Below are 108,693 nucleotides of genomic sequence, written 5' to 3' on the forward strand. Positions count from 1 at the left end.
GACCATTCCTGGTCTATATGTTTCAGATGGTACATTTAGTGAGCCATCAGGGAAGTCAATGTTCATGATTTCTTATGCAACAATGCAGATGTTTACACCGTGATTTAATCACGCAGTTACTCATCTGTGTTGTGCCACTTTGAAAACTTGCTGAGCAAAGGCTAGGCACATCTTCTCAGAAGGGGATGGGAAAGAAACATTAACAGGATCACTCCAGGGTATTCACGTACCGCATCTTGTGGTCAATTATACAGCAAAATAGGTGGCAGGAAGGAGAGTTGGTTGCCTACTTACTCTCTTGGTCAGCAATGATGCACGATGCAGTGAGAAAATAATAAATAGCTTCTAAAATAAGCATATTCTGCTAGATACAGTATAACAGATTTGCAGCTGCAATAAAATGTATTCAAATGATTAAATACAATGACAATAGAACTGTTGCGGATCTTTTTGAATTATTTGACTCATTTACAAATTGTCACAAAGGCACAGAAAACACATTTTATTTATTTTTTTACTTTTGTGATTTTGCCAAAACAAGGATCCAAAAAAGCATTCATATTACACTAATAAATAAAGTTATATTTGAATTCCTGAGGAAAAACTTAACATGAGAAAGCTCATCTGTTAGATATAAGTGACAAAGTTATAAAACCAATAATACTGGATAATCAAAAGAGACTGTCACAGAACAAACACAATACAGTAACTGTCAGATGTTCAGAACATTCCTTTTATACATAAATGTAAACAAGTACATACAAAATAGATAACTTTTTCATAAAGTCTGATGAATACCATATGTTTTTTATTTTAGAAAAGATTGTGTGTGCTCTATAAGGTTTACAATAACATTTACTAATTTTATCTCCACATTGCATAGATACTCCAAGTTTATCAAAATAACAGAACTTGATACATTATACCGTCAAATATAAGTGTCACAATAAACATGTATGCAATTAAGCTAAATAGTGACCAGTTCCCCAAATCATATTTGGGCATATTTTATGATGATTGTATAACAGAAATATCTTCCAGTATTCAACCTCTTTACATTCTAATTTGACACAGAATGTTATTCTGGATAATGGTCTTTTCCTCTGTAGCTCTTCTCCAACATACTTCCTGCTGCCCCCTCCCCCGCCCAATATTCCCATTCCCATTGTATGCCGTGAGCTGTTTTCTGCAACCATTCCCTTGCATTCCTTTACAAAATGCAAGTCAGTTTAATCTTCAAATTTCTAATGAAAAATGTCGTTATTAATCTCTTTAACAGAGTACAGGAGAGCAAATGGCACTGTGTAATGTGGTACTGAGCCATACAAGACAGAAAGGTAGCAGGTTTAATCCTTGGTCTATGCTGAGTTAGCTGATCTCAGCTACGGCAGCAGTGGGAGTACTGCAACTGGCCATAACATCCGTCAGGTAGGGCAGCCAGGGATTCTGCTCCTGATCACTATCCAGTGATCGTGTGGGAAACGGCATGTGTTAGGATGCCAGAATCGGGCTTGGCTGTGACACCACCCTCCTCATGGTAGAACATCCTTTTAGTATTTACTGTTTAGGCTCCCACTTAAAATGGTCAGTTGGCTAAAGTACTGTAACATTGTCAGCACCTGTACAACAATATTCCAACATAAGTCGGTATCATCATAAGAAGGGAGAAATGGGTAGAAAAACTGGGGGGAGAGCAAAATGACATAGTCTACAGGAAACTAAACGGCAAAAGGATCCGGACTGAATGTAATCAAGCAGACTAATCAGGTAAGAAGAATTTCAAATCTAGTCAATGTGAATGTCCTAGGAAGAAGTTTAGACACAAATAACACAACTAAATGTTATGTTTGAGCATTTATGAAATGAACAATATTTACAACAAAACTCTTACTGAATGTTATTTCACTAATATTGTAACTGTTAACTTAACTACCGTTGTCAGTATTTTTTTTGTCTTGAATCAAAACTAAACATTGACTAGTATTTTGTGTTAGACTGGCTTGTGAATAGTTACTATCTGTATGTGATTTTAACTTTGAAAAATAGAAGAAGTTTATCTAACCCCCAAAAATCACAGCTGTTATTGGGTCCCCAGGAAATGTGTCAAAGTGAAAACAGCAGCAATAGAATATAGTTTTTTTTTAAATGGATGATTTCACATTTGGGTAGATCTTGAATGAAACTGAATAAAGATCTTAAATTAAGGTGATGTCCAATCATTGAATAGTAGCATGTGGGGTTTATCAATTATTAACTGCTGAGCTTGACTGAGTAGACTTTGATAATGCATGATAACGTGTTATTATTATGTATTCAACCACAACATAAAAGTTTTATGCACAGCTGAATATTTGGCCAAAAAGGAAGAAAAACATTATACAGGAAACTTTCGTTTAACCGGAGGTTAAATGTCCGGAAAGCTATATCTACCGGCAAAATTCAGGAGCCGTTTCCTATAAGTTTTTTTTACTTCTCGTTGCTTTTTTTTCCCAGTCAGGCTCTGCAAGGTCTAGCTGAAGCTGTTGCTTAGCTACAGAGACGCTTTTAAGCTGCAGCCGACTGTTTAGAAGCTGTTGCTAAGCAACAGGGTTTGTTGATTCACACGGAGCTCAAAAGCTCCGTATGTTTTAACATTAGCGCTGGTTTCTACAGCAGTTTTGATGGTACGGCACCAGCTCGGTCCCGTCAGTGCCAGATACCAGAAAGTTTCCTGTATATTAGCATTCCTATACGTGGGATGTGTCTAAATTTGTGTTCCAACTACCTATACATAAAGAGCCCAACCTGTGTACGGACATATTCTTGTGCTTTATTTCCATACGTTGAGCCATTCCAACTAGTATTACAAGTGTCTTAACAAACTGAAACTAAGATAAGATTAATGGAGCAAAACTCTAGTCTCATACTTCAATCATCTAATTAATATTCAATTAACAAAGAGTATGCACACATCCATTATTTTTTATGTCCAAATTAATTTTAGAAATAAGTAAAGACCACAAATATTAGAATGCAAGATAAAATTGATAATAATTTTGTTTTTTATCAATATAAATGAAAATTCATTAAGTGTAGCTAAGAAACTTATCAATTACTTTGCTGGACTCACTCAGTTATTGTACATCTGTGGAAACGTTTACCTTTTATAAATAATTACAACATCAGTAGGTCTCTTCTGTTACCAAATTTCTCAGACAGTAACCAATAATAGTACCTTGTCAATAATTTTACATTCAGGCTGTTACAGCACATTTTTCACTGGATCATAGTCATTTCACATTGATTAACAGAGAAACATTCTGTGTCAATATTATTTTGTAAAAAGGCTGAAGAAATGGCACTTAGTAAGACTATAATAACATCTTAAAGATGTATGAATACTGTGGATAGAAAAAAAAAATCAAAAAATCTTATGAGATGGAGAACACGCAAAGGACACAGATTATAAAATCAGTGACAGTATTAAAGAGGCAGACTAACATAATAGCTTCTCAAGAAGAAGCTTGATTTTTTTTTAATTAATATAAATGTATCGACTCACACAGGACCTGCCTGTGGTTTAAAAGTATTCCATAAACTAGTTTAACTGAAAAGAAGAAAATACTGTTCATGCATCAGTTCCACACACCAAAAGCATACCATGATGCTTAATCCACTCATCAACTCACTCTTCTCACATTTTGTATTGAAAAATACTTTGTATATATACAAGGACAGAAAGCAGCATCAGTGTTATGTAATTTGCTCCAGACCTTTCAATATAGATTATTATAAAATTAACAGAATGTTTATAAGATAATTGTACATTGTATTGTATTACAGTTACTAATGGCACTATATATAAAAACATAATATACTGATTTACATATTATTGCACTTAGCCGTTTTCCAAAACTTCTTTCAGCTTTCTGTATATATTTGCAATCCCATCTATATATTCTAGATGTATCCAGAGTTTGTTGTCTACTTATTATCTAGTTCTACTCTCTGCTATAAAATTAGTGCTGATGCTAAATAGCGCACATTAAAAAAAACATTTAGCAGCAGGAGCCCAACAATCATCCCTAGAGGGCACAATATGGCACTAAGACAAGGTAAGTGCTTTTTGTTTTCAACCATCAATTTTGATTAATTTTGTAGATTGTACTGTTTCAAATGATGGAACAAAAAAAAAAGAAAAAAAAACAATTTACATAAAATGTTACATACCCTCTCTAAACATATACAGGCTGATAGCTTTCACTATGGTCAACAGAATCTCTCTGGCCCAAATCTGGCTGATTTTGATTGGGCTCGCTATTGTCCAAGGGTTTTGGGTACCGAAAGGGATAACCGTTGTCATCAAAGAATCTTCGGAAGGTGAACTCGTAAAACGCATGTTCTGGATGCTTGTTACCACTGACATGACTAGTCAATGTGTCAGATGTTTTGGTGCTGTCACCGCTGTCATTCCATGAGTTCTCTTCTTCTATTGGGTCAAAGTTGGAGGTGTCCATGGGATGGCTAATCTTCGGGACATAGGGTGCTGGCTGTCTGCGGATGTCTTCAGAAAAATCAATGGAAGTAAAGAATGGATGAGCCTTGATTTCATCTGCTCCATTTCCACCCACTCTGTCGTTGGCTCCACAACAGAGCTTTGTGATGAGATCTGTTGCCTCAGAACTAAGTTTTACTTGTGGTGGAATGTAGAGTGTGCTCTCCCAATTTATTACCTGAGGAACAAAAATTTAAAAGCATAGGATTATCTCAGCACCATATGTTAGATTAACTTACACCAAGTGTGAGCCGAGAAGCAATTGTTTATTTTTCAGTCAAACTATCTTTTCACTGTGTATTCCAAGCCTCCCACCACAGCCCCATACACAGACTCTTTGACAGCAATCAGAAATATCCCAACAATAATATCCCATCCCATGTGAGACTGGCTAACTCAGCACAGATGACAGTTTGAACCAGGCATCTTCCTGGTCTGTATGGCACATACTGAATTTACCTTTGGTGGGATACTTCTCTCGCTCTCCTGAGTTCCCACCCTTCAAACAGCCTATACAAGGGGTTCAATAAAACCACCTGAAACCACTCTCTATAATATTGGACCTGCACTGCAGTCACATTTTATAATTTCCCAGATCTACAATGTACGTCCAGCATTTTATCCAACTCTGATCGTCTCCTCACTAACAATCTGGACCTGACTCTTCACTTTGCTACTCCCCCTGCCTGTTCTTACTAATTTCCCTCATAGAAGGTTAATGCACTTCATGCTGTTATACAAATCTAAACCCAGTCTGTGCTGAGTAGCCAGTATTATCTGAAGTGATCGTGAGGGAACTATAATTGATTTCAGCACCCTCAGGTTAGGAAGGATTTGCTCTAGATTGCTACCCAGTGAACCCTTCTGTGGATATCATGCGAAGACTAGATCAGTTTGGGATGTGATGTCTCCCTTCCCAAGTTGAAATGACCACCGATACACGTTATCAGGCTCACACATGAAGAATGACTATGTTGGTGAAGTGAGGAACCATACTCTGACATGGCATGCCACGTTCAAGGCTGAATGGATAAAGGAAGAAAAGTGGCAAGATAAAGTTTTTGTAGCAGATTTAAACTGTTTTGACATTTCAAAAAGATCACCTTGTATAACAAGCCAGGAATTATTCAGGCCATAAACCCATCTATAAGCCTAAAAATTCAAAATGATTGTTGAAAACAGCATTTGACTCTCAGAGGTTGATAAGTTCTCTCAAGAGAGCCAAATGCCTATGGATTCTAGAGTTCTTAACATGCTAAAGGAAAAAAATGTACCACTCCATTTACCTTAATGTGACTAACAACACATTACCTCAGGTACATATCTTAATCTGCACTACAGTATAGTACACCATTTGGGTTATGGGGTACTGCACTGAGTACATACCTTAATACAGGTTCTGATGTACTGCACTAAGAACAGTCCTTAAAGAGGGTAATGATGTACCGCTCCAGGCACCTACCTTAATTTGAGTTTCTGCAGGTGTTGGAGCAAGAAATGGAGGCTGCCCCACTAACATCTCAAAGAGTATAACTCCCACACTCCACCAGTCACAAAGTTGGGTGTATCCTGAAAGAGAGACACCATTAGTAAGTAAAAACATGTGGGTGACTAACTGAGACTGCAATAGAGCAGTTAACTTCTATTTATATCAAAAACTATGCTAAACCTAACACAGACCAGTTGGGCTGAATGGCCTATTTCTGTGCTGTAAATTCTATGTAAAAAGTTCAGTAGAATTGGTCTGTAATCAAAATCTGTGTATAGATGACAATTATGATGTATATTCATTTATTTTGTTATCTTCCCCCTCCTGCACTTGTTATACACCATTTCTCTACACAACAAGAGACAGAAAAATGAAGTATGGCCCCTTTAGCATATTATAGCTCAATAATCACACTTCCAAAAATGTGGAAACAGATTGCCTGCTTAGTCAGGGAATAGAGTATGACATAGGAAAAACATTTGTTTTTAATTTCAAATAAATTTATTTACTATCTTAAGTCTAACTACTGTACCAAGCATTTGACTTAGTTGATTTATTAAATGTGGCAAATTACTTAAATGAAGGTTAGGATACTTAAAACAAAAGCTTCAAATGAACTGATTCTTAAAATGTCTTCACTAAAGTGATTTATTTTGTCCCACCCACTCCTCTCCATTTTTCATTCGTTACCTTGTTCTCCTTCTCACTAGGACCACTAAGTGGCACACCTTGTGACAGTGACTCGCTCCATCTCAGAAAGCTGGAGGAACTCCCTAGATAGCTCTTTGGGTAAGCATATTGTATAGTATGAGTTTTGAGCAGGCCGCACCTACAGTATTGTGTGCTGTTCTGGAAACTTTACAGGAAGAATTTAACTGAGCTGGAAAAGGTTACTACAAAAGCTACCAGGAAGATTAGGAAACTAGAGAATAAAACATATAAAGAAAGACTCACAGAGCTGGTGCTCTTCTTGCTGCAGATAAGACTCAGGGAAATAATGCAGGGATTCAAATTAATACAGATGTAGAGGATCAGTCAGGGATATTTGATCTGGTACAGAATAGTGGAACAAGGAGGTACGAGTATAAACTGAAAAGGAGTCATAGAGTCATACGGCACAGAAGGAGGCCATTCGGCCCATCGAGTCCGTGCCAGTAAATTCAGGCAGAACGTAAGAAAGTGGGACTTGAATCCACAACCTTCTGACTCAGAGGCGAGGGTGCTACCAGTTGGTGCTAACAACTTTTCTAGAGAAAAGATCTGATAAAAAAGATCTGCGAAGCGTCTGGCAGAAAATTCTTAGAAGCTCCAAAAAGGGTAGGTGACCTTTTCTTCCAGGACCTTGAAGCCTTCTGGCTAGTACTTTTGTACAGGGCAGCCAGATGGCTCCAAAGCTGGTGGCAATTACTGCTGATGCAGGCCTCTCAGGTGTTACTTCAGGTGTGCTCAGACGAATGGCGTGGAAGGAGGAAAATCAGCCTCCATGGGGACGCTTTGAGATTTTCCATGTTCTAGGAACTGAGCTATACGGTCCAGGAAGGTTGCAGGTTCAGTTCTCAGTCTGTATTGGATTAGCTGATCTCAGCTCAGGCGGAGGTAGAGCCACTGCAAGTGGCCTCAGTGCACCTGTATTAGGGAGTGAAGGTTGACCAAGGTTCTTGCTCCTGATCATTATCCAGTGATCTTTGCTGACAATGCGCATGTGTGAACATCACACGAAGAGAGGATCAGCTTGGCTGTTGGGCCTGTCCCGCAAACTGTTTGAGATTTACTATCTAGGCATACATGTGAACAAAAGCCACTTGGGTGAGGTATCAAAGAGCAGTTAGTGCCCTTGGAACTACACCCAGCAAGATTCAGCACCTTCAGAAGAGGAAGGAAAAATAGTCAGTTATGATGGGTCATCAATTTAAAATTGCCACTACGAGTATGAGGAAGGAGGATAGGAGAAATTTGTTTACACAGAGGGTTGTTGGTGCATGGAATGCTTTGCAACGGGTAGTGGTTGAAACACCTTTTGAGAGAAATTGGATAATTATTTGAAGCAATGGATTCTATAGGGCTATGGGAGAGAGTGGGGCAGTGGGATTAGTTTTAAATTCCTCTAACAGCTGGCACAGGTACAATGGGCTGAACATCTATTATATATTAAATTCATTGGCCCAGAAATTCGGGTCTCCACGGGTGAGTACGCATGGGGTACTCACCCATAAGCCCAATGGAAGTGCCGGTTTCGTGCATGCACTGCGCATGCGCGGGAAACCGGCACTTCCATTCCCCTGAAAGAAGGGGTTGAGAGGTGGAACGTGTGCGCAGGAGAGGCAGCGCATGCGCATCAAACTTACGTTTTTTTTGCAGGTTTTCCCGGGAGGGTAAGTCTCCAGGAGTTAGACATATAAAAAGCAGTCGCAAGGCCTGCTTTTTACAAGGTAAGTGGTGAATTAATTAAAATTAAAACATTTTTTCCACAGGTTTATTATTTTTAAATACTTTAAAGAAAGGTAAGTTTATTTTTAGCCCTGTTAGAAATTGTAATTAATTTTTTTTTAAATTTAAATTATTGTTTAAAATAGTTATTTCATGTAATTTATAGTTTATTTTAAAAATGTGATTTAAAAAAAAATGTATTGGGGCTTTCCTGTCAAACTTATGAATGAAGCATTCCCTGCTACCATTGGCTCTCCATGGCCCTCGTGATCCCAGGGGACGCATCGAACTAACTGCGCCCCTGGGATACGCAAGCACTGCGCGCCGGCAGTTGGAGGAGGCCCAGGATCGGAATCCCACGGGGGCCCACAGCTCAATGGCCGGCATGGTAGGTAAGTGCAGGTCGGGGGCTTGCACCCGCGGGAAGCCCCCGACCCGAATTTCTGGGCCATTATGTGAGGCACACATTTCATTGAAAACTCATTCTAATTAACAGCATTACCCCCTTACTCCCGTAGGTGGTGCTGTGATAGGCATTTTCAATGTTAACTGTTTTAAGGAGGGTCTTAAAGTCGAAGAGCGAGGTGGAAGAGTATAAGGAAGAAGTTCCAGAGTTTGGGGCCTTACTTGCTGAAGGCACGGGTGCCAATTATGGGGAAAGGGGGACGGGGAGAAAATGCACAAGAGGCTAGAGTTGGAGGAATTGAGAGTTATGGGGAGGGGGACTGGAGGAGGATATAGAAATAGGAAAGGTCAAGACCATGAAGGGATTTAAACATGAGGACGAGAATTTTAAATTTAAGGCACTGGCAGACTGGAAGCCAATGTAGGTCAGCGAGGACAGGAGTGATGGGTGAGTGGGACTTAGTGCTGGATAGGATACAGACAGCAGAATTTTGGATGAGCTAAAGTTTATGGAGTATGGTAGGCTAGCCAGAAAAGCACTGCTATTGTCAAGTCACGAGGTGACAAAGGCATGGGTGAAGGAGGAAGAGAGGCGGGCAGATGTAACTGATGATGCAATTTTCTTCAAGATACTTCCTTCTACGTCCACCCAAAAATTGGGCGCGGTGTGTAATACGCAGCCAATCCACTACCACATATTTTCTGCCACCACTGAAAGTTCCAATCAGCCTTTATATAAATGCAAGTTCTTTATTTCTTTCTGCTTTGAATGCTATGGAAGTAAAAGTGTCACTAGCCATAGTTGTTCCTCGAACTCCTTAGTGTAGGTAAATTTGTTCCACGTACCTGATCAGATGCTTTCACCTATGCTGAAGAGTGTGGGTATGTATTACATTAAGGGATGAAATGAGAAATAATAAAGGGATGAAAGAGATAGAAAAGATGGGCAAGATAGATAAAAACGGTCAATGAGAACCAGCTTGGATGTATGACTTAAAAAAAATACCCAAACATTTACAAAGTAACTGTGTGTGCTTATTTCATACAACATACTAATATTTTACAGGGTTTTTTTTTGCTTTATTTTCCTTGAACAGTTAATGTTTTGGAAGCAGAGGGGACAGAGAATATTCGATGATACAAAGAAGAACCAATGAAAAGATCAGACTACAGTTGGGTACATTCAAGGTAATGCAGGGACTGTCAGCATTACACCGCATTTTGGGGAATAATCAAGTAGGACGCCATTCCGAAAAGTGCCGGACAAAAGAAATGAGTGCTGATTAGGCTTTTCATATACCTTACAATAAGACATTGAGTCAAAAAGCCATAAAGACCAGCAAGGTCTTAGATTTGATACCTAGTCTGTACTGTTTTGACTGCATTGACCGCAGCCGTGGAATGGCAGAGATTTAAAAATATATATTTTGTTTTTGAGACTTGGGCCATATTTTATTGCCCATTCCTAGTTGAGTGCATCCAAATGAGTGGTAAGTGTTATGTTGCACTCTTGACTTAAGACTTATGGATAGGCTTTGAGAGGTCAGAAAGTGAGCCACTCGTGGCAGATTACCCGTGCTCTTGTAGCCACAGTGTTGATATCACTGGTCCAGTTCAGTTTCTGGTCAATGGCGATCCCTAAGATGCTGCTGGTGGGGGACTTAGTGAAGATCGGGGGAAATGGCTGGACTTTCTTTTTTTTTAACTGGTCATTACCCAGCAGTTATGCGGAGCAAAAGTTACCTGTCACCTGTCAACCCAAGCCTAGATGTTTTCTAGGTCCTGTGATATACTGGCATGGAATGCTTCATTATTTTAGCACTTGTGAATGTTGCTGAACACTGTAGTATCGTCAGAGAACAGTACCACTCCTGACCTACTGATGGAGGGAAGGTCATTGATGAAGCAGCTGAACATGATTGGGCCAATGTACTGCCCTGAAGAACCCCTGCAGCGATGGCCCAGGGCTGCAATGATTGGCCTCCAACAACCACGACCATCTTTATTTGTGAACCATTGGTAGGTTTTCTCCTTGGCCCAAATGACCTCGGTTTTGCTAGGTACCATGTTCGGTTGAATGCTGTCTTGATGTATGGGCATTACAATTGGTCTCAGCACCCTGGGTTGTGGGGGTGGGGGGAAATCAGCCAGGCTTACCATTCTTGATGAATATCCATGTGTGGTCATTGGATGAGGACAGGATTGGGCTTGGATGAGGGAACAACTGATACCATGGGATTGTACCTCCTCCTTCAGGAGAGGAGGAGAGGCACAAGAAACGATTAGAAGAAAAAAGTTGAAATAATTTATAAATTTGAAAAAGGAGTTCCCGTTCCCAGCCCTGCCCTCTTATATCAATGATCTTGTAGGGGCAGTTGGGGGCTCTGCCTCACAAAGTAACCCAGAAATTAAACCCTGTAGCTGGGTCCTGGGAAATCTGAGTCCTAGTGAGGTTTGCAGCCAATCTGATGGGCACCTGCCAGAATTGGGGTGGAGTCTGCCAGAATAGACGAGGAATTTTGACCCCGATAATTTGCTGCTATGTATTTCTTTCAAAAATATACTGAAACCAAACAAGTCCTACGGCACTAACCTTTTCGTACTAGAACCTCAGGAGCTATGTAGTTTGGAGTTCCAACCAACGAGTGAGCTAGGCATCTCTGGTGCTGTCGGGCAGCCCTCTGTTCAAGGGTTTTTAACCTGTCACCGCACTTACAGTCAGACAAGTCTTCCCAGAGATCACTTGGCTCCATGCTGTCCTGTCTGGCATGGCTCCCTTTAATTGGGAAATAAAACAGCTGAAACCAAAACTCTTTTGACTACGATTACTTTTCACAGGAAACTATGTTGGTTGTAGTTTTTTTATTAAAAGAAGAAAGACTTGCATTTATATAGCGCTATCTCGATCACCGGATGTCTCAAAGCACTTTACAGCCAATTAAGTACTTTTGAAGTGGAGTCACTGTTGTAATGTGGTAGCCAATTTATGCACAGCAAGCTCCCACAAACAGCAATGTGATAATGACCAGATAATCTGTTTTTGGACACTGGGAATAACTTCCCTGCTCTTCTTCGAAATAGTGCCATGGGGTCTTTTACATCCACCTGCGAGAGCAGACGGGGCTTCGGTTTAACGTCTCATCCGAAAGACGGCACCTCCAACAGTGCAGCACTCCCTCAGCACTGCACTGGAGTGTCAGCCTAGTTTTATGTGTTCAAATCCCTGGAGTGGGACTTGAACCCACAACCTTCTGACTCAGAGGCGAGAGTGCTACCACTGAGCCACGGCTGACTTGCATTTAAATGTTTAACTCCTGCAACCAAACGATGAGAATTGAAATCTCTAGTCAGAATGCAGTTATGAACCTTACTGAACTGGATTAATCAAATTAATTATTTACACTGGCATGTTAGTTGTAGGGCTTCTGTTTGTACTGTATGACATGTTCATAAAGGAGAGGGGTGACAGTGCTGGCTGCTGTAATATTCTTCCACTGTGCGACTGATCACTGCGAGCTGGCCAGCTCAGGAATGGGTCAGATGCAATGCAGAATTTCTGTGCACTGCTCTGAGGATAACGTACTTCAAATCAACTGCTACAAAAGAGTTAAAGAAAAGTAGCAAATGCAGGAAATCTAAAGCAAAAACAGCAAGTGCTGAAAATGCATATTTTGGGTTCTGATGAAGAATCATCGATACACTAACTTAGCTTTGTCTTTCAGACAATTAACCTGTGCATTACTACCATATTCTGCTTTTACTATAAAATGCCCCCATGCTACCAATAAGATTTTTCTCTCAGCCAATTTTCTGTTTCTTGTTCCATTTCCTTCTGTGCGGTTATGGTCATACGGGCACCAGATGCCCTTTGGTATCTAGAATCATAGAATGTTATAGGAAATCTGGTTTGGTGTTTTCCTTCACATGCGCCACCTAGTCTAATTCCACTCTCCTGCACACTCCTCATACCCTTTAATATTTCTCTTCAACTATCCATGATTAAGAAGTTTGCAGATGATACAAAAATTGGCTGTGTGGTTGATAGTGAGGAAGAAAGCTGTAAGCTGCAGGAAGATATCAATGGACTGGTCTGGTGGGCAGAAAAGTGGCAAATGGAATTCAATCTGGGGAAGTGTGAGGTAATGCATTTGGGATGGCTAACAAGGCAAGGGAATACACAATAAATGGTAGAATACTGAGAAGTGTAGAAGTACAAAGGGACCTTGGAGTGCATGTCCACAGATCCCTGAAGGTAGGTAAGGTGGTTAAGAAGGCATACAAGATACTTTCCTTTATTAGCCGAGACATAGAATATAAGAGCAGGGGGGTTATGCTTGAACTGTATAAAACACTAGTTAGGCCAAAGCTAGAGTACTGCGTATAGTTCTGGTCACCACATTACAGGAAAGATGGGATTGTACTGGGGAGGGTACAGAGGAGATTTACGAGGATGTTGCCAGGACTGGAGAGTTTTAGCTATGAGGAAAGATTGGATAGGCTGGAGTTGTTTTCTTTGGAACAGAGGAGGCTGAGGGGAGACTTGATGGAGGTGTATAAAATTATGAGGGGCCTAGATAGAGTGGATAGGAAGGAGCTATTTCCCCTAGCAGAGAGGTCAATAACCTGGAGGCATAGATTTAAAGTAATTGGTAGGAAGATTAGAGGGAAGTTGAGGAGAACTTTTTTCACCCTGAGGGTAGTGGGGGTCTGGAATGCACTGCCTGAAAGGCTGGTAGAGGCAGAAACACTCATCACATTTAAAAAGTACTTGGATATGCATTTGAAGTGCCGTAATCTACAAGGCTACGGACCAAGAGCTAGAAAGTGGGATTAGGCTGGATCGCTCTTTTTTGGATGGCACAGACATGATGGGTCAAATGGCCTCCTTCTGTGCCATAAATTTTGATGATTCTATGATCTAATTCCCCTTTAACAGAATTTATGTACTCTGCTTCCACAATGGTTTGAGGCAGAAAATTCCACATTCTAACCAAGGGATGGGGGAGAAGGAAGAGAGGGAGGGAGAGAATGGGAATGAGAGAGAAAGAGGGAGAGAGCATTTTACTAACCCCCTTTTAATTCCTTCTGTGATTATCTTAATTTTATACCCTTTTATTACAGTCTCACCAACCTGATCACATCCTCACCCGAAATCAATATACAGGAAACTTTGTGATATCCGGCACCGACGGGACCGAGGTGTTGCCGTCCCATCAAAACTGCCGGACACACCAGCGCTAATGTTGAAACATACGGAGCTCCGTATCTGGCAACAAACCCTGTTGCTTCTAAACAGTCGGCCGTACCTTGCAAGCGTCTCTGTAGCTTAGCAACAGCTTCAGCAAGACCTTGCAGAGCCTGACTGGTGAAAAAAAAGCAACGAAAAGAAAAAAAACCTAACGAAACGGCTCCTGATTTTTGCCGGTGGATCGAGCATTCCGGACAGTTAACCTCCGGATAAACCAAAATTTCCTGTATACACACTTCCACCAGGAGTCGTTTCATAGCAATCGGGGCAGAAATTCTCGCAGGTTTTTCTGTCATTAATAAAGGGTCTTGAGGCCAACAGTATTGCCCCTACTGTTACCTAGTTTGAATCTTAAGGTGAATTTACCTTTGGGAGCGCAACTGATTTCCACCAAAAATTGATGCAATCAATTTTTATGGTTCTTGTATTGTTATCAGAAAAATATGGGTGCTCCTGGTGCCTGCTGAGTGCTCTGAGTTAGTTCAGTGCATCCCTCACAGCACAAAGTAGAAATAAATCTTACTGGTAGCATGAGGGTATCTTTATAGTAAAAACAGAATATGTTACAAATGTACAGGTTAATCAGCATCTGAAAGACATAACTTAGTGTATCAATGTCTCTTTATCAGAACCCAAAATGTGCATTTCCAGCACTAGTAGTACGATGTGATCCCACTGGTACACTGAACCAGCTCACATCAATTTTCAGACCCACTACGATATCCTCAGGCCCACCGAATCTTAATTTGTTTTTTTACATTTGTGGGGACAATTCAAAAAACAAGAACAATCTTTTATATGGTTTATATCGTCATTTGTCTTCATCCTCTTGTAGGCCCACTGAAGTCCGCTTGGAATTGGTGTTTACGGGAGAGCAGAAGCAAAAGACAACATAAACGGAGAACCGTGGAAGCCATTTTGGTATCTGTCTCCCACAACCAATATATAAGGAAAAGAACACCCTTAACCTCAACAAGCTAACCCCACAGGTGGCAAATATGGCTGCTCTGCACTTCACTGTTTGAATGGAACAATTCTCAGCACTAAATGCTCTTAGTTGAAGGAAAAGCTATCATGGATAATTTTCCTTTGTCCTCCCCAAATCCTGAAGTAGCAGATTCTCTCAAACAATCACAGTGCATCCTTGACAACAGACATAGTGAAGTTACTTCATATCTCCCTCCTTCTGTGTAACTGAGACCTTTGGACTACTCCATAATCCCTGTCAACATTGCTCTAGGGTCAGCCTACAGGAATCTAAATTATGCAGGTCAAGCTGGATAATATTTTTTTCCCATCTCCTCATACAGTTGGGATGGGAGATCTTTTTTCTACAAACTTACAAGCAGAGCAAGTAAATTGATGCCCAGGAACTCAAACTGATATTCTGCTGGCAATTCAAGTACAGTATTGTTCTATTATGAGCTTAAAAAAAAACATATAAAAAGCTCTGTAATATTATTAGTACAGGCAAAATGTGTAATGCACTAAAGGAAAATGTTAGAAATTATATAACCAGGACTTACCTTTCTGATAGTATTTGGAATCATGAGTCCACCTAAACCCAGTACAAAGACCAAAGTCTGTGAGTTTAATGTGTCCATCAAGATCAATAAGGATGTTGTCAGGTTTAATATCCCTGTGAATAAATCCCATTTTGTGGACACTCTCAATGGCTAAAGTCAATTCTGCAATGTAGAACCTTGCCAGTGACTCTGGGAAAACTCCCATTCGTATCAAAAGACTCATCATATCTCCACCAGGGATGTAATCCATCACAAAGTATAAGCTGTCTTTGTCTTGGAAGGAATAGTAGAGCTTGACTACCCATTCATTGTCAGCTTCAGCCAGAATATCTCTCTCTGCTTTCACATGGGCCACTTGATTACGACTCAGCACATCCTTTTTCCGTAGGGTTTTCATTGCATATAGAGCATTGGTGTCCACTTTTTGAGCCAGGCAGACCTCCCCAAAAGCACCGACTCCCAGCGTCTTAATTTTTACAAACAGCGTCTTGTCCATTTTAGCTCTTTTCAGTCTGTTGTAATTAGACTCTTTCTGATTAAGCATTTTCCTCATCTGTTCCTGTTCTGCCTCGGATAGTCCTGCCTTTGGAAATCATATATTATAAATTAATTGAAAATAGGTGAACTATACCAGAAAAAACTTTAAACTATACAAAAGAACTGAAAGACTATTTGGTATTTCCTCTACTGAAAACGCTCATTGGGCGAATGTGCCAACCAGTAATACCGAGCCAACAGACCAAGAAAGTTCCAGCTTCAATTCCTGGTCTGTGATCTCAGATGGAGTAGCAGTAGAGGGACTACAATTGGTCTGTGTCCCATCTAAGGAGGAAAAAATATCAGCCAAGGTCAAAGCTCTCGATCGATAGCCAATGACTTCTGTTGGAAGAGAAGTACGTGGAGTTCTCCATTTTTGAGAAACAATTATTTGCTATCACCTTTCAGGGAAAAAAAAGAAAATTAAAATTAAATACACTTGTTTTGATTTTCAACCTCTACTTTCTCCTCTCACTGACTCCTGCTGGAGTATAGTCAGTCCTACTGGCAGTCCTCAGGTCCTTCCCCTGGCTAATGAGTTTTGGCAGGCTTTTTGACCAGGGAGGGCATCCCAGCTCACTCTGATTCTCTCCTCACCCAAGGGTATATTTTCATATCAGCAAAGTGGATATTATGATTGGAAAATGAGGTGAAGATTTGTCACGCCAGATCTCTGCCCATTTTGTACATTACATGCATTTCCGGGAGGAGAGCGGGCAACAGGGATTATCAGGTGCAAGAAGCTCCTGCCTGAAACAATTCAAAGTTCAGATAACATTATTTTGATATCCATTCATTTTCCCGACATTTATGTGTGTGCATTATACAGCGTGATCTACTCATATGAAATGGGCCCTCAGGGTTGCTAAGGACTGAGGTGTTTACCAAAGTTCTTTGAAGGAACTTTGACAAAAACCGTAGAAGATTTTTTTGAACAATTTCCAGGCCATTTTGGTACCATTTTTCTGCACCTTATGGGCAGGATTTTCATTGGGCCATGGAGGCGGGATTGGAGGCGTGTGGGGGGTTAAAATCCCAAAATCGGGGGGCACGAACCCATCCCGCCCCCAACCCGCCTCCATGCCAGTTTCAAAGGAGGCGGGTACCCGACCCGCGCTGGGACCGCCTCCCCGAGGCGGGAAGGGGATTAGTGCCAATTAACTGCCTGTTAACAGGTAGTTAACAGGCAGTTTTTAGCCTAATCCCTATTTTCATTGTTGAAGTGTGGGATTCCCGACGGCTCCAAACCACGCCAAGTTAGCGAGGCGGGCCGTCGGGATGAAGGGCTTGGAGGGGTCGAGATATCCGGTGTTCAGGTGAGTGCATGAGTGCAGAGGTAAGTGTGTTTGGTGTGTTTAAAGTGTTTAAAGAAGTTTTACTTACATTTACATAACTTTACAGCCTTCCTTCCCTCAGGTCTCGGGAGTCCCTCATCTCACCGGCACAGAAAGCAGAATGGCCGCGATCTGTCAAAAGTTCCAGCATTCAGCTTTCTGTTCCGGGGAGATCTCTAAATCGTCCTGACAGGAAGGAATTAACTTGGAGTACAGATTGTCAGTGTTTGACAGCTTCAAACAGCTGTGAAACGCTGATATTTTATCTGTCAAAAGGTCTTGACAGATTAAATATCAATCTGTGACGTCACCTGTTGCCGGGTGGCCCTTAATTGGCCTGCTGAGCCCGCTGGGCGGGCTCAACAAGGTCAATCAAGTCAAAATCGCGTGGGTTGGCTAGAACTCAATGGAGGCGGGACTACAACCCCGAAAGTTGTAGTCCCGCCTCCTACCCGACTCCTCAATGAAAATCCAGCCCTATCTGTTTGGAACTTTTGTAGAAGTGTCACAAAGGTTTTCCCTATAATATTTCCCTTACACCTCTGCTTTTTGAAGGAAGACTAATAGAGATGTCAGGTAAGACAGTTACACCAGAGGTGCTCTGCACCCACCAGTACCTCACACTATGGGCTGGATTTTTCCAACCTCGGCAGGTCCGTGGCGGGCGACGTCAGTGGCATGTGGGGACCTTGCATCTGTCTCGATCCCAGCCTCCAACAAGATATTCCGATGATGGGCCTTGTTAAGCCCGCCCTGCGAGGTTCCTGGCCAATTGATGACATGTCATCAGCCAGTTTCCTTAAAGGGACCATGTCCAAATTGATTTTGACAGTTCTACTGTCAGTGTTCTGCCGCACTGAGGTGATGCAAACACTGAGAAACACTGCACAAAGTGCACGGCTGCACCCAGGCTCTCCCATGACTCCCTCCATCTGCTTAGGGAGGGAGTTACAGCACGCAGGGAGGTTCTCTTCCCTTCCAATGGGGGGAAGACACCTCCCCAGGACACCAACGCAGCCTGGTTGCACATTGCACAGGAGGGCACAAGCAGGGATGTCGTCAGGAGGACCAGGCTGTAGTGGCGTAAACCTTTCAATGATCTCAGTAGATCACGAAACGTTACTGCCACGCCACACTCAACCTCATCCTGCTGTGCCACTCATCACATCCCCATCACTCTGCCTTCCCTACCCTACTCCTGTACATCTTTACTCACACCAACTTACCTTGCACTTCCACCCATCCCTCTCTATCTACATTATCACTTCCCCATCTCACTAGCCACCCCTCCACTCACCCTCATCCTACTGCAAGCATACCAACTAACATCACACAAGGGTAGGCACTTGGGTGGTTTAGCCAATGTTCATGTGAAGTTTCTGGTAATGTGCTGTCAAACATTGAAATCTTTATTTTCAACACTTTGCGTTCTTGGACAGATTTGTGTGCACCTTTGAAAGTGTCTTAGTGAGTTGCAGTGAATGGTGAGACATAACGTCCTCCCCCCCAATGGTTATGAGTGTGAAAGGAATGACTTGGACATTGTAGGGATGCTGGTGTGGGGTGGTGCCAGCCTGGTGCATCACGTGGCAGCCAGGGTGTACAGTGTTAAGTGAAGCTAATCTGGACATGGTGAGTCCATCGATGGGGTCCCAGGCCGCAATGTGCATGGGTGGTGATGCCTTGTGTCCAGTGCAGCATCAGTTGATTGCAGAGAAGTTTGGTGTGGATGTTGGTGCTGTTGGTGTGCCCGGTGATGCTGGTGTTGGGGCTGATCGTTTTGGGATTCTGAGGACCAAGGTGAGATTTTTTCAAGGACACCAATGCTGATGGAATAGATGGCAGGTGAGGTTGAGATGACAGAAGTAATCTGTCAATGTTGAGATAGGTTGTTCCAAGGAGGTGACAGTGAGATTACTCCAAACACTTCAAACGTGCATAAAGCTCAAAAGTGGATTCTAAGTACTGAAGGATGAAACTTCTGAGATTGGAAACTGACCAGCTGTAAAATGGTAGGTTTTAAACCACTTTTGCAGCTGTCACCTATTGAAAGAAATGGAGAGTTGTTCAGGTCCCAACATACTTACCTGGCGTGATCCCCAAGCAACGGGAACCTCGTGGAAAACTTGGCAAAATGCTTTGGAACTGGGAAAATGGGGATTTAATTACTTTAAACATCCTCCTAACAAGCACAATTGAATGACCCACCACTTAGTGCCGTGTCTGCAAAGCGCAGGCAGAAACGGCACCTGGGAAACTGACAAGGTGGCGGGTTCAGAGCGGGATACCGGCCCGCTGTCAATCTTTTTGATTTTGTCAGCGGACCTGCCTCCAAACCCGACCTCTGAGCGCCGGCAAAATTCAGCCCTATGATTATATACATACCTCCATTTGTTAGAGGCACAATGGAGGCTTCGATTTAATAATGGATGCCGTGACAGTTGTAACAAATACTCAAACTCCACCAGAGTTATGGCACTGCCAACATCCAATGTCACAACCACCCTTACCTTTTATGCTTTCAGGCTGTCACTGGGGACATCAGCAACATCAGGCTGTCCATGTGTAAAGCAAGTAGCCAATGTTCCCCAGGGACAACAGCAAGAGAGGGTTGTACAATTTTATAGAGTGACAAATATTCCTGAAGGTCCAGAGGGTTATAAAGCATCCCTTTGATAATTCCTTGGGAGAAGCACTGACTGCCCTTAGGGTCTGTGGCATGTGGGACTCCACTGCAGAGTTGCCACACACTCCATAGTGGACTCCAGTGTTGCAAAACTGTGCAGTAAGGCAATTCACATGCAAGCGCGTACCCAAGTCACCATCTGCAGCATGTGACTTGGCATGGTCCCCAATGAATGCACCAGCACTTGATGCTCAGAAAGAGTTCTTTTAAAATCAGGTCCATGAGATGCAGATGCAAACTGGCCCACTGAACACCACCAGTTTCTCCTGCTCACTCATACTGTGTGTGTTATCTAGAGCATTCTCCTCTGGCTCACTGTCTAAATCTCCAATGTGGATACATCTAAGCTGGTGCTTGCGAAGGATGGCGTGAGTGACATTGTGCGCCTTGGGACGTTTTACTATGTTAAAGGCGATATATAAATGCAATTTGTTGTGGCTGTGTGTTATGGAGCTCTATTGAGGCCTGGCTGTACTTGCTCTGACACACCTAAAGGAAGGGATGTTACAATAAGCTGCCTTTACATACAGCTTTTAGTAGAAAAAGTGATTTGATAATGGCCTTCATTGTATGTTTTGTTGCCAGAGAATGAGATGAGATGAAAAAGCAGCAGGAAGTTATGACAGACCCTGAGTTAGCACAAGTCCTCCTACTTCCCTTTCTCCTGCACTGTCTATGCCTTGCGTTGCCAGGATTTCTAGGTGTGCAGGGTTAGAGGTCAAAAACTAGGGGTCTTCCTCTTGTGTAAGTTCTCTCTCTGTTGAAATGGCTGTAAGCCATGATTTTAACAGGGGTGGGGTGTGTGGATATAGCAGGCTTGAATCCTGCTTAAACCCGGCGGAAATGGGATTCATGGTTGGAGGAGGGAAGCCTGGGGCACTCCTGCTCCTCCTGGCCCACTAGGAAACCTAAAAAAAAACTCACCTTTCCCGCCATCTTCTGGGCCTGCTGCTCCTTTGCGCTCATGTGAGGTCAGCACCGGGCGCCAAACGCGGCTGTCCAGAGTTAAAATATAGTCGGATCTGAATGACATCATCAGACCCTGACTTCTGAATTTCAATGAGGTCCTCACCTACCTGGTGTATGGGCCTCGATGGCTAGACAGAACATGCCTGTTAAAATGGTACACGGCTAGTAAGGATCGGGTGAGTAGGTCACTGGAAGGATTTTAACTCCCTGCACGCCCCATTCTCGTCAGGCGTGAGGGGTTAAAATTGGGGCTCTAGTGTCAGCATGCAGCTATGATCAATGTCCCCCCTAATTTTTTTGGGTGTACGGCCCCTTTAAGGGGCGGCGCGGCTCATTCACAGTTTGCCGTGAAATTTAACATTAGAAAAGCTGGTCCCGGGCTGCATGGGACCGGCTGAGAGCTGCGCAGCCTAGAAGTAACACTGGTGATGATATGTATATGCAACAGTTAGCTACATCAGATGGATTCGTCTGGGCTAAATATACATAAGGCTGCGACTGAATAAACAGTTGTAGGTGAAGGCTGAGGATGCCAAGTACACCCACTGCATCATAGGCATTCATGATGGTACTTTAGGTCACGGTGGGTTCTCCTAATCTGTGACTTGGTAAAGTCTTAAACTTTCAGCACTGCATCCAGATGCGCTGTGTGGAAGTGGCTTTCATACCAGTGGCCACCTGCTCCCATCCCTCTGAGCTGTTGAAGGAAATAAGGCACAGCAGGGGGCACTGTAGGACTCACTGCTAAAGACTGTCCTCCTGCTCTACCTCACTTCTTCCAGTAGAATTTCTAAGCCCCATCAAAAAATCAGGGCACTCACTTATACTCTTTCATGGCATATTTTGATTACAAGCTTACTCTCTTCCAAATTTCAAAAATCATGATGCCTGTCCCTTTAAGATGCTGCGGGATTTAAATTGATGCCCTCATAGTTGAATAGCACGCTACTACTCATTGTCTAAGTAGACTTACACTGCTTGTGTAGGAAGAATGGCAAACTGAGTCAGGTACTGGAGGGCCCTGTGAAAACATACCCCCCAGCATAAGCCGCTGCCTTCGGGAGAAGAAAGGAAAATCCCAATCAAGACAGTTATGAGTAATCTCCTGTTTGTCCAATCGCCAGTTACAGAATGGCAATGGGAAAGTCCTGGGAACAAGCCTCCTGCCTGATATTGCACGAGGAGAATTACAGATACATGGGATAGATCTTAAAAGGAGGGAAGAAAAATATAGCTGACATCTTAAAAGGAGAATAGTTTCAGTACAGGCAAAAGTGTTTTCTATTACATTTATAGGAGGGTGGACTTCAGCCCCAAACTGTCCCACTCTTCTTTGGGTACCCTTCCTGCAGCTGCCACCTCCACCTCCAACGCTTCAGCAAAGGGACCAGCATTGCCCAAATCTCTCCTCTGTGCCACTGTGAACAATTAGTCCACTTTTCAGTCCCCACTGCCAATTCCCCTTTTATGACAAGCTGCAGCCCTTGAAGAACTCTGCTGCCTTGACAGATTTTATGCTTTCCTTCCACGTGCACTACAGGGCAAGCTCTCTGAACGAGCTTTTCATTTGCCAATAGTTTAATCAAATTAGGGAAGAAGAGACTCTTGTCGCAAAATTCAACATGGTTCACCTGCTTAGCTGCAGCTGCAGGTGAGATAATGCCATGGGCCAGCTCACCACTGTTTCTGCCACATTTGCAAAATTAGGCTTTCATGCAAATGATTGACATTGTCTCATAAGCTACACATCAACTGGTGCCAAGAGAATGATCAGCTGTCAGACCTCCATCAGTGTTTTGAAGCGGCCAAAAGTAGCTGTGCAAGCGCAGCCTAGGGACAAATTTCTTGCTGAATTTTCCTGTGAGCATATTATAGGCCTCAATTAATTACCTTAATCCAAAATGATACATCTGAGATAGGAACTGAGTGGAGTGGGGACTCGAAAGTGCTTCCAATCACTCCATGGTGTAGCATGCTACCTTTGAAACTATACTCTTGAAATCTGTACTTCAAAGAACAGACTTAGTTTGAGTAAAGTACATGCATTAAATAGTTGAATAGTTCAGACCAGTCATAATTTCACATAATGTTAAAAATCAATACCTTTGACATCTCTTGCTCCAACTGCAATCTTCTGTTTAATTTTTGCTGGTATGTTTTCATGATGTTTTCCACATGTTGTTCCATGAAGAACTTAAAAGCAAAAGGGGAGTAACTTTTAATTCTCGATTCCCTCTTCTCTTCATCTTTGCTATTTTTGCGAACTGGTACAGGCGATGTTTGAATGCGTTTTTTGTCCCTTCCCATCTTCTCTGATTTGTTAGGCTTGCTATTTTTATCACTTTTCTCATTGTTGCTATCCTCAGTTTTATTGCATGTCAAACTGTGAACACCACGAATACCTTGCTCCACACCCATGCATAAACAGTTAGTATCAAATTGCTCTGCACTGTTCTGAAGTAACAAATGTTTCGGATATGGTGGTGGAGGACATCTACGCTCTTTCATAGTGTAATCATCAGGCTCAAGGACATAAGCTGCAGCTCCACCTACTGCCAATGGTTTTTGGTCCATTATGTCATTGTTATCCGCACCCTGAGTCTGTAACCATGCTGGATGTGAAGGTGCCACTGCTGTCTGAGGCTCGGGCCTTGGAACTCTAATGCTCTTCACTGGTTGGAGAATAGGGGCTGAAGTTACTGCTGTAATAGTGTTGGTGGTGTTTAGGGAGGATTCCGTTTTGCTAGTCTGAACTTGTCTCACTGATGGTGATGTCTGCAGTTGATTGTTGAATGAATTGGTTCGGTTTGGAATTTGGGCATCAGGCCTAAGATGGCCAGCTGGTCTTGGCAATGTTTCTAGTCCAGTGCTCTGCAAGGAATCCCTCCTTGATGGAGAAGGTACTTGCCAATGTTGCACCTGGGAAGGGTTAATATCAAAAATGTCCATGTTCAGGCTATTTCTTGAGGGTGTCATCATGTTTGGGGTAAGTTCTGAAAAGTCATTTCCAAATGGTGGAGCTAGGCTTGACAACATTTGTATTTGAGGAGATGTGGGACTCTGTTGTCTATGATGTGACTGTGGCAAGTATAGAACTGTTGAAGGCTGTTGGAAGGTGTGGCCAGGAATGCCTTGAGTAACAGGGCTTTTATTCTGAAGGTTTCCATAATTTCCCTCTTGTTGCATCTTGTTTTGGAAAGATGAGCTTCTTTGGACAGCATAACCTAAGGAGACGCTGTTTTCTCCTTGAGCCATTAAATGCTGCCTCATATAATGTGGATTGTTTGGCCCTTGAGGGCCTTGCAATGTGATTGGTTGGCTGCTGTGATTTGAGAGAGTGTAATTAATCATTTGAAGAGGTTGGCCTGTCTCTCCTTTGGCTGAATATGTTTTTTGTTGATGTTTAATATCACAGGTTGTGGATGGGAATATAGCATTAGATGGAGGATTCTGTCCACCAATTGCAGAGTGAGGTCCTATGGGGGAACACCTCTGCCCTGGAGTGCTGACAGTCATAGCTTGTCCAGTAGCAACTAAAAAGTTCATATTGGGTGTATTTGCATATTGCCGTGATATTTCACTATGTATATTTCCACTCTCGGCTCCAGAATCTGCTACTTCATACATTGGATTGCCCATCTGGTGATAGGTGGACAAAGAGTCATTTGATCCTTCGAAACTTGGCCTACGATCAAGAGGATGTGGTCCAATACCTTTTCCTTAAAATAAACAAATGGGATGACATTATTATCACAATCCATTTCTTGCAGTAATTAAAAAAATTACAGCTGTTATCAAAGGCAGGAAAATGGCTAAATAAAAAATCAAGTTGCTAGTATGTACGACCCTAAGATGCTTAATGCCTTAAAAGTAATAGGGGTAAAAATTGGGTAGCGCCCCCTTTTAGAGCGCTAACGGGAGGCGCAAATCAACCGAAATTAGCCCCCATAGACTCCTCTGATGGTTCAGTGAGTTTCTTCAGTGAGTAGCTGAGTGATGCATAGCAGGAAGGTCCCAGATTTAATTCCCAGTGTTATCCCAGCGGGAGCAGCAGTAGGGTTGCTATAATTGGCTTAGGCACTCTCAGGATAGGGAATTAAAAAATTGGGCAGGAGTTCCAATTCTGATTGCTATTCAGTGACCCCTGCTAGAACTGTGTGTGTGCATATATAGATATGTATGTATGTTAACCCGAGCCATTCTCATATATATCCTATAACTGTAAAACAGCAAAGTGAGAGGCCTAAGAGCAAGTCAGCCAAGGAAAGGTGTAGAAAGTAGGAAAGAATCTATACGAGGCAAAGTTAAATATAAAATTTATAATCCAGTAAAATAAATTGTATTTTTTCCCGTAAAACACTCTTGTGAGAAAATTGTACATTTTAGTAGCAAACCCTGGCTTAGTATCAATCTTGTCAGGGCGCCATATGACATGGTGCCATGCAGCAACATTTTACAGCTCTTCAGCATCTGGGCGCAGGAGCTTGGCAGGGCGGAAATGTTTATCAGAAATTCAGGACAAGGTGCTCACGATTTTCATTCCATTAAAATTGATTAATGGAAAATTGTGAGCAGCTTGGAAGACTGACAAGCTTGTTCCTGAATTTTTGACAAGTTCTTAATCCCAGGCACTGAAGTCGAAAATCTGCCCACAAATTCCAAAATGGACAAACACAAACAGAAAACCTTGGAAGCAAAAAATCCCACGGGTATAACATACTTTATGAATATTCATCCAAAACCCCATAACTGCTAGAATGTGGCTCTCAAGATTATTTATTTAATTTTTTAGTTCCCTCTTGCCAATTTTCTTGCGTCCCCTCCTCTCCTTTAAGGTATTGACTCCTTGTTGGGTTACAGGTCCACGGAGCCAACTTCCTTCTGGCACTTTGTCCAAGTGGCCATTATTCATCTTTGTGTCTTGACAAAAGAATTGGCAGGTTATTCAGCTGTGTGGGGCATCTTAATCAAGCCTGATCTGGTCCTCACCCAAAGTCTACACAGGCACGTCCACCAGGGTTGCTGGATATCGATGAGGATTGGCAACCTAAGTCATATTTCCTCGCCGTAGCCCAAGGGCACTGAAGCCTACTCTAACATCGCTACAACCACCCCAGTGGCAGTTAGCTAACTCAGCATAAACTGAGAATCAAACCTGGGGCTTTCCTGTCACAATTTATTATGCGATACCTCAAGTGCTCTCAGCTTGTTACAGAAGATAACAGATGGCTGAGAATCCAAGTAATGATACAAAATGCAGCCACATCCCAAAGGCTATTTCTACCTCTATGTATCGTAAACTACTGAAAGTGTAGCTACATTTTACTATCTGCGTGTGACAAATCACTCACAAAAATGTCAAAATGCTGTCAATACATATCGCAGATAAGTTTTGATTGCACTCCAGTGGGGGGACTTTTAAATCCCATCTTGCCTGCCATAGCAACACTGCACATTAGAAGCACGCTGGTGTTCCTTGCATCCAACTTTGCTACAGTGGCCCAGCATACCTGTGCTTGCTGTTTGGTAGAGCAATTACTTCTGGTAGAAAATCCCAATAAGTGGTGATAATTAACGGGCCACCAGCAGATTGGCTCCCTGGATTTCCCGTCCATATTTGCCCCAGATCCACCCACTGGTGGATATGGAGTAGAAAGTCTTGCCTAATGTAACCCCCAGAACTCATCAATTAAAAAAATTGAATGCAACTTTTTACAAATCAGTGTTAAGTTTATTTGTTTGAATTGATGCTGTGGGTTTACCTGGTGATGTTTGCTTAATAACCCTTACGATCTGTTCAGTTCTCGGGTCCAGATAGCCCATCTTGCTTATGTAGTCCAGAGCTGCTTCTATGCTTCTGCTACCAGTCTGCTTGAGAGCTCGGATTGCCATTTCCTAAAAACAAAAACAATTTAAAATGTAGAAATAAAATAATAACTTTCAGATTGAGGTGACAAATAGTAGCTGTGTTCAGGAATCATTTACATAACAAAGTGGCTAGGCAAGTAACACTTTCAGCTGCTGCAGGACCTCTACTTTCTCCTCTCACTGACTCCAGGTTTTAGTTCCTGGTTTGGTAAACTCTCCTACAAGACACAACAACAACAACTTGTATTTATATAGTGCCTTTAACATAGTAAAACGTCCCAAGGCGCTTCACAGGAGTATTATAAGACAAAAATAAATTTGACACTGAGCCACATAAGGAGAAATTAGGGCAGGTGACCAAAAGCTTGGTCAAAGAGTTAGGTTTTAAGGAGCGTCTTAAAGGAGGAAAGAGAGTCTGGGAGGTTTAGGCAGGGAATTCCAGAGCTTAGGGCCGAGGCAACAGAAGGCACGGCCACCAATGGTTGAGCAATTATAATCAGGGATCCTCAAGAGGGCAGAATTAGAGGAGCACAGATATCTTAGGGGATTGTGGGGCTGAAGGAGATTACAGAGATGGGGGGGGGGGGGGGGGGGCAGGGGGGGGGGGCCACGGAGGGATTTGAAAACAAGGATAAGAATTTTGAAATCGAGGCGTTGCTTAACCGGGAGCCAATGTAAGTCAGCGAGCACAGGGGTGAATGATGTGAAGGAAATGTAGTTCCTTCTCCTACAGTAGAGCGCCTCTGTGATCTCCCGGATGCAGTGAAGGACAGTGAACTGCGAAATGTTAGCTATGTCTCCTGTTGCAGACTGGAAGGATCCACTGACGAAGAAATTGAGGGCAACAATGACCTTGACTGCCACTGAGAGAGCCGAGGTCACCCTGATTTGAGCTCCAGGTCTGGTTGCAGGAGATGGAAGAGTTCTGTGACCAGCTTCTTGTGGAAGCGGAATCTTCTAATACACTGCTCCTCGCTTAATTGGAGGTAGGAGAAGTGCTGTCGGAATACCCTCGGATGGTAAGGCCTCCTGTTGAGAGCCCTCCTCTTCCCTCTGCCCACATGTTCCACTCTTTCTCGTTGCCTCCGCTCCCTCCGCTGTAGATCCTGGAGGGCCAGGTCAACTGCCAGTACAGTCCCCATTAATGTAAGCCAAGTGTAGCGGTTTGATTTTTTTAAGAATAAATGTACCTACAACAGGACAGTGAAAGGATGCATTTTTGCTCCTCTTGCAGCTAAAAATGTGGCGACTGTTATTTTTAACCACTCATATTAAGTTTTATGTTCACATAATGTGATTCTGAAGCATAACCCCTGCCTGTGGAATTATACTGCACCACGAGTCACCACCTTCAGGAAAGGAAGGGAAACAAGTACATTTTGATTGAATGATCACATCATCAATGCAACTCACACTCCTGTTAGAATTTTCCCCAAAATGCTGCACATCAGCAGACTTGTGACACAGATATGTAGAACACTCCGTAACATTGCAAATAGTGACATTTGCATCAGAAAACTGTCTCTCAGAGTCACAGGCCTAGAAATTCAGTGGGTTGCGCCAGCCGCTAACGCCATAAAAGGGCTATATTTCTGGCGCTAGACACTTAGCGCCTGAACGCAGTCCGATCTGCGCCGACGCCCAAATTCAGTTGACATTTAGCGCTGGCGCAAAGTGTTTGCGCCCGCTCAGGTGCGCGCGCAGCTTATGACGTCATATCGTTGCGCAACGCTGTTTGTGCGCCCCAAACCGGAAATTCAGTGGCGCCCGCCCAATGTGGGCGTGGCGCTGCTAAGAACTGTGAGGTGGAACGCAAAAGAGGCCCTGTGGGCCTCGGGGAGCGCAAATTAAAGGGCACTTACACTGACCTATAAAGCCCAGCCATTTTGCTGCAATGACTTTACTGCTTTGGATTTCTGGTCAGAGACCAAGGGACAGAGGTTACTGATACAACATAGGAGAGGTATTTTTGGCATTGACATTTGATTCATTGTGATTTATCTGTTCTCAACTTTATTATGGGGGCTGTATGGGGGGCCAACCCTCAGTTGCAGCATTATGTGCGAAGGGCTCGCAGACGCTGTGAGAGAGGGCCAGCCATGCCTAGACGCAGAGGGGCCATCAGGCGTCGGCAACGTAGGCCTTACCCACTCAGGCAATACCGGCAGCAGGTGTCCTATCTCACCATGACTGCGGCGCATTGTGTGAAGAGGCTGCGCTTCAGAAGGGAGGTGGTTGCAGAGATCTGCCAGCTGCTTCACACAGATCTGCATCCACAGCTGATGTGCAGGACGTCTCTCTCGGTGGAAGTGAAGGTCACGGTGGCTCTGAACTTTTATGCAAGCGGCTCCTTCCAAGCCGCTGCTGCGGACATAGCGAACATCTCCCAGTTCGCCGCGCATCGCTGCATCCGGCAGGTCACCGATGCACTTTACGCGAGGAGACACCAATTCATCACCTTCCCCATGACCCAACAGAGGCAGGAGCAGCGTGCAGTCGGATTTGGCAGGATCGCGGGCTTCCCCATGGTGCAGGGCGCCATTGACTGCACGCATGTGGCTATGCGGGCACCTATCCACAATGCCGAGGATTACCGCAACCGGAAGGGCTACCATTCCCTAAATGTACAGCTGGTGTGTGACCACAGGCAGCGCATCCTAGCTGTCAATGCCCGCTTCCCAGGAAGCAGCCACGATGCATTTATCCTGCGCCAGACTACTGTGGCTGACATGTTCGAGGCACAGCCTCCACCAAGGGGATGGCTTATCGGGGACAAGGGCTACCCTTTGTGTACATGGCTCATGACCCCGCTCCGCGCGCCCAGGACCCCAGCGGAGGAGGCATACAACGAAAGCCATCAAGCCACAAGGAACATCATCGAGCAAACGATAGGCGTCCTCAAGCAACGGTTCCGCTGCCTGGATCGTTCCGGAGGATCTCTTCAGTATTCGCCGGATAGAGTCTCCCAGTTCGTCGTCGTGTGCTGCATGCTGCACAACCTGGCTATCCGCAGGACTCAGGCACTGCCACCTGGCATTGCACCACCACCTCAGGAGGACGAGCAGGAGGAGGAGGAGGACCAGCCCAGGAGGGAGCGACAAGGGCCAAGGGCCGTCTGCCGGGGGCTTACTGATCGACACTTCTAGGCCCCCTGTCAGGGAATGGCCTGTGGCAATGAACGCACCTGAGGCAGCCGCTCCGCAAGCCCTCAGCCGGTTAACGCAACAACCACTTCAAACATGACACCTGGACATGCTGAATAAATCAAAAGCTTTATTTCACAAACTCAGGGCCCTTCCCACATGAAACAGAAAAACAGACAAGACCCCCAAAAAACAGTCAAAAACATCTGTCACTCCCAAAACCTGGGGAGGACTAACAAAACTTGCCCATCCAAAAGGCCTTCAACAGCGGCCTTACAAAAATAAGCCCCCCCCAACAACAGAGACACCCCCATGAGAACAAAAAATGCCTTGATCCTCGGCCTTAACAAAATAATGCCCCCCACAACACAAGCCCCCCAATATAAAAGAAACCGCTCTCACCACACTCTAATGGGTGTGCCGAGAGGGCGAGTCCTTAGACAGGCTTCTCCGGCCCCTGGCCGACCTGCTGCTCCGCCTCAACCTGGGCCCTGCGGGTGTGGCGAGACTGGGGGAAGGCTCATGAGGGCCACAAAGCGTGTCGGCAGATGCCCTTGGGGGTCGGCCTAGACGAGGCCTGGCCCGGGAGGGGCCGCCTGCTGACTGCTGCAGCTGTGGCTGGGCAGCATCAGTCTTAGCAGCAGCTCGTCGCACCTTGGCTGGGGGAGTGGCAGTGTCGGCAGCACCATTGGGGGCAAGCTGGCTGATGGCAGGTGCGCGCTGCTCGCCAGAGACACTGGCACTCGGCCGGGCTGGCAGTGTAGCAAGCGCAGCAATCTGGGGGAGGCCAGACCGCTGTGCTGCAGCAGGGCGGCGGGTGCCATGGCGATGCCTCCGTGCCACAGCGAGTGTGGCAGAAGTGAGTGCCCGAACTGCCCTGGTATGTGCCCGCATCAGCTCTGCCAGTGTGTGGACGGCACCACTCATCTCGTGAGTCGCGTCCTGCGCTGCCGCCAGTTGCTGCACACCCGCGTCCTGCGCTGCCGCCAGTTGCTGCACACCCGCGTCCTGCGCTGCCGCGAGTTGCTGCACACCCCTGTCGTGTGCTGCGGCCAGTTGCTGGACACCCCTGTCGTGCGCTGCCGTGAGTTGTTCGAACCCCCTGGCCTGTGATTCCCCGAAAGCCACCACACTCTGAGCCAGGGACTCAATGGCGTGAGGCATCTGTTCGACCACCCCCATGAACTCTTGGTGGCGCCGCTCAGACGCCGCCGACATCTCATCGAGGACGCGCACCTCCTGGGCGAGGACCGTGTCCGGACTGGAGGGCGGACTCTCCCTCCGGGGAGAAGGCCGCCGAGCTGGCCGACCCTTCCCGCGTGCGTCGACCCCACTTGGGCCAGGTTGTGCCCTCCCCTCCAACACCTCCCCCCTCTGGGCAGAAGGCCGGCGTGCTGCCGGAGCCTTCCCGCGTGCGTCCATCCTACTGGGACCAGCTTCGGCCCTCCCCTCCAACACCTCCCCCCTCTGGGGAGAAGGCTGGCGTGCTGCCGGACACTTCCCGCGTGCATCCACCCTACTGGGACCAGCTTCGGCCCTCCCCTCCAACACCTCCCCCTGGCTCTCCTGCAGGCCAGACGTCTCCCCTCCATTGCCATCCCCTGGCGCGGAGGAGGGTTCCCCCGATGTGCCGCCTTCCTCCTGGTCCTCAACGTCCTCCTCCTCCAAGGGCCTGGCTCTCTGCGCTTCAGGGACCACCTCCTCCTCACCAGCTGAAAGCAGGAAGGCACAAGAGTAGCTTTAGAGTGAGGACAGGCCGTCAGCGAGGGAGGCCTGAGTGGTGCATTATGCGCATTTGTCGGTCAGTGGGAAAGGATGTAGATCTGAAGCGCGAGGGCAACGAGAGAGGTGCAACCGGTCATGTCCTTACCAGTGGGTACCAGTACAGGGTCCGCCTTGCCGATCGCGACAGGGCCAGTCACCCGGCCACGCATGAGTCGTGCCACGCTCTCCTCCAGATCAGTGAGCGCCTGGTACTTGGGACGGCCTCCACCAGTGACAGCCTGGCTCCTTACATTGCTCGCCAGCTTGGCCTGCAAGAGAAAGGACGGCCTCTAAGTACAGTGTGGTGCCCTGTCGCTGTGTGCACTGCCTCCCATGGTCGAATAGCTTGGCCAGTGTGGTGCCCTGTTGCTGGGTGCACTGCCTCCCATGGTGGAATAGCTTGGCCAGTGTGGTGCCCTGTTGCTGGGTGCACTGCCTCCCATGGTGGAATAGCTTGGCCAGTGTGGTGCCCTGTTGCTGGGTGCACTGCCTCCCATGGTCGAATAGCTTGGCCAGTGTGTTAAGTGCAGAAAGTGCTATTGATGAACATGCAAGTGCCATTGCTGCGGGAGGAGGGCTGCCCATTAGGCCTTTGAGGTCCCTTTGCCCATAATGTGAGGTGCACATGCAAGGATGAGGGGGACACTGGAAAGGGTACTCACCTTGACCATCCGAGTGAGGTCGTTGAACTTCTTGCGGCATTGGTCCGCACTCCTGGGGACATCACAGGTGGATGACACCCTGCGGGCGATTTTGCCCCAGGCTCTCCTGTACTGGCTCCTGGGAGCCTTCCTGCCACTGTCCGGGCACAGGATCTCTCTTCTCTTCTCCACACCATGAATGAGCACACTCAGAGCCTGCTCTGAGAAGCGCTGCGCTCGCTCACGGGCCCTCTCCATTGCTCCAGGCGCTATTTTGGCACACCAGTAGTGCTGAGGCCTAGCTGCAGGGCTCCAGTATGCAGGGCGTGGCAGCAGTCAAAGTTGACCCTTCCCCCTTTAAGAGCTGGCCGGCGTCAGGGTGTCTGCTGTCAATCAAAACATGACCACACCTGCGCTGCGCCCGGCTTCGGCGTTATTAGGCCGCATCGCCGGCTTAGCGCCGGAACACAGCATTTCAACGCCAGTTTCAGCGCTCGGCCAAACTTAGGGCCAACTCTACTGAATTTCGGCGATGTGGCCTACACTTTCTGGCGGGCGCTAACTTTAGCGAGCGCCCGACTTTAGCGCCCCAAAAGTGTCCAGACTGAATTTCTAGGCCACAATGTTTAAACTTGTTTTTTTTCAACTTTCATCCTTGTTTCTCACCAGCTCTTCTAAAGAGCACAGAATTGTTGAGATTACAGCTCAGAAGGAGGCTGTTCAGCCTGCTGCGTCTGTAAGCGATTAGCTCTTAAGTGAAGCTATCCAGTCTAATTCCATTTTCCTGCCCTTTCCCTGAGATGCTGACTTTTGCTAGCGTACATTTCCAAGAAGCAGAAGTTAGTGTTATGGACTGGACATAATTAAATAGGCCCTGAAAATCCACAGATCCTTCCAGTGTGCTCCTGCTATGTGTCCGGCAAAAGAGCCATAAATTAGGCCCGGGTGGATAGGCTGGGTCCCAGCCTTCCTTGGCTATTTCCAGTGGGCCTTGTTTATGATGGAGCCTCCAGGCACACAAACAAGAACACCAGTGTAAGAGAGCATGGCCAGGGTGTAGACTCCCAGGCCGGGAGTTTCCTCATCCCCAAAGAATGCAGAAAAATCCTGGGGCAAGAGGCCACAGAGGGGGCCTTTTGATAAAGTGCTTCAATATATCATCATCAGTGATCGAATGAGAGAATAGGATGAGAAGAAAGAATAGGTGAAGATTACAACAAACCCTTGGTTGGGTCAGTCTTACTACTTCACCAAGTAGAACTGGCCCCAGCTCAGGGTTTGTTGTATCCTTTCAGCTGAAAACAGTCAGAAAATCTAGCCTTACATCTTTGGTGACTAGTCATAAAGCAACAGAAGGCCGCAAGTACACACTGCAAGCTTGGCGGTATAGTATTCCTGAATTAAGTCAATTCCCACTTGAGAATGAATATTTTGCAATGATAATATATTATGTATATATCTTTTATTTGATAGCTAACAAACTATTCGGAAACTGCTAGTCACAACAATCTGTCACAGAGATAAATGAAGATGTCACTTCACTTTCACCTTTAAGTATAGGATTAGCACTTTCTCATGTTTCTGTTGTGTGATTATAGTTGGTGATTTATTGAGTAAGCTACAGGACAAAAGGTTGCAAGTTCACTGGGAATTGTGGAATTTTATTTGCAAATTCCTGTACCTTGCACTCAGTGTCAAAGAGGTTAATCAGAAAATAATATAAAATGAATATGTGGCATTCATTAGCCCCAATAAACCCACAAGGGCTAATTTACATATTCTGACAATATTTAATCCATTGATTCTTTTTTCGTTGCCAATTTTCTCCCCTGCCCTTCTCGAAGCTGTGACTCTTTGCTGAAGTACAGTTCCCTGAGCACTAGGAGCTCGCCAATACCTCACCCAAATCGTTATTATTGATGCGTGAGTATTCAACCATGGGGGCATCAGAGCTGAGCCTGATCCTCTCCACACACATACACTTCCAACAATGATAAGAGATTAGCAGTTGGCGCACTGGCAGGCATTTTTCCTTCCCTCCCTAACCCAGGAGCCCGGAAGGTAATTATTGCGGGCCTATTGCATGCTCTTTGGATCAGTTAACTCACACAGGAGTTGAGCCTGGCTCCTTCCTGGTCTGTATGGCTCACCTGCTCACTGCATAAACTCACTAAGCCAATGGGGAACATATTGATTTCTGTATCTGCTTGATTAATGATATGGATCTGAGATGCAAGTAACATCAATACCAGCATGGACTTGAAAGTATGCAAGATTAAGAATGTGATCATGAATAATATTCTTTCATGGGAGATGCATTTTATCTCTGTCACTAATTAGGTCAGTTCTGAAGCCGATAGATATCAACTGAGGGCTTCACTTTGATTTTTAGGATTAATTGAGTGATCATTTCTGTTTGGCATGCGTGTATAATGCAATAGGACTCTGGTACAGGTTAAGGAGAAAGTTGCTGGATGGTGTGTTTAACCAAAAATGCAAAAGATTTTTATTGCTAATTGCTCAACAGAGCTTATTGCTATTAAGTAACTTTCTAGTAAGGTTTAATATGGTATATTTGAAAGGGTTTTATCTTCCAGTAACAATAGAACATTGGACTCCCTTTTTAAAACAATGAGTTCTGATGAAAACTTAGAACCAAAACACTAACCTATCTTTTCTGTTTCAAACAGTGCATTTCCAGCATTTTCTGTGTTTTTTCCAGATTTCATCATTTGCAGTTTTTTTTACATCCTCCATTCAAATTCCAACTTTTACAGTCATTTGAACTCTGGTCTAGAAATTTGATCGCGCCCACGAATGGGCGCACAGAGGACAGGGCGCGCACCTGTTCACAGGGGCACAGGGAGAATGGGCGCACAGAGGACAGGGAGCGCGCCTGTTCACAGGGGCACAGGGAGAATGGGCGCACAGAGGACAGGGCGCGCGCCTGTTCACAGGGGCACAGGGAGAATGGGCGCACAGAGGACAGGGCGCGCGCCTGTTCACAGGGGCACAGGGACAATGGGCGCACAGAGGACAGGGCGCGCGCCTGTTCACATGGGCACAGGGAGAATGGGCGCACAGAGGACAGGGCGCGCGCCTGTTCACAGGGGCACAGGGAGAATGGGCGCACAGAGGACAGGGCGCGCGCCTGTTCACAGGGGCACAGGGAGAATGGGCGCACAGAGGACAGGGCGCGCGCCTGTTCACAGGGGCACAGGGAGAATGGGCGCACAGAGGACAGGGCGCGCGCCTGTTCACAGGGGCACAGGGAGAATGGGCGCACAGAGGACAGGGCGCGCGCCTGTTCGCATGGGCACAGGGAGAATGGGCGCACAGAGGACAGGGCGCGCGCCTGTTCGCAGGGGCACAGGGAGAATGGGCGCACAGAGGACAGGGCGCGCGCCTGTTCGCAGGGGCACAGGGAGAATGGGCGCACAGAGGACAGGGCGCGCGCCTGTTCGCATGGGCACAGGGAGAATGGGCGCACAGAGGACAGGGCGCGCGCCTGTTCGCGCGGGCACAGGGAGAATGGGCGCACAGAGGACAGGGCGCGCGCCTGTTCGCGCGGGCACAGGGAGAATGGGCGCACAGAGGACAGGGCGCGCGCCTGTTCACGCGGGCACAGGGAGAATGGGCGCACAGAGGACAGGGCGCGCGCCTGTTCACGCGGGCACAGGGAGAATGGGCGCACAGAGGACAGGGCGCGCGCCTGTTCACGCGGGCACAGGGAGAATGGGCGCACAGAGGACAGGGCGCGCGCCTGTTCACGCGGGCACAGGGAGAATGGGCGCACAGAGGACAGGGCGCGCGCCTGTTCACGCGGGCACAGGGAGAATGGGCGCACAGAGGACAGGGCGCGCGCCTGTTCACACGGGCACAGGGAGAATGGGCGCACAGAGGACAGGGCGCGCGCCTGTTCACACGGGCACAGGGAGAATGGGCGCACAGAGGACAGGGCGCGCGCCTGTTCACACGGGCACAGGGAGAATGGGCGCACAGAGGACAGGGCGCGCGCCTGTTCACACGGGCACAGGGAGAATGGGCGCACAGAGGACAGGGCGCGCGCCTGTTCGCATGGGCACAGGGAGAATGGGCGCACAGAGGACAGGGCGCGCGCCTGTTCACAGGGGCACAGGGAGAATGGGCGCACAGAGGACAGGGCGCGCGCCTGTTCACATGGGCACAGGGAGAATGGGCGCACAGAGGACAGGGCGCGCGCCTGTTCGCACGGGCACAGGGAGAATGGGCGCACAGGGGACAGGGCGCGCGCCTGTTCGCACGGGCACAGGGAGATTGGGCGCACAGGGGACAGGGCGCGCGCCTGTTCACACGGGCACAGGGAGATTGGGCGCACAGGGGACAGGGCGCGCGCCTGTTCACACGGGCACAGGGAGATTGGGCGCACAGGGGACAGGGCGCGCGCCTGTTCACACGGGCACAGGGAGAATGGGCGCACAGAGGACAGGGCGCGCGCCTGTTCACACGGGCACAGGGAGAATGGGCGCACAGAGGACAGGGCGCGCGCCTGTTCACACGGGCACAGGGAGAATGGGCGCACAGAGGACAGGGCGCGCGCCTGTTCGCATGGGCACAGGGAGAATGGGCGCACAGAGGACAGGGCGCGCGCCTGTTCACAGGGGCACAGGGAGAATGGGCGCACAGAGGACAGGGCGCGCGCCTGTTCACATGGGCACAGGGAGAATGGGCGCACAGAGGACAGGGCGCGCGCCTGTTCGCACGGGCACAGGGAGAATGGGCGCACAGGGGACAGGGCGCGCGCCTGTTCGCACGGGCACAGGGAGATTGGGCGCACAGGGGACAGGGCGCGCGCCTGTTCACACGGGCACAGGGAGATTGGGCGCACAGGGGACAGGGCGCGCGCCTGTTCACACGGGCACAGGGAGATTGGGCGCACAGGGGACAGGGCGCGCGCCTGTGCACACGGGCACAGGGAGAATGGGCGCACAGGGGACAGGGCGCGCGCCTGTGCACACGAGCACAGGGAGAATGGGCGCACAGGGGACAGGGCGCGCGCCTATTCACGCGGGCACAGGGAGAATGGGCGCACAGAGGACAGGGCGCGCGCCTGTTCACGCGGGCACAGGGAGAATGGGCGCACAGAGGACAGGGCGCGCGCCTGTTCACACGGGCACAGGGAGAATGGGCGCACAGAGGACAGGGCGCGCGCCTGTTCACACGGGCACAGGGAGATTGGGCGCACAGAGGACAGGGCGCGCGCCTGTTCACAGGGGCACAGGGAGATTGGGCGCACAGAGGACAGGGCGCGCGCCTGTTCACAGGGGCACAGGGAGATTGGGCGCACAGAGGACAGGGCGCGCGCCTGTTCACAGGGGCACAGGGAGATTGGGCGCACAGAGGACAGGGCGCGTGCCTGTTCACAGGGGCACAGGGAGATTGGGCGCACAGAGGACAGGGAGCGCGCCTGTTCACAGGGGCACAGGGAGATTGGGCGCACAGAGGACAGGGCGCGCGCCTGTTCACAGGGAGAATGGGCGCAGAGGACAGGGCGCGCGCCTGTTCACATGGGCACAGGGAGAATGTAAGATTGGTGCTGGAAGCTCATTATCATGGGTCAAGCACGCGGTCTGCTTATTGGCTGCACGACTATTTGGGGAGGGGGGCAGGAAATCGGACATCTTTGACGACACTTAAGGCAGCCTACACCTCTTAATGGGGAGGCGCACTCTGGCTTGCAGATAGCAGGGAATGCTTGTAGGGAGAGAAATTGCTAAAAGACCTGCAGATCAGGCCCCCAGGTTCTCCGATGCTGCTTTGGAGGTCTTGGTCCAGGAGGAGGCTAGATTGAGAAAGCCCTCCAGGCAACACCTCCACCCCCCAGTAGGAAGAGGTTGCAGAGGAAGTTAATGCCAGGAGCTTAGCTCCCAAGACATGGATGAAATGCCCCAAAAAATGTAATGACCTCAGCAGAGTTGTCAAGGTAAGAACAGTATATTCAAGACTGAGATCGATAGATTTTTGGACACTAAAGGAAGATGCAGCATCACTCGATCTGACCCTAGCAAGCACCAGCTCAGAGACTGACACCACACGTACTTTTGGGTAAGCTAGAGGAGGGGTCTTCACACGGTGAATCACCAGGCACAAGTATGCGGGCGCTAGGGCAGAGGTATAGGACGCTACAGGTGCCAGCTCGCCATAGGGCGAGATCACATACTAGTTCTGCTGCATGAGACTCAGATACTGACTTCAGGTGCCCAGACTATCAAAGAAGGCTTTTGGGCATACAACAGGAAATGCTAGGTACACTGGGCAGCCTTTCCGCGAGCTCGCAGACAATGGCTGAGAGCATGGAGGAATCTAGCTCTAACTTGCATCAGGGCTGCGCACAGAGCATGGAGACCATTCCGTCAAGCATGGAGCGAGTGGTCAGCTCCATGAACATGACAGATGGAGCCTCTGGTGACAGCTCTGACAGCCGCCACCTTGGCTGTAGGGGCCAGTGTTGCAAGAGGTTTCCATAGCATCACTTCACTCCTGCACTCTGTTCTTGTGCAGAGCTGTAGGAGTGCTGAGGCGCAGTCCCAGGAGAGTGGCCGTGGCTCCATGAGAGGCACCCGCTGTTCTCTCCTAGGATGACAAAATGCCTGCTTCCTGCCACCCACTCAGCCAATTGCCTTGTTAAGTGTCACAGAGCCAATTGAGCCAGACTAGCCCGGCCTACGTCGAGATGCTGCAGTCTGTAGGCCGGGCCGAGAGCTACTTGAGGCCACCCATCACACCTGATTCATAATTATTCCAGTTAACTGTTATTCAAATCTGAAGTGAATTGTTGAAGTAAAGTTTCTGTTTTCTACATTTGGTGTCAGTGTTCATATTTGTAGGCAGTTGACTGCACCTTTACTTTGACAATAGATTTTTTGGTTTTACCTGATCCCACAGATGTGTAACAAAGATGATTGTTTTGAACACTGTTTTTCATGGTCTGGAACAGACTATTATGGCGATAAGCTTTTGTAACAACACAGTTTAAAGAAGTACTGTACAGCAAGTTGGTGTGCTAAGAAATTGTACCAGAAACTTGTCGACTGCTTCACTCTTGAACTCCTCCTACATGCTGGTTAAAAAATAGCACTGGCAGAAACCTGGGAGTAAACAGTTTGTCTGCCCAAATAACAACAGAAAATGCTGGAAAAACTCAGCAAGTCGGGCAACATCCGTGGAGAGAAATTTGAGTTGACGTTTCGGGTTTGACCCTTCTTCAAAACTGGAGAGAAAAGGAACTAGATCGAAGGCAGGGCTGCGATCGGACAAAAGAATAAAAGAACCAAAAGAAGTAAAAGAGATTAGAAGCTAGACGAGATGGTAATAGGCTGTGATTAGGTGTAAAGTGTACTGGCAGGGCAAAAGATAGCTGCCAGGTGTGTCCGATCGCAGCCCTGCCTTCGATCTAGTTCCTTTTCTCTCCAGTTTTGAAGAAGGGTCAAACCCGAAACGTCAACTCAAATTTCTCTCCACGGATGTTGCCCGACTTGCTGAGTTTTTCCAGCATTTTCTGTTGTTATTTCGGATTTCCAACATCTGCAGTATTTTGCTATCGTACTAGAGTTTGTCTGCCCACTTGGCCAGGTAATGGTGTGAAGTCATAATTCTTAAATAGTGGAACAGAAATCATAAAACTTACAAAAAATGTGACAAGATTAATTTTAAATTGTCCTTTTTGTCATCCAGATTTCCTCCTCTGATGAAGATGCTAACTCATGCTGGGGTAAAGTTCCACAACCAGTCCTCCAGTACCTCACCAAAGTCCAATCTTACCCCTACCCAAATTCAATGAACAGCCATTTACAGCAGGTCACCGGACAACAATAAGGAGCAGGAACATTAGCAGACACCCCGGCAGATTATTTTTCTATTATTAAATTTTCTTTTGCAGGAGTTGCAGCAGTTCACTATAAGTTTAATTAAGATCCACCAAAATATTGTTGAACTGCACACACTTTTGCCTGAGAATTAGTAAACATACTCCAGCCTCATCTCCTATCTCAATACTGTAGTACATTCCACATTCAGTTGAATACAAGGCAATTCAGCAAAAGTACTGTGTTTGTGTAGAAAAGAAACTGGTACGAAGCCAAACCTTCTGTACTTCTGTGTATATTTTGCACTCCATTTTCCCTCTGTGTATTCAGCTGCAGCTAGTGACGTCTGTTGATTAGATTTATACCAAAACATATTCCTGGCAACATACGCATAAAGTTACCACTTATCTGTACCCGAGTAAAAAAAATTCTACTTTGTACAACTATTGATAATCTTTTTCAAAGGTGCAATTGTGTAAATAAAAACAAATACATTAATGGTTTACTAGCTGCAATATTGAATTATTAATGTACAATTTCATTACAAAAGTATTTTCCCTAAAGATATTATTTTCATGGGCAATTGAAACAAAATCTGATAGGTTCTGTAATTCCTTTATGACTTTCTTTTGTGAATTTTGTATTTGTCATTAGTGCTGGGGAATGAAGCAGCCCCCACGGTATCAGCATGGCATCTTTCCACTTCTCCCACTAACCACCCTATGACCTCACTGAGAGAAAGTCAAAGTGCTAAATTAGGGATAATTTCTGTGCTATTCTGAAACTGACCAAACTAATTTCATATCGGAACTTTAGCTACCACACAGAGGAATCTTTATGTCATCAGTCTTGGCTGGATTTGAACCAAGGCACCAGAGGTGATGGGCTAGTGTAACCCACTCAGCACTCAGTTCCCCCACAATTTATTTAAATGGCAGGCTCTCTGTTTCAGTTATTTAAAAATGCATCACAGGCTCTTAGAATTGCCCCAGCAGATTGCAGAAGTTACCTGCTGACTGCTGTAACAGGACAACAGACACTCTAAATAATTAAAAACCCACTGTCTCAAATGATTTAATGTAGAATTGTTGTAAATCCTGCTGTAGGAAGTACACCAAAGTCAGGTGGTCCTATTTGGGGCTGAAGGCCACCCTCTAGTAAAATTCTGCTGCAAACAACATGGATGGAGATCACCCACTGAATTAATATAGTTCCAAATGAGGAAGAAGTTTGATGCTATCAGAAAGAATGTAAAGGTAATTATAGGCTTTAATTTTTCATGGGACTTATCAAGCATGGCACAAACCTAAGTTAGGACCTGCTGCACCCTCTCGGAGGTACCATTCGAAGCACTGTACATAACCATTGCCCTTTAGCACACTATCATTTTGCCAAAGCTACATAGCACATTTTCCTTAAAGGTGGAAGTAGCTGCCAAGGAACAGCAAACAGATGCCGAGACATCCAGGCCAAGGTGTTCCTCTGCTGCTAGAGAGTTTCTCAGTGGGGTCAGTGGCCATGAATGCAGAGGATAGCCCTATTCTCCTAAGAGACATTCCCCAGTGTTTCTTCTCCTTCAAATAATACAATCAGTGTGGCCTCATTTTATCACTCCAAATTGCCTTTTTGAAATAGTAGGCAACAGTGTTAAAATTATTATGCAAGGTCGACTGCCAATTTTCCAAACTGTGCCTGCTGCCATTGAGGCTCAGCATCTTGGATGGAGACTCAAAAGATTGAGGCTATAATGCTTGCCCATGGTCTTAAAGGTCACTCCAGGCTGATCAAGAGTGACTTATGTTTTATGAATGTTATCTATTTCTGTTTATATGCTGTTCATGAAATTAATATTGTTCTTGTAAATTAATTTCCAGGTTCAGCTCATTTGCGTGGGCTGGTCTTCACCCAGGTGGGAATACTGCCTGTGAATGGGCAGGCGCCCCAGATTGGGGGAGGGAAGTTATGTGTTGCTTCAGGATTAAAAGGCCTAGACTAATGCAAATTCCCACCAGCCTCTGGGCATTACGGCTGCTGTCAAAAACACCACTGCTCCTCCTTGCTGGCCCATAAAAAACTATTTTTCGCGAGCCCCTTTTCGACCTGTAACACACCCACTTACTCTGGGCAATCTTCTCTGGAGCCATCTGCCTGGCAGAAATCCTGGACATGATACAGGAGGCATAATGACATCACTCCCACATTGTTCACATGCCAGGGGATGCCTTTGGAAATGTGCGTCAAGCGTAAAGGGGGCCCTTTTCTTCAGAAACAGGTTCCAAGTGAGGAAAAATTGGTCCCACTGTGTCACAGTAAGATTTTTGCCCCTGATTTTATATATGCAGAAAGAATTCCCAAATTCACATGTGCCACTTGGGAAGATGCTGAGTAGCAGAGATTCATCCCAGTTTGTTAAGCAAAGGGAGCTTCATCCCAGGCAACTCTTGAGCGCCGCCTAGTGGGTGATCATGGGGTCCCAAAGCATAGTCAGTCACCTGCCCCCCTTTCTTGTCACAAATATGATGTTAGTGCAAGAATTAACTTTATTAAAATAAATACATTTAAATATTTTGAAACCTCACCCTACCATGAATAGGATAAAACAGCAAATTTATACAGTTCATTTGTCAATCTATTAGTAATCCATAGCCTACATGATTGTGCAACAGCTGTGCATACCTCCACAAACAACCCCCGGTGTTGTAGTGCTGACTATACTTCATAAACTACTCAGTTAGTTAACCAGGCATTCCACAGTCTCCTAATGAAGCATTTTATGTCACCTAAAGGCAAGAACAGCAAAGAGCAGGATGAATTATCCCAGGGTCAGGTTTCTATGCATTTGGAGGGTATTTATGAGAATTATTCACATAGTTTGCACATGGCTGACCATCACGACATTTCACAGATGCAACCATTTCATTGGATAGCAGCTGCAAGTCTTGTGGGCTCCCCAAATTCCCAGCCAAGCAATAAATAAAACACACCAGTCTCCTGACCAAAAACATTCCAGTAGCCATTAGTTTAGCAGCAAAAGCCCCCTCTGGTGCCAGAACTATTATTCTGAGCACAGTGTATAACAAACTCAGCCTATGACCAGTACAGTTAACCCTCTAACATGATATGCTGCACAAGTCCTCCTTCTCAATGCACATTGGATTCAGGGATTCACTGACTATATGTTGCATGATGTGTTGGGCGTAGGATACCTGCTTGGGAGCATATTATAGGGCTCCACCAGATCTAACAAGGCAGCAAAAGACCCCTAACTGTTCTCTCAGTTACAACCTGCAGAAGCATGTGCCTCGTCATAGCACTCTTCAGCTGCAGGGTCATGATCCATGGCTGCAGGGTGTATGCTTTGTCACCCACAAAAACTTCTGGTTACTTCAGATTTTTTTCCCTGAAGAGATCAGGGAGGGCCGAATTCCTGAGGAGTAATGTAACATGGCAACTTCCAGCAAATCTGACATTGACATACAGAATTCTTTGCCTCTGATCACACAGGCTCTGTACATTCAGCAAGTGCAAGCCTTTTCTATTCAGAAAGTTTAGAAGGTTTACTACAGGAGCTCACAATGTAGGTATGTGCCATCTGTTGCACCCTGCACCTTGTAGAACCCAGCAACTTGTTAAAGCTGTATGGTTCTATTGTGCTGCTGCTTTCCTGTCAAACTGAATGAACTTCCCTGCTTTCCTAAAATGGTGTCAACAATTTGACGAATGCAAGTCTGGACTCCGCCCTGGGTTCCCCGTGACTGCTTGAAATAAGCCGGTGGCATAAAAGTTGAGTAACATAGTACTACCACAGGCAGAGCTGTCCAGGCAGATGATCCTGGCTGCAGGTCTTCGTGCAGAAGGTGGCTCAGGTCTTCTATAGCCTCTCTGGTGAAGCATACTCCTTTAACACAGAGCTCTTCACTAAGAACTTTGTAAGATCTGAATGGCCTGCAAATTCTTTGGAAGGGGGTACTATCTTATGGAGCATTTCCTCCTCAAATGCTAGCTCACCCTCCCTTTCTCCATTCTGTACTGCTCTTCCTTCTCCTGCATCAAAATAGCTAAAATATCAAAGGAATGCTCATTGGGAATACCATAACTGTAGCTCAAAGCCTCTTAATGTGTGTGGATGCAAAGATTTTCTGGTGGTCTCACAAACTCTCAGGCTACCATGAAGGGATTTAAACATAAGAATCAGAATTTAAAAGCTGAAGTATTGGGGGACCAGGAGCTCGTGTAGCTCAGCAAGGTTATGGGTGATGGGTGAATGGGACTAGGTGCAAGATAGGATATGGACAACAAAATACAGCCCATTGAAAATTTACATTTGTGAATATATTTTACCTCTCAACATGTTTTACTGTACCTGGTTACTACACATTGCTTGTGGACTGTACCCACAATTATCTTTCCACAAGAAAGCATATAAGTGTGTATAAATGGGAAGGAAAGTAAAGGGAAGGATATTTTCAGTATAAAGTATACCCCTCTATGCAAGTACTCTTTTAAAAAAAGTTTAAAGTTCTCCTATCCCAAAGAGTTAAGGAAGATGTTAGGAAGTATTTCTCTTCACAGTCATCACCCTCTGAAACAGATTACCAAATCACCGAGTGAAAGGGTGGTACAGGCAGAAACCCTCACCGCATTTAAAAAGTACTTGGATATGCACTTAAAGTGTCGTAGCCTACAAGACTACGGAACAAAAGCTGAAAAGTGGGATTAGACTGGATAGCTCTTTTTTGTCTGGCACAGATATGATGGTCTGAATGGCCTCCTTCTGTGCCGTAAATTTATATGGTTCTATGATTTCCCCTCCACCCTATCATATTCATATTCAGCACTTTGATACACAGATATATATTTAAAATTAAATTCCAAAAAGTAAACACACGTTTCCCTCAATAACATCTCCCTCTCCCTGACCCTCTCCCTCCCCCCTCCTCCTCCTCCCTCCCTCCTCATTCTACCACTATCCTTCCTCCCAAACTGCATCTCCTCCCCCAGCTCCACTCTAGCTGGACTTACTGTTCTGCTGTCACTGGTTGCAGCAATGCAGCTCCTTCCCTGGGCTTCAGCACCATTGCAGCATTATCTGGTGGTCCTTTGATTCTCTTCCTCCCCCCCAACCTCACTGGACATCTACTCACCTTTTGCCTCATACTAAGCTACATCTTTCCTCTCTTCCTTCCCTCTGGCCTCTAACCCTGCTCTATCTTCCCATTCCCCACACTGTCTTCTATCTCCCGCCTCTGGACTCCAGTTCTACTTATCCCTCTATCCCCACTTGACCTGAAGAATGCACTTGGTCTGGACTCCCCATGGCAGTTTTTTATATATATATATTAAATGTAGTAAGATGCCATTTCCAGGGCAAATATGTTAAGACTCCGGGAGGAAAACTTTGGTATCGACCATTTTGGGATGCTAACATCGGCCGGCCGCAAACTTTAGCGCCCGGCGTATATCAGCACCAGCGACCGCGAAATTCATCTCCGGCACCTCTGGAGGTAACTGGAGCGCTAAATCAAGCGCTACACACCTCTCTTAGGGCGCTAACGTCGGGGAACGGGGCGCTACCTCAGAGCGCTACTCAAGCTCAGGCGCTGTCAATTACCTAGTCTTAGACAGACTGGCGCCTTCCAGTTCTTAAAATGGGAAGTTCAATCATGCTGCACAGCCTCACCCTGATCATTGCTGCTTTTGATCTGGGCCTGCAAGGAGGGGCAATTCTTCAACCAGGAATATCATGGCTGTTTAGAGGCCCAGGGAGAGAGCTTGCCGGTTCAGCGACCAGGCATTGGAGGCTCTGGTTGTGGCTGTGGAAAAAACAGGAAGCGCACGCCTTTAAAACAAAGTGAAATGACACTTTTCTAGAACTTTTAAAAGCACCATCCAAACTGAGACGTACATCACACCAGAGCAAGAGTTCTAAATGCTCTTGGCTGTTTCACAGGACCTGAGAATTCCAGCTGTCGTACTTACATTCTAGCCTTGGATTTATTTACACATTTTCCTGTTCTGCAATAGCTGCGAACATTCCAAGAGAATTGCAGTTATGTAGCTCACAGATATATATTGCAGCCTGGATTGGTTTCTGTTTGATCACCTCACAAAAACAATACTCAAGACAATGCAAAATTAGTTTGTATAAATATTATTTATTTTATATGATTGAGAGTTGAGAATAGGTGCAGCAGTCTTCCAAGATTCAACGGCTGATAGTAAAAAAAAGTTGCAGAAGTAAATGATAAGCTTAGAAGACCTATATCATAGAATCATAGAATGATACAGCACAGAAGGCCATTCGGCCCATTGTGCCTGTGCCGGCTCTCTGAAAGAGCTATCCAATTAGTCCCACTCCTCTGCTCTTTCCCTATAGCCCTGCAAATTTTTTCACTTCAAGTATTTATCCAATTTGAAAGTTATTATTGAATCTGCTTCCACCACCCTTTCAGGCACTGCATTCCAAATCATAACATATGTATGAACTTTCTATTGGCAATTTCCAGCAATTATCACACTAATTAATCCACATGGCCTAGAGAATACACAATTCTTACTCTACAGTCCGGATACTGCTATAAAGCAAGTTTCCAGGGGCTGGCATCTAGCTGAACGCATTTCTTTATACTCAGTCCTGCTTACCCAACCAAATGCTATGCTCAACAATTTATTCTGGTTCTGACAGGATCACATTCGCAGAATATTGATTACCCAACATTATACACAATTTTTCTCAAAAACATGTTTTGATTTTACAAATCTGTGTTTTTAAAACATTGACTGTGAATTTCCTCGGAGGTGCTCCCGCTTTGCCACCATAAACAGGGTTTCCGCCGCACTTCTGCTGAAGTTACAGTGCTGGAGCGGGAGCAGCTCTGAGAAAATTCCCGACCATTATATTGTAAATTTCATCTTTAGGAAATATCTTTTAATTTGGACAGTCGTTACTGTGACAAAAATAGGATTTTCATCCTACTAGGCATGTATGCATATAGGGCCTAGAAATTGGCCTGAGGCGCCCAAGCGGCGCAAAGTTCGCCTGGGCACTGGAATTTGCACCGCGATCGCCGCAAATTCAGTTGAAGTGCCCCTAGAGGGAGACAGGGCGCGGCTCGAGGCGCTCCGCGTCCCTCTTAGGGCGCTGAAAGTGAATTTCGCAGCGCTACATGCCGCAGCTGGCACGCTGTGGTACTGCAGGCCTTCCTCCCACTGTTAAGGGGGGGGGCCTGCAACAGCGCGGGCCCCGATCGCGAGTGCCGGCAAAAGAGCCTGGCACCAAGGAGAAGTGCCGGGCTCTCGGGAAACAGCCGGCAATGCCGCGGGGGGGGGGGGGGGGGGGCGGTGGGGACCAGGAGGCTGGGGACGGAGGTGCTGGCAGGCAGCCACCGAAAAAGCGACCGCCCCGCACCTCCACCTTAACTTGCGCCTCTGCCGGCGCAGCAAGGCCCCGTGAACCGGGCGCGGGTAGCGAACGGCGCTACAGCGGCGTTCGCTACCAAATATCGCGATCGGGGCACGAATGGGGTGCTGCGCACACCGATGACGTCATCGGTGGCAGCGCAGCGCAAAAGGCTAATGCCACCATTAGCGCCCCTGCTGAATATCGCGGGAGGCGCAGCCAGTGGCGCTACAGCCACTGACTGCCTCTTTAGGCACTAACAGGTGGCGCTACATACCCAATTTCTCCCCCCAGGTCTTTCAAAAGTGGTGATTGTAATGATCAATAACATGTCATTCTATAGTGGACACTAGGTGGAGCCGTAGAGCTGTGTAGAGCTGTATATAGCTGTATGTATATAAGACTACACTACCCAGCTGTATAGATATTAAGACTACATTACCCATGAGGCACTAGGCTACCCACAAGGCAGCAGTCAAGATGGAAGCCTCTACAGATACTGTACCGGTCCACATGTGCTCAATAAAATAACTAGCAAAAGCTAGCTGTGTTCATAATAAGAATGTCTAGTTATTAATGAACATAACATGGTACCAGGGTGGTGAAGATCTGCTGAAAATTGTGAAAAGCGAAATGGAGAATTTGAAGCCACCAGAGCGTTTGAATCTCACAGAAAAAATCGACTACAACTGGCAGACTTTTAAACAGCAATTCGAACTCTACATTGCAGCCATCGGATTCGGTACGAAGCCAGACGCAAGGAAGATAGCGTTGCTGCTCACGGTTGCAGGCCCACAGGCGATAGAGGTATTTAATACATTTGTATTTAATCCAGCGGAGAACAGAGAAAAATTAGAAGATGTGCTAAAAAAATTTGATGCACATTGCTCTCCCAAAAAGAATGAGACGTATGAAAGATACATCTTCTGTTCTCGGACACAGCAACAAAATGAGACTTTTGTTAGCTTTATAACTGATCTGAAACTGAAAGCACAGACATGTAATTTCTCTGAGCTCAAAGCATCCATGATTCGTGACCAGATTGTGTTTGGTATTCATGATAAAAAAGTCAGGGAACGTCTGTTGAGAGAAACCGAACTAAATTTGGAAAATGCAGTGAAAATATGCCAAGCCAGCGAGCTAGCTCGAAAACACACAAAGACTTTCAGTGAAATCAATAATGATGCGATTGTAATGAGTGAAAATGCTGCTGTCGGTGCTGTGTCCTACAAGGGGAAGAAACATGGGCAGAACAGAAATGAAAAGCAATCGGAGGATGAAATTTTTAATTGTAAACGCTGTGGTTACAAACACCAGTTAAGACAATGCCCAGCGTTTGGAAAAATGTGCACAAAGTGTAATGGAAAGAATCACTTTGCCAAACAATGCTTTTCAAAAGTAAAAACGACGAAAGGGCAACGAGTTAATGTGATTGAGGACACTGATTTAAGTGAGACATTTTTTGTAGGAATGGTGTCATGTGACGATATCAAAAAAGATACAGAACATGTGCAGCCCTCAGAAATAGACAATGCTGAACATAAAGTTAATGCAGTAAAAGAGGACAAATGGATGATCCCACTGCAGATAAATGGAGCATTAGTTACACTGAAACTGGACACTGGGGCAAAAGCAAACTTAATCAGTATGAGTGACATAAAAAATATGAAAGAAAAGCCCAAAATACAGAAAAAGTCAGTACTACTGAAGAGCTATAATGGACAGAAAATAGATAGCTTAGGTGTATGCAGACTTAAAGTGACAGTCAAAGACAAAGTGCATCATCTCATGTTTTCTGTTGTGGCTGAAAGACTTGATTCGATACTAGGTGACAAAGCTTGTGAAGACTTAGAACTGGTCAAGAGAGTCTACCGTATAAACTGTGCCATAAGCAGACCAGATGACTCAGGTGATGAAGCAGAGAGCCCATCAAGGATGAAAAGGCCAAAGGGTATCCATGTCTTCAAAAAGCCTAGTTTCTCCAAGAAGAAAAAGACTTTAAGGTCAAAGAGAAGCACAAAGAGGAAAAACACAAGGAGAAAAAGTCCAAAGATATAACCGCAGCAGATGTTGTTAAGCAGTGGAAAGAGAAAAAAAAGAAGCCTGCACCAGAGCAGGAAGCAGTTCCGGTGGATACTCCTTCTTCCCTCAGGCCAATCTTTGGTGTTCCATTAGCCGAGGCTGCTGAGAGGACAATGCTGTATGATGGGATCCAGCTGCCAGCAGTTTTTCGAGAGTGCATTGACTACATTGAGAGTTATGGCATGAAGAGTGAAGGAAACACTGAAACCCTCTCCAAGCAAAGATCGCAAGGAGACCTCGATCTATACAAGAGCAGATTGATGACAATGCCGCAACTGCATCTTGTCATTCACCGCCAGAACAATCTCATGAAGACACATCAGACTTACCCGTGTTGAGAAGATCCACACGTGAAGTAAAAGAGCCTGATAGACTTAATCTTTGAGTACAATGTAAAGCTTTGAAAATGTGTTGACTGTTTTGAAAATGTTTATGTTTATAGAGCACTAACGAAAGTGTTACTGATATTATCTTTATTGTTTTACCTCAAAGGGGGATGTAATGATCAATAACATGTCATTCTATAGTGGACACTAGGTGGAGCCGTAGAGCTGTGTAGAGCTGTATATAGCTGTATGTATATAAGACTACACTACCCAGCTGTATAGATATTAAGACTACATTACCCATGAGGCACTAGGCTACCCACAAGGCAGCAGTCAAGATGGAAGCCTCTACAGATACTGTACCGGTCCACATGTGCTCAATAAAATAACTAGCAAAAGTTAGCTGTGTTCATAATAAGAATGTCTAGTTATTAATGAACATAACAGTGATAACCCAGTTGTAAAATAGTTTGTAGCCACTGTATTGAAAACTGAAATAGCTGCACAGAGACAATTTGTTTGTATCATAGGCCCAGAAAACTTTGATCAAATGATAGACTATTTTTGAAGGGTAAAATGTTCTGTAGATGCTAATTTCTTAATCAGCATCCCTGCAGGAATACTGTTTGCAATTGGTGTGGCTTGTAGCACTAGTCTCCCAAAAACATAGCCCATTATTTGATCATCTGGGGCCATGTCTCAACTAAGTACTTTATCAATTTAATTGGTCAGACTTAACTTAATTATTTTAATCTGTGTGGATACATTTACTGCAACACCTGATCTCAAATGGGGTGCTGCCGGTTGTGGTTATGGGAATGTTACAATTGACCGTCGTATACTAGGCTAGGGAGGGGGAAAAATAAGTCAGCCAGGGTTCCTGCTCCTTATTATTACTGAGTGTCCTTTTACGGAGAATACATGCGTGCAGCCTTCAAGTGAGGATGGGATCAGGCTCGACTGTGGCATTCCCTCTCCACCCCTCCGGCAACCCACAAGATGAACAGTCTGGCAGTGTTCGCCGCTTACACTGAGACATGAATAACCAATTGGGCGAGGTACTAAAAACCAGGATGATGGGATATGGCCCTTGGAACCATATCCTGTCATGAGGCACTGGCTTCAGGAATGGAGTGGAAAAAGGATAGGAAATTGGCATGGGGTGTAAAGACATGACACATTAATATTCATTCGAGAAACATATTTTCCCAGAATTCTGTAAGTATACTGATACTGGACAAAATATCATGCTGAAAATGTTGGTTATGCCTTCCTGAATACAAGCTAGTGTCAAGTGAGATGAAAAACATGTTGCAATAAAAAACTACAAACAGTAACCAATTCTGGCAAACAGTTCCACGAGAACAGCTATAAAAGTACAACCACCTTGCCAACTGAGTTACTAAATTCCAAGACCCAATTAACAGCCAAACAATAACTTTCCTGTTAAAATGCCATCCATTTCTCTCTGTAAATTACTAATTAATTCAGGGTAGTGCTTATCCTTTTGCTAGCAGCCTTGAAGTATTTTACATGGTTTGTAGGAACTGTTGCACACATTCCCTAAGCTTTGCATCTGTAAAATTCAGCCATGCAAGAGGAAATGTAACATAACATTTACAAAGTTTACACCAGACCTTTCCTGTTTAGTTCAATGACATTCTCTGTCATCACTTTGTGCCTGGCCTCAAAATTTCTGGTGAACAAAGATGAGGACTTATTCAAAACTAGGTTGAAAATATTTACTTATGCAATCTTGTCACAGAAATTATTTGAAAACAATTAACACTCAAGGATAGAACTGTTACACATAAAGCAACCTCTGTTAGATAAAAAAAATGCTCTACCACTAAAGTTAATTGCAATCCACTGTGAAAGAATTCTCATTGAAAAGAATGCAAATCCTGAAAAATGCAAGGATGCAGTACATTATCAAAATTGTGCAACAGTGGCACATTCGAACATTGCAAAGATAGGGCATTTTCAATTTAACTTCTACGAATTTTCCAGAAACTGTTCAGTTTTCATTTTAAAAAGGTTAAATCTGGTGAGTAACTCAGACACATGGACAAGGTACGTCCCAAGTACAATCCCTGTGCTGATTTAGCTCATTTCAGCCAAGGTGCAAGTACACTAATACAAAAACAAAATACTGCGGATGCTGGACATCTGAAATAAAAACAGAAAATGCTGGAAATACTCAGCAGGTCAGGCAGCATCTGAGGAGAGAGAAACAAAGTTAACATTTCAGGTCGATAACCTTTCATCAGAAGTGGAAAAAGTTAGAGATGTAACAGGTTTTAAGCAAGTACAAAGGCAGGGAAAGGGGGAGGGGAGGTGGGGAAAGAACAAAAGGGAAGGTCTGTGATAGGGTGGAAGGCAGGAAAGATTAAATGACAAAAGGGATGATGGTGCAAGGCAAAAGGAGATGGTAATAAGATGTGTAAAGAAACAAAAGATGGTTCTAGAGAAGGTGTAAATGGGAATAGCAGAATCATTACCAACTGTCCGAAAAAATGGGGGCAGTGTTTATGATCTGAACTTATTGAACTCAATGTTGAGTCCGGAAGGCTGTAAAGTGCCTATTCAAAAGATGAGGTGCTGTTCCTCGAACTTACGCTGAGCTTCATTGAAACAGTGTAGGAGGCCGAGGACAGAGAGGTCAGAGTGGGATTGGAGCGGAGAATTAAAATGACAGGTGGCCGGAAGCACGGGGTCACCCTTACGGACTGAACGGAGGTGTTCCACAAAGCGATCACCCAATCTGCGTTTGGTCTCCCCAGTGTAGAGGAGATCACATCGTGAGCAGCGAATACAGTATACTAAATTGAAAGAAGTGCAAGTAAATTGCTGTTTCACCTGGAAGGAGTGTTTGGGGCTCTGGACGGTGGGAAGGGAGAAGGTAAAAGGGCAGGTGTTGCAACTCCTGCGCTTGCATGGGAAGGTGCCATTGGAAGGGACGGGCGTGTTGGGGGTGATTGAGGAGTGGACTAGGGTGTCGCGGAGGGTGCGTTCCCTTTGGAATGCTGAAAGGGGAGGGGACGATGTGTTTGGTGGTGGGATCACACTGGAGGTGGCGGAAATGGCGGAGGATGGTCCGTTGAATGTGGAGGCTGGAGGGGTGAAAGGTGGGAAGGGGAACCTTATCGTGGTTCTGGGAGGGAAAAGAAGGGATGAGAGCAGAAGTGAGGGAAATGGAACGGACATGGTCGAGATAGCTGTGGGAGTCAGTGGGCTTATAGTAGATATTGGTCAGTAGCCTATCCCCAGAGATAGAGATAGCGAAGTCATAGAAACATAGAAGATAGGAGCAGGAGTAGGCCATTCAGCCCCTCGAGCCTGCTCTGCCATTTAATGAGATCATGGCTGATCATCCAAATTCAGTACCCTGTCCCTGCTTTCTCTCCATATCCCTTGATCCCTTTAGCCTTAAGAAATATATCTAACTCCTTCTTGAATATATTTAATGAATTGGCCTCAACTTCCAACTGCCAAAGTCGAGGAAGGGAAGAGTCGGAGATGGACCATGTGAAGGTGAGAGAAGGGTGGAAATTGGAAGCAAAGTTGATGAAATTTTCCAGTTTGGGCAAGAGTAAGAAACGGCACCGATACAGTCAAAAAAGAGGTGAGGGAGGGGACGTGAGTAGGACTGGAACATATCCCACGAAAGGGCAGGCATAGCCAGGACCCATATGGGTTCCCATAACAACACCTTTTATTTGGAGTAAGTGAGTAGAGTCAAAGGAGAAGTTTTTCAATGTGAGAACAAGTTCAGCCAGGCAGAGGAGGGTGGTGGTGGATGGGGACTGGTTGTATACTATGATTAGCTTCACTGCTGTTGGCTTAGGGAGAGAAAACTGACTAGGTTTCTGGTTTCCGATCAATGTGATCTCTGCTGGAAGTGTGTGCATGTATAATTTGTGTGAGAACAGAATTGGGCTCTACTGTGATAGCTTCCTTGGTCAAATAGCCTACCATTGCACACTGTCAAAGCTCAAACATAATTAATGGCCACATGTGTAAGGTAACAGAGGGTGATCAGTGCTCATGGAACTTTACTCAGGAAGGAGTTAATGCCTTCTGATGGAAGGGAAAAATGTGCGAAGGGGAAAAAAAAATTAAATCTAGGTGGAAAATTTGAAACATTACATTTTCCAGCTGATAAAGTCAGCAAAATCTTTTGCACACATGTACTTAGCCTCTTCTGTGGGCTTTGTGGGTAATTTTGAATATAATTTTTCTACCATTAACTTGTACAAATGAATGTCAATTTTGCTCAACAGATAACACCCTTGCCTTTGAGTCAGATGGTTGTGGGTTAAAGATCCTGCCAGGACCTGAGCACATAATCTAGACTGACACTTCTGAGGAGTATTGAGGGAGTGCTGCATTATTGTAGATGCTGCCTTTCAGGTGAGACGTTAAACCGAAGTTGTGTCTACCTATTTAGGTGACTGTAAAAGATTTCATGGCATTATTCCAAGAACTGCATGGAGCTCTCTTGGCGTCCTAACCAACATTTCAAGTAAAACCATTAAAACAGATTAACTGGGCATCCATTTTATCTGCTGTTTGCAGGATAATGTGTGTAAATTGGCTGCAGTGTTTGTCTACGTACCAACAACAACTTGTATTTATATAGCACCTTTAATGTAGTAAAACGTCCCAAGGCGCTTCACAGTAGTGTTATAAGACAAAAAATTGACACCGAGCCACATAGGAAATTAGGGCAGATGACCAATAGCTTGGTCAAAGAGGTAGATTTTAAGGAACGTCTTAAAAGAGGAAAGAGAGGTAGAGAGGTTTGGGGAGGGAGTTTCAGAGCTTAGGGCCTAGGCAGCTGAAGGCACGGCCACCAATGGTTGAGCGATTATAATCAGGGGTGTTCAAGAGGGCAGAATTGGAGGAGCGCAGATATCTCGGGGGGTTGTGGGGCTGAAGGAGATTACATAGATAGGAATGGTGTCGGCAGCGTGCATGTGGAAACTGATGCCGTGTTTTCGGATGATGTCGCCAACGGGCAGCATATAGATGAGAAATAGGAGGGGGCCGAGGATAGATCGTTGGGGGACACCAGAGGTAACGATGTGGGAGTGGGAAGAGAAGCCATTGCAGGTGATTTTCTGGCTACGATTAGATAGATAAGAATGGAACCAGGCGAGTGCAGTCCCACCCAGCTGTATGATGGGAATAAGGGAACATCTATAATTATGGGGGATTTTAACTATCATATTAATTGGACAAATCAAATTGGGCAGGGCTGCCTTGAGGATGAGTTCATTGAGTGTATTAGGGATGGGTTTCTTGAGCAGTATGTAACTGAACCGACCAGGGGGCAAGCAACCTTAGATCTGGTCCTGTGTAACGAGACAGGATTAATTAAAAATGTCCTAGTAAAGGATCCCCTTGGAATGAGTGACCATAACATGGTTGAATTCCATATTCAATTAGAGGGTGAGAAGGTTGGATCTCAAACAAGCGTGCTAAGCTTGAATAAAGGAGACTATGAAGGTATGAGAGCAGAATTGAGTAGAGTGGATTGGGAAAATAGATTAAAGGGTAAGACGATACATGATCAGTGGTGTACATTTAAGGAGTTATTTTACAACTTCCCAAAAAAGTATATTCCACTGAGAAGAAAAGGGTGTAAAAGAAAAGACAGCCATCCATGGCTAAGTAAAGAAATTAAGGATAGTATTCGACTAAAAACAAGGGCATATAAGGTAGCCAAATCTAGTGGGAGGATAGAGGATTGGGGAAACTTTAAAAGACAGCAAAAAATAACAAAAAGATTGATTAAGAAAGGGAAGATAGATTATGAAAGTAAATTAGCAAAAAATATAAAAACAGAAAGTAAGAGTTTTTATAGTTATATAAAAAGAAAAAGGGTGGCTAAAGTAAATGTTGGTCCCTTAGAGGATGAGACCGGGAAATTAATGGTGGGAAATATGGAGATGGCAAAAACACTGAATGAATATTTTATATCAGTCTTTACAGTAGAAGACACTAAGAATATCCCAACACTGGACAAACAGGGGGCTAAAGGGGGGGAGGAGCTAAACACGATCAAAATCACTAAGGAAGTGGTACTCGGTAAAATAATGGGACTCAAGGCGGATAAATCACCTGGACCTGATGGCTTACATCCTAGGGTCTTGAGGGAAGTGGCGGTAGGGATTGTGGATGCATTGGTAATAATTTTCCAAAACTCCCTGGACTCGGCAAAGGTCCCGGCAGACTGGAAAACTGCTAATGTAACACCCTTATTTAAAAAGGGCAGTAGACAGAAGGCTGGAAACTATAGACCGGTTAGCCTAACATCTGTGGTAGGTAAAATTTTGGAGTCCATTATTAAGGAGACAGTAACAGGACATTTGGATAATCATAATTTAATAGGACAAAGTCAGCATGGTTTTATGAAGGGGAAGTCATGTTTGACAAATTTGCTGGAGTTCTTTGAGGAAGTAACATATAGGGTGGATAAAGGGGAACCAGTGGACGTAGTGTATTTAGACTTCCAAAAGGCATTTGACAAGATGCCACACAGAAGATTATTGCTTAAGATAAAAAATCACGGGATTGGGGGTAATATTCTGGCATGGATAGAGGATTGGCTATCTAACAGAAGGCAGAGAGTTGGGATAAATGGTTCATTCTCAGACTGGCAATCAGTAACTAGTGGTGTTCCGCAGGGGTCAGTGCTGGGTCCCCAACTCTTTACAATCTATATTAACGATTTGGAGGAGGGGACCGAGTGTAACATATCAAAGTTTGCAGATGATACTAAGATGGGAGGGAAAGTAGTGAGTGAGGAGGACATAAGAAACCTGCAAGGGGACATAGACAGGCTAAGTAAGTGGGCAGAGATTTGGCAGATGGAATACAATACTGGAAAGTGTGAGGTTATGCACTTTGGCAGGAAAAATCGTAGAGCAAGTTATTATCTTAATGGCAAGAAACTGGAAAGTACTGAAGTACAAAGGGATCTGGGGGTCCTGGTGCACGAAACTCAAAAGGTTAGTATGCAGGTGCAGCAAGTGATTAAGAAGGCCAATGGAATGTTGGCTTTCATTGCTAGGGGGATAGAATATAAAAATAGGGAGGTATTGCTTCAGTTGTACAAGGTATTGGTGAGACCGCACCTGGAATACTGCGTACAGTTTTGGTGTCCATACTTAAGAAAGGACATACTTGCTCTCGAGTCAGTACAAAGAAGGTTCACTCGGTTAATCCCGGGGATGAGGGGATGGACATATGAGGAGAGGTTGAGTAGATTGGGACTCTACTCATTGGAGTTCAGAAGAATGAGAGGCGATCTTATTGAAACATATAAGATTGTGAAGGGGTTGGATTGGGTGGATGCGGGGAGGATGTTCCTGATGATGGGTGAAACTAGAACTAGGGGGCATAGTCTTAGAATAAGGGGCTGCTCTTTCAAAACTGAGATGAGGAGGAACTACTTCACTCAGAGGGTGGTAGGTCCATGGAATATGCTGCCCCAAAAAGCTGTAGAAGCTACATCATTACATAAATTTAAAACAGAAATAGACAGTTTCCTAGAAGTAAAGGGAATTAAGGGTTATGGGGAGCGGGCAGGAATTTGGACATGAGTCTAGGTTCGGATCGGTCATGGCCCTGTGGGTAGCGGAGCGGGCCCAGGGGCCGTGTAGCCTGATCCTGCTCCTATTTTGTGTGTCTAATTCTGTTAGATTCAGGAGATGGTTCTGTGATAGTGGATTGGCGGTTAGGATCAGATCAGCCATGATCTTATTGAATGGCGGAGCAGGCTCGAGGGGCCGATTGGCCTACTCCTGCTCCTATTTCTTATGTTCTTATGATGGTGGCGAGGCATTAGGAGGATTGAGTGGTCAACCGTGTCAAAGGCTGCAGACAAGTCAAGAAGGACGAGGAGGGATAGTTTACCTTTGTCACAGTCACAAATGATGTCATTTGTGACTTTGATAAGAACCGTTTCGGTACTGTGGCAAGGGCGAAAACCGGATTGGAGGGATTCAAACATGGAATTCCGGGAAAGATGTGCATGGATTTGGGAGGTGACAACATGTTCAAGGACTTTAGAGAGGATAGGGATGTTGGAGATGGGTTGGAGATAACAATAGTGACTACACTTCAAAAGTAGTTACGTGGTTGTGAGTGCTTTGGGATGTCCTGAGGCACTATGGGGTAGAGTTTTGTCTTTACCACCTGGGTGTTAATCATCGCCTAGACGGAGTGCCGAAAGGAAAATCTGGTGGGGAGGATTGCTCACCAGTAACATAACCTGCCAGATGTTCCTTCCATTCATTTAAATGGAAGAAAAATCTGGTTTATTTTGTTACCAGCATGCAGTCCTCCTGCCATGTTTATCTTTCTATGCTCCACACCCTTAACACCCACACGATAAGAACAAAAATCTACCCCTATATATAAATGCATCTTATTTTTCTTACAAATTCTTTTATATGTTTGATGGTATATTACAGATGAAAGGAGAGAAGAGGGAAAATGATACAGGCCAGATGACCAAATTGCATAAATTTACAAAAACTGTATTTTATTTGGTGTTACAATGTGGTCGCAGTACTGGTGAAATCTGATTAGTCTTTTAATTTGAATTAATTCCTGATGCATTTCTGTATCTGCACTGCTGGAGTTATTACAAATCACAGAAAACTGTCTCAGATGCCACAGGAAATGCAATGGGCTACTCTGTATTTAGTTACTAAAAACTTTCAAGAAGCTGTAATGCTGTTGGAATCCCTTCCCAAGAGTTCAAGTTGATACGTTGATAGTTTTAATACCAAATCTGGCATCATAGATCTACAGCTATGCCATCTTAAAGTGATATTATCTTAGCAGATCTCAGCACTATATGACACTTTTGTTTTTGCTTTGTGCTTGAGATGTTGCACAAATACAAATCTTCCCTTCGGCTCCCCTCATAGCACCATTACAAGGCACAGGAACTGCATGTTGCTGCTGATGGGAGGGAGTTTAAAATGTGACATAATCTTTGTGAAAGAAGAATGAAAGAAAGAACTTGCATTTATATAGTGGCTTTCACAACCTCAGGATGTCCCAAGGTGCTTTACAGCTAGTGAAGTACTTTTGAAGTGTAATCGCTATTGTAATGTAGGAAACGTGGCAGCCAATTTACACACAGCAATATCCCACTAACAACAATGAGATAATGACCAGATCGTGTTTTTTTTTGGTGTTGGTTTATGGATAAATATTGGCCAGGACACCGAGGAGAACTCCCCTGCTCTTCTTCAAATAGTGCCCTGGGATCGTTTATGCCCACCTGAGAGGGCAGACAGGGCCTCGATTTTACATCTCATCCGAAAGACGGATTGGATTGTGCATCACTAAGCAGTGTTAGCACTATGATAGTGACACCAATATTATTTCGTGATGGTGCTAAGATTTAGCCGATGTGTTATACTATTGAGGAAATCATTGTCTTAGTCACATGGAATGGACTTTGTTGTGGTTGCAGTACAAATTGTAGCAGAGAATAGATTTTGTTCCTTGGAATAATGGTGAGGAGATTTTTTTGTACTTTGATTTATGGTAATCATACAAGGCACAAAACATTTTGGTCTGGGACATTATTATTTGAGACAAAATTGTGAATACAGTGTACTGATAGAATTTGATTTGGTTTGTTACCTCTTGTGGAGATTGTTGTGTGCTAATGAAACAACAAATCTGTTTAGTTTTGTCCAGATCAGAATGGAAAGTGTTTAGAAAGTCTGACATCAACCTTTTAGCGCCCCGAAAAAATTAGCGCCCCCGCGACCGAAATTCATCGGTAGCGCCCCAAGAGGGAAGCGGGGCGCTACTGGAAGTGCTCCGGCTCCCTCTTGGGGTGCTGTGAGGGAACATCGCGGCACTGCGGCACGTCGCGCCGCAGGCCTTCTTCCCCTTCTTAAAGGGGAAGGGCCTTGCGCAGCACGACCCGGGGTCCAGCTGGGTCACCAGGGATCGGAGTGCTGGCAAAAGAGCCTGGCATTCAAGAGAAGTGCCAGGCTCACGGAGCACAGCTGGCATTCTGCGGGGAGGCTGAAGAGGAGGCTGGGGATGGCAACGGGGAAAGGTGCTGGCAGGCGGCCAGCAACAAAAATGGCCGCCCGGCACCTCGCCTTTAATTAGCGCCGCCCCGGCCACAGATAGGCGCCCCATACCCTGTTGGACATAGCGTCCGGCGGTAAATCAGGGAGCGCTACCAAAGATCGTGGCCGGGGCGCGAGTGGGGCGCTGCGCACGGTGATGATGTCATCGCCGCGGGGCGCTAACGGTTACCACCGCTAACTTCCCACTGAATTTTACGGGAGGCGTTAGCGGCGCCACGCCCGGGTGCTAGTTGCTTTGCGCCCCGTTAGTGCCCTCTTAGGGCGCTAACAGGAGGCGCAAAGCAACCGAATTTTTCCCCCAAAGTCTTTTTAGCTATTTAGCCAAATTCCACTATGACAGATTACAATTTTGGTGCAAGACCTTCTAATTCTCTAATATGTTAGTGTGAATCCTGTTTAGATTTACCCTTTAAAAAGGAATGGCATGGGATTCTCCAAATCATGAGGATGAAACCTCTCCTCCCTTTCCCTCTCTCCAGGCCAATACGTGGCTCCTAGACGTCCTTTCAACAAAACAAGTATAACGCATCACTTATGATAATGTGATAGTGTGGCAAAGCCACTAAGAGACTCTCACAGTGGCTTGTACAATTGCCTTTAATCATGTTTATTACCTTTTAATGTTGGCTCTGGTTAAACAGAGCTAGATCGACAAAATCGCGATCTGACGCGATGACGTCTTCACGTGGGTCATGTGACGTTCCCAACGGCGGGAAATGTGTTGACGTCATGACGTCAGAGGTAGAGGGCGTTTCCAGCTAGCCCTCGTGTGGAGTGATAGTGAATAGACCTGTTTAGAGCTTCTCCTGCATTTTCTTGTTTTGTAAAGTTTTAATACATTAAACTCAGTTTGTTAACTACCAGTGAGTTTATAGTATCTTTGCTAGGAGTGCAGAGACTCCTACATTGGTGACCCTGAATCCTCGCGATCGTTTTTCGCGGTGAACACAGAACGCGGGCCAGTAATGGAGGCCAATGCAGTGGCCTTGAAACTCCCCCAATTCTGGGAACAACAGGCGGCCTCTTGGTTTGTGCAAGCCGAGGCGCAATTTGAACTCCGCCACGTCGTACAGGACCAGACCAGATATCTCTATGTGGTCTCCGCCCTCGATAGCTCGACGGCGTCGAGAATCAACAGCCTTCTGGAGAATCCCCCGAATGCTGATAAGTATGTAGCCATCAAGACACAACTGCTTCAGGTATTTGGTCTTACCAAAGCAGAGCGCGCTCGCCGTTTACTGACGCTACCCGGGTTAGGTGACTCCAAACCCTCGGAACTTATGAGCCACATGCTGACTCCCCTGGGGTCTGAGCCCCAGTGCTTTCTGTTCCGCGAGCTGTTCCTTACTCAGCTCCCCGAGCAAGTCCAGGCAGCCCTCGCCCGCTCGGAGACCAGAGACTGCATCGCGCTCGCCGAAGAGGCGGATAAGATTTACACAGTCCGGCTACAATACTGCGCCATCGCGCAACGCCCCGCCACGAGGAGCCCGGCCCCGGCTCCGACCACGGCACCTCTGACGACCAGTTACTACTACTACCATGCTCGTTTCGGCCCGAAGGCCCGCTGCTGCTGCCCACCGTGCAGTTTCATTACCAGACCGTCGAATAAACCGCCGCGAGTCAAGCACGCCGGACCCGGTACTTCCCCCGCGGCCACGATGGCGATCGGCGCTTCCGGGAATCTCACGTACTTAACCGACTCCATCTCGGGCCGTCGTTTTCTGTGCGACACAGGGGCGCAATGCAGCATACTTCCCGCCTCGGTCATCGACCTTCAGTCCGGCGGACGGGGTCCCCCCCTTCAAGCGGCCAACGGGGGTTCGATCTACATTTGCGGAAAGCGGCTAGTTCAAGTCTGTTTCGGTGGACAGGTTTTCACCTGGAATTTCGTCACCGCTCAAATCTCGCAGGCCCTGTTGGGTGCCGACTTTTTGGGCGCCAACAGCCTGTTGGTGGACGTGAAAAATCGACGCCTCGTTCACGCCGCCATGCTCGACGATATTTCCGGGGCGCGCAGCACGGCTGCGTCACACACGATTTCATGTGCGCGGCCACCGCCCGACGACTTCGCCCGTCTCCTCAAGGAGTTCCCCGAGCTGACGAAGCCCACCTTTTTGGCTTCGACCGTCAAGCATAGGGTGGAGCATCATATTTTGACCACCGGCTCTCCCGTTTACGCCAGGGCGCGACGTTTAGAGCCCAACAAGCTTGCAGCGGCGAAGGCGGAGTTCGCCGTGATGGAGAAAATGGGGATCATCTGTCGGTCCAGTAGCCCCTGGTCCTCCCCGCTCCACATCGTCCCCAAGCCCGGCGGGGGATGGCGGCCCTGCGGCGATTATCGCCGCCTCAATGAGATAACGACGTCCGACCGCTACCCCATATTCAGGACTTTTCAGTGCATTTGGCGGGGACGTCCATCTTCTCGAAAATCGACCTCGTCCGTGGTTACCACCAGGTACCAGTGCACCCTCAAGATGTCGAAAAGACGGAGGTCATCACCCCCTTTGGACTTTTTGAATTCCTCCGAATGCCCTTTGGGCTTAAAAATGCGGCGCAAGCGTTTCAGCGCCTCATGGATTCAGTCCTGCGGGACCTTGATTTTTTGTTTGTTTATTTGGACGATATTCTGATTGCCAGCACCTTCAAGGAGGAACACCTCGAGTACCTCCGTGTCCTTTTCCAACGGCTTCAGCAGCACGGCCTCATCGTTAACCCAGACAAATGCCGTTTCGGCCTAGCGCAACTTGATTTCCTGGGCCACCGCATAACCCCCGCTGGGGCAATGCCACTTCGAGTCAAGGTGGAGGCGATCGCGGCGTTCCCGAAACCGAAATCCGTGAAAGCCTTACAGGAGTTCCTGGGGATGGTGAACTTCTATCATTGTTTCATCCCCAGGGCAGCACAGCTCATGCGTCCGCTCTACGAGGCCCTCAGGGGCACGACGGGAAAGGAGCCCGTGGTATGGTCGCAAGACATGCATTGCGCTTTCGAGGAGACGAAGACTGCGCTCGCCAACGCGACCATGTTAGCACATCCCCTGCCGGAAGCCACCATCGCCCTCACGACGGACGCGTCAGACTACGCGGTGGGGGCCGTCCAGGAGCAATGGGTCGACGGCGCGTGGCAACCTCTGGCCTTTTTTAGCCGCCAGTTACAGCGGCACGAGTGCCGGTACAGCACTTTCGACAGAGAGCTGTTGGCTTTGTTTCTGGCCATCCGCCATTTCCGCTTCCTCCTCGAAGGGCGCCGTTTCACCGCGTTTGTTGACCACAAACCATTGACTTTCGCAATGGTCAAGTCTGCGGAACCACGGTCGGCTCGGCAGCAAATGCAGCTAACGTACATATCCGAGTTCACCACCAACGTCCGGCATGTGGCCGGTAAGGACAACGTCGTCGCCGATTGCCTATCCCGCGCCGCCGTCCAGGCCGTTCAATTGGGCATTGACTACGCACAGATGGCAGCTGACCAGGCAGCCGACCCGGAGACCCTGGTTTTTCGTTCGGCTCCCGCCAGCCTCCAGCGGAGAGATGTGCCTTTCCATTCCGCAGGTACTACTCTGTTCTGCGATGTTTCGTTGGGTGCACCCCGTCCGATTGTCCCGTCTAAATGGCGCCGGGCTGTTTTCGATGCCATACACGGCCTATCACATCCTGGAGTGCGGGCGTCGCAGAAGCTGCTGGTCTCCAAATTCGTATGGAGGGGAATATGCAAAGACGTCAGAGACTGGGCGAACACTTGTGTGGTGTGCCAACGATCCAAGGTGCAGAGGCATGTCAGGGCCCCGCTCGCCATCTTCGAGGTACCGGAGCGGCGGTTCGATCACATTCACATTGACTTAGTGGGCCCGCTTCCACCGTCCCGGGGCTTTACGTACCTTTTGACAATGGTGGATCGCACCACGAGGTGGCCGGAGGCAGTCCCCCTGACGTCCACCACCTCTGCAGATGTCGCTTGAGCTTTCGTCTCATCATGGGTCGCCCAGTTTGGTGTCCCTGCGGATATTTCGTCAGATCGGGGGCTGCAATTTTCATCCGAACTGTGGAATGAGGTGGTTTCCGTGTTGGGCGTTAAACTCCATCACACTATGGCCTATCACCTGCAAGCGAACGGCTTGTGCGAGCGGTTCCACCGTTCCTTGAAGGCGTCGCTCAGGGCCAGCCTTCTGGATGCATCATGGGTCGACAAATTGCCGTGGGTGATGTTAGGACTCCGCACGGCGCCGAAGGAAGATCTCCAGTCGTCGGCGGTGGAGATGGTTTACGGGCAACCGCTTCCGAGTTCCGGGTGAATTCCTGCCGTCCCCTATGTGGCCATGGTCCGCTGCCAGGCAAAGAGAGGCCCACTGGGATGCAGCCCACTGTTTCCGCCCAGTTCCGACCTCACAGCACGGTTTGACTTCGTCCAACGTCCCGGGGGAGTTGTCAAAGGCCAAGTTCATTTTTGTGCGCGAAGACGACCATCGTACCCCGCTCGCACCTCCTTATGCAGGGCCCTTCCAGGTTCTACAGGCCGGGGACAAGAGTTTCGTGATCGACGTCGGGGGCAAGCCTGATCACATCTCTGTCGATCGCCTTAAGCCTGCGCACCTGGACCTCGAATGACCGATCGATCTGACGCAGCCTCCGCGCCGTGGCCGGCCGCCACCACACCTGACAGCGCCGTGTTACCCGCCAGCTCGCCGCCTGCTCAGCGTTTTCCCCTCCGGGAATTTAGGAGTCGGTCCAACAGGCTCGTCCGACCTCCTCAGCGATTGACTCTTCTCATTAAAGACAATTCTGGGGGGGCGTATGTGGCAAAGCCACTAAGAGACTCTCACAGTGACTTGTACAATTGCCTTTAATCATGTTTATTACCTTTTAATTAATGTTGGCTCTGGTTAAACAGAGCTAGATCGACAAAATTGCGATCTGACGCGATGACGTCATCACGTGGGTCATGTGACGTTCCCAACGGCGGGAAACGTGTTGACGTCATGACGTCAGAGGTAGGGGGCGTTTCCAGTTAGTCCTCGTGTGGAGTGATAATGAATAGACCTGTTTAGAGCTTCTCCTGCATTTTCTTGTTTTGTAAAGTTTTAGTACATTAAACTCAGTTTGTTAACTACCAGTGAGTTTATAGTATCTTTGCTAGGAGTGCAGAGACTCCTACAATAGCACCTTTTGTTTTTTATCATTTAAAACTTGAGCGGCTTTGTCATAAGTTCTTGCTAACCTTTAAAATGCTAATCCTACAACCTGTTGTGCAAACAGTATGGATTAATGTTATATTCAGCAGAGCAAAAGTGAACAGAAAGGAAAAATGTATAAAAGTTCCTCAAACAGCAACACTTTATACCTGGCTCAAAAATAACATATAAAAAGTAGCACAAAGAAGAATATTTTCACAAAATATATATATTTTGCTAATATTAGGCAAAAGTCACCTTTCTCTTCCCATTTAAATTAATTAAAAATATTTTAAAATTATTTATGTTTAATAGTTATTTTTTACATTGTAACCCGAGTTCAATATACAGTACATCAAAAAAATGTTTAAGGAAAACATGCAACATTGTGTTATTATCAGTTAGTAATAGAAAACAAGACACAGATAAAACTACAGCAATATGATGGAATCAAGGTCCAGCAAACACCTTCAATTTTTAAACCTCATCTAATTACATAAGAGACCCAAAGTAATATGCAATGCAGTCAATGAAAAATGTAAAACAGATAACACATAGAAAGGATTCCAGAACCTCATGATAAGACAATGACAGGGTCAATGATAATGCATTTGGAATTCTACAACAGTGATAGATACAATTTCTCTCAGCAAGCAGCGACTAAGAGTAAAAAAGCCAAATGAGTACGCCGCATGATGGTGGGTGCACACACGTGCAGGTTTTGCAATCATACAGTCAGAACATACCACAGTGTAATACCAAGTGATGGCAGACAACATCCTGCTTGTGACGTTCTCCAATTGGGAGTTATTTAGCAAATATACAAAGTAAACACTACCTTTCAAACAGAATTCCAGCCCTCTATGAACTCTTCTTCTAACTTCCCAAAGCTTAGGCAGTACAGTAAATGCACATTGTGAAGAAGTACTGAGCCATACAGACCAGAAAAGTCCCAGGATTCATCCCAATCTGTGCTGAATTAGTTAATCTCAGCAGAATAGCAGTAGATGCACTCCGGCTGGCCTCATCCTTCCCAGATTAGGGAATAGTATAATATCAGTAGAGTTCTAATTCCTGATTGCTATCCAGTGACTGGTGTGCATGTGTAAAGATTGAGGGAGGACAGAATGACTCCCACATGTGAACAGTCTGCCAGCATTCACATTCTAGGCTCATATGGAGATTAATTACTTAGGTGAGCTATTGGAGGGCAGCTGGCTAGCACCCACAGAACAACCATTAGTATTGTGAGGGAGGGAAATCAGAGAAGGGAAAAATCTCTTTTCCAACCACAATTTTTGGGAATGGGGCATTGTTTAATGAAACAATGGCCTCAGAAATCCTCAGGTCTGGTCTGCTGGCAGAAGTACAGTGGAGAGGTCCCCAGTGACCTCCAGTCCTAAGTATCCAGGGTCACCTCATTTATATGATAGTGACAAGCGCCCGCACCACTATGGATCTGCTTTGGGTACCCACCAAAGGAGGTGGGAAAACCAGCATCATGTGGTTGCTTGGGAGGGGGTGGGGGGACTTCTGGCTACCCCCCATACAGAAAATGCAGCAACGAAAATAATCAGCCCTCTTTGTAAGAGGGCTGAGCAGGAAAAGTCCAGGGGACAATTTCTGAGATCTTTCAGACCAAGACTCAAGCCTGCAGATCCCGGCTACTTCCACCCGTTAGTTGACCTGTATGCTGGGTTCATCCTGGCTGCATAGCAGAAGGGAGACCGTCTCGGGAAAATCCCTGGTGTCAGAATTAATTTCCCCCTAGCCATGCCCCATCAGACATCATGGGCCATATTTGAGGCTGACAAAGGTTCCACCCCAAACAGGCCCTGATAGAAATTCACAGTCTGGGCTAGGATCCAGCATTTCTGAGTCCTGCCCTATTTTCTTTTCCCTCTACTGCACTCCCAGCCAACTTACACCAGGAATGCGCAGCTGGCCACACAGGAATTTGGGGCCAATATATTTTCTGTTACCCATCAGTACTCGAAATCATAGAATCATAGAAATTTACGGCACAGAAGGAGGCCATTCGGCCCATCGTGTGTATTCAAGATAGAAGCATAAACTTATAAAATAATGACATACAGCAAAAAAGTTCTGTGTAACATACCTGATCACATCCAGCATTCACCAATTCTTGAAGCATTTGTCTGTTTACTTCAACACCGATGGATGAACCCGACTCATTTGCAAATGGCATCAGGGAGTTTCTGATTTCTCTGAGAGCTTTCTGATAGGGCCCAAATTTTGGGACAGGTCGCATCTGCTGCTGTCTGGTGGCATCCTTCCCAACCGTGGCTTTAGGGTCAAGCTGGGTTTCATTGTTAGAGCCGGCATTTAAACCCTGACCCGAAGGTTTATGAGGTTGTTTCAACCCCTCCCGAATTTCCTGCAGTCTCTGGCGGCTGTTTCCAGCATACGAAGTGGCTGGAAATGTCTTTGGCCTCATCACAAAACCAACTTTCGTTTATCATAAATAAGCTCTCTTTGGATTTCTGGTGCTGCACAGATTTTCTGCAAATTAACGTTTAGTTTGCTATAATCATTGTATTTTTATTCCTTTTACTGATGCCCACTCGTTGTCCTTAAATATTTTTCAATATAAAGACTACTTTGACTTCATTCTCATAGACATCCTTACCTGAAATAGAAAAAGTCACAATAAGATTGTGATAACAGAAAAATTAAATGCAAAATTGCTGACTGCACAGTCACTTGATTGTATTCATTTTATTTCATCTCTTTTTGTTACTTACTTACACACACACACACAAAAATTTGCCACCCATATCTATCCTGCACTGTCTCCTATCATTCAAGTGGAATCTCTTGTATCTGCCTGCAGCGTAAAATCAAATGAGGTGATCCAGCTTGGGTAGTACTTCATTCATCTTTGAATTCATCAATGGGGCACCGGGAGATATATCGAGGATCAAGCCAACTTCCTGCCCTCTATATGCAGCAAAAGCCAGACTGAAGAACTGCAATAACTCACCGTGAATATTATTCAAAAAATAGAAATTTAAATGAAGAAATGAATTTGTATTTTCCCTCAGCCATTTGTCTCAATAAGCCAATATAGGGGCAGAGATGAAAAAGTAATTACCACGCCCCAAGCAAGTCTAATACTCTACAACCAGACCCCTAGACTTCAGATACACTAAATGAGGCTGGTTTACTACGCACTGTACATCTGTATTTCCCATTCCCCACATTTTGTTGTCATCCCAGTAGATCATAGGTTTTCAAATTGGTCCAAGGGTGTCTGGAAAGTCATCAGGTTTCTATCTCACTGGAGTCATGCATGTACTGGCACTAATTTGGTATCCTGTATTTATTTCTATATTTGTTGATTTACGGGCATGTTATTTCGGTTGCTGCATATTAATAAAATAACTCTTTCTGCAATTATAGCACTGTTTTATTTGGATAGCTGACATTATTTTTCAGAAATTACAGCAAGGGTACCCAGCAACATGTCACTATTTGCAGGGGATAGAAGAGGAAGGTAGTTTAGTTCCCCCACCATTCAACCATTGCTAGATATACTGTTCTGTGATTGGCCAACAGGGACGAGAAACTCTACTGGGCCAGAGCGGACAATGTCAGTTATTTCCTTCCTCTGAAGTGGCTACACCACAAAAGAATAAAACTCACCATAATCAAAAGTGCCAGATTTTACTATCAGGGAATGCAAAGCCTTGAACCTTTGCCCTCTGGATTGTAGTGTGAATACTTCTACTAACAGTATGCCAAAAAGAACCTTACAAACTACAATTGCAAAAGACTCCACAAAAAAACATCAATAACCACCACAACCAGACACATACTTTTACATGGTGGGGGCGGGGGGGGGGGGGGGGGAGAGAAAGGATCATAGTTTAATATTTTAAATATCAGTTGTCAATTATCTCACGGGGTTTGCGAAGAGATGAAATATAACCTGATGAGGACCATTCAATAGAATTTGCCACTCAAGTACACAAAGCAGTCAGTTTTGTATTTTTCTGGTCAGTAACTGCGTAGCTAGAATCCAGAATTTAAAACAATTGCTGATTTGTTTTATTTATATTAGATTAATAAAAATGGAACAGTATTTATATTTTTGCATTATCATTTCACTATCAGCACTTTGTAGCAAAAATGTAAGCTGTGCATTTTATAACAAGCTTAGGCAAGTTATTGCAATATTCCTTTCATTTTTTTTGCCTTTAACCCTGAATGGAACTGTTTAGTACAGTAGTGTCAATCAAAGGGGCGTTAACTTGCTAAGACTTGAATAGGAAAACAAAACAATTTGTTATACTTAAGTAATTAAAAGTATTTACATTTCACAAGCCAACAAGTACTAACTGCCTGCTAATTATTTTCAGACATTGGTATACATTTTGTTGTAGGACTTGATTATAGTGTTTAATACATTTTTTCTTGAAGCTACAATACCTATAACATACTGTAATCACAATTAAATCGTAAAGGGTTACAAAATATTTTTAAAACAGGCAATTTTTTGAAGAATTCAAATATTTAATAAATATTGGAGTTATTGTCACTTTTAATTGTCTCTATCAAAATCAAACACGTTAATAAAATTTCCTTAAATTGATTTTGTTGAACTATTCCCTCTTTAATTCATAATTGCATACCTAATACACAAACAAATCCTCTTCCTGAAAGCCAAATATTATAGAAACAAATACAAACATAAATGTTAAAGCATCGATGAATAACTGTGTTATATTTTGCTCCCTATTTTCTATAACTTTCTTACCAAAGTTCTCCATACATGATGACTGCTCAGTAGCTGTTGTAACAATTATTCAATAATAGGGTGGCTAATTGTAGGAATTGTGTATCCTAATCACCAAGAAATGAGTACAAGATACTGATGACCTGTCCTAACATCTGGAAGAGTATTAGCTACCCACAGGAAAACACTGCCATAACTGCACAAAGCATAATAGAAATACTGCTACAGAAATAACTTGCTAATAAGTCAAGAAATACAAAAAGTACAAAAGTCTCCAGATACTGTTCTCAGGAGCAGTGCCCATCCCGCCAGAAATTTGATGGACTTGCGGACCCCAGGATTCACAGACCCCAGTTTGAAAAACTGTATTCTATTGGGATCTAGCAACTAAACAGAAATAGCTAACCGATCTATCTTTTCTTTCCAGTTTTGAAGAAGGGTTCGACCCGAAATGTCAACTCAAATTTCTGTCCACGGATGTTGCCTGACCTGCTGAGTTTTTCCAGCATTTTCTGTTGTTATTTTTAATGAAATCTATAGTTGTCAGCTTATTAAAGCAAGCAACACAAACATTTTTAAAACCAACGTAAACAATTTTTAAATACATTAGATACAAAGAATGATGAAAACCATGTCAGCTGACACTTTAATTGAGCAAATACCACCATCTACACTAGTGCTGATGTTAGTACCACAGTTAACACATTTAATGACCATCAAAACTTTCATATATGTATTGTGTAATTATTGTTTTCCGTCACAGCAACCTGCAAATATGTTTTACAGTATAATCCACCACTATCTTATCGTAGTGTGTGTATAGCTCAGGGTACCTGTGATGTGCTCAACAGCACTAAATGAAATTACTACTTTTTTGAACAGAACAAATTTATCAGAATGACCAATCATTAACTATCCATATAAATTTTTAAATTATTTAAAATAATTTATAATATCGACTATACTAGATTGCACATCAAATAATTGTAGTTAGTTTAATAATGCATAATACCAGGATGTATATATGTATATGTTTTCCATTATAAACATCTCAGAAATGCCCACCAATGTTCAGGGAAAAAATAGAAACATACAGAAGGAATTATCTTGAAGTTGAAATACTCATGGTAGTTAATTTGTACAAAAAATAGTAAGGGAGTTTCCCCAGGTACAAAGTGATCGCAATCAACAATGTTGCTTTGTGATTTTTCAAGACAACAGGAAGACACACCAAACATAATGGCATTCAGTAAAATGTTGCATTATGTTGGGTATATACACAGGGAAAAGTCACGCGTTTGTTTCTAAAATGTAAAATAAAACATCGGCTAGCGGAGATATACAATAAAATAACACAATTTTGAATTATAACGTGTTTGCAGATTGTTCTGACGAAAAACAATATTTATACAATACATACATTAAACGTTTTGACCGTCTTTATAATACGTATCAAATACAGTACTAACATCAACTGTGGTATTTATAAGATGCTAAAGTTAAAAACAAAATAATAGAGCGTTAAACAAGAATCGATCATTTCAAAGCACCTTTTTCCAACAATATTTGACTCTATTGCAATGTTAATCCGCCCCTTTTGGTTACAGTTTCTTAAATCAACACCAAAAATATGGTAGCTAGAATTAAAAGACTTCAATCGGAAATGCACAGTATAATACGAAAAATAGAGTCCGAAAATGAGCATAAACCCCATTAAGCTTTGTGTTATATACCTAACTCAACATCCAGAATTACCGATGACAGACTTCCGAAAGCATGCAAGTTTCATAGCTGACTGTTTTGCGGCCCTGATTCAGCAGACATCGTCGGCTACCCCAAGCTGTCATCGTTGAGTCTTTTGGCTGGCCTCAAATATGTTCTGAAATCGTTATCATGTTTTTTTAAATCAAAGGCGACATCCGAACTCTCCTAAAGTGTGATCTATCCTCGAATTGATCAGGGCCGGAGAAGTTTGTGAAAGATGTTTTCTCCGCATTACGTCGTTGAGACTACAGTCAAAAAGAAACTTTGCTTCAAGTTGGTGGAGAGAAACTTTTTATTACGTGACAGCACAAGAAGGAATTTAAATAATACATTACCACTGCCATCGAAGAAATCTCTCTCGCGTTAACTATCCCTTAAAACACAAGCGTCTGTCGAAAAATCAGTCCCCGAATTAATGGAGTAAATGATGGCAGTTTGGAGCCGCTGGAGTTTCTCTTTTTTGCGCTAAGTTATGCGGATCAGAGCCAATGGAACGTACCTCGTACCGAGCAACCGCATTCCACAGCAGGGAGAAAATACATTTCAATCTGCCAGCTGCAGCATGTGGTGCTGTGGGATTTACCGACATCACCATTAAAAGTCGCCGTAAAGTCGTATAGACCTGGTCAATCTCCAACAATAACTCATACAAATTATTAACAGGCATAACAGTGTAATACTGTGGAAAGATAAGCACAGTGACTGGTCTCACAGATTGGTTTCAGTATTCAATTGTAACATTATTTATTTATAACAGGTAGGCCAAGATGTGTATATATTATAATAATAAATACAGTAATACAACTTAACTGTTGAAAGATATGGTGAGTTTTAAGTTGATCCTTACTTTGCAATTTAGTTGAATTGGTTTACCCGGCCCCGCTATTAGGTTAACTTGTTAAAATTAATTATTTTCGGTGCTTGTCGAGGACTTTTAAAGGCAGCCGATATCAGAGTTCAGGGTCTGGATCGGAGTCTATTTTCTCCTCACTGCGCCCGCCTCAGAATGTGGGCCGGAGTTCGGAGCGCTCCTGATTGACAGCCGCGCTCCGCATTGTTTTCATTCCATTCAGGTCACGTGGCCGCGCTCGCGCGGAGCTGCGCTGGCACACCAAGAGGAGGCGGGGCACCAGGTCCCGGCCCCGGCCCCGGCGAAAGATCCCTGACGCTTCGTTAAATGCTTCTCTGTGCTCCGGTGGCAGGGTAGTTATTTACAGGCTACCCCGGACCCCACACGTACACTTGCACCAATACCTACATTTTTTTTAAATAACCGAATTCGTGGTGGAATGAGAACACTCAATGTGCAACAGCATTCAGGGTAAACAAGACCTTGATAATTCATAGAACCATACAGAACAGAAGGAGGCCATTCGGCCCACCGTGTCTGTGCTAGCTCTTTGAAAGAGCTATCCAATTAGTCCCACTCCCCTGCTCTTTCCCCATAGCCTTGCAATTTTTTCTTTTTCAATATATATCCAATTCCCTTTTGAAAGTTATTATTAAATTGCTTCCACCACCCTTTCATGGTGTGGAGATGCCGGTGTTGGACTGGGGTGGACAAATGTAAGAAATCACACAACACCAGGTTATAGTCCAACAGTTTTATTTGAAATCACAAGCTTTCGGAGCGCTTCTCCTGACGAAGGAGCAGCGCTCCGAAAGCTTGTGATTTCAAATAAAGCTGTTGGACTATAACCTGGTGTTGTGTGATTTCTTACATTTGACCACCCTTTCAGGCAGTGCATTCCAGATCATAGCAACTCGGTGCATAAAAAAAGTTCTCATCACCCCTCTGGTTCTTTTGTCAATTACCTTAGATATGCGTCCTCTGGTTACCTATCCCTCTGCCAGTGGAAACAGGTTCTCCTTATTCACTCTATCAAAACTTTTCATAATTTTGAGCACTTCTGTTAAATCTCCCCCTAACCTTCTCCGCTCTAGGGAAAACAATCTCAACTTCTCTAGTCTCTCCAAATAACATAAGTCCTTCAGCCCTGGTATTATTCTAGTAAATTTCCTCTGCACCCTCTCTACGGCCTTGAAGTGTGGTGCCCAGAATTGGACACAATACTCCAGCTGAGGCCTAACCAGTGAATTCTAAAGGTTTAGCATAACTTCCTTGCTTTTGTGCAGCTCTCTATTTATAAAGCCCAGGATCCTGCATGCGTTTTTAACAGCCTTATCAACTTGTCCTGCCGCCTTCAAAGATTTGTGTACATACACTCCCAGGTCTCTCTGATCCTGCACCCCCTTTAAAATTGTATCATTTAGTTTATATTGCTTCTCCTCATTCTTCCTACCAAAATGTATCCTTTCACACTGCTCTGCATTAAATTTCATCTGCCATGTGTCTGCCCATTTCACCAGTCTGTCTATGTCCTCCTGAAGTCTGTTACTATCCTCCTCATTGTTTACTACATTTCCGAATTTTATGTCATCTGCAAATTTTGAAATTATGTCCTGTATACCCAAGTCCAGGTCATTAATATATATCAAAAAGATCAGTGGTCCTAATACCGACCCCTGGGGTACATCACTGTATACTTCCCTACAGTCTGAAAAACAACCATTCACCACTACTCTCTGCTTTTTTTTCTCTGAGCCAATTATGTATCCATGCTGTCACTACCCCTTTAATCCCATCGGCTTTAATTTTGCTAATAAGTCTATTATGTGGCACTTTATCAGATGCCTTTTGAAAGTACGTATACACAACATGAGTGAGGAAATCAGGAGTGAGTTGTCAAGGTTTTTCAGCTGGGAAATCTGTGTTGTATGACTTAGTTATACAATGCATGATTTGTTATTAAAGGTAACGTCACTCTAGGAAGTATCATCGTTGAATGTAAGTCAAAGGAGCTGTGAGCAGACCAGTTTGTCCAGTTGTGGTCATCAAGACACAAGGGAGATATTTAAGTGCTGGTTGAAGTGCCACAAGGCTGATACCTACTGTTAGGGTTTGAGATATCAGGAAAAACTGGAGAAACTCGGGCATTTCAGCCTGGCAAGGATACATCTGAAAGGTGATCTTAAAGAGGTATATAAAAGACAAACCTGGAATATCCCTTTAAATTAAACTGCAGAAGGAGAACTAGGGGACACAGGTTTAAACTTGTAAAAGGTAATTTAGGACTGATATCAGGAAATTCTTCATACAAAGAGTAATCAGGATATGATTGATGCAGAGACTATGTCAACATTTGAGGTTGGGTTAGATAGGTGGTTGAAGGAAAGGGAGATAAAAAGATATGGGAACACTGCGGGCACATGGGATTAGGACTACTTCTTGAGTGCAGCATAAACACCAACACGGCCTAGATGGGACGAACAGCCTGTTTCCATGTTATAATTCTATGTAATGTGGAATAAACAATAATAATTTGGATTTGTATAGCACACCCTTACCTCCACATTTGATGCCCTAGTCCCCATTAAAACCATTACCCTCTCTCACCCTGGTTGTTCCCCCTGGTATGGCCTTAATCTTTGCTCCCTTAAGTCCAAGGGACGCAGGCTTGGACATATATGGCAGACAACTGGTTTAGCCATTCATCACCAGATCTGGCTGGACCACATAAAGCATTATCCGGTCCTGCCCTCCACTGCCAACACTGCTCACTATTCCAGGATCATCCTAAATGCAAAAATAACCCTCGGCTTCTTTTCTCTACTGCAAACCGGCTCCTTAAACCCCTCTCCTCTTCTTCCTCCACCCTAATCTCCAACAATTGCGAAGAGCTCATGGACTTCTTTGTCACTAAGATTGAGACCATCCGTTCAGCTGCGTCTGCTGCTTCCCTTCCTACCCTGAGCCCACCGGGCCAAACTTCCTCTAAGGTTCCCCACTGCCCTAACCCTGAATTTGCATCTTTCACTAGTTTCTCTCCTATCTCCCCTCATGCCCTCTCCGAGCTCATCCTGTTCATGAGACCCACCTCCTGCTCCCTCGAGCCTATTCCCACTAAACTGCTGACCACCCAACTTCCCTTCCTGGCCCCCATGTTAGCTGATATTGTTAACAGTTCTCTCTACTCAGGTACTGTCCCCCTTTCTGCCATCATCACCCCCTCCTAAAAAAAAGCAACCCTTGACCCCTCTGTCCATGCAACCTATCTTCCATGTTTCTATTCTTAGGGCTAAAGGGATCAAGGGATATGGGGAGAAGGTAGGGACAGGGTACTGAACTTGAATGATCAGCCATGATCTCATTGAATGGCGGAGCAGGCTCGAGGGGCCAAATGGCCTACTCCTGCTCCTATCTTCTATGTTTCTATGTTTCTAACTACTGCCCCATCTCCAACCTCCCTTTCCTCTCCAAAGTCCTTGAATGTGCTGTCTCCTCCCAAATCTGTGCCCATCTTTCCCGAAACTTCATGTTTTAATCCTTCCAATCAGGTTTCCGCCCTGCCACAATACCGAAACGGCTCTTATCAAAGTCACAAATGACAACCTATGTGACTGTGACAGTGGTAAACTATCCCTCCTTGTCTTTGCCGACCTGTCTGCAGTCTTTGACACGGTTGACCACACCATCCTCCGCCAATGCCTCTCCACTGTCATCCAGCTGGGTGGGACTGCACTCGCCTGGTTCCATTCTAATCTATGCAGTCGTAGCCAGAGAATCACCTGCAACGGCTTCTCTTCCTGCTCCTACACTGTTACCTCTGGTGTCCCCCAAGGATCTATCGTTGGCCCCCTCCTATTTCTCATCTACATGCTGCCCCTTGGTGACATCATCTGAAAACACAGCATCAGTTTCCACATGTACGCTGACGACACCCAGCTCTACCTCACCACCACTTCTCTCAATGACTCCACTGTCTCTAAATTGTCTGATGGCTTGTCCGACATCCAGTACTGGATGAGCAGAATTTTCCGCCTTGACGGATCTACCGAACTGACTAGAAATTCACTTTTGCTGGAGCAGAGTTGGGCTATTTGTCCAACTATTGCCCAGCAAATGCTCACAAAACTCTTATGCCTGGTAAAAGCAGGCCTAGGGCCTGCTTTCACCAGCATAAGCGTTAATATAAATCTTAAATTAAAAAATTTTAAATAAAAAATGATGCACTTAAAATTAGTTTATGCAAATTTTTGGCCCGGATTAAAATGTTTAAAATTATTTTTCCAAATATTAAATTTTTATCGTATTTGCTGTATGGAAGGGATTTTTAATTAAATTTGAAATTGAGACCATTCATTTTTATTGCAGTTGTCTAAATTGTTTAATTATTTCTGGATTCCATTCGGGGTTACGGGGATTCCATTCGCAAATGGAATCCTCCTTTCTCATTGGTTGGCCTGGCCCACATGATCCCAGAGATGCTTCCGAATTGCCTGCATCCCTAAGATCCATGGGCCTTTATGCAGGCATGCGTCTGGAGGCCCAGGACCCGAACTCTCCGTAGCTTTGGAGCCAGGAGGTAAGTTTGGAAATATTCGCGGGTCGGAGGCATACTCCATAGGTACATTTCCGACTGCAAATTCAGGGCCAACGTTTTCGGTCCCTGCCACAAACACCGTTCCCTAGCCACGACTCCATCCCTCTCCCTGATAACTGAGGCTGAAATGGACTGTTCACAACCTTGGTGTCGTATTTGACCCTGGGATGAGCTTCCGACCACATATCTGCGCCATCACTAAGATTGCCTAGTTCCACCTCCGTAACATCGCCCGACTCCACCCCTGCTTCAGCTCATCTGCTGCTGAAACCCTCATCCATGCCTTTGTTACCTCTAGATGTAAGGGGTTTTAGATCGCAGAGGTTTCTCTTTCTAGAGGCCTCTCTCTCTTGCACAGTAAAACCATGAGTGGTTCGACCCACTCGACCCTTAGATTCTGTACTCTGGACTTTGGGGCAGGAACTACAATGTAGAGAAAACTCTTATAGATCAAGTTTGATGAAACGAAATGGAATTTTATTGCATAATGTAAAACAAAATCAAAATGCAAGCAAATAAGAGGGTACATGGGAGGGGAAAACACAAACAAATCATAATGACACAATACTAACTAAGGCAAATACAGGCATATTATACTCTACAAAGATCATCATGAAATGGGGAAAACACACGGAACATCGAGGGGCAACAACTCATGTTAATTATACCCTTAAATGTCTACCCCCTTAAACCTATCTAGATCTGATTATGAAGGGCCAGAAACATGCTCACCAATCCAACTAGGAAGTGTAAGGTTTTGAAACAGGTCTGCGTTTGATCCTTTCAGGCGTCTTGTCTCCACGTGGTTGGTGGAGCCCCAGCGAGCTGCGCCACACCTCTCTCCTGAGGTTGGGGTCGGGGACGGCTGGACACCGGCTGGTCTAGATGTCGGCGGGGTCGGGGATCGTCTGCTCGACCCCGGTCAGAGGAGCCTCGGGCTGGCACCCAACGTTTCTTCAGTTTTTTATTGTCTCTTCTCCCGAGCCGGAGTGGGTCGATGGCCTCCTGTTTCGTCAACGGCCCGGGGTTGGTTGATGATCTCCCGATGTTTTACCCCGGGGCGGGATGCCGGCTCGAACCGTCTTCTTCTCCTTCTTCTAGCGATGACGCCACCGATACGATGGTAGCACCACGATGACAAAGGGATTAATTAAGAAAGGGAAAATAGAATATGAGAGTAAGCTAGCAGGGAACATAAAAACTGACTGTAAAAGCTTTTATAGATATGTGAAGAGAAAAAGATTAGTGAAGTCAAGCGTAGGTCCCTTACAGTCAGAATCAGGGGAATTTATAATGGGAAACAAGGAAATGGCAGACCAACTAAATACATACTTTGGTTCTGTCTTCACAAAGGAGGACACAAATAACCTCCCAGAGATGCTGGGGAACATAGTGTCTGATGAAAGAGAGGAACTGAAAGAAATCAGTATTTGTAGGAAAATGGTGTTAGGAAAATTGATGGGACTGAAGGCCGATAAATCCCCAGGGCCTGATGGTCTACATCCCAGGGTACTTAAGGAAGTGGCCCTAGAGATAGTAGATGCATTACTGGTCATCTTCCAGAACTCGATAGACTCTGGAACAGTACCCATGGATTGGAGGGTAGCTAATGTTACCCCACTATTCAAAAAAGGTGGTAGAGAAAAAGCGGGGAATTATAGACCGGTAAGCCTGACATCGGTAGTGGGGAAAATGCTGGAGTCTATTATAAAAGATGTAATAGCAGAGCACTTGGAAAGCAGTGACAGGATCGGACAAAGTCAACATGGATTTACAAAAGGTAAATCATGCTTGACTAATCTACTGGAATTTTTTGAGGATGTAACTGGTAAAATAGATAAGGGAGAACCAGTGGATGTGGTGTATTTGGACTTTCAGAAGGCTTTCGATAAGGTCCCACACAAGAGATTAGCGTGCAAAATTAAGGCACATGGGATTGGGGGCAAGGTATTGACTTGGATAGAGAACTGGTTGGCGGACAGAAAGCAAAGAGTTGGAATAAACGGGTCGTTTTCCGAGTGGCAGGCAGTGACTAGTGGGGTACCGCAAGGATCGGTCCTAGGACCCCAGCTGTTCACAATATATATTAATGATCTGGACGAGGGAATTGGATGTAATATCTCCAAATTTGCAGATGACACAAAGCTGGGCGGGAGGGTAAGCTGCGAGGAGGATGTCGGGAAACTCCAGTACGATTTGGACAGGTTGGGTGATTGGGCAGAAACATGGCAAATGCACTATAATGTGGATAAATGTGAGGTTATCCACTTTGGTGGCAAAAACAGGAAGGCAGATTATTATTTGAATGGCAATAGATTGGGAGAAGGGGAAGTGCAAAGAGACCTGGGTGTCCTTGTGCACCAGTCGCTGAAGGTAAGCATGCAGGTGCAGCAGGCGGTTAAGAAGGCAAATGGTATGTTGGCCTTCGTAGCAAGAGGGTTCGAGTACAGGAACAAGGATGTCTTGCTACAGTTGTACAGGGCCTTGGTGAGACCGCACCTTGAGTATTGTGTGCAGTTTTGGTCACCTTACCTGAGGAAGGACGTTCTTGCCATGGAGGGAGCGCAGCGAAGATTCACCAGGCTGATACCTGGGATGGCAGGAATGACGTATGAGGAGAGATTGTGTCGATTGGGCTTATACTCACTGGAGTTTAGAAGATTGAGAGGGGATCTCATCAAAACCTATAAAATTCTGTCAGGTCTGGACAGACTAGATGCAGGAAGGATGTTTCTGATGGCCGGGGAGTCCAGAACCAGGGGTCATAGTCTAAGAATAAGGGGTAAGCCATTTAGGACTGAAATGAGGAGGAATTTATTCACCCAGAGAGTGGTGAACCTGTGGAATTCTCTGCCACAGAGGGCGGTGGAGGCTAGTTCATTAAATATATTCAAGAAAGAGTTGGATATATTTCTTGAGGCTAAAGGGATCAAGGGATATGGGGAAAAGGCAGGGACAGGGTACTGAATTTGGATGATCAGCCATGATCTCATTGAATGGCGGAGCAGGCTCGAAGGGCCGAATGGCCTACTCCTGCTCCTATCTTCTATGTTTCTGTTTCTATGTGTCTACCCCTGGGTTCCCAGGTATACTTCTCATCAGAAGCCCTTATCTCGCGCCAAATCAGGTTAGTCTTTTGTTTTAATTTTGGCGGGCTGGGAGCACAACGGGGTAGTTATTATATTTTAAACTGTTCTTGGATGGCCGGTAACGGGCCATCTCTGGTCTGGAATGACCTTCATTGTTTTTAATGTCCTGGTGATGTCCTTAACGGGTCCTTGATGCTCTCCTCATGAATATGAAACTGTTCCCTTTTGTCTGGGTAAACATTTAGATGGCCTTTATCTACAGGCTGATCTTGACTGGATCTGCATCCAATCTATATGTATATGTGGGTGTCTGGTTTCGTTCTCTCAGAAACGGTTTCCAGAACTTACTGTGGGCTGAATCCAGAAAGCTGTCTGAGGACTGCAGGAACCATTTTAAAGTGTCCCAATAAGTTGGTCACGGGGTCTGGCGGCCATTTTGAATGCTCCTTTTTCCTAGGTTTCTTTTAAAACAGTCTTTAAAATCATGGCCTCTTCTGCCATTCGACCCTTTATAATATAAAGTTCAATTTTGCGAATCCTACATAGACTTGACTATTCCAACGTACTCCTGACCGGCCTCCCATCTTCCACCCTGCGTAAACTTGAGCTCATCCAAAACTCTGCTGCCCATGTCCTAACTTGGACCAATCCTGTGCACCCATCACTCCTGTGCTCGCTGACCTACATTGGCTCCCGGTTAAACAATGCCTCGATTTTAAAATTCTCATCCTTGTTTTCAAATCCCTCCATGGCCTCGCCCCTCCCTATCTCTGTAACCTCTTCCAGCCCTACAACCCTCTGAGATATCTGTGCTCCTCCAATTCTGGCCTCTTGCGCATCCCCGATTTTAATCGCTCCAACATTGGCAGCTGTGCCTTCAGCTGCCGAGGCCCTAAGCTCTGGAATTCCCTCCCTAAACCTCTCCACCTCTCTTTCCTCCTTTAAGACGCTCCTTAAAACCTACCTTTTTGATAAAGCTTTTGGTCATCTGCCCTAATATATCTTTTTGTGGCTTGGTGTCAAATTTTGTTTGCTAATGCTCCTGTGAAGAGCCTTGGGACGTTTTACTACGTTAAAGGCGCTATATAAATACAAGTTGTTGTTGTTTAGAAGTGGGATCTGTATGAGAATCCTTGCCAGATAGTAGACTGGAGTTAAAGCCCACTGAAACTTGACCCACTGATAAGGTTTGATCAGATTTTGCTTTTATGATGCAATTGTCACTTTTTCTAATGGCTCAGTGAACTCATCCAGTAAGTAGCTGAGTCTTACAAATCAGGAAGTTCCCAGGTTGTATCCCAGTATGTGCTAAATTGGCTGTTCTCAGCCAGAGTCGTAGCAGAGGTGTCACCATTGGCCTCAGAGCTCCTGGGTTAGGGTGGGGAAAATCACCCATGGTTCCTGGTCCTTATAACAACAACAACTTGTATTTATATCCAACGATTCCTGCTGAAAGGATGTGTATATTGATGATGATTGAAGAGATGATTGGTCTCTTGCAGCCAAATAGACTGCCAACTCCCACAGTCAAACCTCTCGTGTGAATAACTGCCCCTTGAGCAAGAGATGAGGGGAGAGGAAAATTGGTGAAAAGCAGATGCAACAGTCTAGTGTAGTATCTTCATCTTGAGATGGGGAAGGACCCTTTCAGTCAGAGGCAGGATTGTGGTTATAAATACAAGATCGAGGCCCCTATTAGCAGTGTCCTTGAGCAGCATGCAGTAGACAGAGCCCTACTATTGGAATGGGGAATTTCAAGATGGTGGACATATTGAAACAAAAAGTCAGACCCAAAAATCTAATTTATAATTTGGACACAATAAATGTTTGAATAGAGTATGATGCATGCCTGTCCAACTTCATGGGCATTGAGCCTTCCGTAATTTCCAGGGTCAGCTTAATGATATTTTGGGCAAGCTCCAGGTATTTGAAACACCTCTGATTAGAAGTTCACATATTGGGATACAGGAAATAGCGTGGTGCTGCAAGATTTAAAGGGTTGCGCAGCTTAAATGTGCAGGCAACATTATAATTTTTGTTTTGCTGAAACAAAGTTCAGAGAAGAGGGCAGATGTTCCTCTGCAGTGACACAGTCTCCCTGGTATAACTGCAGTCAGCAGGGTGGGGTGGGGGGGGGGGGGCTGTATCCTGAAGAGAGCCCTTCTACCGGCTCTCCAGCACTTAACACTACTTCTGCTATTTCACACTGGAAGTAAAATGTTTTTTATTCATTCACGGAATGTGGGTTCTTGAGAAGGTGGTGGTGAGCCGCCTTCTTGAACTGCTGCAGTCCGTGAGGTGAAGGTACTCCCACAGTGCTGTTAGGGAGGGGGTTCCAGAATTTTGACCCAGCGATGATGAAGGAACAGCGATATATTTCCAAGTCAGAATGGTGTGACTTGGAGACGAACTTGCAGGTGATGGTGTTCCCATGCACTTGCTGCCCTTGTCCTTCTAAGTGGTAGAGGTCACGAGTTTGGGAGGTGAAGTCAAAGAAGCCTTGGTGAATTGCTGCAGAGCATCTTGTAGATTGTACACACTGCAGCCATGGTGCGCTGGAAAAAAAAACGGAATGTTTAAGGTGGTGGATGGGGTGCCAATCCAATGGGCTGCTTTATCCTGGATGGTGTCGAGCATCTTGAGTGTTGTTGGAGCTGCACTCATCCAGGCAACTGGAGAGTATTCCATCACACTCCTGACTTGTGCCTTGTAGATGGTGGAAAGGCTTTGGGGAGTCAGGAGGTCTGCCACTCGCCGCAGAATACCCAGCGCCTGATCTGCTCTTTTAGCCACGGTATTTATGTGGCTGGTCCAGTTAAGTTTCTGGTCAATGGTGAGCCCCAGGATGCTGATGGTGGGGGATTCGGCGATGGTAATACCGTTGAATGTCATGGGGAGGTGGCTGGACTCTCTCTTGTTGGAGATAGTCATTGCCTGGCACTTGTGTGGCGCGAATGTTACAGTGGCATAAATATCTTTTGCAGCTGGAGAATCCTCCACATTCTCTTCAGGTTGCTCCTAGTCCTGTTGCTGATTCCCCTCGCTGCCCACGCCAACCTTCCTCTTCTAAAGCCCCGTAATGAGAACTTACGATACATACGAACAATGACAGACAGGAAAAGACCCTCTGGTCCATCCAGCCTGCCCCACACAATTGTGCTACCTTGTGTATCACAATATATACACCGCCCCGCCCACCCCGCCCCTACCCCACCCCTCCCCCACCCCACCCTACCCACCACACCCCGCCCCACCCCACCCCCCCAACCCGCCCACCCCCCACCCACCACCGCCCCGCCCACCCCACCCCCCACTCCACCCCACCCCGCCCACCCCACCACCCCTCCCCAACTCCACCCCTCCCGCCCCACCCCACCCCCCACCCACCCCACCCGCCCCCCACCCACCATCCCCCCGCCCCGCCCACCCCACTCCCCCCACCCACCCCACCCCAAACCCCACCCACCCCACCCACACCCCACCCCCCCACCCCCACCCCACCCACCACCAGGTCATCTCTTGGGAGAGCCGAAATACAGATAAAAACCCAAGCCAATTTGGGGGGAAAAATCTGGGAAATTCCTCTTTGAACCCCTTAGGTGATCAAAACTATTCCAGGACATCACTCTAACCCTGATAATACCCTGCAATACCTATCTTTTGTAAGAAGCAATCTCCGCCCCAGCAAGAAACAGAAGGAATTCAGCGAATCAGTGTCCACCGCATGAGCCAGCATTCTGTTCCAGAGGTCAACTATTCTATGGGGAAAGAACCACCTCCAGATATCTAAACTAAATCTGGCCTTGTATTACTTAAAATTGTGACCCCTGGTCCTCCCTAACCTATTTAATTGGAACAATTTGTCAACTCGAAAACAATCTATTCCCTTCATCACCTAAGAAACCTTGATCAGATTACCCCTAAGTCTACGCTTCTCTAAAGTGTAGAGTCCCAGCTCTTTTAGCCTTTTAGAACTAGGGGTCACAGTCTAAGGGTGAGGGGTAAGCCATTTAGGACTGAGATGAGGAGGAATTTCTTCACCCAGAGAGTGGTGAACCTGTGGAATTCTCTGCCACAGAGGGCGGTGGAGGCCAATTCATTAAATATATTCAAGAAGGAGTTGGATATATTTCTTAAGGCTAAAGGGATCAAGGGATATGGAGAGAAGGCAGGGACAGGGTACTGAATTTGGATGATCAGCCATGATCTCATTGAATGGCGGAGCAGGCTCGAGGGGCCGAATGGCCTACTCCTGCTCCTATCTTCTATGTTTCTATGTATCCTGATAACTAAGATGCATTAAACTGTGAATTAGTCTAGTGGCCCTGCTCTGCACCTTTCCAAAGCCTCAATATCACCCACCATGTGAGGAGACCAAAACTGGACGCAGTATTCTAACTGAGGCCTGACCAAGGACTTATACATATACATATTTAATATAACTATGGCACTGATCTGTGTCCTATGGCTTTTTACTCATTTTGCCTGGGTCTGTAAATTATATCTGAAGCATAATCATTTTTGTAGGAAAGCACAAAATCTCTAAAAGCGATATACCTGTAAGTTAATTACTTCTTTAACAGGAGTTCATACCTGCATTTTTTTTGTCTGTTGTTGCACCATATGAGTTTTATTGAGTACTGATGCATCAGAGGGTTAATAACCTTAGCAACCCAGAAAACAACATCTACACTTTTTAGCCATGGTACTCTCATAGTAATCTTCTGTTCTTGTTGTTTTTATTAAACTTTGTTTCAATCAATGAATTTGTATTAAATAAAAACAGAAAATGCTGGAAATACTCAGCAGGTCAGGCAGCATCTGTGGAGAGAAACAGAGTTAACGTTTCAAGTCAATGACCTTTCGTCAGAACTGGAAAAAGTTCGAGATGCAACAGGTTTTAGGCAAGTGCAGAGGCAGAGAAAGGGGGGATTGGGGGAGGAAAGAACAAAAGGGAAGGTCTGTGATAGGGTGGAAGGCAGGAGTGATTAAATGACAAAAGGGATGATGGTGCAAGGTGAAATGAGATGGTTATGGGACAAGTAAAGAAACAAAAGATGGGTCTAGAGGAGGTGTAAATGGGAATATCAATCATCAGCAACAGCTGCCGTCTGAAAAAATGGGGGCAGAGGTTATGATCTGAAATTGTTGAACTCAGTGCATAATAGAAAGATGAGGTGCTGTTCCTCGAGCTTACATTGAGCTTCATTGAAACAGTGTAGGAGGCCGAGGACAGAGAGGTCAGAGTCGGAGCGGGGCAGAGAATTAAAATGACAGGCGACCGGAAGCTCAGGATCACGCTTGCGGACTGAACGGAGGTTTTCCGCAAAGTGGTCACCCAATCTGCGTTTGGTCTCCCCAGTGCAGAGGAGACCGCATCGTGAGCAGCGAGTACAGTATACTAAATTGCAAGAAGTACAAGTAAATCGCTGTTTCACCTGGAAATGCCAGACCCTCCCATTCCTTGAAATACCAGACCACAAAGAAGGTTTAAGATAAAGATTGAGAAGGATATAAGTGGAAGGAGAGCCAGGGAGAAGCAGGCCCCGGGACGTCGGTACCACGGCGGCTGAAGATTGTCGGGCAGGAGTGCGGGAAAGGCGGAGCGAGGCGAGAGCGGACCCTATTGTGATGGCGCCGATGAAGTGTCCTTTGCTGCTTGGTGCGCTCGGCTCGTTAAGAAAAAAGCATTTCACTGATTGGATTTCACTTGTTGCATTTGGTTACGTGACAAATAAAATTGAAATTGAAATTGAAGGAGTGTTTGGGGGTCTGGACGGTGGGAAGGGAGGAGGGAAAAGGGCAGGTGTTGCATCTCCTGCGCTTGCATGGGAAGGTGCCGTGGGAAGGGGAGTGGGTTGTTGGGGGTGATAGAGGAGTGGACCAGGGTGTTGCAGAGGGAACAGTCCCTTCGGAATGCTGAAAGGGGAGGGGAGGGGAAGATGTGTTTGTTGGTGGCATCACGCTGGAGGTGGCGGAAAGGGCAGAGGATAATCCGTTGAATGTGGAGGCTGGTGAGATAGAAGGTGAGAACAAGGGGAACCCTAAAATGGTTGTGGGAGAGAGGGGAAGGGGTGAGAGTGGAAGTGCGGGTAATTGAACAGACACAGTCGAGGGCCCTGTCAACCACGATGGAGGGGAATCCTCGTGTGATGAAATATGCCATTCATCACTCATCTGTATTCTCTGTGTGATTGTGCCTGTGACTGTGGTTTAGTTTCAGTTTCATTTCCCTTACCTCAGTTCCGTTTCCTCACCTTGTATTGTATTGTGTGTAGGGCTCCGCCCATACCTGGCCCCTATGTAAGCAGGCTCAGCGTGCCTCACATCCAGTACTGCAGACCTCTGGATGGAAGACACCTCTCCACTGTGTGTTACCTTCTAAGTTAATAAAAGCCTTGTTTTGTTCCGCTAACATTGAGTCTCGGATTTATTGAGGCACATCAATTTTATTAACTTACTTTTCAACACAATGGATCAACTCTTGAAACCTGAACGTTTGGATTTGGACCAGCATGCTTCGGACGCATCGGCACGCTTCGGACACTGGTTTATGTGTATGGAATTTTTCCTGGACAATTCCGCAGCCGTCACAGGCGCTACGGACACTGAAAGTATGAAACTCGGAATCCTGCGGAATTGGGTAAGCCACAGGGTTTACCCCCTCATCCAAGGCGCCGACACGTACCCGGCCGCCTGCGACATCTTAAAGGCGCATTACCAGCAGCCTACGGATGAGGTGTATGCTAGGCATCTGCTCGCTACTCGCGCACAGCGACCTGGGGAATCGCTGGATGAGTTCCTAGTCACCCTGAAAACGCTTGGCAAAGACTGCAAGTGCCAAGATGTAAAAGCCGCAGTGTACACTGACGAGCTTGTTCGCGATGCCTTCATCACAGGCCTCAGCTCCACTTACATCCGGCAGAGACTGCTGGAAAAAACGGGATTGGACCTGAAACAGGCTGTGGACACAGCGCGATCCCTGGATGTGGCCCAGAGAAACTCGGACGCCTACTCTTCAGCCCGCGCCACCCACGCCGCCACGTGTGCACCAAGGGCGCCGCCATCTTGGAAGGCATCTTCCCCGCCCGGCAGCCCGACACCGTCGGGCCCCGCTCTCCCCCCAGAAGCCCTACGACAGCCGCGACGCGTCGGGGACCCAACTGCTACTTCTGCGGGCAGTCGAAGCACACCAGAAACCTGTGCCCGGCGAAAGGCACCACCTGCTTTAAGTGCGGTAAGAAGGGGCACTTCGGGAAGGTGTGCAGAGGGAACCCCGCCGGAAAACCCGCCACCGCCGCGTGTGCGCCGTGGGAGCGGCCATCTTGGACGCCATCTTGCCCGACCTCGTGGGGTCCGCCATCTTGTGAGCAGACAGCGTGGACGCCATCTTGTCTCGATCAGGGCCCTACAGTGGCATCGGTCACAGTGGACCAGACCAGGCCGCACCCGCTATCCAAATCAATGGTGGACATCGAGGTAAACGGTGGCGGGGTTAAATGTTTAATTGACAGTGGAAGCACGGAGAGTTTTATCCACCCTGAACTAGCACAACAACTCTCCCTAAAGGTGGTCCCTACTCGGGGTACCATCTCTATGGCTGATAAAACCCAGACATCGACCATTATGGGTTACTGCACGGTACAATTGTCCGTTAACGGAACTGTATACGATAATTTTAAAGTACTAATCATGAAGAATCTATGTGCGAGCGTGATCTTGGGCCTGGATTTCCAGTGCCACCACCAAAGCATCACGCTCAATTACGGTGGGTCCCAGCCGCCCCTCACAGTGTGCGGTCTGGCTACCCTGAAGGTAAAGCCGCCTTCGCTATTCGCGAACCTTACCCCTAACTGCCGGCCAATAGCGACCAAAAGCAGGAGGTACAGCTGGGAGGACAGGCGGTTTATCGCGACCGAGGTAGACAGGCTCCTGAAGGAGCGCATTATTGAACGCAGCAACAGCCCGTGGCGCGCCCAAGTGGTGGTGGTAAGGGGTAGCGAGAAGAAATGGATGGTGATCGACTATAGTCAAACGATCAACAGGTACACCCAACTAGACGCCTACCCGCTACCCCGCATATCAGAAATGGTGAACCAAATCGCCCAATACCGGGTGTTCTCCACCATCGACCTCAAGTCAGCGTACCACCAGCTCCCTATCAGACCAGAGGACCGCCCGTACACCGCCTTCGAGGCGAACGGACGCCTCTACCAATTCCTCAGAGTCCCCTTTGGGGTGACGAATGGGGTCTCGGTCTTCCAGAGGGAGATGGACCGCATGGTCGATGACCACCACTTGCAGGCAACCTTCCCCTACCTCGACAACGTCACCATCTGCGGTCACAACCAGCAGGATCACGACTCGAACCTCGAGAGGTTCCTGAAAACCGCACAAAAACTCAACCTCACTTACAACGAGGACAAGTGCGTTTACAACACCACGCGCCTCTGCATACTAGGCAGCGTGGTGGAGAATGGGGAAATCGGACCAGACCCCGACCGGTTGAGCCCCCTACGGGAGCTGCCCCTGCCCAACACTCCCAAAGCCCTGAAAAGGTGCCTGGGGTTATTTTCTTATTATTCCCAATGGGTCCCCAACTACTCCGACAAAGCCCGCCCCCTCTTGAAAGCATCCTCTTTTCCGCTCTCTGCTGAGGCCCACGCCGCCTTCAAAGGCATTAAGCGGGATATTGAGCGGGCCACGCTACAGGCAGTGGACGAGAACACTCCCTTTCAAGTGGAAAGTGATGCGTCTGACTTTGCCTTGGCGGCCACCCTCAACCAGGCGGGGCGGCCCGTAGCTTTCTTCTCGAGGACCCTCCAAGGGCCCGAGATCAGACACTCCTCCGTGGAAAAGGAGGCCCAAGCCATCGTGGAGGCAGTGCGCCACTGGCGCCACTACCTAGCCGGCAAACGCTCCACCCTACTTACCGACCAGCGGTCGGTAGCGTTTATGTTCAATAATAAACAGAGGGGGAAGATTAAAAATGGTAAGATTCTTAGGTGGCGGATCGAGCTCTCCACCTTCGATTATGACATCATTTACCGGCCGGGGCCCTTAACGAATCCCCCGACGCCCTCTCACGAGGGATGTGTGCCAGCGCCACCGGGGATCGGCTACAGGCCCTCCACAACGACCTCTGCCATCCAGGGGTCACGCGGCTGTTCCACTTCATAAAGTCCCGCAACTTACCCTACTCGATTGAGGAAGTTCGGTCTCTGACCAGGAACTGCCGCACTTGCGCTGAGTGCAAGCCTCGGTTCTACCGCCCAGATAGAGCCCACTTAATCAAAGCTACACGGCCCTTTGAGCGGCTCAGCTTAGACTTCAAGGGCCCCCTCCCGTCCGTCGACCGCAATGTTTACTTCCTGAACATTGTGGACGAATACTCCCGTTTCCCATTCGCCTTCCCCTGCCCAGACATGACCAGCGCCACGGTCATTAAATGCCTCAACAGCCTGTTCTGCCTGTTTGGTATGCCGAGCTACATCCATACGGATAGGGGGGCGTCCTTCATGAGTGAAGAGCTACGCCAGTACATGCTGTCCAGGGGGATCGCCACGAGCCGTACCACCAGCTACAACCCCCGGGGTAACGGTCAAGTGGAGCGAGAGAACGGGACAGTATGGAAAGCAGTCACTCTAGCTCTAAGGACCAAGGGCCTCCCTATCTCCCGCTGGCAGGAAGTCCTCTCAGATGTGCTCCATTCGACACGGTCGCTATTGTGTACTGCCACTAATGCCACGCCTCATGAACAAATGTTTGTCTTTCCCCGGAAATCCACCTCAGGCGTATCCATGCCGTCATGGCTCTCCACCCCAGGTCCGGTATTCGTGCGAAGGCATGTGAGGGGCCACAAGACGGACCCTCTCGTGGAGTCAGTGCACCTACTCCACGCCAACCCCCAATACGCGTATGTCCGGCACGCCGACGGAAGGGAGGACACCGTGTCCATAAAAGACGTCGCCCCAGCCGGTAACGACAACAACCACGACAACAGCAGCAACAACGATCACAGCAACTCTTACCCACCCACTACTCTTTCATCACCCCCGGAAGAACATCGACCAACGGTACCCCCACCAACTACCCCTTCAACAACCCTGGCGACGCCCCCGGCAGAGACCCAGGAGGCCACCGGGGACACCCAGCCGACACCCGCGGCACCACAACAGCCACGTCGGTCACAGAGGACTATCAAACCCCCGAACAGACTAAATCTATAGAAGGGGTGAATGTGATGAAATATGCCATTCATCACTCATCTGTATTCTCTGTGTGATTGTGCCTGTGACTGTGGTTTCGTTTCAGTTTCATTTCCCTTACCTCAGTTCCGTTTCCTCACCTTGTATTGTATTGTGTGTAGGGCTCCGCCCATACCTGGCCCCTATGTAAGCAGGCTCAGCGTGCCTCACATCCAGTACAGCCAACCTCTGGATGGGAGACACTTCTCCACTGTGTGTTACCTTCTAAGTTAATAAAAGCCTTGTTTTGTTCCGCTAACATTGAGTCTCGGATTTATTGAGGCACATCACCTCGGTTGAAGAAAAAGGAAGACATATCGAAAGCAAAGGTATGGAAGGTGGCATCGTCAGAACAAATGCGACGGAGATGGAGAAACTGGGAGAATGGAATAGAATTTGAATTGCTCAGTAGAGTGCCATGTATCACATTTCAAACTCTGAAGAAAAATAGAATGATCTATATTAGGAATGACAGTACTTTAATTGATTAAGTGATTGTTAGATCTGTACCACACAAATTAGAATGGACAAAATAAATAACTTTTAAAACATAATTGGCAGCATCTTTGTTTGGAATATTTGCACTGGTAATCATTGGGAGTGACGGTGGCAAAAGGAGTATTCTGATTTTTTTTTTGCCTGATGGTAGCAACAGAAAAAGCCCTTCAATTTTCTAACTGACTAGTTCAATTTTTCCTTTTTACCAGCATTGGACTTATGGAGCTAGATCCAGGGTTTGGGATGATCAATGCTGGAGGTGAAAGGACAGAGCATGAAAAGCAGAAAACTGACCCACAACCCAATTTCCATTTTAACTGTTAGTGATATCAGTGCAAGCTAGTGTTAGCCCGGTCACATTTGCTCTCTGGGTTTCTCTCTAACCATGAATAGGGCCCTGAATGTCCTATGGCCCAGAATAGGACATCATCCTGTTGCAATACACGTACAAAATTCAAAACAAGCCAGGACCACCCGGCATCGACCTAGGCACCAGACATGACAAAGGCACACCCAGCCCAGTCGACTCTGCAAAGTCCTCCTCACTAACATCTGGGGAGAGCTGTCACACAAACTAATCAAGCAACAGCCTGACATAGTCATACTCACAGAATCATACCTTTCAGCCAACGTCCCAGACTCCATCATCACCATCCCTGGGTATGTCCTGTCCCACTGGCAGGACAGGCCCACCAGAGGTGATGACACTGTGGTATGCAGTCAGGAGGGTGTGGCCCTGGGAGTCCTCAACATTGACATCAGATCCCATGAAGTCTCATGGCAACAGGTCAAACATGGACAAGGAAACCTCCTGCTGATTACCACCTACCGCCCTCCCTCAGCTGATGAATCAGTACTCCTCCATGTTGAACACCACTTAGAAGAACCACTGAGGGTGGCAAGGGCACAGAACGTACTCTGGGTGGGGGACTTCAATGTCCATCACCAAGAGTGGCTCGGTAGCACCACTACTGACCAAGCTGGCCGAGTCCTGAAGGACATAGCTGCCAGACTGGGCCTGCTATAGGTGGTGAGAGAACCAAACATGAGGGAAAAACCTATCTGACCTTGTCCTCACCAATCTACATATTGCAGATGCATCTGTCCATGACAATATTTGTAGCAGTGACCACCGCACAGTCCTTGTGGAGATGAAATCCTGTCTTCACAATGAGGACACCCTCCATCATGTTGTGTGACACGACCACCGTGCTAAATGGATTAGATTCAGAACAGATCGAGCAGCTCAAAACTGGGCACCCATGAGGCACTGTGGGCCATCAGCAGCAGCAGAATTGTATTCCACCACAATCTATAACCTCATGGCCCAGCATATTCTTCATTCTACCATTACCATCAAGCCAGGAGACCAACTCTGGTTCAATGAGGAATGTAGAAGAGCATGCCAGAAGCAGCGCACCAGGCATACCTAAAAATTAAGTGACAACCTGGAGAAGCTACAACACAGGACAACATACATGCTAAACTACGGAAACAGCATGCTATAGAGAGAGCTAAGTGATCCCACAACCAACGGTTCAGATTAAAACTCTGCAATCCTGCCACATCCAGTCGTAAATGGTGGTGGACAATTAAACAACTAACGGGAGGAGGAGACTCCACAGACATCCCCATCCTCAATGATGGCGGCGCCCAGCACGTGAGTGCAAAAGACAAGGCTGAAGCATTTGCAACCATCTTCAGGCAGAATTGCTGAGTGGATGATCCATCACGGCCTCCTCCTGAGGTCCCCACCATCACAGAAGCCAGTCTTCAGCCAATTCGATTCACTCCACCTGATATCAAGAAATGGCTGAACGCACTGGATACAACAAAGGCTATGGGTCACGACAACTTGTGCTCTAAAACTGGTCGCGCCTCTAGCCAAGCTGCTCCAATACAGCTACAGCACTGGCATCTACCCGACAATGTGGAAAATTGCCCAGGTATGTCCTGTCCATAAAAACAAGACAAATCCAATCCGGCCAATTACCGCCCCATCAGTCTACTTTCAATCATCAGCAAAGTGATGGAAGGTGTCATCGACAATGCTATCAAGTGGCACTTACTCACCAATAACCTGCTCACTGATGCTCAGTTTGTGTTCCGATAGGACCATTCAGCTCCAGACCTCATTACAGCCTTGGTCCAAACATGGACAAAAGAGCTGAATTCCAGAGGTGAGATAAGAGTGACTGCACTTGACATCAAGGCAGCCTTTCACTGAGTGTGGCATCAAGGAGCCCTAATAAAATTGAAGTCAATGGGAATCTGGGGGAAAACTCTCCATTGGCTTGAGTCATATCTCAGCTGCAGGACATTGCTGCAGAAGTTCCTCAGGGCAATGTCCTAGGCCCAACCATCTTCAGCTGCTTCATCAAATACCTTCCCTCCATCATAAGGTTAGAAATGGGGATGATCGCTGATGATTGCACTGTGTTCAGTTCCATTCACAATTCCTCAGATAATGAAGCAGTCCATGCCCGCATGCAGCAAGACCTGGACAACATTCAGACTTGAGCTGATAAGTGGCAAGTAACATTCGCATCACATAAGTACCAGGTAATGACTATCTTCAACAAGAGAGAGTCTAACCGCCCCCGCTTCACATTCAATGGCATTACAATCGTTGAATCCCCCACCATCAACATCCTGGGGGTCAGCATTGACCAGAAACTTAACTGGACCAGCCACATAGATACTGTGGGTACGAGTAGGTCAGAGGCTAGGTATTCTGTGGCGAGTGTCCCACCTCCTGACTCCCCAAAGCCTTTCCACCATCTACAAGGCACAAGTCAGGAGTGTGATGGAATACTCTCCACTTGCCTGGATGAGTGCAGCTCCAACAACACTCAAGAAGTTCAACACCATCCAGGACAAAGCAGCCCGCTTGATTGGCACCCCATCCAGCACCTTAAACATTCACTCCCTCCACCACCAGCACACCGTGGCTGCAGTGTGTACCATCTACAAGATGCACTGCAGCAACTTGCCAAGGCTTCTTTGACAGCACCTCCCAAACCCGCGACTTCTACCACCTTGAAGGACAAGGGCAGTAGGTGCATGGGAACACCACCACCTCCAAGTTCCCCTCCAAGTCACACACCATCCTGACTTGGAAATATATCGCTGTTCCTTCACGTTGCTGGGTCAAAATTCTGGAACTCCCTCCCTAACAGCACAGTGGGAGTACCTTCACTACAAGGATTGCAGCAGTTCAAGAAGACGGCTCACCACCACCTTCTCAAGGGCAATTAGGGATGGGCAATAAATGCTGGCCAGGAACGAATAAAAACCAAATTAAAAATAAATCTTAAGACCAAAACTGCACTATGCGAATAATTATTTTACAACTAGGGACACAGAAAGAAATTGCGGACTGAAGTGGTAATTTTCCACCGATAGAAAATCCACTACTGCTTGCCACAGAATATATTGCACCCTGGTTTTATCTATATATATAAATGGATACATCTGTCTGTCTGTCTATCTGTCTGTCTGTCTATCTGTCTGTCTGTTTGTCCTTCGGTGTGCGTCTGTCCGGCTATGCACTCGAAAGTTATAGAGCGTACCTACGCGTGCGTTACGTCAAAAGAAAGCTTACCATTCCAAAACGGTCATAAGCATATTTACGTTTCGGCCGGACAAAAATTGCGCCCTCGGTATCCAAAAAACGTTCAAAATTCCGCTCATTAGCATCTCATTATCCGCTCATTAGCGATAGAGTGACGTCGAGGTCGACCAATCGTACGCCGGGTTCCTGGCGCGTGCGGGCGGGCCCTCCTACAGTCGAGTGACGGGACGATTGACCAATCCTACACTTTGGTGACCTGACGGTCGACCAATCGGTGCGTGTGTGGGCGGGCCTTATCGTTCTGAACCGAGGTGAGTAGCCGCCATCTTGCTTCCATTCTTTTTCCCGCTTTCTGCGTCTTTCTTTTCAAATATACATTTCCAGCAAAAAAAAATTGCTTTTATTAAATTGTTTTTAAAAAAACTTCATTCATTTGTAAATATTTTCTCTAACCTGAAGATTCTTTTTCCTACCTTTCCCTGTTTTTGTAAGGCCTCAAAACCTAGGCCTCAAAGCCTGGGCCTCTCCTGCCCAGCCATGCCTGAGCTAGGTAATTGTCCCACGGCTTCTGCTAAGCTACCCCCCACCCCGTGTCACGTTACCTGGGGCAACGGCGTCAGCCACGAGGGTCACGGGACATACACAGGGTGCGCGCGCAGCAGGAGCAGCTGAGACGCGGCGTCTCTCTCTGTTCCCCGCTCGGCTCGGGCGGGGGGGGCGGGGCTCTCGGGAGTGCGGATCTCGGGCGGGGCTTGGAGAGCGGGAAGGGTTACCCCGGCAACCGGGCCCGCCGGCCGTCTCTCACAGCCGCAATCGGCGGTCTTGAAGCCAGCTCGGGAGGGCGGGGCTCCGGAGAGCGGGAGGGCGGGGCTCCGGAGAGCGGGAGGCCGGTGCTCAGGAGGGCGGGGCTCGGGACATCAGGGGGCAGGGCTCGGGACATCGGGAGATCGGGGGACGGGAAAGCGGGGGGCGGGACATCGGGAGATCGGGGGCGGGACATCGGGAGATCGGGGGGCGGGACATCGGGAGATCGCGGGGCGGTAGATCGGGGGGTGGGACATCGGGAGATCGGGGGACGGGAGATCGGGGGCGGGACATCGGGAGATCGGGGGGCGGGACATCGGGAGACCGGGGGGCGGGACATCAGGAGATCGGGGGGCGGGGCTCCGGGACTCAATTCAATTCAATTCAAATCGCTTTATTGGCATGATAAGGTACATCTTATGTTGCCAAAGCATCAAAATACATTTATGGTTGAACACATAAACGCAGTTCTATTCATACAGTGTATAAACAGGTATATCCCTGAGTGTATAAATATACATTCGCATTATTTATATATACTCTTTTCTTAGTTTACTGGTTGTCCCTCTGTTCATGGCAAGCTGTAACATAGTGTGCCGCCAGTGCTACACAGCTTCTCTCCTCCCCCAGTAGGTATGGGAGTTTTTGGTTGTCATTCAGATTTCTGAATTCAGGGCATATTTGTGAGAATTTTTGGTAGAAATTCTCCCTGATGCCCTGATATTTTCCACAGGCTGTGAGGAAGTGCATCTCTGTCTCCACTACTCCCTGACTGCAGTGAGAGCATATCCTGTCCTCTCTTGGCAGCCTGGTCTGCCTTTTTCGATCGCTAGGCTATGTTCGCTAAGTCTGTACCTTGTCAAGGTTTTTCTCAGTTTGTTATCCTTTACCATGGTCAGGTAATCAGCTATGTTGTATTGTCTGTTTAGGGCCAAGTAGCAATTGAGTTTGCTTTGGGTTTTTGTTGTTTCTGCCCAATATGTCAGATATTTTTCCTTTTGCTTAGCGACGATTGTGTTGGGTCGAATTCTTTGTGTTACGCTGTCACTGTCCTGGGGCTGGTTATTGTTAGTAGTGTTAGTAGTTACTTCACTGAGTCCCAGGACTAGTTGACTGAGGGTATTCTTCTTTATGGTCAGCTCTTGGCATTTCAGGGCGTCGTAGTGATAGCATTGGGGGTTGCTCATTTGTAGGTGATTCCAAAATTTGGTGGCTCTTTTTTGGATAGTGATTATTAATGGATATTGGCCTAGTTCCGCCCTGCATGCATTGTTTACTGTTTTCCTTTGAGTCCGGAGGATACTTTTACAGAATTCTGCATGTAGGATCTCAATTGGGTGTTTGTCCCATTTTGAAAATTCTTGTTGTGTTAGCGGTCCCCATACCTCACTGCCATAGAGTGCAATTGGTTCAATTACTGATTTGAAAATTTTTAGCCAAATGCTAATTGGGATTTCTATTTGGATTGATTTTTTAATGGCATAGAAAGCCCTTCTTGCTTTCTCTTTCAGTTCATTCGCAGCCAGTTTGAAGTTTCCCGTAGAACTGATTTTTAAGCCCAAGTATGTGTAGTTAGTGGTTTGTTCAATTTTGGTTGTTCCTAGTGTGAAATTTATTTTGGGTCCCTGATGTTTGGATCTTTGCTGGAACACAAGGACTTTGGTTTTTTGGGGATTTATTGTCAGGGCCCAAGTCTGGCAGTACGACTCCAGCAGGTCCAGGTTCTGCTGTAGACCCTCCTTAGTTGGTGACAGCAGAACCAGGTCGTCTGCATAGAGGAGGAATTTAACCTTGGATTCATATAGGGTGAGGCCGGGTGCTGTAGATTGTTCAAGTAGTTTTGCCAATTCATTTATGTAAATATTAAAGAGTGTCGGTGAGATTGGCGAGCCCTGCGTCACCCCCCGCCCCTGTGGGAAGTATTTTGTTTGTTTGTCTCCCACATTTGTTGTTTGTATACATTGATTTAATTACATCATATGTTTTTCCCCCTACCCAGCTTTCGATAAGTTTCAGGAATAAACCGTCATGCCAGATGGAGTCGAAAGCCTTCTGGAAATCTATAAAGCATGCGTAGATTTTGCTTTTGTTATGGTGAACGTGTTTGTCAATTAGGGTCTGTAGGGTAAAGATATGACCTGATGTTCTATAGTTTGGCAGGAATCCAATTTGGCTTTTACTCAAGACATTGTTGTGTTCCTCAAGGAAGTTTATAAGTCTTTTGTTTATGATGCTACAGAATACCTTCCCCAGGTTACTGTTTACACAGATGCCTCGATAGTTATTTGGGTTGACTTTGTCCCCACTTTTGTATATGGGCGTTATGAGTCCTTTGTTCCAGATATCAGGGAAGTAACCGACACTCAGAACCAAGTTGAAGAGTTTTAGGATAGCCAGTTTCATTTTGTCGTCTGTGTGTTTAATCATCTCGTTTAGTATGCTGTCTGTCCCGCAAGCTTTTCCTGGTCGCAGGTCCTTGAGTTTTTCAAAAAGTTCTTTTTCTGTTATTATGGAGTCTAGCGGGTTTTGGTTATCTTTTATGGCCATTTCTAGCTTTTCCAGTTTTTTGCATATTTGGTGTTGCTCTGGCCTTAGTGTGTTTTTCTGGTATAATTTTTCAAAGTGGTTTACCCATGTGTCCCCATTTTGAATGGCCAATTCGTCGTGTTGTTTTTTGTGTAGTGTATTCAAGTTGTCCCAGAAACAATTGGAATCAATGGATTCCTCCATGGAGTTGAGTGTATTCTTAATATATTGCTCTTTTTTGGTTCTGAGTGTGTTTCTGTATTGTGTTAGTGTCTGACAATAAGTAAGGCGTAATTCCTCGTTTTCTGGATGTCTGTGTTTTTGGTTTGATATTTTTCTAAGTTTTTTCCTCATGTTATGGCAATCTGGGTCAAACCATTTTTCATAGTTTTTTGTTTTGGGTTTGTTCTTGCGAGCTTTCAAGTTTGCACTTGTTGCCAAATTATCAAAAATATTGTTTAGGTTATTTACTGCCCGGTTTACGCCTTCTTTATTGTGAGTGTATATGTTATCCAGAAAGGTGTCCAAGAGAGCTTGAGTTGATGCATTGCTAATTGTTTTCTGGTATTTTTCCGTGTCGTTTTTGGCCCATCTGTACGATTTTTTGGTGTTGTACAGTTTACTGGGTTGTGTTTCTATGTTGTTTGTTTCTGTCTTTTTGAGATACATAGTAATTTGACTGTGATCTGACAGTGTTGTTTGTGGTTTGACTGTGAATGCTCTGAAAGACGATGGGTCCAAATCTGTAATCATATAGTCTACTGTGCTGCAGCCAAGAGGTGAGCAATAGGTCGATCTTCCTAGGAGGTCTCCTATGAACCTACCATTGACAATATACCTTCTCCCCCCCTCCTCCCCCCAATCCCCCCCTCCCCCCATTCCCCCTCCTCCCCTCCCTTCCCCCCTCCCCTCCCTTCCCCCCAGTCGCGCTCTCTCTTCCCCCGTCGCGCTCTCTCTTCCCCCGTCGCTCTCTCTCTTCCCCCCAGTCGCTCTCTCTCTTCCCCCCAGTCGCTCTCTCTCTTGCCCCGTCGCTCTCTCTCTTGCCCCCAGTCGCTCTCTCTCTTCCCCCCAGTCGCTCTCTCTCCTCCCCCCAGTCGCTCTCTCTTCCCCCTGTCGCGCTCTCTCTTCCCCCCCCAGTCGCTCTCTCTCTTCCCCCCCAGTCGCTGTCTCTCTTCCCCCCCCAATCGCTCTCTCTCTTCCACCCCCAGTCGCTCTCTCTCTTCCCCTCCCCCAGTCGCTCTCTCTCTCTCTTCCAACAACATGCCCTCGAAAAAGCCTCGGCACCGCCGGGCACTCCAGCTAGTCTATATATATAAATGGATACATCTGTCTGTCTGTCTGTCTATCTGTCTGTCCTTCGGTGTGCGTCTGTCCGGCTATGCACTCGAAAGTTATAGAGCGTACCTACACGTGCGTTACATCAAAAGAAAGCTTACCATTCCGAAACGGTCATAAGCATATTTACATTTCGGCCGGACAAAAATTGCGCCCATGATATCCAAAAAACGTTCAAAATTCCGCTCATTAGCATCTCATTAGCGATAGAGTGACGTCGAGGTCGACCAATCGTACGCCGGGTTCCTGGCGCGTGCGGGCAGGCCCTCCTACAGTCGAGTGACGGGACGATTGACCAATCCTACGCTTTGGTGACCTGACGGTCGACCAATCGGTGCGTGTGTGGGCGGGCCTTATCGTTCTGAACCGAGGTGAGTAGCCGCCATCTTGCTTCCATTCTTTTTCCCGCTTTCTGCGTCTTTCTTTTCAAATATACATTTCCAGCAACAACAAAAAGTTGCTTTTAAAACACAAATTGTTTTTTAAAAAAGTTAATTAATTTGTACATCTTTTCTCTAACCTCTATAATTTTCCTACCTTTCACCGTTTTTGTAGGCCTCGAAGCCTCGGCCTCTCCTCCGCACCCACGCCCGAGCTAGGCACCTCCCGGCCCCAGTCAACAAGCGGCCCCCGATCGCCGCCATCTTTGTGAAGGCTGGAGGGGCGGGCCTCAGCCGAGCGTTGCTACCGCCGCCATCTTAGTAAAGGCGGGCGGGGCGGGAGTCAGCGTCCGCGTCATCTTCTGCCCGGAGTGCGACTTGAGTCCGGCCGGGCCTCACGCGGTAGGTTGTGCGGCAGCGTCTCTCTGGTCTTGAAGCCGGCTCGGGCGGGGAGCGGGGCTCGGGAAGGCGGAGCTCGGGAGAGCGGGGCTCCGGAGAGCGGGAGGGCGGGGCTCCGGAGAGCGGGAGGGCGGTGCTCAGGACATCGGGGGCGGGGCTCGTGACATCGGGAGAGCGGGGGGCGGGACATTGGGAGATCGGGGGCGGGACATCGGGAGAGCGGGGGGCGGGACATCGGGGGCGGGAGATCGCGGGGCGGGACATCGGGAGATCCGGGGGCGGAACATTGGGAGATCCTGGGGCGGGACATCGGGAGATCGGGGGGCGGGACATCGGGAGATTGCGGTGTCGGGACATCGGGAGATCGCGGGGGCGGGACATCGGGAGATCGCGGGGGTGGGACATCGGGAGATCGGGGGGCGGGACATCGGGAGATCCGGGGGGCGGGACATCGGGTGATCCGGGGGCGGGACATCGGGTGATCCGGGGGCGGGGACATCGGGAGATCGGGGGGCGTGACATCGGGAGATTGGGGGGCGGGACATCGGGGAGACGGGACATCGGGAGATCGCGGGGCGGGACATCGGGGGGCGGGACATCGGGAGATCGGAGCGGGGCTCGGGGACTCCTCCTCTCCCCCTCCCCTCCTCCCTCCCCCCATCTCCCTTCCTCCCCCCCTCCCCTTCCCCCCCTCCCCTCCCCCCCTTCCCGCCCAGTCGTGCTCTCTTCCCCCCAGTCGCGCGCTCTCTTCCCCTAGTCGCGCTCTCTCTTCCCCCCCAGTCGCGCTCTCTCTTCCCCCCCGTCGCGCTCTCTCTTCCCCCCGTCGCTCTCTCTCTTCCCCCCGTCGCTCTCTCTCTTCCCCCCCGTCGCGCTCTCTCTTCCCCCCAGTCGCGCTCTCTCTTCCCCCCAGTCGCGCTCTCTCTTCCCCCCAGTTGTGCTCTCTCTTCCCCCCAGTCGCGCTCTCTCTCTCTCTCTCTTCCAACAACAACATGCCCTCAAAAATCCCTCGGCACCGCCGGGCACTTCAGCTAGTCTATATCTATACTAGCTGGGGGAGCCTGGCTTTGCCAGGGCTGTTTTGGGCCAGGCAGTTTAAATCGAGTGCGAGGCTTTGGGGCCTGTCTGTCTGTCCCTGTGTGAATCTGCTGCCGGGCAACATTTTAAATCGAGTCCCAGGCTTTCGGACCCTGTCTGTCCCTCTGTGAATCTGCTGCCGGGCAACATTTGTACCTTTTAATACCTTCAAGATGAAAGTTAAAGTACTTATAAAACATTTTTGGTAACTCTTATGTTATTTTTAAAACAGAGACTAACTGTTTTGGGCCGGGCGGTTTAAATGGAGTCCCAGGCTTTGGGGCCTGTCTGTCTGTCCCTCTGTGAATCTGCTGCCGGGCAACATTTTAAATCGAGTCCCAGGCTTTTGGGCCCTGTCTCTGTGTCCCTCAGTGAATCTGCTGCCGGGCAACATTTGTACCTTTTAATACCTTGAAAGATGAAAGTGAAAGTACTTATAAAACGTTTTTGGTAAATGTTATGTTATTTTTAAAAGAGATACTAACTTTTTCGAAGCTGGATTAGCAGATTTTGAGCTGGAAGTAAAATGGGGTTTTTAGCTTGAGGCAATGGCTGCCAGATCCCTGAGATGAAAACGATTAGTCCCGCCCACACACACACCGATTGGTCAACCATCAGGGGACTGAACTGTAGGATTGGTCAATCATGACGGCACAGGATTGGTCGAACCTTGACGTCAGTCACTCAATACTAATTAGCAGATAATGAGTTTAATTTTGCAGGTTTTTTGCATAAGGCGCGAACAATTTTCATCCGAGCGAAAAATAAATACACTTACGACCGTCCGGGAGCCGTAAGCTTTCTTTGGAAGTAACGCACGCGTAGGTACGCCCTATAACTTTCGAGCGTATAGCCGGACAGACGAAACGTATGGAACCGCTTTATTATATATATATAAGAAAGATATAAGATATAAGATAGATAGATAGATAGACAGACTAGCTGGGGGGAGCCCGGCTTTGCCAGGGCTGTTTTGGGCCGGGCGGGTTTAAATCGAGTGCCAGGCTTTGGGGCCCTGTCTGTGTCCCTTTGTGAATGTGCTGCCGGCAACATTTCTACCTTTTAATACCTTGAAAGATGAAAGTGAAAGTACTTATAAAACGTTTTTGGTAAATCTTATGTTATTTTTAAAAGAGATACTAACTTTCAAAGTAGTTTGAGCTGGAAGCTGAAGTCATGGCACTGAAACAATGGCTGCCAGATCCCCGAGATGAAAACGATTAGTCCCGCCCGCACACACACACACCGATTGGCCAACCATCAGGGGACCGTACTGTAGGATTGGTCAATCGTGACGGCACAGGATGGTCGAACCTTGACGTCAGTCAATCAATGCTAGCAGATAATGAGTTTAATTTTGAAGGTTTTTTGCATAAGGCATGAACAATTTTCGTCCGACCGAAAAGTAAATATGCTTACCAGCGTCCCGGAAGCGTAAGCTTTCTTCGGAGGTAACGCGCGCATAGGTACGCCGTATAACTTTCGAGCGCATAGCCGGACAGACGCACACCCGAGGACAGACAGACAGAAGGACAGACAGACAGATCGATTCCTTATATATATAGATATACTAGCTGAAGTGCCCGGCGGTGCCGAGGGTCTTTTGAGGGCATGTTGTTGTTGGAAGAGAGAGAGAGAGCGACTGGGGGGAAGAGAGAGAGCGACTGGGGGGAAGAGAGAGAGCGACTGGGGGGAGAGAGAGCGAATGGGGGGGAAGAGAGAGAGCGACTGGGGGGGAAGAGAAAGAGCGACTGGGGGGAAGAGAGAGAGCGACTGGGGGGGAAGAGTGAGAGCGACTGGGGGGGAAGAGTGAGAGCGACTGGGGGGGGAAGAGTGAGAGCGACTGGGGGGGAAGAGAGAGAGCGACTGGGGGGGAAGAGAGAGAGCGACTGGGGGGGAAGAGAGAGAGCGACTGGGGGGGAAGAGAGAGAGCGACTGGGGGGGGGAAGAGGGAGACTGAGAAAGAGGGGGAGGTGGAGGGAGGGAGGGGGGATGGGGAGGGGAGGAGGAGGGGGGGAGGGAAGGAGGAGGGGGGAGGGGAGGGAGGGGGAGGGAGAGGGGTGTGGGAGGGAGAGGGGGGAGGTGAGGGGGAGGGGGGTGGGAGAGGGGGGAGGGGGGCCTGAGACGGCCGATTGCGGCTGGCCGGGCCCGGTTGCCTTGGTAACCCCTCCTCCCCTCTCCACCTCCCGATCTCCGGGCCTGGGCCTGAGCGACCGATTGCAGCTGGCGAGCCCGGTTGCCGGGGTAACCCTCTCCGCTCCCCCTCCCCTCCCGAGCCCCGGTTGCCTTGGTAACCCTCCTCCCCTCTCTGCCTCCCGATCTCCGGGCCAGGGCCTGAGCGGCCGATTGCGGCTGGCGAACCCGGTTGCCGGGGTAACCCTCTCTGCTTCCCCTCCCCTCCCGAGCCCCGGTTGCCTTGGTAACTCTCCTCCCCTCTCCGCCTCCCGATCTCCGGGCCTGGGCTGAGCGGCTGGCGAGGCCGGTTGCCGGGGTAACCCTCTCCCGCTCCCCCTCCCCTCCCGAGCCCCGCCCCCCCCCCGAATGAACCGCCAGGAGCTTGCAGTGAGCCCAGCCAGACTTTACCAAGATGGCTGGCCGCTGGTTCGGAATCGGGGCCCAGCGGGGGGGATGAGGGGTGGGAGGAGCTTGCCACAAAACAATTGTCTAGGGTCCAGCATGGCTGGCAACAGATGCCCAGGCTTCGAGGCCTACCTGGAAAAACGGGGAAAGGTAGGAAAATTAATGAGATTAAAGATTTAGAAAGTAATTAACTTTTTTTTTAAAACAATATGTGTTTTAAAAGCAACCTTTTTTTTAAAGATGCAGAAAGCGGGAAAAAGAAAGGAAAAGTTTGGAATCAAGATGGTGGCGACTCACCTCGGTTCAGAACGATAAGGCCCGCCCACACACGCACCGATTGGTCGACCGTCAGGTGACCGAAGCGTAGGATTGGTCAATCGTCCCGTCACTCGACTGTAGGAGGGCCCAGCCGCACGCGCCAGGAACCCGGCGTACAATTGGTCGACCTCGAGGTCACTCTATCGCTAATGAGCGGATAATGAGATGCTAATGAGCGGAATTTTGAACGTTTTTCGGATACCGCGGGTGCAATTTTTGTCCGGCCGAAACGTCAATACGCTTACGACCGTTTTGGAACAGCAAGCTTTCTTTCGACGTAACGCACGCATAGGTACGCTCTATAACGTTCGAGCGCATAGCCGGACAGACGCACACCGGAGGACAGACAGACAGACAGACAGATGTATCCGTTTATATATAATAGATATACTAGTTGGAGTGCCCCGGCGGTGCCGAGGCTTTTTCGAGGGCATGTTGTTGTTGGAAGAGAGAGAGAGCGCGACTGGGGGGGAAGAGAGAGAGCGACTGGGGGGGGGGGAGAGAGAGCGCGACTGGAGGGAAGAGAGCGCGCGACTGGGGGGAAGAGAGCGCGCGACTGGGGGGAAGAGAGAGAGCGCGACTGGGTGGAAGGCGGGGGGGTGAAGGGGGAGGGAAGGGTAAGAAAGGGGTGGAAAGAAGGGAAAGGGGGAAGGGGAGGGGGGAAAGGGGAAATGGGGGGAGGGGAAGAGAAAGAGGAGGGGGGAGAAAGGGGAGGGGGGAATGGGGAGGGGAGAGAGAGGAAGGGGGGAAGCTGGGAAGGGGAGGTGAAGGGGAGGAGGGATGGGGAGGGGGGGAGAGAGGGAGTCCCCGAGCCCCGCCCCCCGATTGTCCCACCTCCCGCCCCCCAGTGTCACGCCCCGCGATCTCCCGATGTCCCGCCCCCCGATCTCCCGCGCCCCTGCTGTCACGAGCCCCGCCCCCCCGAGCACCGGCCTCCCGCTCTCCGGAGCCCCGCCCTCCCGAGCCCCGCCCTCCCGAGCCCCGCCCCCCCCGCTCGAGCCGGCTACAAGGACCAGAGAGACCCTGCCGCGCAACCTACCGCGTGAGGCCCAGCCGGACTCAAGTTGCGCTCCGGGCAGAAGATGACGCGGACTCCCGCCCCGCCCGCCTTTACTAAGATGGCGGCGGTAGCGACGCTCGGCTGAGGCCCGCCCCTCCAGCCTTCACAAAGGTGGCGGCGATCGGGGGCCGCTTGTTGACTGGGGCCGGTAGGTGCCTAGCTCGGGCGTGGGTGCGGAGGAGAGGCCGAGGCTTCGAGGCCTACAAAAACGGTTGAAAGGTAGGAAAATTATAGAGGTTAGAGAAAAGATGTACAAATTAATTAACTTTTTAAAAAAACAATTTGTGTTTTAAAAGCAACTTTTTTTTTGCTGGAAATGTATATTTGAAAAGAAAGACGCAGAAAGCGGGAAAAAGAATGGAAGCAAGATGGCAGCTACTCACCTCGGTTCAGAACGATAAGGCCCGCCCACACATGCACCGATTGGTCGACCGTCAGGTCCACCAAAGCGTAGGATTGGTCAATCGTCCCGTCACTCGACTGTAGGAGGGCCCCCCGCCCGCGCCAGGAACCCGGTGTACGGTTGGTCGACCTCGAGGTCCCTCTATCGCTAATGAGAGGATAATGAGATGCTAATGAGCGGAATTTTGAATGTTTTTTGGATACCGCGGGCGTGATTTTTGTCCGGCCGAAACGTCAATACGCTTACGACCGTTTTGGAACGGTAAGCTTTCTTTCGACGTAACGCACGTGTAGGTACGCTCTATAACTTTCGAGTGCATAGCCGGACAGACGCGCACCGGAGGACAGACAGACAGACAGATGTATCCATTAAACGTCAATATGCTTACGACCGTTTTGGAACGGTAAGCTTTTTTTCGACGTAACGCACGCGTAGGTACACTCTATAACTTTCGAGTGCATAGCCGGACAGACGCACACCGGAGGACAGACAGACAGACAGACAGATGTATCCGTTTATTATATATATAGAAGATAGATAGATATAGATAGAAGATAGATAGATATAGATAGAAGATAGATAGATAGTAGTATATATATATAGATATATAAACGGATACATCTGTCTGTCTGTCCTTCGGTGTGTGTCTGTCCGGCTGTACACTCGAAAGTTATAGAGCGTACCTACACGTGCGTTACTTCAAAAGAAAGCTTACCATTCCAAAACGGTCGTAAGCATATTTACATTTCGGCCGGACAAAAATTGCGCCCGCGGTATCCAAAAAACGTTCAAAATTCCGCTCATTAGCATCTCATTATCCGCTCATTAGCAATAGAGTGACCTCAAGGTCGACCAATCGTACGCCGGGTTCCTGGCGCGTGCGTGCGGGCCCTCCTACAGTCGAGTGATGGGACGATTGACCAATCCTAACGCTTCGGTGACCTGCCGGTCGACCAATCGGTGCGTGTGTGGGCGGGTCTTATCGTTCTGAACCGAGGTGAATCGCCGCCATCTTGATTCCAAACTTTTCCCTTTCTTTTTCCCGCTTTCTGCGTGTTTCTTTTCAAATCTACATTTCCAGCAAAAAAAAAAGTTGCTTTTAAAACACAAATTGTTTTTAAAAAAAGTTAATTAATTTGTAAATCTTTTCTCTAACCTCTATAATTCTCCTACCTTTCACCGTTTTTCCAGGCCCGGGACCTAGGCTTCTCCAACTGCCAGCAGTGCAACTCTAGACCCAGGCTCCCGGCCTAGACAGAGACAAACACTGGCAGAGGGGAGGTGTGCTGCCTCAGCACCATTCCCGGGGTCAGTAGGTGGGGAGGCTTCATAAGCAACTGGGGTAGGTCGCAAGCCCCGAATAATAATCTGAATATCCTGTGTTTGCAGCTGAGGAAATTTCTTCTGCTGACAGCCCCAGGTTAACGGCAGCCATCTTTGTCAAGGAGGGCAAAAAGATTCAGTGCGACGCCATTTTGATTGTGTGTAACAGAGTGCATGTGCGGCCATCTTAGTACAGGAGCATAGAGTGGGTGGGGCTTCTGTGCTCCAAATCGGGTCCTGGTGACCGAGACAGACAATCGACTGTGTGGGCGGGGCCTAATCTTTCCAACTGAAAAGCAAGCGGCGGCCATTGTTTGTGATACAACACACTGAGAGGTGAGCACCCCTTTTTTAATAAAAAGATTGGTGAAGTGGTAAAGTGTATGTTATAGAAAGATTTACCAAAAATGTTTTATAAGTACAGGAAACTTTGTGCTATCCGGAGGTGAGCTATCCGGCAATCTGGAGCCACCGGCAAAAATCAGCAGCCGTTTTTTATTCTTTTTGTTTGGTTCTTTTGCTTTGTTTGAACAGTCAAGCTGTGCAAGGTCTGTAGCTATAGCAACAGCTTTAGCTACAGAGCTTTAGGGCCGCACCCGAGTGTTTAGAAGCTGTTGCTAAGCAGTACAAAGAAGGTTCACTCGGTTAATCCCGGGGATGAGGGGATGGACATATGAGGAGAGGTTGAGTAGATTGGGACTCTACTCATTGGAGTTCAGAAGAATGAGAGGCGATCTTATTGAAACATATAAGATTGTGAAGGGGTTGGATCGGGTGGAAGCGGGGAAGATGTTCCCGATGATGGGTGAAACTAGAACTAGGGGGCATAGTCTTAGAATAAGGGGCTGCTCTTTCAAAACTGAGATGAGGAGGAACTACTTCACTCAGAGGGTGGTAGGTCCATGGAATATGCTGCCCCAAAAAGCTGTAGAAGCTACATCATTACATAAATTTAAAACAGAAATAGACAGTTTCCTAGAAGTAAAGGGAATTAAAGGTTACGGGGAGCGGGCAGGAATTTGGACATGAGTCTAGGTTCGGATCGGTCATGGCCCTGTGGGTAGCGGAGCGGGCCCAGGGGCCGTGTAGCCTGATCCTGCTCCTATTTCGTGTGTCTAATTCTGTTAGATTCAGGAGATGGTTCTGTGATAGTGGATTGGCGGTTAGGATCAGATCAGCCTTGGTCTTATTGAATGGCGGAGCAGGCTCGAGGGGCCGATTGGCCTACGCCTGCTCCTACTTCTTATGTTCTTAACAGTGTTTGTTGTCAAATACGGAGATAAGAATCTCCTTATCTCTCAACATTAACTCTGGAGAGTAGGGCAGTTTTGAGGCAAGGCAGCAGCTCGGTCCCGTGGGTGCCGGATAGCACAAAGTTTCCTGTATTTTAAGTTTATCTCCCCTCTCCCTTCCCCCCCCCACCCCCCTACTCCCCCTCCTCCCCCCACACCCCCCTTCCCCCCCACCCCCTTCTCCCCCAACACCCCCTTCTCCCCCCAACACCCCCCTTCTCACTCCCAAACTCCCCCTCCCCCCCTCCACAACCCCTTCCCCCCACACCCCTGTCCCCCCCACACCCCCTCCCCCCTCC

General features: G+C 46.8%; 1 protein-coding gene and 1 long non-coding RNA gene across 2 annotated transcripts; both read right to left on the minus strand.

Annotated features, from left to right (window-relative positions):
* Nucleotides 1-489: 489 nt before the first annotated feature.
* On the minus strand, nucleotides 490-72,677 carry lats2 (large tumor suppressor kinase 2). The gene is made up of 8 exons (XM_085999170.1): nucleotides 72,384-72,677; nucleotides 67,645-68,175; nucleotides 26,918-27,050; nucleotides 23,259-24,874; nucleotides 15,630-16,212; nucleotides 11,449-11,631; nucleotides 5,997-6,103; nucleotides 490-4,712 (listed from the first exon to the last, which is right to left on the minus strand). The coding sequence occupies exons 2-8, from the start codon at nucleotides 67,981-67,983 to the stop codon at nucleotides 4,215-4,217; spliced, it is 3,459 nt and encodes a 1,152-aa protein (XP_085855296.1). The 5' UTR covers nucleotides 67,984-68,175; nucleotides 72,384-72,677; the 3' UTR covers nucleotides 490-4,214.
* A 5,270-nt stretch (nucleotides 72,678-77,947) lies between these two features.
* Nucleotides 77,948-100,463, minus strand: LOC147111856 (uncharacterized). The gene is made up of 2 exons (XR_015079859.1): nucleotides 100,103-100,463; nucleotides 77,948-78,589 (listed from the first exon to the last, which is right to left on the minus strand). It is a non-coding gene; the product is annotated as an uncharacterized LOC147111856 (long non-coding RNA).
* Nucleotides 100,464-108,693: the final 8,230 nt, after the last annotated feature.

The sequence above is a fragment of the Somniosus microcephalus genome, chromosome 10 (genome assembly GCF_052327205.1).
Source record: "Somniosus microcephalus isolate GS21.2 chromosome 10, FLI_Smic_1.0, whole genome shotgun sequence".
NCBI lineage: Eukaryota > Metazoa > Chordata > Chondrichthyes > Squaliformes > Somniosidae > Somniosus > Somniosus microcephalus.

What these genes read in the sequence shown, in the direction of transcription:
- lats2 (XM_085999170.1), bottom strand. Translation starts at nt 67,983, where the DNA reads ATGAGGCCAAAGACATTTCCAGCCACTTCGTATGCTGGAAACAGCCGC. An exon ending in TATTAAGCAAACATCACCAG is followed by an intron (nt 24,875 to 26,917) that starts GTAAACCCACAG and finishes GTTTATTTTAAG; the next exon opens with GAAAAGGTATTGGACCACAT. An exon ending in TTCCAAATACTATCAGAAAG is followed by an intron (nt 11,632 to 15,629) that starts GTAAGTCCTGGT and finishes TCCCAATTAAAG; the next exon opens with GGAGCCATGCCAGACAGGAC.